Genomic DNA, 144179 nt, shown 5'->3' on the forward strand with positions numbered 1-144179 from the left:
ATATGAGTCATATCAGGTTTTGGGCAATTTTTTAAATACGTGAAATTCAATGTGAGCAATTTGGTCTTCATGCAGTAGCTATTTGGTGCAACTATGTGCCTTCTGCAATATTAAACAAATACCTACACTTGTTCATTGTGATAGGGTGTGAAGCAACTATGTGAAAAAATGCATTTTTTTAATTTTAATATAGTCCGGTATCCTGCTTGTTAGTTCTTAATGCATTTACTTTTCACAAAATAGTTATCTGTTTGGTAAAAGGCTTGTAGTGCGTAGATATAGTTCGTCCAACTCCTGCCAAGATGCCAAAGTGGTTTCGGATGCACGCTACCCTTTGGGTTGGGCTTGGACACAAAGGTGAGTGTTAATAGTGTGGCATATGTGGAAAGTGGTTTATTGTTGTACAAATAATACTTTATTTGTGTTATATATATATAAAACTGTATTTCAACCTGTAGTGGAGCAGGGACGATAGACTGCTTAAGTTTAAATAATTGCAAAAAGAACAATTGATGGACAGAATGTAGAACAATGTCATACATGCACCCCAGTACAGAGATCTGGGCCTGAATCCATATTTTTTTTTGCTCACCATGGCATTCCAGTTTGGACCCAGCCAGGGTTAGGACTGATTTGCATATGGCTGGGTCGAAACTGGGGTTGTGTCGTGAGCAAAAGGATGATGAATTTAGCCCAGATCCTTGTGACCGGTGTGAATGTTTGCATTGTCCAGCATTCCGTCAACCAATTGTTTCTTTTGCATATGTCGCCCTAAGTGGGAAGGGTATGTCCAGACGTGGGTCCCGTGCTCACCATACCACTGGATCAAGCTAGCCTGGCTGAAGAAGGGTTATGCCCAGAAACTGGTCCCAGGATGCTTGTTTCCATTCCAGGGAGGACCTGGCTTGGCAGTTCGGGCTGGATTGTTCCCACAAGGAACAGGGTCAAGACTGATTTGCATTGGCTGGGTCCAATCTAGGGTGGTGTGGTGAGCAAAAGAATGATGGATTTAACCCAGATCCTTGTGACTGGGGGTGAATGTTTGCATTGTCCAGCATTCTGTCCATCAATTGCTTCTTATGCATACGTTTAAATACCAGCATCAAGTTAGGAGGGTGTTGCGTCGGGGAGAAATGTTGTGCTGCATTTGGTGAGCAGCAGCTTAGGCGTATGTTACTTTGAGAATCCAGTGAGTGATAGCTGCTCATTTGGTTATGCCACCATCCTTGTGAGGGAGATTGCTTCTGATTTTTTGATGGGTACGGTCCTGAATTATCTCTTGCAAATGAGCCACATTGGTACCAACTTTAAGAATTCCAGGTGATCTTTGATGTTTCTTACTCAGTCTGTAGAGAGTTCTAAAGTTTAGTTATTCCCAGGAAGTAGTTTGTCCAATGCTTAAATCCGGGTAGAACACAAAGGTCCGAGAGGGTGCCAGTGTAGCAGAGGGCTCTGTTCTTTTTGCGTCTTTGAAGTTTCACTTGAGTGAATGCTGCTTCGGAGCCTCAGATTACCTATCAACAATGCTAAGTGCCTTAAAGGCTGTGTTCCAGAGTAACACTCTGATGATTCTTTTTCGCAGCATTTTAGTGTAAAGTAGGGGTGGCCGGAATTTGCAAAGTTGCATTTCGCAAAATTCCGCGAAATGGCAAAAATCTCCGTGAGCACGTGAAATATCGCCTGCTCGCGGAGATTTTGCTGCACAGGTTATAATCTATGCAGAGTCACTCTCAGGGGCAGACGAGCATCTTGCCAGCCAGAATGAATCCTGCCCTGCAAATGTATCTAAGAAGATGCCACCATTTTGTGCAATTCCTCTACTCAGCTGGAGTACTTTCTACTGGCTAATCTGTAAGTGCTACCTCGTTGGATAAATGTATAGTGCTTTTCCTAAACTACAGCTGTGTAAAGGTACAGAGAGTTGTCTCCAGTGACCATGTGTCTGTAACTTTGTCACCGCACCAAATGACAGAGCTCATTCTAAAATTCTCTCTCTCTGAAGGCAAGAAGGAAGTGACTCAATATCCCTAATTCCAACATACCGTTGTTCTCAGGTAGCCCTCCCAGGGTGCATCTGGTATCAGGCCATCCACACCAGGTGCAGTCCTGAAGGAAATTTTCCATGATGTGTCCTTGGTTCCCAGGCATTATCCTGTGTGGAGCAAAATGACCTTCTTTTATCCACTCAAACCACATGATTGTAACTTCTGCTCTCCTTGCCTGACTACTATAACAAAGGCATTATTCTAAGTGAGCGCTTCTTCACCTGCGACACAAAACGTGAGAAAGAACAAATTCCACAGCACACATGAAATTCAACTGTTAATTCAAAAGTAAGAGTTTTCAGGGACTTGCATTTCAGGCTTGTGAATGTCAGCTAATATAGGAAAGCATCATGTAAGCTCTATGAATTCATATAAAATTAATGCAACATCACCTAATGAGTTTACCTATGTATGAAATAACATAATCAATTACATGTAATACATGAATAATTGTCAGTTGCACAACACAACTACTTCTGTTAATTTTTCTTGCTAGTTACATTCACGTTCTACGATAATTCTCCTTCTCCCTTGTCAGCGACCAAAAATACATCATGTATTCATGGTAATACATTTCAAAATCCTAACACTTCACATTATTACAACAAGTGATTGTATGTGGGTGTGCTCTAATGAAGATTATGATGCACTCCTACAATTAAAATGTAAATTTCCACGTCATCACTACATTTACATTCTTTTAAATATCTCAAATCTTTGGAATAGAAAGAGTGATGTTTTTAGATAAAGCCCATTGTGGAGACCAAGTACAGAGAGCAACTGCAATGGTAGCCTGGGTATTGTGTGAAAGCTTATGGTGAAAGAAAATGCAGTGAAGATTTTGCTTAGTGTAGAAGTAACTTCTTGCTATTTATTTTATTTAAAAGATGAGCTGTAGTCTACCGTCCATGATACCTTCCAGGTTCTTACTTCAGCCCTAATGATGCAGGAGGTGGGCTATGTTTCTTGCATGTGGGCTGGTAATTCTGTCCTTTGCCTTATGCTAATATGTCTGTTATGAAAGAGTTAAGCTGTGACTGGTTTCTAAGGGATACCTGCCAGATCTTTCAGAGTAGAGCAATCAACTAAAACACACATAGATCTCTAGAAAAGCTAGAGATATTTGATGATATCTGTGCTACAGATATTTTAACCTATGAAGAATAAAGTGCTGGTCTGACATCTGTGCAGTGAATCTATAACCAACTTCTGAGGCATGTTATTGTCCCTAACCTGACTGATTTAAGTATCATTGGTCTGTGATTTTAATGCCTCCTTTTCCTATCTATCTGGTAAACAGAGGGAAAAGAAACCAAGGTCTCATATGGTATTCTTATCACTTCTTATGACAGTTCAGTCCTGGGAGAAACAAGTGAGTAATGTGTCAGCCATGTGGCTTCATTTCTACTCTGTAAATAGAATGGTCCAAATCCATTTAACTGCTGTTTGTGGTCTTGATATTCAAGTGTTAAGGTTTGATAATAAGTCATGAAACATGAATCTCATTTTTTTTCTCAGACATAAAATGGCAGCCCTAGGGAATAAGACCTATAAAAAAGAACTATGGCCCGTCAGACACAAAGAACATGATCATTTCTTGGTGAGGCTCCTTCATACCAGAAAATCAAGAAATGCAAAAATATTCTGGGAGATGGTAAAAAAAATTCATCTGGCTTGCCCTGTTGCCAACAGGGCACACATTGCTGCACAGCAATGAGAGGACCATGTCACTGAGTCCTAACAGGCTCATGCAACATCACAATCAATACCCAAAGTAGAGAGTAAGTAGGAAGCAGGAATCATTGCCTCAGAAACGTAGCTAGAAATAGAGCAACCAAACTCACAAACCCCCAAACTGTATGCTGCATTAAGCATGGAGACTGTAGGCTTCACCAGTAAACAGGTCCTTGAAGTGATCAACAGGGGAGGACAAGACCGGGCTTCGGGCCCAATGGCCTATCCCAACAACTTTTTAAAGATAACCCTGAATTGGGGGTGAGAGACCTAATTCCATTATACAGCTGTTGCATCACCACTGAACAGACTATGGATTCCTGGAAAGGTGCACTAATATACCGATATACAATAGAGGAACAGCCTAGGACCCAGGCAATTACTGACAAAGCTCATTGCTAGACAACAAGGTCAAATATTACACAAGTCTTCTTCTTGGTGAGCTTGAGTCTTGGGCATATGAACACTGCATTATCCTCACATAACAAACAGAGTTCAGAAAGGGAATTGTAGCCACTGCAAATCTTCTGGCCACCAATAAAGTGATTACAGCAAAATTCATAGAACACTCATGTTTGTAGACATCAAATTGCTTTTTAGCCAGTCCCACGTAGGATCTTATGGCAGAAATTAGCAGCAAGAAATATCTCGCCTCTCCTGTTGAGCATGTTGGAAGTGGGGGTCCTTTTCCCTCACCGCCGCCACCAAATGCTGGAGCCGGGTGTCCCTGACCCCTCGTTTCAGCGTTTAGGCTAGGTAAGGACACCGTCTGAGATAGCCCTGCTCACCCCATTAGTAGCTTGGCACAAGCAGCCAGGCTTATCTCCAAGACACAAGTGTACAATATGTGCAACCATACTCACAGCAACCCAATGATGTCATTACAAATAGACTCCACACGAGTTTAAAAAAAATTAGTATAATCTTCATGTAAGAAGTTATAGGATATGACCAAACGATACAAAATCAACATATAAGAATGGGTAGTATTCCTTCCTGTGGGTTGGTAGGTTCTAATCCCAACCACCACTTTTAACCAACAGTTAAGCTCACTTCTAACCATTTCCAAAAGGTTAGGCAAGTTGTATTGCTAGAATCACACACGTTGCAAAAGAAAAGAAATACTACAACGCGTAACGATATTCTCTTGTCCTGTGCAACAGAGAAACAATGCCATATGTAGCGCCACAGTCATGTACATTGCAATAGAAAAAATAATGCAATGTGTATCACTACCAGCATGCCCTGTACCAGGAAGAAACAAAGCAATGTGTCACGCTACAAACATGTACTGTGTAATGAAGAAATAATGCACTGCACCACGTTATAATCATGTACTGTGCAATGAAGAAATAATGCAATGCACCACTTTACAATCATGTACTCTGCACGGGAAAAAGTAATGCAGTGCGTAGCGCACCAAGCATGTAGTTCGTCAGGCACAAATGAGGTCAGGCGTCATACGATAGTTCGATAGTTCATTAGCAGCAATACTACAAAGTGTAATATAACAGTTTAGGTGCTCCGTTAGCAGTGCTCCAATATGGACTAATGATGACACAAAAGTACTGCTTCTCACTCTGGCCCCAGTACTGCCACTTCTTGGGCCAGCACAGGCCTAGATCCGAGCCGAATGAAACAGGCTCGCGCAGCTGACTGAAGCGAGAGGCCGAGAGATTGCCCCTCCGGCCCCGCACCCATTCCCAGGTGGTGATCCACGTTACCTGGGGGGCGCAACCCCACTCTCCTCTCCTCCTTCAGCAACTTGGGCCTTGATCCAGAACTCCGTCAATGGGTACGGTGAGCTCGGGCCAGCGGCTCAGCTCCTCCGGGGCTGGGGGTCTGGGCCACTGCTGTTCACTGCGAGGGCCCAATGACCTGGCCCTCCTTCCGGTGGTTTCACCTCAGCACTGAATTTTTCTGCTTGCACCTCGACATGCATTCTGCGTGTCCTAGACTCGCCTCTTCTCTGGTGCTCACGATGACCCAGTGCTCTTCACCAACGTCTCTGCTTGCACCACGACACGCACCCTACGCATCCGAGTCTCTCCTCTTCTCCCGCTGCACACGATGTCCTGGCGCTCTTCATCAATGCCCTGGCTGCACCATGGCATGCACTCTGCGGGTCTGAGGCTCCATTCTTCACTCTGTGCACACCACGACCAGGTGATCTTCACCAACGCCTTGGCTGCACCACGACATGCACTCAGCGCATCTGAGTCTCACTTCTTCACTCAGTGCACACGAAGACCGGGCGCTCCTCACCAACGTCCTGGCTGCACCATGACCCGCACTCTGCACGTACGAGAATCACTTCTTCTTTCGGTGCACACAATGACCAGGCGCTCCTTACAAACGCCCTGTCCTGCACCACGACAAGCTCTCTGCGCATCCGAGTCTCATCTCGTCTCCCCGTGCACACAATGACCAGCTGCTCCTCATCAACGCCTTGGACTGCATCACGACACGCAACCTGCGCATCCGATACTCAGCTGACTCCTGCATGCCCATGATCACAAGGCACAACTTCTGAGGGTCTCAAGCTGCAAAAGCGCGGGCACACAGCATTGCTTCGGGCTTCTCTGGAAACTTTTATGTTCCTGTGTTTCCAAAGAGGGGGCCAGCTCACCTCGGGCCCTTTGGATAACAAGACACAGAACAAAGCTAAGTCTTCTTCAAGCAGGGGGACCCAGCACCTCCAAGCACAGTCCCAACAGCCTCTCTTCCTTGGTTAGAACAGCAAACTGCATACCAGCCCCAGATCACGAAGCAAGGATTGTTCTTTCCAGAGCATAGGTCCAAGCCTTTTCAGTCTCAATACATTTCTGATTCATTCCAACGTTCAGGGGTTTCAGCTCTCATAGTTATATCCCTAAATGTCTTTGAAGTTCATTTGTGCTCAGGGGTCCCTGACCCCTCCCTAAATCAGTTCTGGGTGTCTCCCTCCCAGTATCTCATCTCTCCCTTTAATACTGGGGGTCTGGATCCTTAATCACTCAGCAGGAGATGGGGCAATTTGTTTTCTGCACCAGCCCAGGCCTTTTCACCTCCCGGGCTTCTGCTCCCCCTACTCTCCAGATGCAGGGCAGCCTGGTGCCATCTCTACCCCTCCCTGGGTCAAGATCCCTCTCAGCTCCTCTCACCTTCCAGATCATGACAGTCAATCCACATTTCAGCAGAGACACACAGAAATGCTTGAAGCACAAAATTCATCCACTTTCTAAAATAGTGGTTTCTGAACACACAGTGACAATACCACCTTCACGGAAAGATGTGTTATGACACTGTGAGTTCATACATACTAAACTTCACCTCTCCATTATAAACTTACAGGAAACTAGGCTAAAAACACAACACCCAGCCTCCCCAATTCTGTCCTATGGACAGGATGGCATTTCAGCAATGAAAAACGAAATGAAGTGTTTTTCACTGTCTGGACATAACACATAGCTTAGTGTATGTCCTGCCTTTTACCTACACTGCACCGTGCCTAGGGATTACCCGGGACCTACCACAGCGCTGCCCAGTGTGTATGTAAAAGGGAAAGTCAGACCTGAGAAGTGGTTGCACTTGTCAGGACAACATGCTAACTTAACAAACTGCGCGCAGGCCCTACACTGCAGGCCTGAGTTCCCTTCTCCATGCGTCTTTGCATTACTAGCCCTGGCACACACATTGCACATCACTAGGGACTTTATTAGTAAGGCAAACATACCAATCATGGCCATCCAATTACCATTACATTGTACTTAGGGAACACTTGTACTTTGACACTGATCAGCAGTGGTAAAGTACCCAAAGTATCCGAATTGACAACTCTATGTTAGGAAGACGCTCTAGGGGGAAAGCAAACATTTAGGGAACTTTGGCCAACAAGGCCAAGTCGTACAGAGCAGTATTGTCATTTCATCATACTGTTCTCAAATACTTGGCTCCAAGTCAAACTTGGATAAGTCACTTCCCTGACTCGCAAAACAAAAACATGGACAGGCTCAAAACAAGGCTTTGTTTTAGCCTCTTTGCTTTTCAACATCGTCCTTGCCAAACATCTGACGGATTTAGGCAGGGGTTTAAGTGGGATGAAAAAACTGGGGGTCTCCCAAAGGGGAAGGGACAATTTAATTAAGTGCAGGGCTGAAAAATACGTTACCCAAAAATCTGTGATTAAAGCAAAAAGAACATTTGATATACAGAACGCAGAACAATGTCATACATTCACCCCAGTGCAGAGATTTGGACCTAAATCCATCATTTTTTTGCTCACCTTACCATTCCAGTTTGGACCCAGCCATATGCAAATCAGTCTTGACCCTGCGCCCAATGGGAACCGTCCAGCCAGAACTGCCAGGCCATGTTCTCCCTGGACTTGAAACAAGCATCCTAGGACTGGTTTAGGGCTTTCAGCCCTCATCAGCCAGGATAGCTTGACTCCAGTGGAAAGGAGAGCAGGCGACTCACGTCTGGGCATACCCGCCCACTCGGGGTGACAAATGCAAAAAGAACAATTGATGGACAGAATGCAGAACAAAGTCATACATTCATTCCAGTGCAGCTCTGGGCCTAAATCCATCATTCTTCTGCTCACCAAGACATTCCAGTTTGGAAACAGCCATAATGAAATCAGTCTTGACCCTCTACCCAATGGGAACCATCCAGCCCGAACTGCTAGGCCATGTCCTCCCTAGACTGGAAACAAGCATCCTAAGACAGGTTTCGGGCTTTCATCCCTCATCAGCCAGGATAGCTTGACTCCAGTGGAAAGGAGAGCAGGCGACTCACGTCTGGGCATACCCGCCCCACTCAGGGTGACAAATGCAAAAAGAACAATTGAAGGACAGAATGCAGAACAGTACAGAGATCTGGGCCTAAATCCATTGTTTTTTTGCTCGCCATGCCATTCCAGTTTGGACCCAGCCATATGCAAATCAGAACTGACCCTGTGCCCACTGTGAACCGTCCAGCCCAAACTGCCAGGCCAGGTCTTCCCTGGTCTGGAATCAAGGATCCTAGGACCAGTTTCGGGCTTTTAGCCCTCATCAGCCAGGATAGCTTGACTCCAGTGGCATGGAGAGCACGAGATGGACGTCTGGGCATACCTGTCCCACATGGTTTGACAAATGCAAAAAGAACAGTTGATGGACAGAATGCACAACAATGTCATACATTCACCCCAGTGCAGAGATCTGGGCCTAAATCCATCGTTTTTTGCTCACCATGCCATTCCAGTTTGGACCCAGCCATATGCAAATCAGTCTTGACCCTGCGCCCAATGGGAACAGTAATTGTCCAGTATTTGTATAGCGCGAACAATTACCCGAAGGTGTCAAGGCGCTAGGGGCCATCGGGAAGATTAAGTGAGTTATTGCCCAGAGTCACATGGTGCTGGGCTTATCTGCCGCCGGCCCCGGGGATCGAACCGTGAGTCCCAGGTTCTGGAGTCAGTTGCCCTGGCCGCTGTGCCACACCTCTTCCACTTCAGTCCAGCCCGAACTGCCAGGCCATGTCCTTCCTAGAATGGAAACAAGCATCCTAGGACCGTGGAGAACACTGCAGCTGCTTTTGTTATAAGGGCCGATATTGCAGCTATGCTGCACAACCGGCCCCTGGTAACAAAAATGGCCACTCATGGGTCCAAAACCGACCACCACCCTGGTATCCCACCATGTAAATGTCCTGCTTCCACTATGGCCAGTCTGGCCTTGGGTATTACTAAAACCTTGATGACAACTACTACGCTTATACTCCTGTAGGCCCGCTGTAACCCATCCTTGCAGCGAGATTCATGAAATACAGGAAGTCTGCCAAAAAATTGCAGAATTTTTCTGCCCTTGTTGAATGATCATATCATTAGAGACTGCATTGGAGACAATTTTGTTCTTAGCGACAGACTAATTACTCTCCTGGCCGTATAGAATTTAGGTTTCCTTCACCACTCAACAAACCATGATTAAATTGGTGGACTTATTGACTGACAATGCGACGCCTTTGTAAAAGGAACTTTAGGTCCTTCTCACTGCCCAATAAACCCAATGATGAATTAGAGGGTCAATCCACGAGACTGTAATGAATAATTTTATACTGTGATGAACCTCTGAGACAATTTATTATCGGTTTTACTCATTCTTAATTTAATGCTAGTGTCACCCAGATGTTTTGATACCTAGGCCTGTGTTCTTCCCCTGATATGCTCAGCAGTCTCTCTTTTGCACTCAACAGGACTGTACTGGACATAACCTGAGTCATCACCTCAGTGATCTGTGCCCAAGTTGTTTAAATTTGGCGATATGCCCATAAAATATTGAAAAATTTAGATTCCTGGCCGCAACCGCGTAGGCGATAAAGCATGTTTATTGAACAGCGAATAAATGAAAGAACAAACATGCCTAACATAAGGTCAAACCATTAGTTTTAGCATGAAAGTAAAATCATAAGACTATGCTTTACTGAACAAATGTAGTGGCCTTTCATTGGCTGATCCTAAATCAGAAATGAGAATATTCTCATGCATGAGTCCAGTTGAAAATGTTACAATGCACACATCGAAGTAATGTAGAGTCTCATTTAGACATTGGAAGATGAGACACTCCACCACAAACATGTCAGAGTATACTGTCAACCAAGATGACAGGTGTCCCATCATATTTAGGATTGGTCGGACCCTCATGTTTCTGACGGAGATGCTGTTGAGGGCTCGTCCATCGAAAACCGTATTCCAATGGCCCAAACAATTTGGGGGTGTCAGTGTAGGTCCATGAGGTGACGGCCTGATGTGCTTTTTCTTTTTTTCCGGACCGCCGTGGAAACACTGGCAGACCCAATGCAGACAAAATACAAACATAACCCCCACAATCCCGGAAAAGAAGCCCAGGCAGTCAAATAAATTGTTTTTTTGTGTTTTAAATTAAAAAAAATCAGATTTCAGGAGTTTGCTTTTTAGAAATTAAAAACATTTAGTGATTGGCCACCTGCAACATGGTTGCAGATCACCAAACTTTCAGTGTCTTTAAAGATCTTTGCAGGGCCAGTGGAGATCTCTGGATTTATTGGCCAGTAATCCAGCCAGGGTGGCAGAGGAAATTTGCTGCCACCCTGACAGATGGCGGGCTGCCAACCAAATTATAAATCTGCCTCTTATTTTTCATTGGGATAGATTGATAACCAGCACTTCATTGAGGATATAGACAGCAGGACAACCACATTTTGAAAAGGATATCTTATCTTACTCCTCCTTAGTTATTTGAGACAATTCATACTCATTATGACATAGCTGTCACAAGGTGAGGCTATCTTTCAACTTTTGAGTCTATGCTGGATGTTACACACTCTCTCTGCAAACTACAAAACCAAAGTGGACATTTCAAGTCATTCTTGAACAGAGGGATGGTCCACCCGGAATTTGAAGCAAAACCTGCACATTTAGAGGCTGCACTCAATATTGTACACTAAAGTGGCGCAAATGCCTTATGCTCTAGTTATTTCATTTCATATATTGATTGAGACTGGGCACTTTTGCCTTGGCAAATTGTGCCTGTGTTTATGCAAATGATGGTTGTGCCTAGACAAATCAGGTAGCATCTGGAACTTTGGGCTTATAACTTGGCCTTTGGCGTTGTGCCTCAATATCAAAGGCTGTGCTGAGGGATATGATGAGTGTATTTCATCTGTTGGCTGTATGAGAAGAGTTTGATGGCTGCACTCTTGCCATATCATGCCTGCACCCCTGCCATACAATGACAGCAACCTAGTTAATATGTGGGTGGTCCCTAAATCAGAGTTATGTGCTTCAATTGTTTTATTATGATAAGAGTCAAGGGTTGTGTGATATCACTGTCTGCTTGTCACTGGGGAGGTTCTAAGGGGTGCATGATGAAACTTCCATTAACGTTGGCATTTTGGTAAATTGACGTTCAAGCAATTGAGTTCAATGTTATGAACAGGAATATTGGGGGTTAAAATCAGTAATCACATCCGCTAATGGATATGTGTCCGAGGGGGCATAATGGCAAAGAGAGAGAGGCAGACAGACAGAGAGAGCGATATCATTGGGTAAAATGATGGATGTGATCACAGAAAGAGTAAAACAGATGACTGAGGACCGATTTGTGGGCATCCCTACCTTGTTGCTGCAGACTCCTGTGCCGGACCCACGCCTCGCGGCCCCCGCTCCGCGGGTGCCGCTCGAGTGACACAGTCTGCCCTTCTGCGAGGATCCTGTCGGCCAGGGAGTGAGGCCAGTATTCATCTGAAGGCTTGCTGCGGGACTGCGAGGACCAGCGGGCAGTGCGCTAATCTGCCACAGCTGGTCCTCTTCCCGCCGCTTCCTCCCTGCCCTTGAAATTAGGGGCTGGACTTCGGCTCTGCGTGGCCCTTCTAGGGTGTGGCGTTACTAGGAAGCATTTATCACTGGACGACTACTCCCGGCCCGCGGGACGCGCGTGGACGCGCACGGGCGAAGACCGGGCCAAGAGCGGGCCCGTTTGTGCCCGTTCGTGAACGGCAGTGACCGGACCGGGCTACCCCCTTAAGTCCTCCTGTCGTCTGACATCGTTTGGACTATGGTCGGACGGGAAACCAGGAGTAAATCCCTGTTGGCCGGAGGACCTCATTCTGCTGCGGGAGGTATGGAGAAGTTTCTCACTAGGGCTAACAACATTATTGATAAAGAAATTGTCACCCTGGAGAAACGGCTATCCAAAGAACTAATGACTCTTAAACGTTCTAGTATGGGCTCCCTAGCTAACGCTAAAACACCAGAAAGACTAACTGACTGTTCGCCTGCGGAGGATGCCCTACTCTTACCTTCTGAGTCAGTCCCCCCGCTAAGAGTAGATTCTGTTGCTATACCAAATACCTCTATTATTGTAGCTGATTCTAGCCTTGTATCTGTTTGTGATAATGTTTCCCTTTCCTCTGTAATTGATGAAAGCACTACCCGCCTTACCACTCAGGGGGAGAAAGAAGGTGCTATTAGGAAAGGGAAAAGACAATATAACAGAAAGGGTAAAAACACTGGGAAGGCCTCTAAAACAGCTAAATTAGATGGAGAATCTATATTGTTGAAAACTAACCATGAAGGGTGTCCCCCCAGTAATGATATCTCTATGGATAAAATTGCTACCCTACTCAAATCAATTATCTTTCCACTGGAGGCTAAGTCAGACAGGCTGGATTTCAGAATGTCAAAATATAGAGAAATCGACTGCTATTCTTCTAGCCAACTCCACCAAGCCTAATAGTCCCTCTCCTCCTAGTATGCCCATTCCCCAAGTTATTCATCCAACTACTGTGTCCCAAACCCCTGTCTCAATGGCCGTAAGTTCCCAACCTGTTCCCCAAGTTTCTAATACAGTTAACCCAGCTGCCCCACAGCATATTTTAGGCCCCCAACCAGGTTTGCACATCCCACCTAGACTTATGTCCAATGAAACCCAAGGGCCCTCATCTATGGATTCTAAAACCCCAAGAACTAGACGGCCTGATCTCCCACCGGAAGCCAACCGGTTTATGGTAATCCTGGCAGGGGCACCTCCATTAGAAAGGGGTGAAACTGAAACTTTTAGTTCCCTCAAAAACCAAGTTATTAAATGGCTCAATTGGAACCGACCATTACCGGCACACCTGCATAATGAAGTCATTATGGTGAGGAAGGTTCCATGGATTGGTAAGACTCCAAAATCCATTAATGGAGACTGTATCACCGTCAGCTTTAGAGATCCCCGTACTGTGTCCCACATATGTGCGGGTTCTAACAGGTCATCAGATTCAACCATCCAGACTCTCCCGGTTTCTTTCTTTTTTCCACCTAATAATCCCACGTATTACGATGGAAGTAATGATTGGACTAGGGTCGAACGTAGGGGAAGGTCAAGATCATATCATCCAAGACCCCCCAGATTGTACCAATTTCAGACTCTGCAGAACACCTTCTGGAATTATAACCGATATAGCTGTCTAGATGGGCTTGAAGGAGTCGACTGACTACCTAGAGCGTATACCACTGCCCCCCTCCCTTTCAAACAGGCTAACTTGTTTGATAACGGGGATACTGTGGAACATATTACTTTGCCGGTAGTGGGAGGCAAGACAACTCCTGATTTATCCGATCTGACTCCCCTAATTCCAGCTAAACTAATTGATGCCCATCCCTCACCGCTAGTACATTGCCTTCCCCTAAGTTAATTCCTTTAGAAATGATGCCTACTCCTAGTGACCAAGGTTATTCCATGGCAAGCTGGAATATAGCCGGGTGGCGCCAGAGAGCTTCAGCTCTGGGGTGGAGGGAACTTATTCTTGGGTTTGATATTTTATGTTTACAGGAAACATGGTCTACTACAGACATTCATTTTGATGGTTTTGTTTCTTTTAATTGTTATGCTCAAGAATCTGTTATTGGGAGGGCAAAAGGGGGCTTGCTTGTTCTAATATCTGTAGATTTTCCGCTAACTGTAAAATCCTGCTCCACTGTTGGTTCACATTCACAAATTTTGGAATTGCAAGCTAAAAAGGGTAGGAATACTTTATTGATTAATCATTACAATAATACCTTTGATCCTACCAGCACCCTAGTTGTGGATGAATTGGAAGCCACCCTGAACAAAATTTGTAATAAATCCCACAAATCTTATGACATCATATGGGGGGGTGATTTTAATATCAGAACGTGCCCACACTCTCATACCCCAGTTTGTGGGTTTGATGGGGTTTCGGGGGAGAACTTAGCACACTTTCAACACTCCCTATACGGGGCCTCCCTTAACAGTCTTCTGTTACAATTTGATTTAGTTATCCACCAACCAGCTCTTGATAAGATGGGCAATATTGTCCCAACTTTTAAAGGGAGGGATACAGAGTCTGTTATTGATCACTTGGTGATCTCAACCCCTATGGTGCCGCTTTGTACAGTGCCAATTATCAAGGACTACTGTTGGAGCGACCACAATGCTCTAACTATGTCCATCCTTACATGGGGCCCCAGAAACACGCCTACAGGTAGGGTCGTTGATGATATTATACCTAGTAGGCCTAATGGAACACGGATAAAGTGGTGTACGGAGAAATCAGAGAAATTACATAGTACAGCCGTGGTAGCCGGTTCCAGACAGATACTTCGCTGTTTGGAAATCAATAATCCCCCTGTGGGTATTATAGCGGATTTCGAGGAACTTGGTATTATTATTAGTAAAGTCTTTACTAATAATAAGATTAATATCAGACGGGATAATGTCGGCTGGTTTGACCAAGCCTGCACAATGGCGCTAAAAACCCTCAAGAAGGCGTTGTCCAATCTCCCAAGAGATAGGGAACTAGTCAAAATTTTGAGGTCCAATTACAATATAGAATTAAAACGCAGGAAAAACGAACTTCGAGAAAAAGCCTGGGACAATTTGGATAGTGCCGCAGCTCTCCGGGACTGTAAATTGTTTTGGAATACAATTAACGCCCCATTCCTCCAGAAAGAAGACTTCCCAGTACTCACCGCTCTAGTAAGCGAAGATAGTTGGGTCCGATACTTTACCGGAATTTTTGATCCCCATGGGGAGTCTTATGATAACACTTGTATTAATCCTTTTTTGACACCGCAGCCTTTGGGAATTACCATCCGAGAAGTAGTCATGGCAATTAATTCCAGTAAAGGTGGTAAAGCTCCAGGACCCGATGGGGTCCCGATAGATCTCTACAAACATGATCTGGCCCTCTGGAGCCCATTATTGACCCAGGTCTTTAATGCTGCCGCTGATTTCTCTACCCCGGCAACCTGGAGTGAATCAATCATTATTCCCATTCATAAGAAGGGAGATAGAGGTGAGGCTAAAAACTACCGCCCTATCTCCCTCTTAGATTCCTCCCTCAAAATCATGAGCCGGGTTCTACTGTTACGCCTGGAGGAGTGGGCGGCTGACAATAACATTCTGGCACAATCCCAATATGGTTTTAGAAAGGGCCTGGGCACAATTGACCAGTGCATTAACCTTAACCTTTTAATAGGGAAATATACCAAGGTTAAATCTGGTTCCTTGTTCCTTTGTTTTGCAGACCTCTCTAGTGCCTTTGACCTGGTGAACCATTCCCTGTTGTGGACAACCCTTCTCGACATGGGTGCACCCTCAGCTATCATCCACTTCTTAGCTAGGTTATATTCCAATCTTTCAGCCCAGATCAGATATGGCCCAGCAGGAGAGTGCACCAAAAAGATTATGGTCAAATCAGGTATTAGGCAGGGGTGCGTTTTGGCTCCTTTGCTTTTTTCTCTTTTTATCAATTCTATGGAACAGGAACTAAAACACATCCAAGCAGATGTACCGCAAGCAGGAGGTCTACCTATTCCAGTGTTGTTATATGCGGACGACACTGTTTTACTATCCAGAACCCCAATCGGCCTCCAGAGGTTGATGAACTGTTTTTATGATTTCATACAGGGTAAGAAACTTAAAGTTAACAACTCTAAAACATTCATAATGGTTTGCGGCAAAAAGGTAAACCATCTCAAGCCTTTTTATTTTAAAGAAAACCGAATTGAGGTTGTGGATAATTTTTGTTATCTGGGCATTACTTTTAATAATCGGGGTTCATGGACCCCCGAACAAATTAACATAAAAGCTAGGATGGGGAAGGCTTCCCTAGGTGTTTTCCGTTTTGCCAATAAACTGGGCAGTCGACGGATCCCAGCAATGCTAAATATTAATAGACACAGATGCACATCAATAGCGCTCTACGGTTCAGGGGTATGGGGGCACTGGCCTAGCAGAGAACTGCAAACTATGGAAAAACTGTTTTTGAAACGGTTACTTTGTTTACCTCCATCGGCATCTACCTACCTGGTTCATGAGGAACTAAGGTTGGATTATATAGCCGACTTAATCGAACTGAGACCTCTCCTTGCATGGAGATCTATATGGTTGAAGGACGAAACAAGTTTTACTAAGGGTATTATCAAGGATTGTCTGCATTTGGAAAAATTCCATAATATACCCTGGATAAAGTATGTGACTACTACTTATAAAGAACTCTTTGATTTGGATGTATGTAATGACCCCGCAATTGTAACTACTTTATCCAAAAAGGAGGTGAAAGAAGAATTTTTGAGGGCAAAATTTGATAAACGTAAAGTTGACACAAGCCATTACTCAACTCATGCTTTCTATTCCTCCAATGTAAATGAGGGTTCAGGGCTACCTACTTATCTTAAAATAATCTGCAGACAATCCCACCAATTTGTCTTATCCAGATTTAGACTAGGTATCGTCCACAATCTTGTGGCCTTTCCAAAGATGAAAAATTATTCTACCTCTGCATGTCCATGTGATGGATTAACCAAACAAAGTACCTTGCATTTTATGTTAATTTGTCCCCTGTATAAATCCCTACGTATTTTTTACTTGAAACCGTTATTTAAAAAATATTCTGTGTCTTCTACATCAAATGCCATGAAACTTTTATTTTCACTTGCTAGTCCGGATCTGTGTTTTTTTATCGCAACCTTTATTCTGAAATCTGTTGCTGCAAGAAAAAGTACGGTTTTTTAGTTACTATTTCTTTTTCTATTGGTTGGCAGTTGTGAGTCCCGACACCAAACCACGATATGATATGTATTTTCCCTGTGTAATGTCATATGATTGTTTTAACCTGTGTACTTTTATGATGTTTTTTTTAAACTATCGAATAAAGTTTATAAATGAAATGAGTAAAACAGAAAAAGGCACGTTGGGCATAGGAATCTTGAGAAAAGTAGATTAAAACAAGAAAGCATTAGACAAGGATAACATTACTGAATGAGAGAAATGAAGAATGGGGAGGGTAATGCCAGAAGTGTGTTGGGTGAAAATCTTACACCAAGAGCAAATTTAGTAAGCATGAGCAAATGCCCGCAATTTTGATTTGTGTTCTGTTGCACTAAGTGGGATTTTTTCAGCACAAAATGCATCCTCTCATCTATTTTGAATGTAAGAGGGCATTTTGCACTAAGAATTAGTACTAAACGTGGAATTACTCTTCTCACAAAATTCAAATGCAATCCCACTGAATCACTGGGCAATTGATGAAGCTACTGGAATTATGCAAGTCACACCCACTCCTAAAGGTTATATGGTGGTCTATAGGCACATTTTCAGGCCTTTTCAAAAAAATATTTGTATTTCTATGTTGAACTTGACAAAATGTACAACCTGAGTATGCAAATGTCAGATCTTGGCAAACAGTGCCACATCTATGGACAGTTACTATCACAATAAACTGTGGAAAATAAACAAGTATGGTGGGGTTTCCACGGTTGTAATTTTAGAGCTAGGAAAGAGCACATGGCAGTTTACAAAGGAGGGTGGCTGTTTTTTAGTTTAGTAAACACCCATAAAGATTTAAGGTTTTGGGTATACACAAATCTTCTGAATCATTTTCATGGCAAAAATGTGAACCTGCAGTTGTGCAAAAAAAATGAATGCATACAGACGCAAATGATGTATAAATACAATACAAACAGCCATATTGCTTATGGGGGTATTTGGAAAATGTTTCTCAACCTTGAAAATATGTTGATGGAAAATTATAAGAAAGGTTCACGTCCACGTGTGGCTCCATGGTTAGAGCGGCAGACCCTGATGCAGAGGTCTGGCCCGGGACCAGGGTTCAATTCCTGCCTTGGCTGGTCTCGGCGGATCTTGGGCACATAATTCCTCGGACCTGATTTCTCGCCTCGGTGCCTACTCTATGCATGGGTCCCACGCTGCAACTCTGGGCAATAGCTTGCTTAGTCTCCACAACGGCCCCTTACAGCGCTAGGGATGCCTGGTTGCACCCTGGGGAAGCACAGGATCGGGCATTTCACAGGGAAAAACCAGGAAGGGTTCTCTAGCGGTATGAGTACAGCGCCAGGACACTCAGGAGTATCAGTGCGCTTTACAAGTACGGCTACATTTACATTTGTATTTTCACTTTAAGCATAGACTAATACGTTTCCGGCCTGTGAAACATCCATTGATCTAAGGTTAGACATTAAACATATTCATAGAAATCTATGAATTTTGTACATTTTCATGCATGGGATGTAATAGTTTGTTTTCTTAATTCCATGAAAAGGTAACTTTATGAAAATCCTCGATAGAAGGGTAACATTCATTAAATTCTAATTTGCTTTGTGAATCATCCCCGTATTTTACTAACTGTCAGTATGCATATGTCTCCATACCACTGTCTCACTCAACATCACAATTAGTGATTATATTATTGCTGCAAGTCTTTTGCAATGTTAGCAGGTCTGTGGTACGAGTGTGGCCCATTCGGCTGCAACATTCAGCTGTGGTGATCTACCTTGGGGTCTTTTCAATGCCATTACTCTGTAGGTGATGAAATTGAATCATGTCACCGATTGTGCTGTTTCTGATGTCATCGGTGACTCCAAGTGGAAGATCTTCAGCAGTGCTTTGGCAGAGCATGTTCTGTTTGTATAGGTAATGTGAATAAAAGGGCCCCCTACAAATGGGTAAGAGTTCCTCTAGCAAGGGAAAAATGAGAAGGCAAACACTAACAGCAACTCACGTATATACAAAATTTCCATATTAAAACTTTACAGAAACATATAGGGAAAACACTACTATATTATGAGCCAATACAAATAATATTTTATTCAAATAATACCCTATGAATATTAAATTATGTAATTCATATACACAGGTCAATCGTATCTACATTCATTCTAAAATGATTCTGCACAATAAAAACAAGGTTCGTAGACAAGACAATAACAGCAAAGTTATCTCGTATTTCCTAATATATAATGAACATTTCATCTAGGTCAAAATACACTGGTCTATAACACAAGAGGTGTTATAATTAAATAGCAATCGGTGGCTGGAACACAAATTCCTTTCTACGCACGTTTCTGTACAGAAATGCCTTCGTCAGGTAACTGCCACTGGTCTTCAGTTACTCCAAAACTAGCTATTGCCTTAATGGGTGGTCACTTTCTTGCTGGACTTTCAAACTGCACTTAGGTGCAACTTTAAGGGTCAGTACCGATACTGTCATATTTGACACATATTATGTAAATTTTGAATATATTTGAGTTGACCTTGCTGTTTTCATTCTATGTTTGTATAGGCAACCTTGAATCCAACAATCTGAGGAATTTCGTCCTATGGTTTTATCTTAGGTGTGCAGTGCATCGGACGCGGCCTTGCACTGTCCATTCACTGTGAATATAACTCAACGCCTTCAACCATGCAATGTTTCATATGAACCTGTGCCTATGAAGAAAATCATAAAGATTCTGACCTGTGGCTTTTAATTATGTACAGGGCCAATTTCCTGGGTCCTGTTTGTGGTACAACTATCTCTCTGTGGAATTTCTCAGAGTTTTTCCTGGGTGCACATTTGTCTTTGGTTAAGAGAGACCCCACCTGTGACATGTCACTCAATAGGCGGGGGTGGGGGGTTGCAGGGCCTGCCTGACTACATATGTCTGAATCGGGATTGATGGGGAGGTCACCTTGGGTAAATCCCCCAGCAATGACATGAGTTTGTTGGAACTTCAGAAAATAATAATGGAGTTAATGGTATAATTTTTATCGATATTCTCAACATTGTACGTATAGTTGTCATAGCGTGCATTGACATTGTCTTTACTGATATTGATACAGTCATGCTTGCCTAGGTCATAGGGTACATTGACATTGTTTCTTCTGGTAACAACATTGTCATTCATGCATGGGTTATGGCATACATTGACATTGTTAGTGGCAGAATCAACACTGTTAGGTGGGCTTAGATTAGGACATACATTGATATTGCATTTGTGGGTATTGACATGGCTATGCAGGCACAGGTTATTGCATACATTGACATTGTATTTATTGGTATTGCCACTGTCAGGCCTGCACATATCAGGGTAATCATTGGAATTGTGTTTACCCATTCCAACAACTTCTTACTCTAATAAGCCTCTGATAAGGTATGATATTTGAATGTTGTGTGGGTTGTCTGCTTAATGAAGGCAATATGAATTTGATTTGAGTCTTTTTGTAAAATATTTTGGGTTCATATCCATCTTACACTTAGGGCAATTATAAGTAGGGAACATCATAGGTTCCATACAGCATTTTAAAAGAGCTTTATATTGTGTTATTATGCTTTAAATAGCTCACATATTTTATGCAGGATTTCTGGGCACCAATAAATACCAAAGAGACATTATCAATGATGTGCCATCTATAAAAATGCGACAAGTGAATTGCAGGGCTGCCATCTGCCAAGCCATGCTCTGTCTTAATGAAATGGCATAAAAATGAAGCAAACCCAGTGCCATCAGCATCCCATTTACTAAATAGCATGCTTTGAAGTAATGTTTTGAACATCTATTTTATTATATCATTGAAAATCTCTGAGTTGTTATAAACTTGGCAATCAATTGCAAAGATGTGCCGTAGAGACTTCTGTATTTTGTTTTGTCAGAAGAGGTCTAGAGACATATTACCTCAAAGTTATGTCAAGGCTTATTTGTGTGCTCTCCATTAGCCAAAGTGTTAGTTGCAGATAAATAAGGATATCCACAGAATCACTAGTATAAGATAGCAAGGTGTTCACTAAATCAGAAACATGTTTATATAGTCTCCAATGTGTTCATTCAGCATACTTAAATTTATGTTAGTCCTTTTACAATGTTATGACCTCAAAAATCCTTTACGGACAGTTCTCAATTGTTATTATGCCACAATTCACCTATCATTCTTGCAGCAGGAAACATTTAATTGGGATTGTATTGCTCTATTTAAGTGTATGGCCACTATCCGCTCAGACCTGGGCTGGATGTCCAAATGGTAGTGACCAAGAAGCATTTTCTTCCCTTGGTCAAAACTGTATTTTCTGAGCTTGATAGATAACAAATATTAAAATAAGCCTCCTTCTCGGTAGCATAGCTCCTTCTCCAATTAGTAGAGCAGGTCAATGTCAGAAAGCACTAACTTTGTGGATCAAATCCAACGGGAGCAATCAATCCTGCCACACTTCTCGGAAAACACTGTCAACCATCAACAGGCTGATGTGATGCTTAGAAATAGAAATAGAGAAAGTGAATAAGAGAGAAAATAAACACTGGATAGTAACAGATGGTCACTACCTTCAACTAGAGGAGTATTGTTATCTAAAGTTAAGAGCTAGGTGAACAAGCTGAAATGAAGTTGCTGTTGGCGAGGGCCAAACTTTGGTATTAACATGTAGTTAGAACAAATAAAAGCCTGCCATGTTCAAAGTTGTTAGGATTTCATTGCTGTTGCCTGGAGAAAATTAAGCCAATAGTGTGTGTCAAGTCGATATTTAAAGTAAGTATAACTATAGGACCCTTAAATCAGTGACAGGTCTCTATATATCCTGTAGTAGTTGTATACATTGGAGCATACATTTGGAAAGGACCAGGTAGACAACATTACAACAGTTTAATTTGAAGGAGATCAAGGTGTACACAATAATTGTATGAAAAAAGTGCAGGAAAAGTAGAAGAATCTTGTACAGTACTGTTAGTGCAGGGACACAGGAGAATGTCAACTACCTGAATTGGATAGAGACAGAGAACTTAGTATTGAAAATTATTCCTAGGATTAAGACTTGGTCAACTGGGGCAGGAAGGGTAGCTAGTAAAGAGATCTATTAATATCCAAAACAGCTGCCAAAAACAGAAGCTCAGTTTTGTGTGAAATCAAATTCAGGTGATGAATATGCATCTAACTCTTGCAGACAGAATTCGAAGGACATCTGAAGTTAGTACTGCTCAAAGTGGATTCACAAAACCAATCCGTTGTCATATGGGTAGATAAAAACTGAAATCGTGATTTCTGATCAGCTGCAACAAAAAGCCTTATTTAAACGTTGAAATAGTCAGGCGTAAGTACACCTCTTGTGATAGGATCAAAAAAATGGTCTGTGTGGTGGAAGCTGTACAATCTCTTCTCTGTCTGCTATTAAAGAGGAACACCAGATTAATGCATTGTCTTGGACCCCTGCAAAAACAAATATTGATGGACAGTAAGCAGAACCATGTCATACATTCACCCCAGTACAGTGATATGGTCCTAAATCTACTGTTCATTTGCTCACCATGCCATTCCAGTTTAAATCCAGCCATATGCAAATCAGTCATGACCCTGTGCTCAATGTAAACAGGCCAGGTCCTCCTTGGATTGGAAACAAGCATCCTAGGACCGGTTTCGGGTTCAATCCTCTTAAGCCAACATAGCTTGACTCCAGTGGCATGGAGGCCACGGGATCCACGTCTGGGCATACCCGTCCCACTCGGGGTGACAAATCTGTTGCAAAAATGTTAATCCATCTCTAAGAAGAAGGAAAGGCAGAATCCGTTGGAAAGGTAAATAGAGCTTTATTTCACAAGTGACTTCCAGAAGGGTACATTTCAGAATGCCGCTAAACTGTCGGTCCTCACACTTAATACACGTCGTTCCCATTTAAACCACAACTCACACACAAGATACAGGATCTACATTCATACAGCACGCGAACCACAACACGCGACACTCACACATTTAAATCATAACAAAGCATGCACCTTGTTTGTAGATGACGCGCATGCATTCACGCGCGTCATTCCAAACAATAACATACCACACACCTCCCTCCTTTTCTTTTTTTTTTTTATGTAAGAATGAAGTCTCTGAACCAATCTGGAGCCCTGCGACTTCTTGAACTTCTCAACAATTCTTGTGTATTAGAATCAGAACTACCCGAAACAGTAGCTGATTCAGGTAACCCTGAACTATTAGTAGTGACATCCAAAAACACATTAGATGAATCATCTTCAGAAAAGTGCTTGCTATTATTAAACTTTGAAACTCTACTAAAATGCCAAACACTTCCATCCAGTACTCTTACAGCGTTCCTACATACTTCAATTACTTCAATTGGATCAGACCATTTTGCCAACCCCTTAAGTACATAACTTCCCTTTTTTAATCTCGCAAAATCTCCTACTTGAATAGGGACATAACTTCTTGTCTCCTTTTTTGACAAATCATTCTTCATTTTCTCCTTATAAGCATCAACTTTCTTGCGAATTTCTCCAAAATCCACCTCTGCAAAATCAATGCGAACACTATCCTTGTTCTTTAACCACAAAGGAACAAGATTGGTACTGGGTTTCCGCCCTCTCAACAACTCGAAAGGAGATAACGAGGTAACAACATTAGGAGCGGTTCTGTAAGACAATAACATGGACTGTATCGCCTTATTCCAGCATAAGCCACCTTTGACAGCTAATTGAATCGCTTCCTTGACTACTCTATTGAATCTTTCTATCTGGCCGTTGGCCTCTGGGTGGAATACCGCTATTCTTTTATGAGAAATACCACATCTACTGAAATAACTTTCCATTTGCTTACTAACAAACTGTGGACCGTTGTCCGTTACTACCTCTTGAGGAATACCCTCTCTACAGAAAATATCATCCATGAATTGTATAATGGCATCACTGGTAACCACTCTGACCATCTTTATTTCCGGCCATTTTGAAAAGTAATCTATCAACACTATGCCAAAAGAATGCTGTTGTGGCAGCACACTAAACGGTCCAATAATGTCAATGCCAAGTTTATTCCAAGGTGATGTAGGTAACTCTACAGGTTGTGGCACACTGGGCAAAGCCTTTGCTGTTTTATCACTATTAGCACATAATCCACATAATTTCACTTGTTGTTCTACAAAATAATCAATACCAGGCCACCAAAAATTGTTTTTCAATCTCCTACTAGTGATTGATATACCAAAATGCCCTTCATGAGCTAAATCAAGAAATTTCTTCCTGAGACCACAAGGTGGAATAAATTTGTCACCTCTTAATAAAATACCATTTTCTATGGCCAGTTCATCTTTAATTTTATGATAGCTCATTAAACCTCTGGTAAAATTTCCTCCTTCAGGCCAACCCTTCAATATATATTCTTTCACCTCTTTAAGTTCTAAATCCTTGTTCATTTCTTCATCCCATGTTTCCTCCTGTACTACTGAATTCTCTCCAAATACTAGATTGACATCACTGAAAACATGTGCAACTTCACACTCATCTTTATCAATCACATCAGATTCCTTGCATGCCAATGGAAGTCTTGACATGCAATCAGCATGAACATTGGACTTCCCAGGAATGTATTCTAAATAATACTGAAAATTTTTTAACCTGGAAGAAAGTCTTGCTAACCTAGAAGAGAGTGTACGCCCCCCACCAGGTGAAAATATGTGCACCAAAGGTTTATGATCTGATTTAATGATAAATTTTGTTCCCCGGAAAAAAGGTCAAAAATGTTCTGCTCCCCAAACGCACGCCAAAAGTTCTCTTTCAATTACAGAATAATGTCGTTCCGACTCCCTTAATGTCCTTGAAGCATATGCTACAATCCATTCTTTGCCCCATTCCTCTTGAACCAACACAGCACCCAATCCACAGTTACTTGCATCAACCATCACAATACATTTGTTTCCAATCACAAATGGTTTGAGACAAGGTGCTCTAATAATCATTGACTTCACAGCATTGAAAGTTGCTGTCATAGTATCTGTCCACTCAAATTTAGCATTTTTCTTCAAGAGCATCCTAAACGGTTCAATTACAGTTGCATAGTTTTGGATAAATTTAGCATAACATTCTACAAGTCCCAAAAAGGCTACCAACTGTTCTTTGTTTTGAGGAATATGTGCTTTGCTACTGTTTTCCAAATGTGAAGCTTTAGGTATAATACCATCTCCACTAATGCAATGTTCAAGGTATTCCACTTCCTTTCTCCTGAACTTACACTTGGAAGCACGAAGTGTTAGACCTTTATCTAACAGAGCATTTAACACTTTAAGTAAATTTTTGTCATGTTCATCTCCATCTTTCCCAAAAACTAAGATGTCATCTTGAAACGCAATTGCTCCAGTCAAACCAGCCAAAGTCTCTTTCATCAACCTTTGAAATACCGCAGCTGCACTTGCTAGCCCAAAAGGCATCCTACAAAATCTATATAAACCCTCAGGTGTAATAAAGGCGGTTAAGTCCCTTGAATCTTCATGTAGGACCACTTGTTCCTCTAGAACTTCAACATAAGCTAAAAACATAGGTTCCCAAATGTCCCATTCAATTGGAGGATCACCTTTAATAGTTAAAAAAGTCATATTTATATATATGTATTTATATTAAACAAATTAAATTATTTGTACTGTTTTTTTATAAAGGAAATGTGACTCGCAATTTTGTGTGCCAATCACAGAAGTCACTTACTGTTCATCATATCGTGGCAGTGATGGTGATTATGTGCATATCCTCTGTAAATATTTCCACAGTAGATATTCTTGAATTGTTTACAATTCTTGTTGAATCGATAGTCAACTGAAAATAGGAAAACCGATTCCTCACAAATGCAGCATTACAGATCAACATCCAATGAACAGATTCATATGAAAACCATTGCTGCTTTCATCCAATAGAAAGGAAAAGCGACCTCCAATAGGAAAAGCCAATAGAGAAATCTTCCGTGTAAGTGACCAATGAAAACGCGGTATGAACGAAATCCAGAAAATTGTTCAATAATCTGTTGTAAACACACGTAGGAACGTGTTCCCGATCGTCGCCAGTGTTGCAAAAATGTTAATCCATCTCTAAGAAGAAGGAAAGGCAGAATCCGTCGGAAAAGTAAACAGAGCTTTATTTCACAAGTGATTTCCAGAAGGGTACATTTCAGAATGCCGCTAAACTGTCGGTCCTCATACTTAATACACGTCGTTCCCATTTAAACCACAACACACACACGAGACACAGGATCTACATTCATACAGCACGCGAACCACAACACGCGACACTCACACATTTAAATCATAACAAAGCATGCACATTGTTTGTAGATGGCGCGCATGCATTCACGCGCGTCATTCCAAACAATAACATACCACAAAATCCAAAACAACAATTGATGGACAGAATGCAGAACAATGTCATACGTTCACCCCAGTACAGAGATCGGGCCTAAATCTATAGTTTTTTGCTCAACATGCCATTCCAGTTTGAACCCAGCCATATGCAAATCAGTCTTCACCCTGTGCCCAATGGGAACAGTTCTGCCCGAACTGCCAGGCCAGGTGCTCCTTGGACTGACAAAAAGCATCCTAGGACTGGTTTTGGGGTTTCACCCCTCTTCAGCCAGAATAGCTTGACTCCAGTGGCATGGAGAGGATGGGAATTACGGCTGGGCATACTCGTCCCACTTGGGGTGACAAATGCAAAAATAACAATTGATAGACAGAATGCAGAACAATGCCATACATTGACCCCAGTACAGAGATCTGAGCCTAAATGAATCGTTTTTTTGCTCACCATGCCTTTCCAGTTTAGATCCAGCCATATGCAAATCAGTCTTGACCCTGCACCCAATGGAAACATTCCAGCCCGAACTGCCTAGCCAGGTCCTCCCTGGATTGCAAACAAGCATCCTTGAGCCGGTTACGGGGTTTCACCCCTCATCAGCCAGAATAGCTTGACTCCAGCGGCATGGAGAGCACGGAACCCATACCGCCCCACTCGACTTACACACTGCACAGACAAGATGTGTAGCGCATGGCGACTTACACACTGTTGACAGACCCACATGTAAAGTAAAGTACTAAACAGCAAAAACGAAAGCACCCACCAAGAGATCATAACCATCCCACAGGTAAAAGAGAGTAGTGTAAATATGAAATGAAAAGATGTGTGACCACCACCCTCTAAAAGACTAAAACCTCCTCTTTCATAAGGGTACCTATGCTTCCAAAGTAAATGGGCAACTAAACCCTTTACGTGATCCCAAATGTAAGGGAGATATACAATGTGATAGAGCAAAGTTGCATAATAAGAACTGTAAAATGTCAACATACCCGTACCAAAAAACGTGAAAATGTATTACATGCTAAATTCATGCAGTGTACCATGTAAAAATGTAGCATATTTGTCTGTTTGCAGTACCAACATAAATATTGACAAAAGAACTCGAGCTTAAAGGCAATAGAAGGGAACAACACTTCCTTGTGTGTGAAAATCATAAAGAATTAACAAATAACAGTGGAGGTGACACACAAATCATGCCCATAATTCAGTAGGCACCACAGTACTTTGGAATATTAGTCAATGTAGAAATACTCCACTTCGCTCCTCATGCAGCGTGAGATCTTTGATCATACAGGTGCCTGAATTGGATAATAAAACGGAGGCAGTCAAAAATATACAAAAGTACCTTTATTTCGAAAATGTCTCCCTCAACAGACTGAACATGTGAAGGCAAATGAAGTATGCTCACTCCGACTGTGAGCTCTTATGAAGACTGCATAAACCAGTGTACTAAAAAAAAACTGTGCCTGATTTCAAGATAGCGGCATGTATGCGTTACGGGCGCCGGATGGCTCCAGGCGCCTGCATGTGGCAAAAGTTGCAGCGCAGCAATACTGACGTGGTGAAGGCCGGAACATCATGAAGATGCCAGGATCCTGAAGAGATTCTGCGCGACCCCCAAGCTGAAGGTCAGTGCGCGCGTGCGTCACTTGACTCATGCCACAGTTTAAAATGTTGCACAGCAGTTGAACTGCCAAAGTTGCCTTACACGTAAAGTCCCCCGCAATTCACCAAAAAATGGTAGCATTACCATAGTATGACAACAGGATTACAAGTAGACACATAGACTGTACTCACAGCTCTTTCTGCTGGCACCTCAACCATGCTCTAATTGAAAAAACGTGCATTGCCCAGCAATAGAAGCATATGAAGATAAAACAACTTTGCGCCGCATGCCATACTGTCTTTCATCAAGAATAATGTCCAAAAGTAATTCAAAGCTGTCCTTGTCGACATAGAAGGCACAAAGAGGCAGTGTGCAGCAATCACCAATACAGTGCACACACAAAGATGACAAAGCAGCTTGTAGATGCCAAAGTACTCAAAACTTGTAGACCAATAACCATAATAATGTAGAATGTACCAATTTTTAAGATGTGAAAGTAGTGAGACTCACACCAATTATCCACTTGGATCAATGTCATTTTTAAAAGTCCAATGGAGCATGTCCAGGCTGGGGCTGTCCATTGACAAGGACACTGGTGGGGCTGGCTTGCCTGGAGCTCCATTCTTGACGCTTTAATCTTTGTGTCTGTAGGTTTCTTTAGATTCTACATGTCCATACCATGGACTGGTTCTTAAATCATCTAGCACGCTTATGTCTTGATCCAGGTCTTTGCCAAAATATGTTGTATCTTACCAGATGTAGCCGAGTTGTATTTTAAGTTTTGCTTTATTAACTTCATGTTGCAGGATGGTAATATTGTACATCTGCTCTTCAGCCTGATAATCCTTATACAACAGCCCCATCAGGAGCAGCCTGCTTGCCGCTCAGCCCATCTTCCAACTGTCACCACTCATCCACACAAGCACCCAAGCATTCCAAGCATCACAATCACACCAACATTCCACTGTCAACACATGCTGGCTGAGCAGCAGGGAGATATCTAAATGGGGATAAACATGATAATATAAACAAGATATAACACTACTGCTGTGCTGATGCTTTTAGTCAAACCGTATGATATTGAAAAACTGGAATGGGACAATTGGGGAATGTCAGAAGCAGAGGTGCCACAAATCTATGTCTCAGTGAATTGGGAGATGTCAAGAGAGCAAAATACAATTGTAAATGTTGATCTTGTGTTTGCACAAATAGTGAATATTAAGCAGTGCCATATGTGGGGGGATTGCTCTTGAGACAAATGAGAGGGCAAGCATATTTGAGGCAAAACTTAGGGGTGCTATTGGGGAATAGGGTTAAGCTGACTAACCATCCTCTGTCTTTGTGTTTAAGCTGAGGTTAACTTTGGACTACAGAACATCTTCTTAATATGGATTTTCTAGGTGCTGACTCCAGCAGCATTTCATTTCTGTGCTAGGCTGGTATGAGGATGAGATAAGATGGGCTTGCCTTGGGCACTCATTTGGCACATCCAGTTCATGGCCAAGCAGGAGCCAGAATTAAATAATCCAACATGGGCTAGAAGGACAAGGTTGTCAGAAAGGCTGCGTGGTAAACGGGAGCAGTTAAAATGAAAAACAGAGTAGGGAATGGCGAACTGAAGCACAGGTGCTTCCTTCTCACTTAAACAGGGCTCCCTGCTGAGCCGAGTGATGGGTAATAAAACCAAGCCAAACTGAGTTTGTCTAACATAAGTGAATAGACATGAAAATAACTAAAACAGGATAGGAAGGTGTGATAAAAGGGAAATAAGAAACTTTCATAAAGAGTTGGACAGGGGATGAAGTGATGACCTCCAACTATAAGGGAAATAAATAAGTTCAAAAAGTATGCACCGCTAAAACACTACAACTCTGCAATACATACACTTCCTCACATTTGAAATTGTTTCGAAAATGCCTTGAAAATGTTCATGCTTGGAGAGTGGTGCTTACGAAATTGCTGCATACATTTTCTTCAAATACTTTGGTAGGCCCCTGTTTTTAGGCTGTGTTGTTTCGAATGTATCATATCATTTTCGTTCTTTGAGGAGGGGTGGTTTTTCAAATTATAGAATTGTATTGCAAAACAAATAAGTGTTCTAATTTTAGATTCCATTAGCCTAATCTGTGAAATGTAACACATGTTTTTCTATTATCCATGCTCTTGTTATTTAATGGACCACTGGAGAAAGATAAAGTGCTACTCTTTGTTAATAAAAGGCCATAGCATATCTAATATTGATGTCAGTTTAGCTTTTTTCTCATGGTTCGAGCATTAGTTAGTAATACTGTAGTCATGCATCAGGAATCAGCAATAAAGAGGGTATGAGTAATAACTTGTTAGAATCCCTGGCATTCTTGAGGGTGGCCTTCAAATGGGGAATCATTGTAATACCCAATACCCAGAGTAATTCACTATTTTGTGTCCGGTCCTGAGGAAATGTCACTAGCAACAAATAGGTGACATTTCACTAGAATTACATTGAGGGTCTATGTTTTTCCTTAGTAGTCACCACCATAATATTCTGCTGAATTACAGATATTTCGTAAAATGACAAGAAAACAAGTACATCAAAAGTGTTGTGTGTCACAAATTGAGATTTGAATGTACCTGTTGTCCCTATCGTGTTGGAACCTACCTAATTTTGTTCCACGTGATTTACATGTATTTTGATTTTTTGTCTACTCAACACTACTCCCATCGTCTAAATTGCCCATCGAAAAAAAAATGTATATTACCGTTTACAATTAAAAACAGCAAGTTGAACAAAGGCATATTCATATATATGTTAAGCCATATTTTTAGATTCTAACTGTTGTATTTAAGTAGTCGTGATTCTATGACCTAGAAACAGGTTAAAAAATAACCAAAGGATAAAAATAGCTTGAAAGCCCTGCAATCTATATTCGTTCGTATGGATTTCTATCCAATGGAACAAGTCAGAAATAAATCCTTGCAAATATATTTTTGTAATAAAAAAGTGTTTCAATCTACCTTTTTCTCATCCTGAAAACTATTAAAGCTGAAAAGTACCAAGAATACTGCTCCATGAAGGCTTCAGCAAAAGGGCACTCAGGATGATTTATTGAACTCGTTGAATACTCATTATATGAGAGCAGTGTTCTTCATAGTGCATTACATTAATATTAGTTGGCGAAGGAACTGAAGCAGTTTCATCCATTTTGGAAACTACTTGTTTTCAGGTCTTGATAGTATCAAACAGACACGCATATCTATGTGCACGTTGTCACAAAACAAGTTAGTGGTTGTAGTAAATAAGAGCCTTTAATGCAATTAGATTCAAATATTACATTCTGCTGTAACTTCGCACGTAGTACATTACCTTACAATGTAATGAAACAAAGGACAAGCCACAAATCCACATAAAAAAGTTAAAAGCATTCTTATGATTAGAAGATGCATTTCACCACAGCTAAAAGTGAGGTCCATTTTGAACATGCCAAGTGATGTAAATCAAAAGCCACAGACGAAAACAAACAAAAAAACGTCGACCGGTCCCTCTTCAGCCTTTTACAGGTGTCCTGTGTAAGTGAAAAAGGGCATCTCATTGGCTGAAAGCGGGTTACCTCTTGCTTGTATTATTTATTGTTCTGGTTCACAAGCCTGCGCCATTCATGAGTGGCTAATTAAACTCTTGAATAATCAATATGATGCCATAAGAGAGCTCTTCTATTTCAATATATTCTCAAAATAGACTCTTTATGAAACCGGCTAAGCTCTACTCAATTGTTATTTATCTCGCAATATTTAGCTCAGTGCTTAGCTGATTGAAACACTCCAGGGATGCTTTAAGCAAAATGTGGCTGTTATGTTTTTAGAACATGATATTCTTATATGCATTGCAGGTTTACAAGATTTAGGGAGTCAGGGTCATAGGGAAAGGGAGGGACAAAGAGATGCATGGAATTTAGCAGCGGAAGCAGCTTGGAAGTAATGGTGGATTTTGGCAGAAATGGCAAGCACGCCTGCTTTCACGCAGGTGGTCACCGTTGCATTCGTTTGTGTGCATGGGAATGAATGCCCCGGTTACTTCTTCATGTTAGTCATGTGGCGAGGAAGACTAACGAGGAGGTAATGCCACTGTAGTACTCCCCCTGGAAAGCAAGAATTTAGTGTCCAAATGTACATGTTTGTAGTTTAATTCGAAAAGTCTTGGAGATAAAGAACTTGCAGTTCAAATACAAAACACCAAGGGGCCCATTACGATGTCGAGCGGATGGCCTCTGCCAGGCTGGCGGTATCCACCGCCGGCCTGGAGGAGGCAATCCGACCGACATCCATTCCCGAATTCCCCCTCGCCATATTAGCATGGTGGGGGGAATCGCGGCGGACGGAAAGACCTTCCGACGCTTTTCCGCCTGGTCGCGGAGAATGTTTAATATGGTGGCGGTGTCTCATAGACACCGCTAGCCATATTAGTATGGGCTGTCAGTAATGCCTTTCCATGGCGGCAGGCATGCGGTCTTCACTCTGGGGGCCCCCTGCGGGCCCCCAGAGTGAAGGAGGGGTGGGGGCCGCACACAAGGGTATCTGTGGTACCCCCCCACATTTGCATAAACAAAGTGTCAGGCACCACGCGGTGCCTGCTGCTTTGTTTAAGCAAATGCTGAAATGCATTTCTAGCATTGTGGCGGGCGGTGCTGAGAGCACCGCCCGCCACAATGCTAGAAATGCAGGATGTGCCCGCCACTGTGGCTGCACATCCTAATGCCCCCCACGGGGCCCCACCCTTATGGTGGGCGGTCCCAATCCCCGCTAGGATGACAGGCGGACGAAGTCCGCCCGTCATCCTAATGGACCCCCAATTATTCATTAATAATTATTTCTAATGCACCAGTTTCCCTACACACAAGAGAAAATCAGTAAAGCAATGTATAACTACCTAAACAGTGTCCTTCAACGTTCATACACTATCAGGGGAACTTCATGGTCAGAGCAATAGTTACACAGAATTAACCCCTTCCATGCTGATGACGGCCCTGGGCTGTCATGCCTCACGGTGGGCGTGTGCTGATGACGGCTGGGGGCCGTCATGAACCCGCCTACTCTTCAAAACGGCCGCACAGGCGCAGAATCGTGGCCGCGCCCAAGGGGTTAAAAGCAGCAGTATACTTAAACAAGCAGGACAAAAAGCTGACCTTGCATGCTGAAGAGAAAGATATGACCTTGGCCTTGAAAGAGATGAAGGACCTTCTGATACATTGAGAAAGCCAGCACAAGATAGACTTGAGGTCCTGACGACGTTTCAGTCCAGTGATGTTAGTAGTACACAGAAGTACTTAGGAGAGGATATCAACGGGTCCTCAACAGGAAAGATCCGAAGCCGAGTTATTTGGTGCAGGATCACATTGTTAAGAAGTTTGCCGAATATGAGGTGGCACAGCATAAGCATAGATTCCCAGGTGAGAACTGAGATGTTAGTCTGTGGAAGCACAAGCCCATTACTGGGAGGGGTACACTATTTATCCTAGAAACTATTGACCAGGTTAGGTATACTCCCATGAAAGAGACCTTTATTTGCAACAGTAGTCTAATTCCAGAAAAGTATACCCTGAAATCCAGGGATAGCCAGATACTGTCAGACTAGTCTTGGTGTTTTGTAAAGTAATTGCTTTACAGAGATTCACCAGCACCTGATAGATTCCAAGCTCACAAGAGAGCTTGCGAGGAAGTTGGTCTCTGGTTCAGCATCCGAGTGTCCAAGAAGGTTCCTAGGAGTAACCACAATACGTTTGGTTCAGGTTCCCCTACACAAAGGGCAGGGGAAGGCCAGGATCATTCAGAAACATCTCCTTAAGGGCCCCAAAAGAGTTTTGAGGGTAGGAATTCCCAGACCATTTCTGAGCAGGAGAAGGGGAGTTTTAGTGTGAGGAAGCCCATGGCCCAATTTCACCAGGCCAGGTGTTATGACAGTTTAGAGACACCGCATGCAAAGGAGAGCAAATCTAGAGTGTCTGCTGTAGCATGTGATAACGATGACAGTGCCATCGTTGACATTTAAGTACTTGTCTGCAGAGTCTGAGATTTGTGTCACACTGATGTGGTGAAAACACCAATTAGTGCCAAGTGGCTCCCTTTATGCAAAGATGCAGGTGCTTGTCTTGTGCATCCAAAGGCCTGGGTCGGGGGAGGTGGAAATGTGTTGTGTTCATGACGTTGACTGAAGCACCAGTATATATGAGCGTCACAATCTTTGTCCCACTGATGGTGACCTTACATTTTGGGGGCAGTCTCCTGCTGTTACTCTCTTGTTCAATGGAAGAAATCAGGAAAATGTAAAAAAAAAAATCATTGTCTTCGATATCTCCATCTGGACATAGCTATTAAAAGCTTGTGGCATCGCCTTGTAAATTTGTTCATCATGCCATCATGTCGTGATCGGACTAGCCAGTCCGCACTTCGGCTGGGACATCCCGATCCTTCCATATCTCCTCCCACAACCTCTGCATACTCTTGCAAAGAGCATGTACTGCAATGTGCTGGGCAGCTCGCTGCAGAAAGGAGTTCTGTGCAATACCTGTATGGGTGTGAGACTGTGGTGTTACTCCTGCCCTTGTATCAGGCTGAATGTTTGTCTTCTGCATATAACTCAATTACCTCTCCCCCATCTTCTCTGGGCATAGAGGTCCTCCAAGAGTAGGTACGCCCACAGTAATCCCCACTGAAAGCACGAAGTCAGCTGCTCCGAAAACTCACAAATAGGTCCATAGGAGTCGCTGTGCTTGGCAAAGGCACAGCACTTTATTCCAATACAAATTATCAGCTGAGACATCCTTTCCCGTCACAAAGTGGAGGTGGGTTTCGGGGACCAGGTGCTTGATGTCTTGATCACAGAGCAGTTTGTTCGCTTGTGCATAGTTGCAAAGTCTTTCCTCTAAACTTGATGAAGTTTTCACCAAAACCTTGCAAGTGCATATTTTATTTTTTGAGGGGAGGGTAAGAAGGAATGCAGCAAAACACATTGTCTTTGGGTCTCATGTTTTGATTTGTTACCTTTGCCTCAAATTGTAAAGCACTCTGATATCCTTCGGGATAAAGTCCTTGCTATATAACACTTTATAAATAAAGCCAGTTAGTCTCACTTCGGAATGCCAGCAAAATATGTAAAACGAAAATGAGTTCCTTGATGTCAGCAATGGAAGAATACGGAGGAATATGTTTCACCATTTAAAAAGAAGGGTGAAACCTAAATGGTCCGGTGTTGGAAAAACACAAACAATAACCAAGTAAACCATCAAATCATAAGGAAAATATTGAAATAGACAATAGACAAGAAAGCATCCGGTCATGAAGAAGAGACATACACATTTCCCACAATGTTACATTTGGAATTCATATGTATTATTGCTCTGTGAAAGGACGACTTGAACAACAGGGGAGAGGTAATCGGATTTTGAGCAGCTATCACAGGTTTTGCTGCTGTAAGGAAGATGGATTTAAGTGTTGCTTGAGCAATTGTAACAATACCCGTCAAAATGGAAATGCAATTGTCAAAGAATCAACTAGCCAATTCATAGGATGCCACTATATTTTCATTGTGCACAATATTGAGGAATTTCTTTGCAATGTCAAGAAGATTGGATTAGCAACCAAAGGGTGGGGATCACAGATCTAGCAGAACGCTGACCAGCCAAGAGATAATACAAACATCACAGAACTGGGTTTACATCACATGACAAGATAGGAGACATAACTGAAGGTTGGCAGGTAGTGACAGATTTATATACAGGTGTTTACACTTTGGGTAGCCATGACTCTTGAGTTCATCAATGGAAAGTAGAGAAGAATATAATAAAACCCCTGGTTGCTGAAGGAAGATGTTGCCCTTAATTCCTAAATCACGCACATGGACTAGTTCCAGGAATTTTTATAAGGCAGACTCGTGAAAATAATTCCAGAGATATTTCAAACTTAGGTAATCATTTAGAATATGGTGGGATATGCAAATCCTAAAAATTCAGGAAGAATCTCCAAATGCAGAGAACCATTTACTAACTGATTTTCCTCCTCCATTAACACAACATTGTGGAAGGAATTCAGCCAGTGGATCATATTTACTAATATACTAATATAAACTAATATAATTTGTGTCTGTGATTTTGGTTTCTTCCAGCTACTGGAGAGACCACCCAAAAAAATATTAGCAAATGTTAGGGGGATATTAGTCTTATTAATAGTGTTAATTTGGGACCAGACTGCTTCCCAAAATCGAAAAAAATAAATGTTGGAGATCTGCTTGCTGTAATGAACAAGACCAACACGCGTCTGGGGTGTCAGAAGGCATTTTGTGTAGAGAAGCTGGTGTAAATAGCAATCTGTTGTAAATAAAAAAGAGAGTTTGTGTGGTACGAGCTGCTCTAGAAGATTTTCATATTTTTGGCCAAATCTTATCCCAAATAGAAAAAGGTCATTGTATGCCTAAATCAGTTTCCCAATAGAGTTCAACCTTGATGTTGGTACTTTGTAAGAGTGGGGATAATAGGGATGTATATAGGGCTGAGGCATTCGATGATCTAGAAATGAGACTTAACCAGGCATGCTCTAATTGTACACGGATTTGAGGTAGAGAATGAAAATATGGCAGAGCGTAGATGTTGGTAAGTGAAAAAGAGATTGTGCTTTTGAAAAAGTAAGAAATGTGTCATTATCAAATAATTGATGTATCCATAAAATGCCTTTATCCCTCCAATTTCTCCAATAAATTGGTTTCCCCTTAATACAAACATGTTTAATATGCCATATAGAGGAGTTGAGAAATGTGTTTAAGTCATGTGGTTCAATATGAAAGAGTTTATTCAGGCTGCTACATGACTATTTAATGATAGGTGTATGTGGGAATTGCGTTTTTCACATAAATGATAAATATTCTTGAAAGGGAAACAGGAAAAAGAAGGAGCTCTCCTGATCAACCCAAAGAGGCCAATCAGTCGACCGGACCGACATCCACTAGGATAAAAGCTTTAATAAGGACATTCTTGTTTTTTCATTCAGCCAAAGAAAAGACATAGGAATAGAATTAATTTTGTGAAACTATGGTGTAGGAATGGGGATGGGTATATTAGACAAAAGGTAAAGAATTATAGGCATCAACATAATTTTAATAGTGTCAAAGCAACCCCACCATGAGAGTTTTAAAGGATGCCATTTAGTGGTGAGGGAAGTAAGCTTATCAATACATTTGTTGAGATTAGGAGGGATTAATGATTTGACAGAAGGAGTAAACGATATGCCAAGGTATTTGATATGAAGGGGACTCCAAATAAAATTAGGCAAGGAGAAGTCTTCTTTAAAAGTATATTTGGACAATGGTGAAATTTCGCATTTATCATTATTTATTTTATATCCCAAGACTAAAGCGTATGATTTAACTTCATTTACAAAGGATGGTATAGAAGTGTGGGTTTGGGAGAGAAATAAGGGAACATCGTCAGCATAAGCAGCTAGTTTGACTTCTAGCGACTTAGATGAGTAACCTGTAATGGATTGATTCTGTTGTAATTTAAAAAAGGTTCTAATGCTAAATTAAAAAGAAAAGGAGATAGAGGACAGCCTTGTCTCACTCCTCTATGTAAAGTACAATACGTAGATGTAAGACTGTTAGCTAAAATAGGGGCCTTAGGGTTTGAATATAACAAAGAAATCATGGATATAACTTTTGGACCAAAACCAAACTATTTTAAAATTTGAAAAATGAAAGGCCAATATACTCTATCAAAAGCCTTTTCAGCATCGAGAGCTATGGCAGCGAGGGGCTCAGTAAGATTTGGCGATTTGGAATTGATTTTAAAAAACAAGCGGGAATAACCGTTTATTGAACAACCTTTAACAAAACCCGATTGTTCCTTACCTAAAAGTTGGGGCAATAAAGATTTCGATCTAAGAGCTAATGATTTCGAAAAAAAATTGTAGTCAATGTTAACTAGGGAGATGGGTCTGTAATTTTTTCAATAGTGTAAGTCTTTACCCTCCTTTGGAATAAGACAAATTAAGCCTTCTAGAAAAGTACCAGAGGAATTACCAGAAGAAAGAAAAGAAGATATTAAAGTGTGTGATTTAGGTATGATTAATTGAAAACATATAAAAAGAATTCGACAGTGAAACCTTCAGGACCGGGGGCCTTATCCTTCTTGAGGGAATTGAGAGCATTAAGTAGATCAGTTGAAGTCAAGTCTGATTCAAGAAGGTCGAGGTTCAGAGATGAATATGAACATTTCTGAATTGGAGAGAGATAAAGGGAAATATCTTCCTCATTGGGGTGATGTTCAGGAGTATAAAGTTGTTCATAGAATTTAACAAATTCTTGTAACATGTCAGCGTCTTTGTACTTAGAAGTATTTGTATCTGACACTATGGAATCAATATGAAGCTTGTTTTGCTTAGTCTTTAGATTATTAGCTAGTAATTTGCCAGATTGTTTCTGTCCCCCGTAGAATTTAGCACTGGTTTTTAAAAGAAACAAAGAGGCAGCTTCAGTTGTGTCCTTATTGTATTGGTTCTTGGCATTGATGAGATCAGTTAAACAGTTCTTGGATTTAGAAGTATAATAGGTATTTTCTAATGTTTTTATCTTTAAAAGGAGTTCATTATTTTAAGCCTGAGCATTTTTCCGTTTGTTAGAGGTGTATCTAATAATAAAGTCTCGCGCAGAAGCCTTGAACGCGTCCCAGATTATATGAAAAGGTAAAGTGTCATCATTATTGAAGAGAAAATATTCATGAAAAAAAGAAATAAAGGAAGTATTAAAATGAGAATCCAAAAGCAAAGTGTTATTAAATCGCTATCTTCGGAGGTATGATGAGTGCGGCAGTAAACCTAACAGGATGGAAACATGGGCGTGATCGGAAATGAGATGAACATGTAATCAATCCTTGATTGAGTTAGATGAGGTGTGGAATAAAAAGTAAATTCTTGTAAAGACGGATTGCATAGTCTCCAAGCATCAGTTAAATGTGAGGTTTTAATCGTTTGCGTGAATGCTTTATGTGCTTTGGGGGATGAAGGGAACTGTGGATTTGCGATCTAGGAAAGGGTCAAAAACTTGGTTGCAATCACCAGCTAACATCTCTTCAGTAGAGAAATTTTGGGAAATTAAATGTTGTAAACTAGACCAGAAGGAAGAATCACCAGAAGTAGGGGCATAAATATTAAAAAGAGAGAGTAATACACCATCAGTTTCTAATCTAGTAAACAGCCATCTACCTTTGTCATCTCTTTCTTGTGGGGCAAGGGAGGTCTGCAGTGATTTGTGAGTTAATGTAATAACACCGTTGCGTTTGCCATCACCCAGGAAAAAGTAGAGTTCACCAACCCAGTTCTTCTTGAGCTTTAAAGATTCAGACTCAGTAAGATGAGTTTCTTGCAGCAAAACGATAAAACCTGTTGTTTCTTGATAGGGAAATTTAAACCTTTAACATTCCATGTATTGATTTTTAAAGCCATAAATAAAGGGAAGAAAATAAATATTAGAATGAGCCATTTATAATGCATATTCCAAACATAAGGAAATAAGATGCCATTGAATGCATAGCAAATTTGAAACGTAAGGAAATAAAGAAAGAATAAACAAGAGGGATGAAAGAGAATAATTAAATGGAGGTAATAGATCCAATAGAAGGTGAGAGAGTATCAGAATAACAAGGAAAAGTAGCCAGTTTGACAGGGAAAAGGAGGAATGAATAGAGGAAAGAAAAGAAGAGAAAGAAATAGAAACAGAACATGATACAATAAAGAAGATACGATGAACATACTTACAAATAGTCCAAAACACATAAAAGGTGGGGGGAGGTGGGGCCACATGAAGGAGTGATGAGGCCAGACTTGAAGCGAGGGTGGAGAGGGGCGAGAAATGACGGGCAAAACAACACATGGGAAAGTACATCATAAGAGCGGAACCTGCAAATAGGAGGAGGAAGATAATAAACAAATCAACCTAAACCAGAAAAAGAAACATCAACTACAATCAAAACAAGAACAATTAGGAACAAAAACCAAAATCAACAGTATTTATGCAAGAATCCAATATTCAGATAAAGAACTCAGTTAAAACATAACAGCAACATCTATTTGTTGATTGATGAGGATGATGAAGAAGTGTCCATAGACTCAGCATGACAAAATTTAATAAAACTCTTCAATTTTAGAGGATCTTCATGTGTAGTAGTCTGTTATTAAGAGTAACTTTACAGAGGCAAGGATGAAAAGGTCCGGAGCGAGCTCCAATAGATCGAAGTTGGGGTCTCATTGCTAAAAAGTCTCTTTGTCGATCAGCGGTGGGCTTTGAGTAATCTTGAGAGAAAAACAAAGTACTGCCAGCCCAATAGAGACGATTTGCTGCTTTGGCTGCTGATAGAATCTTGAGTAAATCAGTATACTCTAGGAAAATATAAGATAACCCCTCATGGCTTTCTCATAGTGGTTAAAGACGTTACAGAGGGAGGGCCTAAGCGGTGAGCTCTTTGAAAGTTTAATTGGGTGTCTTGTGGTAAGTTAAGAACTTTGGGTAAAAATGACTTGAAAAAATGTATGGGGTCAGAGCCTTCCAAACTGTCAGATAAACCATAAATAAGCGGTTATGCGGTCTGTTTCTATTTTCCAAGTTTTTAACTTGTTTTGGGAGAAACAGTACTTGAGAGTGGAGGACATCAGCCTTATTACTGGCAGAGGTCAGAGATTCAAGATTCTGTTCTAATGTAGTGACTCTATCTTCCAGGATTGACCATCTATCCATTAGGATTTGTATTTGAGAAGTTGTCTCCTCAACAAATGGGCGAAGAGCTCTGATTTCCACAAGCAACAAGTCCAAAGAAACAGAAGATGTTTGCTTGGGAGGGAAAGGAGGGTCCTTCTTTAGGCATTTGCTTGGTGTTTTGTTCACGCCGAAGGCTGTGATGCTCTTGGGTGAAGAATTCGTCGAGTCCTCCATGATAGTACAATATGATCGAGATCCAAAATGAGTTGATGTTTCGTGCACCAAAGATGATGAAAGTGTATCAACCTTTAGTTGTTTGCTAATTCAGCTGGGGCGGGGAGAAGAGGCTATGAATATCTCCACAGTTCTATATATATTATAAGCAGAAATAACACCTGATGTAATAAAATGAGGAAAAGAGAGGAGTTTGTTCAGTCAAAAACAAGGCACCATTTTTTAAGCGACCCTTTCTGTTATACTTGTCAAAAATAAATTTAGGGTAAGTCAGCAATATTTTGATATGGCTATCAATGACCTACAATTAACAAGAAGAAGGTGTATACAGGTTGCAAGCAGCATTCTGAGGAGATACATGAGGAGGAAGTTGAAAGCATGAAGACATAGGTAGAGAATATGGTATTACATGTTATTCCTCTAGAAAGTAAGACGTTTCCAAGCATTTAGCACAATACAACATCATTTAAGAAGGATGTTTGTGAAGTTGTGCCTACAAAGTGCAGAAACCAAAATGGCGACTTGTTCTGTGAAGGATATACACCGTCTTCAAGATGCACTGAAAAAACAAATAAAGTCTCGCAGTGCCTTCTTCATTCTTTATAACATTCCAGGAACACCATAAACAAATCTGCATTATTTTTGGTGTCCGTAATGCAGAGTTAGTTAGAAGCGCGCGTGAGGCTCTCTACATCGGGCAGACAAAATGGCGGTTGAGATCGTACAGCGAGCATTTCGCCACTACGAAATAAATAATGTCCCTTACATTGAATTCACCCAGTGTATAAGGGTACCAACGGGCTCCGCTGTATTTCCGACGTTTGTGCTGAGCCTTTGTGAAGCCGCACAGCAAGTCTGCAGCCTGCCAAAACTGCATATCTCTCTGCCGTCTCGGGAGAGTCAGGTGCCGGCAGCCATCCTCCTCGGGCGCTAGCCATGCCCCATTGTCCAGAAATTTCAATCTCACATATTCTTCCAAGTTAGCCTTTGGAGAACAGGTTTCTTTGTGAAAGCACCTTGCTGAATACACCCTCCTGTTCCAGCCAGCTGGGTTGAACCGATTTAAATAAATGTATGGCAGTCCTCAGGTAAAAACCTTTACTGTACCAGGCTCCAACATGAATCCAACAGGTTTTCCTAGGAATTTCTGATTTTAACATGAGTTCCACTTCTCACCAATTTGTATTGAAATTACTTTTCCAGTTATTTCTTTCTCTTAATAATGCTTTACCCATTATCAAGTCTTATACATTTCCTTGACACAGTGCTTATGGGTTTGCTATGTTTTGAATTTAACTTTTAATGGATTTTTATATTTTATTTAAACTTTTAATGTTGGTTTATTTGTTTGTGTTTTACTACAGTTCTTTACACATTACCCTATGTGGACAAGGTCCCACCGATTTACCCTTCTGAGTCATTCGGTTTGGAAATGTGAAATTTAAGTTACAGCTCATCGTCCCCTAATGTAATATGCACGACGCATGGTGCCTGCATTCTGCTTTGTTTGCTAAAAAAAAACACAAATTACAGATTGAAATATGCCTCAAGCAGAACAGGGGCATCATTCACCCAGTGATCAAATTAAACATCAGTGATCTCATTACTGATATTGTAACACAAAGTCAAGGGAAAATTATAAAAATAATTAATTTTCCCTCAACATCAACCCTCTAAATCCCCCCTCCCCCCCACGGGGCCCCACCGCAGTTACCTGCATGGACCACAGCTGACCCTTTACACGCTAAAATCTGTATGACTGCTGAGTTTGGATCCTTACCCTTCCTATGAAACTTACAACAGTAAGGTAACAAGAAAGCAACACAGTTCACAAACGAGCATTTTTGTCTGAAAAACCTTGAGGAGTGCTTCTGATCAGATATGGGGGTATATTCAGAAACAATTTGCTCTGGGTTTACAATGCGAAAGCGAAGCAAACTGGCTCAAAAGTTTTTTTTTAGTAAAACAAGTTTTGCGTCAGCCTTGCACCACACAAGAGGGCAATGAGACACCTAAGTGGAATTTTTTCAAGCCACACAAGGCCACCTTGTGTGGGTGGCCCTGAGTGGCATGATAAATTCAGAGTAATATAATGTAATCGCTGTTTTACTCTGCATCAGAGAGGCGTTCCATGGGGGGAGTGTGGGTGTTATCACTCATCCACCCATGAATTTTGGCACATTCCCAGATTTACCATTAGTGGTAGATCTTAGAATGCGTCAAAAGGCTAGGCCTCCCCAGGTGAGGTGTAACGAGGAGAAATATTTGTATTTCTCCTTGTTACTTGGAAAGAGAAAAATACCTCACAGGATTGTTTTTGTGCAGGAAGGTGTACCTTCTTGCACACAAACAATCCTGCTTACAACTCAGGCACCCTCGCACCTTTGTACAAGGGTGCCTGCATTGGTGCTAGGCAGTCCATTGTGTGCCAGTGCACTGCATTATATCTTATTAAATATGCCATTTACTGTCCAGTGCAAAATGTATGTTGTGCTAGAAAGTAGTCTGAAAGTTTTGCAATACAGCGCTGAATGCTGCTATGCATTACTCTGAATCAAGTGGGCGTTCAGTGCATGGCACATGGGCATTCCCAAGCAACCACCCATGATTTTTGACACAAAATCCAATCTACTAACATTAGTAGACTGAGTTTTGTGCAAAAAATTAGGGTCACTTGAATGCAGGCGTTAAAAGGAGAAATGTTTTCCTTTCTCCATTCTTTTCCTATTTTCCATGTGTGCCGTACTTCACAGCACACTGACACGGTAGGAAAAGTTTAAAGCTTGTCTAGGCTTAGTCTTCTGATTAGAAGGCAACCTTTCCAGTTTAAAACCTATTTTACACTCAGCACAAACACTTGCACTGTGGAGCAAAGGTGAGTGTGTGGTGCTCAGCAGCAAAATTCTGCACTGGCGCTAGGGAGAGGACAGGGCCTTATCTCTGTAAATATTGTGCTCTTCTGCTCCCTCCCTGTCACACAACACAGCACCTTTGGCTCCTGTGCTGCGCTGCATGACACTTTTGCAAATCTTCGCCTTTGTAATTTCTTATGATGTTCTTAATCAGGGCTCACAGAGTATTTGTCAAAGACGAGCCGCCATCTCTGGGAAAGAATGCCCAAAGCTGGCTGAGTGATGGGCATTAGCAGTTAGAGTAAGGCTATGATGGATACAAATTGCTGTTTCTGAAAAGAGTGATATGAAAGAACACTGCAGATTCTACTAAGCGATTTCCGAACTAGTATAAAACCAAATAGGTATTTTATGTCTGGTTAGCCATCTATTATATGAAGCGCAAAAACATAAAGGAAAAAGATTCTGAAGGCGTAGTATATAAAGGCATACAGTGTAAATGATTGCCATGCAGAATTCGTACTGGAAATAAGTAATACACATATCCACTCAGAATTTCAGAAACCAGCAGACTGCTAAGAAGCACACAAAACCGAATTCTGGAAAATACTTGGTTCATGGCTGAAAAGCTGCTAGCTAAGCCTTTTCTGGACCTCCTCTGTTGTTATAAAACTAATTACAAGTCGAACTGAAGTGTGCAGAATCACTACGACAGTTCCCAACAAATTTTAAAACACATTTGTTTAGACTCCATCTAGAGTAATCAAATCTTTGACAAATTGTTAAGCCCTCACTCTTCCAAACCTTAGGTTAATCATTACTCCTCTCTTTAAGATTTAGTGCAGTCCATTCCATCCTTTAGTTCAATTTATTTCAGACTCTCACACTGTGTATATTTCAATTCTCAAGTCTGTCTTATTTTCAAGTCTTGAATTCTTGTTTATGTAGGAAAATACCTCTTTTTGCACAATCATGCCCATTTTACTCCTAATGTGCATATTTAACTTAGCTGTAAGTCCATAGTATATAGTACAAAGTGTAACCAGCGCCTGAAAGTTAAATGCCATCAATGGATTGCTGTCAAAAAAGGAGGGGTTTGGCCCAAAGGATTAGAGGGTAGGTAGGGCCAGTTATACTACATAAGAAAAAAATTACCTATGCCTCTAGTGACTTCACAACACTTATTCATATGAAGTAAGATGAACGCAAACTAATACGTTTACCTTAGCAGTAATTTCTGCCTTTTATTTCATTATTTTTTTTAATTAATATCTTTGATCACAAAAATAACACATAGTCAACTAAACGAAATACCACATTAGTACTTACACAGTGAAAATGAACAATGTGAAAATGTGTTTTGACATACAATTACAAATAAACTCATAATAATCAAACATCAATACAAACAAATGAAATGTCACAAAAACCAATCAATATATACACAATACGAAATTCAAAGTTGTCATACAAAATGATAAATTAGACAACTAGCACCCTTATATTTACTATAAATCAATTCCTCTGAGATATCAGGGACATAAGAGGATGTATTTGCAATATTTAACCAAGGAGTTGAGTTCCTTTGTCTGCCGACGAGTTTCGAGTGCCGGTTAAATCAATTGCCGCACTGTCATGAGGTCTGGGTTAGTCTTTCTCACGAACAGACTGTTTGTGACAAAAAGGGGGGAGAAGGGTTTGAGTTTTTTTCTGCTAGCAACAATGGAGGCAGATCCCCACTTGAAACCTTGAGCCTGAAGCTTTATTAGGTGAGCAACATACATTGTGCACTTGCATCTAAGTGCTTCCAGCCAAAAACGATGTTTACAAATCCTTTAAATTTTTGTTCTGCAGCCACGAACTATATTTAAAGAGAGTGAAGGACTGTCAATTGTCACAACACTTCCTCTGCGGGGCCACACCTTTGGGCCCCCCTCCCCGAGTAAGTAAATAACTTGCGCTCAGTCATCAACGTTTAATGTTTGATTATTATGAGTTTATTTGTAATTGTATGTCAAAACACATTTTCACGTTGTTCATTTTCACTGTGTAAGTACTAATGTGGTATTTCGTTTAGTTGACTATCTGGCAGATGCATCAAAGTAAATACCGGGAGCAAATGGGCAGATTCTTAGAATCTGCCCCTTTGCTCCCGGTATTTTTGCATTTGGGATGCATCATCCCAAATGCAAAAATCACAATTTAAGGAATCTTAAAATTGAGATTCCTTAAATTGCGATTGCATTTAAATAATCCCAAATTGAGATTCCTTAAATGCAATGCATGAAAGTAAAAAAAATAGCAAATTCACTAATAGGGTGAGCAAATAACCATGAAGTTGGACTTCATGGTAATTTGCTAAAACTTTGTAAAAGCACCTTTGTGCAATTTTCAAAGTTTCATGTTGCGCACACACATGCCCTTAGGGCATATGTGTGTGCAACATATGTACATAGATCAATTTCAGGGGTGTAACAGGGTGTCATTTTGACACCCTTGCACCCTTGAAATTGCATGAGCAATTTGCGAGTACCTACTGGCACTCGCAAATTGCTCATGCATTCTCCAATACATTCCTATGGGCCTGTAGGCCCATAGGAATTAATGGGACAGCATTCCTTAATTGCGACTAGCAATTTGCGAGTAGCAATTAAGGAATGTTAAGGAATCGCTATTTTAATAGCGATTCCTACATGCATAGGCATTTGCTATTCCTAAATAGCGATTCCTTAAAAATCGCTATTTAGGAATAGCAAAAGGCTACGTTGATGCATCTGCCAGTATGTGTTCTTTTTGTGATCAAAGATATTAATTCAAAAAAATAATTAAATAAAAGGCAGAAATTACTGCTAAGGTAAACGTATTAGTTTGCGTTCATCTTACTTCATATGAATAAGTGTTGTGAAGTCACTAGAGGCATAGGTAATTTTTTTCTTATCAATGGATTGAGCACACATTGTGCCTCAACTAGACTGACAGTTAAGAAAACGAATGCAGGCCTACTACTTTAGCCTGTATGTGCAGTTTTAAAACTGCAATTTCAACCAGTCAAAATATCCCCTATTAACAGGACTAAACCCTGCTTTGAAATATTAATAAGTCACCCCTAAGTAAGATTATTGCCCAATAAGGCAGTATGCCTGGTATTTAAAGGTAGGACATGTAATTTAGATTGACAGTCACTTCAGTGACAAGGCCCCAAAGATATTTTCAATGTAGCAGGGTTACCTGTTACATTGGAAAGCACTGGGATGTTATATTAATATAAACAATGCCTGGAAACCAGCTAAATATTCAATCATGAACTTTGTAAAATATTTATTACAAATCCCTAAAAAACAAAAACAAGGCCCATCCCAGGGGGATGTGGCCAACGGGGCCTTAATTGACCTGGCGAGGGGGCGCGCGCTTGCCCTTCTCCCTTTGCAACCTTTTTTTAAATGGCTAAGGCCCCGGGGGATGGGGTCCCTGTTGCCCAAAAGGGTTAATGGAATGGGGGACCACACAGCCCCCCTTCCTAAAATAAAAAAACAAAAGAAACCCGGCAACTCGCAGGAGGCCCCGCCCTCTCCCTGCACACCTATGCAAATGTGTCTCCTGGTGCGTTCCAGGTTGGGGGATTAAGTCCCCTTGAATCCTAAGGGTCACTAGGGGCCAACTAGCTCTCCTGTTATTTCTAGTAGGGCCCAAACAGCTGGATTGCTGAGAGGAGGTCTGAGGCCATGCCCCATTTTACACCACTCTGCAAACGTGCCACTTGGCACACTGCTGGTGGGGCGATGGGGTCCACAAGGGACCTGAGGACCTCAGGACTAAAGTGGACTTGATCCCTCTGGACATTTCACTCATATAAAACCAGAGGATTTTGGCCGTTATAGTCAGATGAGCTAACTATAACTCGCGTCCCCGTAATGCACTGCTCTGGACGTCACATATTACATGACTCATGACATGGTCAGTGACATGACTCATGACATCACTGATGACATCTCAAATGACATCACTGATGTCATCATCCAGTTACTGAGTGTTTATGAAAAGTTTAAGTATGTTATCTATATATACGTCAAGGTGAATTGAAGGATGAGTGGGTGTATGAGTGTCTGAATGGATGATTTAGTAGGTGCATAAGTGACTGTACAAGTGAGTGATTAAACATGTCTTAGTGAATGCATGTGTGAGTGACTAATCTGTGTGAATATCTTTATTAGTCTGTCAGTTGGTATGCAAGTGGCTGCATGGGTTGGTGAGTAGCTACATGAGTGTCTATACGGGTTAATGATTGGTTGTCTGAATACCTGTATGGGTGCCTGAGTGTCTGTGTTTTTGGGTGGGAGTGTTTGAGTCCCTGCATAGATGTGGGATGATTCACTGGGTGTATGGGTTCATTAGTGTGTCTGTGAGGGGCTGTATGGGTGGGTGAGTGTGTGTAAAGCTGTGTTGGTGAGTGAATGGATATCTCAATGGTACATCTATGAGTAACTTCATATATGAAAGACAGTAGATGTGAGTGTTGTAAGTGAGTATATGTGAGAGTGAGTGATTGTGAGAGTCGCTGTATGGATGAGTGTATTCTTGTGTCAGTGATTGTATAAGAGGATAAGTATCTGTTAGTATCTGTTTGAATAAGTGAGGTGATGTGTGTATAACTGTATAGCGGGGTAAATGGCAGTGTATTTGATTCTTTGGGTGACTGACTAGGTGTGTGAGTAACTCTATGTTACTGTATATGTGTATCTGTATAGGTGCAAGAGTGCATATATCAGTGGCTGTATTGATTAGTGGCTGCGTGTATGAGTGACTGTATAGGTGAGTGAGTGGATGTGTGTAGAACTATGAATTAGTGAGTGGGTATGTAATAACTGATATTGGTGTGTCTATGGTTTCAAGAAGCTTAGTCTGTATTTTTGAGTAGATATATGAAAGGTTATTTTAGGGTGTGAGGAGGTGCATCAGATATTAAGTGGATGACGTCATCAGTGATGTCATGGAGTAATGCCACTGACCATGTCATGAGTGATGCAATCTGTGACATCATCAGCAGTGCATTGCGGGGGCACGAGTTATAGTAAGCTCAACAAACTATAAAAGCTGAATTTCTCTGGTTTTGTATGAGTGAAATGTCCAACTAACTATGACGTCCATGAAACCTGTGGTTATATATATTCACTGAAAAAACCATAGGTTTCAGGCTCGTTATAGTTAGAAATTAGCATTTAAAAAACATTAGAAATTCACTAAAAAAACCATAGGTTTCAGGGACATTATAGTTAGTTGGACATTTCACTCGTACAAAACCATAGAAATTCTGCTGTTTTAGTTTCAAGTTTCAAGTTTTATTTATTTATGATAACGGAACTCTGTCGAGATCCACATAACAGTTTATCAGAGAAAAGGAAGAACGACAATAATTACATAAATAAATAGAAATATCAGTACAATGTTAGAAAACATTTAAAGAAAGAAAACAGTTTAAAACAAAACATTTCGTTTGGGGGATTAAACATAGCTACAATGAAATCATAAGCAGTAAAAATACCCAACTGAAAGCACAAAGGTTTTAACCATTTACGTCTGTGTACCATAAGGGCTGGGCAAACAAAAACAACATGGTATAGATCCTGGGAATAAAGTTTACAAAAATCACAGATATCTGTACCACCATGCCATTTAAACAAAAGACAGTTCAGTGGAAGTAAATCATATCTCAACAAAAGAATAAATCGCCTAACTGCATGAGGAAGATTCCAACCTAAATATGGCTGACGTTTTTTAATTTCACAAGAGTTACCGAAAGGGAACATTCCTCTCTTAGATTTTCGGGTCATGCTGTCTGCTCTAAAACTCAACTCCCAAGACGTAGTCTTTAAGGATAACTTTAGTTGGGCAGTTGATGATGTAAAAAGACTTTGTTCATCTATCTGTAATAAAGTAATTGCCTGTCTGAAGTTCCTTACAATAGAGGAGTAGACATTATAGGAACCCAACAACTCATTTTTTATTTGAAACCTCAGAGTGCCAGGCTTTCCTTCAGCTATATTAAAAACCCAACGCACCACACTCGCAACTGCCTGAGACCGTGCACTACGCAGGCCAAATTCTTGTCTTAACGAAGACGTAGAGCTTGCAGTATTTACAGAGGCTAAGTTACGAAGAATTCTTCCTTCAATAGAATCCAAAAAATTCCAGCATGCCATGTCCACTATTTCCAGTCCGTAGATTAGGGATGCGGGGATTTTTGCCCGATAAACTTCGAGCAGTATGGAAAAATGCCTCCGACCTGTCGCTTTATATAAGGAGATAAGACTCTTCCCTTGAGCGAGAGCTTTCCTACTATTTTTCTCTGTATGGGTTTTTTCTGATAGATTACTCGTGACTATCTTCCCAAGAAAGGGGTAGGATTTAACTACTTCTAGTCTTTCGCCCCCGACAGACCAGTAATAATCATTGTATTTAGGTTTTCTCCTTCCACAGAAGCACATTATTTTACTTTTTGAGGTATTAATTTTTAAGAAATGGGCCTCGGAGTAGGAGTTCAAACCTTTTAAACGATGAGTCAAACCCTTTGGGTTGAGATCCAGAATTAAAATATCGTCAGCATACATTAAGCATGCGATGGGTGATCCCCCTAATACAGGTGCAATACCATTGCTAGTAGATAATATGGCTTTAGGTAGATCAGCAATGTATAGGGAGAATAACAGGGGCGCCAATAGGCAGCCCTGTTTAAGCCCATTATTGGTAGGTATTATCCTGGAAAGTCCTCTATCACCACCCATTAGAACTCTACACCAGGTGTCTGTGTGGAGTGCGATAACTAGTTTCAATAAGGTCGGGGGCATCCCTAACTTTATTAACTTACTCCAAAGCAAAACTCTATCCACCTTGTCAAAGGCCGTAGAGAAGTCGATAAATGCTCCATAGATACCTCCTCTACGGACTGTGACATATTTTTCGATCAAGATTTGGAGAGCGGTAAGATTATCTAAGGTACTGTGTTGTTTTCTAAAACCGGTCTGCTCTAGTGGGAGAATTGCGGACATGGTCACCCAGTCTTTTATAGAATTCAGTAAACATTTGGTGAAAACCTTGCCTATGGCGTCTAGGAGAGCTATTTGTCTATAGTTTTCAGGTGAATCCCTGACACCCTTTTTGTAGATAGGGATTAACAAGCTCCCTTTCCAAGAGTGTGGGACAATGCCATTGATATAACAAGCTTTAAAAACAGGGTATAGAATTTTTCCCCATAAGGCACTATGAGTTTTCAATACTGAAATTGGAATTTCATCTGGACCTAAGGCACCGGACGAGCGGAGAGCTTTAATTGCGGCAGCAATTCCTAATTCGGAAGGAGGATCATGAGGAAATAAATCTTCCTGCAATTTATTGGGGTCAAACTCCTCGCCATTACTACTATATAGACCCTGAACAAAATCTACCCAAGTCTGCTCATTTATTGATATCGGAGAAGATCTTACCCCACAACCCTCCCCGATTAATGACCAGAAGGTCTTAGTCCGACCACTCTTAGCTGCTTCACGAAGTTTACACCAAAGAGCGTCTTCCTTCTCACATTTTAATCTGACCTTCAACCTGTTTCTTCTTCTCCTCAAAAGTGAGATTCTTTGTCTACGGTCTGGGGTAGGGGAAAGGTATTGGGCCCTGACCAATTTATTTATTTCCTTATTTAAATTACGAAGATCAGGAGGAATTTTGGGCGTTATCTTAGCTGATAGAGGCTTTTGAGCTTTTAGTTTTAAGGTTTGTAAAAATGACGTAAAGCAGCCTAGTTCTCTGCCTTCCCATAAAGTTAAGTTATCTACTGTATATTCTAGTAAATTGGACAGATTTTTAATAGTCCCAGAATTCCAGTAGCATTTCCTGTTTTTAATATTGAAGTTCAATAGATCATCCCCGATTTTCCATAAATCTCTTCGAGAAGATGATACATTCAACTTCACAATCAAAACATTGTGGTCACTAAGATCGGTAGCTAACACTGTCAAGTCCTTCAAGAAACTAAAAAATGTGCTATCGACTATCACGTAATCCAAAATCGAACCACCATTCCCTGATTTATGTGTTAGATGGGCAGGGCTGTCAGAGGAGAACCTTCCATTGGCTATAATACAATCTGCCTCGATTAAGCTCTCCAGGATTAATTTCCCTCTTTTATTTGTTTTAATGTTCTTTGGGAATATAGCTTTAGGTATCTGGAACATTTCCTCCTTTGCTTTATTTCAAAATAACTCTAAAGCTCCATTGGATATTTTACCATTTAAGTCACCCACCAGTATAATATAAGGGGGGGGACAAGATTCCTGTAAGTTGAGTATAAAAGAGCAGATCTTCTTAATTCCACAGTTATAATTTAGGTCAGGAGGTAAATAAGCATTTATTATTATGACTGATTTGTTAGAGCCATCATTAACAAAATTTGTTAAGGTGATCGCCTGAAATAATTTGTTCGAATCTACAAAGTGGGTATAATTCCATTTAACTTTGTTTGACAAAAAACAAGCTAACCCACCTTTCGCTCGACCTCTTATAGAGGGAGTGGCACTACTCTCCAGCACATAATAGTCTTTCACAACCGGTAAGTTCCCTATCAGCCAGGTTTCCTGTAAGCAGATGATATCTGCATCTAAAGAGTTTAAGAATAGCAATTTATCGGAACTCTGGGTTAGACCAGCAACGTTCCATGAAATTATTTTTAAGTTATCGCTAAAGATCAGGATTTATTCCGGATGAGAGACCCGATTTATTCGACAGAATAGAGGGTAGCCAGCTCCACTCAAAGTCAGCATCTTTTACCCTAGTTTGTTTTAACGGGAGCGGATTATTAACTGTCACCTGCCGCTTATTTTTTAGTATCCGTATTTTCAACTCTTCAGTCTTTACAGGAAGACTGTCCGAACGATATGCTTTTAACCCCTGATAGGTTAACAATCCTTGGCAACTTTGATCGTCTATTTTGACCGGTATAAAAGTATCGACATCGATTCCTCTTATTTGAAATTCTTCTGCCCACTGTAGAATGTGATTTAGTACCAATTTAGAGTAGAATTTTACGCGAGCTATCTTTCCATTTTTCGAAGTTTTTAGTTTTACAACGTCTATATCTGCCGATTGTATTAATTTTAGACTCTCTATTTCCTGAAAACAATGAACTAGAACAGATCTATTTAAAATAAGATCTGGATCAAAGATGGGAATAAAATCAAGAAGGAGAGTATCTACATGTTCTCTAGTCTTGGGGCCTGTCTTAGATGTGGTTTCAGATGCAACTACTTGTGAAAAAGGGATAGCCAAGGGATCAAGAGTTACTCTTGGAATAGAATCAGAGGCGGGGATTAAATTTAGATCATTTACAATAGTACGCTGAACATCAGAATATTGCTGATTTGTATGGCATATTAGTTCTTGTTGTACTACTGTAGAAATTACCTTTGGACTTGCCACTTGTTCATGCAATAAATTAAGATCCGAATCCACAAGATTGGAGTTGTTCATTAGAGAATCTTTAACATTTTCAAAAATAATTTTCCGTTGCCTCTTTTTGTAAAATCTACGATTTAGTTTTCTTTTTTTCCCTCGTTGTTTTTTAGATACTATTATTTCGGATTTGTTCTCTTCTAATGGAGGAGCTTTGTCCGATAGAGCCAAATGATTTAATGTTTCTTTATTTGTTTGGGGGAAAAAAATAGGAAAGATAGGGGGTAAGGTATTAAACTCTTTATTCTCCATAGGTGGAGATATCTTAATCTCTTGACTAATAAGAGCAGCACATTTGTTTTTAATTAGATTCTCATTCCTTTGGATGGAAGAATGAATCGGGGCTATAAGGTCCGTATTAGTCTTACCCAGGGGATCAGACGTAGTAGGCAGATCAGTAATTATTTTATCCTTTATTTCGTTTTGTTGTTCCTTACCTAAATTTTTAGGGGAATTTATTATTTTTGGATAGATGATATCTTCCAATCCTTTTAGCTAACTATAACTCGCGCCCCCGCATTGCACTGCTGTATGCGTCACATATTACATCATTCATGACATGGTCAGTGACATCACTGATGACATCACTGATGACATCTCAAATGACATCAATGACATCATCCACGTGAAAATCTGATGCATCTCCTCACACTCTAATATAACTTTTGATACACCCACTGTAAAATACAGACTACCATTTTCAAAACCATCGTTACACCAATACCAGTTACTACATACGCACTCACTGTTTCCTAGGTCTACACGCACATCCACTCATTCACCCATATAATCACTCATACATGCAGTCACTCATCAATACAACACTATCATATGTACTCATACACCTATACAGACACTCACACACCACAACTCATCCATGGAGTTACTCACACACCTAGTCAGTCATGCAAAGAATCAATCACACTCCCATTTACTCACCTATACAGAGTATACACACACCACCTCATTTATTCATACAGATACTAATGCATACTTACTCTCTTATACAATCACTGATACAAATACACGCTCATCCATACAGCTACTCTCACAATCATTGACTCTCATGTATAGTAATTTATATACTCCAACTCTCACATACACTGCCTTTTACATATGTAGTTACTTAGACATGTACCACTGAGACATCCATTCACTCCCCAACACACCCATAAACACACTCAACCACCTATACAGCTGTTTCCACATGTATTCTTGAACCCATACACCTAGTGAATCAGCCACTCACACATCTATGCACAGAGTCACACACCTCTCACCCACACACACACACACACACACAGTCTCCCATACAATTACTCAGGCAACCAATCAATAACCCATATAGACACTCATGTAGCTACTGACCAACCCATACAGCAGCTTACACAACAACATACTGACTGATAAAGACATTCACACAGTTTAGTCACAAACCCATGCATTCAGTGCATTTTTAGGCAAATTATAAAAATGGTACCTCACTTGTGTGGGTCGGCCTAGTGCCTGCGACAGGAAACGGCGCAAAACACAACATGGTCACACCTCAATTTTGCAGTGAAAAATGACCCTTTTTTTGGCAAAGTGCCTAGCTGTAGTTTTTTAACCCTAGCTCTGCCGGCACCTAGGGAAACCTAGCAAACCCATACATTTCTGAAAACTAGACACCCAGGGAACTCCAGTATGGGGTGACTTGACTGCCTTCCACCAGGTTCTGTTACCTAGAATCCCTTGCAAACCTAACCAATTGTAAAAAAAAAACACATTTTATCCACATCTCTGTGGTGGAAATATCTGGAATCTATGTGGTTCCACAAATTTCCACCCGCTCAACGTTCCCCAAAGTCTTCTGAGAAAAATGGTACCTCACTTGTGTGGGTCAGCATAGTGCCTGCGACAGGAAATGGCGCAAAAAGCAACGTGGTAACAGCTCAATTTCGCAATGAAAAATTATCCCTATTTGGCAAAGTGCCTAGCTGTAGTTTTTGACACTAGCTCTGCCGTCACCTAGGGAAAGCTAGCAAACATATACATTTTTGAACAATAGTCACGCAGGGGAATCCAGGATGGGGTGACTTGACTACCTCCCACCAGGTTCTGTAACCCAGGATCCCTTGCAAACCTAAAGAATTGTCAAAAAAAACACATTTCCCCCATATTTCTGTAGTAGAAAGTTCTGAAATCAGTGTGGATCCACAAATTTCCACCAGCTCCACGTTCCCCAAAGTCTTTTGAGAAAAATGGTACCTCACTTATGTGGGTCAGCATAGTGCCTACGACAGGAAATGGCGCAAAAAGCAACGTGGTAACAGCTCAATTTCGCAATGAAAAATTATCCCTATTTGGCAAAGTGCCTAGCTGTAGTTTTTGACACTAGCTCTGCCGTCACCTAGGGAAAGCTAGCAAACATATACATTTTTTAACACTAGTCACGCAGGGGAATCCAGGATGGGGTGACTTGACTACCTCCCACCAGGTTCTGTAACCCAGGATCCCTTGCAAACCTAAAGAATTATCAAAAAAACACATTTTCCCCATACTTCTGTAGTAGAAAGTTCTGAAATCAGTGTGGATCCACAAATTTCCACCCATCCCGCATTCCCCAAAGTCCTCTGAGAAAAATGGTACCTCACTTGTGTGGGTCGGCGTAGTGCCTGCGACAGGAAAGGCGCAAAAAGCAACATGGTCACACCGCAACTTCGCAGTGAAAAATAAACCTTTTTAAGCAAAGTGCCTAGCTGTAGTTTTTTAACTCTACCTCTGCCGGCACCTAGGGAAACCTAGCAAATCTATACATTTTTGAAAACTAGACACCCAGTGAAATCCAGGATGGGGTGACTTTACTGCCTCACATCAGGTTCTGTTACCCAGAATCTCTTTTTTCAGACATTTTTGTGTTGGAAAGTGTGGCATCACTGGGCTCACACAAATATCCTACCACCCAGCATTCCCCCAGGTGTCCAGATAAAAATGGTGCCTCACTTGTGTGGGAGGCCCAAGTACCCACAACAGGCAAGGGCCCATAATGTAGTGAGGCGACATCAAAATTACCTATCTCAAAACCACCTGGTTTTGCAAGGGGGGTCACCTGGGTTTTTGGCCCGTGCTCGGGGGCCATCAAGGGAAACCCACAAGACCCACACATTTCTGATTCTGAAAACTAGACACCTGGGGCTTCCAAGGAGGTATGGCTTGCGTGGATTCCCCAAAGATCCCTTACCCAGAATCCCTTGCAAACCTCATTTTTAGCTGAAAGAAATCACTTTTTTGACACATTTTTGTGTGGGAAAGTGTGGCATCACCGGGCTCACACAAATTTCCTACCACCCAGCATTCCCCCAGGTCTCCTGTTAAAAAAGGTGCCTCACTTGTGTGGGAGTGGATGTGTGCGGGTATTGCACTCTATTTTCCTGTTGTGCAAATTTATACGGTATGTGTGCGATGTTGGATTAGTGCCTGCCACACTACGATAAACAATTGTATTAGGCCTGGCCCTTACAAGCGACCAGGACTCCAACATGCCCTACGAAAATTCTATTGACTACGTTGAACATTTTTGTTGCAATCTTATCAGTGTATTTAATTTGAATTTCAAATCATCACAAATTTACAGTCCTATATATACATATCAAAGGTTATTTGCGAAACAAATCATTAAATTTTGCGAAACAAATCACTACATTTTTCATGACATCAAAACATGAACAAAATGCGATCAAAACACAAATTTTTTGGGCAAATTCTTGTGAAAACCCAATGCATTTCGGGGCGTGAGCCCCTTCGTCAGGGGTCTGTTGAACAAAAGGAAAGGTAAAAGAAGGAAAGAAGAGAAAAAGAAAAAACTGGTTACTTTTGATGTCTTTAGAGGGTTATATGTTTTGCATTATTCGTAACTATTAGTCTGTGCCGCCTGTCTTACCTCAAATGCGAGGTGTTTCAATCAGTCTAGAGATGCGCAATCTGTAGTTTCGCTACAGTTAATCTAGAAGGGGAGAAGAACATTTGTATGAAGTGAAGCAGGATTACCAAGTTTTAGATTACCATACCTTAGTCTGAATTATTAGATGCGTATCTGTGAGGGATGAAAATAGAAAGGAATGTTTTCCAATTTTAAACTGGATCAATTACAATGCATGGCGAGTCTTGTGGTGTCTAAAGCTCACCTGTTTTCGTTGTGCTTTCGCGTAAAAGGAGTTACCTTAAAGAAAAAATAAGGAAAGATCCATTGAACATCGCTATGTTTGTTCAAGGTCTATACTCACATTAACCAAGATGTTTAAAGAGAAACAGGGTGGAATTTTACCTGCGAGTCTTCTTTCAATCAACCATCGGTCTCGCTTTTCAAGTTTACACGTTTTTTAACTGTGAAAACAGGAATATGGGAAAACGCATTAAATCGGCGTTTTTCTGTGTGAGCTGAACAACAGCAAGATTGCTGAAGACTTAAGAAGTTGAACCAAAAGGTCAAAGCTTACCATTTTCAAGAAACGATAACAGTCTTATCGGCGTCTCGGGTCGAGGATGGCATTCAAAGATAGACTTCCCTGTTTATAGTCCTTTTTTGATTGTTAGCGTACTACATGTATCAGCATGGTGATAGAAAGAGGACTAGCGTATTTTGCTTATTGGAACAGTGGCCATATTTGTGTTTTGACCTATTTAATCTATGCCGAGACGAAGTATATGATCCTTGTTATCATGAAAGGTGACTTATACCGAAGAAGTATAGAAAAGGAAAAGAAAAGAGACAAATCATGCATATCAGGGTGGATATTAGGCAATCTGAAAAAATAAATGAATATATATGCAACAAATTATATATATGGTAATATCTGCTCGATAATCTACAATCCCTCTGTAGTCAGTTGTAATATTATATATGACATGTAAGATTTCACTATCGCCCTAGTGATATATGTATATGTACACGAACATGATTGTGTTTACGTGCTCGTTAAGTGCATGTGTATGAGTCCGTGGCGCCGTAGATTAGAATCCCTTGAGTTCTTGTTTACATATGGCTTACTATAAAAACAGCTCATCTCCAATTTGTCATTCAATCCACTTGGGATCAGTGTCTGAAGTTTACGTATCCAAAAAGTCTCCCTCTGGAGGAGGATTTTAGCATTGTCAATTCCTAGTCGTTGCGGAACCTGCTCGATGATTTGGAATCTTAGTTGTGCTAATGTATGCCCTGCTTCCATCCAATGCTTTGCTATTGGTTAGGTGGAGTTCTTATTTCGGATTCGGCTTTTATGCTCAGAGAGTCGTAGTTTCAGCTTTCTATCCGTCTTGCCAATATACAATAGCCCACAGGGGCATTTGATGGAATAAACCACATGTTCTGAATTGCAGTTCGTGGTGTGCCACAATTGAATTTTTTCTCCAGTACGTGGGTGTGATAGAACGTTACCTGGTATGACATTATTGCAATTCTTGCAGTTGTAGCATCGGGCGGTTCCTTTGTAAGTTTCACTTCGGTCGAGATACGACTCATGCTGTGTTGGTTTATTCAAGAGCTCTTTCAAGTTTTGTGCTCTTTTTTTAGGCAAACAGTGGTTTTTCAGCAAACAATGTTCCAAAGTCATTTTCAATCTGCAGTAGTTCCCATCTTTTCTGGATTATTCTCTTTATGCCCCTCGAAGCAGTAGAGTATTTAGATACAAACACCAATCTTTTACTTGCTGCTTTCGGTTTCTTCTGTAACAATTCTGTTCTTGGAATAGTTTTAATTTTTTCAATCTGTGCTTCCAATAATTTCTTGGGGTAACCTCTCTTTAGATATCTTTGTTTTTGATCTTCCAGATTTTTATCACAAATTGAATCGTCCGAAGATATCCTCTTTATCCTCATGAATTGTGACACTGGGAGATTGTTGATTAGACTTGCAGGGTGAAAGCTTCCATATAGTAGGGCTGTGCTTTTGTCAGTTTCTTTCTTGTAAAGACTAGTTCGTATGTTGTCTCCCACTAACTCCACCATGACATCAAGGAATGGTAATGCTGTAGAGCTGATGTGATGAGTGAATTTGATCCTTGAGTGTGCTAAATTCAGGGTGTTGATGTTTTGAATGAGTTCTTTTTTTTTTTTTTTATATTTTTAATGTGGAGTTTTTTCCCCCTTTTTTCAATAACATGAGCAGGGCACAATAAAGTACAGGTTCGTTGAACACAGATTCATAAATACAAAATATAAAGCCATAAAACAAATACTTATATATTTAGTAACTCAGACACATAGTAAATCAGATTCATCATTTCTCGACATTAGGTTCCTGATTTCCACTGGATGAAAGGACCCCAGATTTGCATACCCAATTTCTTACCCTTTTTTCCCTTCCTAGCGTAGATGGCGGTTTCCAATTTTTGTACTGATAATACTTTACCCAGCCATTGGTGGTATGTTGGAGGATTTGGATCCAGCCAAGCCAAGGCCACTAACAATCTAAGAATCGCCATTGCCACAAATTAAAAGCTTTTACAGTTAGAATGTCCATCAGGGCTAACCCCCAATAACATAACGGCTGGGGTTAGCTCTATTGTTGTTAATAGTGCATTTTGAAAGAAATTCCCAATATCCTGTTTCAGCTTATCTAGGTGTGTACAAACCGAGAAAATATGCACCAAGTCTGCCTCTGTACTTCCACACCTAAAGCAAGTAGTTCCAGATAAACCCCCCCATTGAGCAATTTTCCCAGGTGTATAGTATAGGTGAAATAAAATCTTATAATGTTGGGCCTGAAGAGACGATGAACACAACAATTTACTTCCCATTTCTAGTGACTCGGTGAAAATATCTCTACCTATATCTAAATCTGCAGACCATTTATCTATCCATTTCTCCAAGTCATCTTTCTTTAATTTTGTCATTTCTAGATAAAATCTCCTTATAGTGCAGTCAAAGCCATCTTCTATGAGGTCCATCATTAAAGTTCTTTCGAAGCCCAATAATCCCCCTTTTTTATTCAATATGCAGCTTCTTATTTGAAGGTATTTAAAAAAAGTTTTGTGTTCAAAGTATGCCTATTTTGCAATTCTATAAATTGTAATATGCCACCACCACCCAGCATATCTCCAATTTTTCTTACCCCCCGCGTCTCCCATTCTTGGAATACAGCTCCTGAAAAGACCGCGCTAGGTAAGGAAGGGTTATTTTTAAATCTAGTGTACGCATTGTACTTTCCAATTCCAACCTTTTTGGAGTATCCCTTCCATATATTATAGGCAGCAATTACCGTCTTAAATCGCGTTCTTTTAAAATAACTTTCCTCTGTAAATCTCAAAAATACATTTTCAGCGTTTATACCTAAAACCAAACCATAAATTGCAAGCGAGCCAATCTTGTCCCAACCATCCACCTCCGCCCCTCCAATCAAACCCGTCATACCTTGCAGTGCTACAGCCCAATAATACAACTTTAAATCTGGTAATGACCATCCCCCTCTTTCCTGCGGAAGAGACATATACCTCAGTGCCCTCCGTGTTTTGCCTTTGGCCCAAATAAAACGATTAATCATCTGTTCACAAATTTTGAACCATTTGTTATCTACTAAAAGTGGTATTGCCCTAAAGATGTACAGAAATGTTGGCAGTACCAACATTTTAATGATGTTAACTCGTCCTACTAGTGACAAATGGAGATTCTCATATCGATCCAGATCTTTCTTTACTTTGTCTATTATAGGAGCAATATTTTTTTCCACCAAAGTATTTAAATCCGCTGAGATGCTAATTCCTAAATATATCCCCGCCTGGACCACTCTATTATCATCGCAAAAAGTCACTGAGTTTTTAATGATTTGAGTTTTTGAAGCATTCAGGGCATAACCTGAGACCTGCCCAAATCTACGGGCCTCTGCCTCTACCAGCTCAGTCGCTTCCGTGGGGTTTGGTGTTATAACCGCCACATCATCAGCATAAGCGAGTATTTTACAAGGTCCCAGAGCTGTCTGTAGCGGGGTGATTTTTGAACATATCTCTATCCTGCGAAGTAAAGGATCCATGTACATGGCGAATAGCAGCGGGGAGCATGGGCACCCCTGCCGTGTACCTCTTTTAATCGTGAATTGTCCCGTGATGCCCCCATTAACTCTTAAGGCTGCACTTGGTTCCTTATACAATGTTTGTAAAGCTTTCACAAAACCACCTTTGAATCCAGCTCTTGTTAAGGTGTGCCACAGATAGTCCCAGGAGACCCGATCAAATGCTTTTTCAGCATCCAGCAACATTACTGCCATCGGATCTCCTGTGACCTCAGTGGCATCAAACAGGGTTATAACTTTCCTGGTATGGTGAGTCGTCCCTCTTCCGGGGATGAAGCCGTGTTGGTTACTGCTGACTAAGGCACTTATTACACCAGCGAATCTCGTTGCCAATGCTTTCGAGTATATTTTGGTGTCATTGTTCATAAGTGTAATTGGCCGATAGGACCCTGGCTCGGTCGCCGGCTTCCCCTTTTGTTAATATTAAGACTATATCTGCTCCCCCCAAAGATTTTGGAATAGCCTCCCCCCTCTGGGCAGCCTGAATCGTTTTGCTTAATTCCAGCCCTAGACTTCCCCAAAAAGTCTTATAAAACTCTAAGGGTAGCTGGTCTGGGCCAGCGGCCTTTCCTGAGGGGAGATTGCTCATAGCCTCTTTAATCTCAGTTTGATCCAGCAGTTCCTCTAACCCATCTGCATCTTCGGTAGAAATCCTCTCAACTGGAATATTCTGAAGGTATTCATTTATCTCTTCAACACTACTGGTGTGTTGGGCGCCATATAATGTCTGATAGAATTTCCTGAACACTTCCCTAATTTTCTCAGAGTCTGAGTGTAGCCTTCCATTTTCATCCCTGATCTCCCTAACATTCCCATCCGCCGCTATCTGTCTAGTACGCATAGCAAGAACGTGTCCGACTTTTTCACTAAACTCGTAGCACCTCTCCCTTTTAATGGTATAGTATTGTGCTGCCTTATTCGCCAAGTCCTGTTCTGCTTCACTTTTTGCTTTCATTAAGTCTATAATAGATTGTTCAGTTGGTTCGCCCCTTATGACACAGTCATTAAGCTGTTCCTCTGCCTCTGTCACGGCTCTCTCTATGTCACTATGCCGGATTCGCTGTACTCTCCGTTTATAGGCACTATAGCTACATGTCTCTCCACGAGCCCCCGCCTTAAAAGCATCCCATATAATTCCCACCGAGGCACTCCCTCTATTATTTTCGAAAAACTCACTAATCCATTTGGACATATGTGATATATAGTCCTTATCCAAAAGAAGCCTTCTTTCAAATGTCCAGGACCTGCTTGATCTTAAACTTGTTAAACTTGTTCTCCCCTCTAGATTCATCGTTAAAGTTAGGGGATTATGATCACTGAAAATTCGTGGGAGCCTATCAATTTTTACTTTAATCATTAGATCATTAGATATTAAAAAATAATCTAGTCTAACACTCACATGATGTGGTGCAGAATAATATGTGAAGCCTGTTTGTTCCGATCTTATTGTGCCCCAGACATCTCACAAGTTATTATTTTCTAAAAGGTTAACAAGAGCTTTATGTACTCTTTTTTTCCTACCTTTGTAGTTTCTAATCATTCCGGTTCCCAGCCCCTCCGCCCCATTAATATTCAGATCACCTCCTATAATAACCTGCGAAGGCCATGTTGCTAGCTCAGAATCTAAAAATTGTAGAATCTCGGGATCATCCTGAGTTGAACCATACACCACCACTAATGTTATCCATACTCCTTCTATCAAGATCTCAACCATAGCCCATCTACCCCATTGATCTTCTATTTTTTTGCCAATTACCACATTTTTACTCCTTGAAAGGATAGCTACCCCTCTATTTTTTGTTCCTTGCTTAGATCTTGCTATCAGGTGAAACCCAAGCTGATTGAGACAGAACTCTTGTGTACTCATTATGTGTGTCTCTTGCAAAAATACATAATCTACGTTCATCTGTCGCAGTCGAGTACCTATCTTTTGTCTCTTTTGAACATCATTTAGACCACATACGTTCCACGTTACGAATCTAAGAGACATACCTAAATTTTAGAGGTCCATCAGCTGCCTGTACACTTTTAATTAACAAGCTATCAAATTCGTTCTTCGCTGCGTCTACTACACAAGTTACATATATCCCCATTTTTGTGCTCACAATTCCTTCAATTCCTTCAAAACAATAAAAATACTTGTGCCTCCGTTTCAACTTGTGTTCTACTTGATCCCAACCAATTAAAGTTCCCTTGTGTCCTGCCCTTGTTCCCACCCTCCCCCACCCCAGACAACCCACCCACAGTGACCCTCCCCCCCTACAGGCAAATAGGTCGAAAGGACCTATGTCTGGCCGACTACGCCTACAGGATGTCGTGCCCTGCCCTCCCCCGATTCTCTTAAATCATAAATGCTGCTCAAAGTGCTCTCCCCCAAAAAGACAATAATTATAAGCCCCAACCACCAATCTAAAGCTAATAGTACCTGTCATAACTCTAATACAGTCCTACATATCTTCTAGCCCCAAATATAGAAATATATCTTCTTAACTTATTTGTCAGTATTTTAAACATACAGTAGTATTCTACTTTTCCATACTATTATTAGTCTCTTTCCTATACATTTTTTTTTTTTTTTTTACTTCTTGCGGGGAATGTCTCTTACAGCGATAGTTTGCGCGTCATGCTCAGGAAGTACCTTATGATGTGGCTTATGTTGACTTCTAGTTTCACGCAGATAGCTGAGGTACTCTTGTGCCATGATTTCAGAGTAGAAAACTTTGAAGTTTCCATTTAGACCAACCTTAAGACGAGCTGGAAACATGAGGTAAGCCTCACAGCCAATGTTCTGAAAAGGGGTGATAAGTTGCCTCATCTGCCACCGTCTTTCCACGGTGGTGTGGCAGAAGTCAGGGCGAGCAAAGAATTCAACCTCCTTATAGGTACGCTTGGCCTGAGGTTTTGCCTTGCTGATTATCTTGCTGATTATCTCCTCACGCAATAGGAAGTTCCCAACATAGAATAATATTGCACGAGGCTTACCCTGTGTCTCCTTCCGTGTCATCGGGAACCGATGTGCTCGTTGTACCTCATGCTCCAAGTCCCATGAAGACAGCTCTGGAAAAGCCCCTTTTAATAACTCAACGACAAACCCCCGAGCGTCGCCCCCTTCTTTTCCCTCCTGGATCCCAAGTAATCTAACGTTATTACGCCTTTGTCTGTTTTCAAAATCCTCTAGTTTCCAGAGCATATCCGCCGTTGTCTTGTCCTGATCTCTACGGTCATCCTTCATCTTAATGAAATCATCTCCCAGTTTTCCTGTTCTGGCCTCCACCTCAGATACTCTCTCGGCCATTTCCTCATACAGTTTATTAACTTTATGCAACGAAGACTGTATTTTTTTATTTGCATGTCTGGCCCTCCTGCTTGCCCTTTGACTCTCAGCACGAGCCTCACCTTGTATTTGCTTTAAGGTAGAAAACAAGACTTCAAAGTTAGAGGTACACCCCTCAGCTCCCTGAGGGATAGCCTCGTGAATTCCTGTATCTACATTTTCAGGCCCCCCTACAGATGGGGCACCGCTCTCCGCTGTATTGTCCCAGACAAGTTTCTTTACAACTGATTTCGCAGGGGCTCCGCGAGATACTCTAGCCAAATTCTTACGCCTAGGAATTTTTTTGCCTTTACTCTTGTAATTGGATTTAGATTGAGATTTAGTGTTCACCGCAATTTCACTCATCTCTATGGCTGCGGATTTCAATCTTGTAATTTTCTGGGCTGTCTCTTGCGTTGACTCGGTAGACTCTGTATCGCTGTCTACTGAAGTTGAGGTACTGTCTGTTTCAGTTGCATTGCTTTCTAGATCCGTACCTACTGTAGAGCCTACTGACATTCCGGGTTCCGGGTCAGAGGCAGACTCCAGGCTGACCCCACCGTTCTCGCTTTCATCCTCATCATCTGCCTCATCGTTCCCTGTAAAGAAAACATCCTCACTGGGGGAGGCCAGGATAGGACCCAAGACAGCTGGTGCATTCTTGTCAATTTTATTATTTATATTTGTATTTATATCCACATTAACCTTTGTATTTTCGTTTCCGTTTATAAAGTTCTTATCTCCTGATTTCACTAGATCAAGAGCTGTCTCTTCATCAGTTACCCTCTCTTGAATCCGGTTTGGCATTACTCTCTCATTAAGTCCATTGGGATTACTCACGTCGATATCAGTATCAGTAGTTAGCACCGCTAATGCCTCTGTCTCTTTAACTTCAGAGCTGATGTTGGATGTATCGTTCCCTTTTAGGTACCTGGCCCCACCCTCTACCGTGCCTGTAGAAGAGCCTAGTATTTCCTCGGGCTCTGTAACGTCATTCTGGATGCAGATCTCCATCATGCAGTTCGCGCTCTTGGCAGCTCCAAGCGGCCCGGCTGCTTCTAAGGGCGCAGCAGGCTGTCTCTCTCCGCACAGGGATGCCAGTGTCGGGACCAGAAATACACGTTGTGGAGCAGGCACAGGTGAGAATGTCTCCACTATAGTAGTCTGTCGAAGCGCTACCTCCCTTCCTAGCGCTTCACCGACGACAGATTGCACCTCGTTGTTTCTCCTCGCAGAGTTTAAAGCCGTCATCTTTTTCTCCGCTTCCTTATCGCGGAGTTTCCGCATTCTTAACTCCTTTGCTGCCTCACGCCTTTGCTGTGCCTTAGTTCTCGCTTTGCCTCTCAGATTAGAGGCTGGGGCAGCGATATCAACTGTGGGTGCCTCCTCCTCCTCGTCCCCCCATCATCATGATCGCGGGTTTTCTTAGGGGACCGTAGAATTTTGGGAGCCATTGCCTTCGTCAAATGCCTCCAGTGAGCTCTTCCAGACTGGAGAGATCGTGCTATTATGGAGGAAATTATTTTAAATAGGATATTTTCCTTTATCCGAAACGCCTCCTCTCTGTGTACTGGCCAAAAGGTGGGCACCCCGATCATCACGCTCGACCGCCAGTACCCAGCGGCTACCAGCTCTCTTCAATTCTCTTCGTTGTCAGCCAGTTCACTCTTGATATTGACCCAGTTCAAATCAGCTCATTCAGCTTAATCCGATACTCCGATTCTTCCTTTAATTCCTTTAATTCCATTCGAAGAACAGATTACGGCAGGACAAGGTAGAAACAATCCATGGGGGGTGAGCACTATATAGTTCATTCACACTACCATCAGGAGGAGAGCCTAAGCACGACTTTCCTCTACAGTGTCTCGGCGGCCATCTTGCCCCCGGGCTTGGCCGTTTTGAAAATATTCGCATATATGCATGCTCCAGGAAATCCCATTGCTGTTCCAGTAAGCTGGATGTAATATTCATCCAACCATGAAAAATAGCTGTTTTCTAGGCAGAATTCCAACAGTTGCAGGATTATGCATTTGAGTCCTTCTTTCAATCAACCATCGGTCTCGCTTTTCAAGTTTACACGTTTTTTAACTGTGAAAACAGGAATATGGGTGTTTTTCTGTGTGAGCTGAACAACAGCAAGATTGCTGAAGACTTAAGAAGTTGAACCAAAAGGTCAAAGATTACCGTTTTCAAGAAACGAGGCAGGTAAAATTCCACACTGTTTCTCTTTAAACATCTTGGTTAATGTGAGTATAGACCTTGAACAAACATAGCGATGTTCAATGGATCTTTCCCTATTTTTTCTTTAAGGTAACTCCTTTTACGCGAAAGCACAACGAAAACAGGTGAGCTTTAGACACCACAAGACTTGCCATGCATTGTAATTGATCCAGTTTAAAATTGGAAAACATTCCTTTCCATTTTCATCCCTCACAGATACGCATCAAATAATTCAGACTAAGGTATGGGAATCTAAAACTTGGTAATCCTGCTTCACTCCATAGCCATAGCTTATACAGGACATTTTCATACAAATGTTCTTCTCCCCTTCTAGATTAACTGTAGCGAAACTACAGATTGCGCCTCTCTATACTGATTGAAACACCTCGCATTTGAGGTAAGACAGGCGGCACAGACTAATAGTTACGATTAATGCAAAACATAGAACCCTCTAAAGACATCAAAAGTAACCAGTTTTTTCTTTTTCTCTTCTTTCCTTCTTTTACCTTTCCTTTTGTTCAACAGACCCCTGACGAAGGGGCTCAAGCCCCGGAATGCATTGGGTTTTCACAAGAATTTGCCAAAACAATTTGTGTTTTGATCGAATTTTGTTCATGTTCTGATGTCATGAAAAATTTAATGATTTGTTTCGCAAAATTTAATGATTTGTTTCGCAAATAACCTTTGATATGTATATATAGGACTGTAAAATTGTGATGATTTGAAATTCAAATTAAATACACTGATAAGATTGCAACAAAAATGTTCAACGTATTCAATTGAATTTTCGTAGTGCATGTTGGAGTCCTGGTCGCTTGTAAGGGCCAGGCCTAATACAATTGTTTATCGTAATGTGGCAGGCACTAATCCAACATCGCACACATACCGTATAAATTTGCACAACAGGAAAATAGAGTGCAATACCCACACACATCCACTATTACTTCTATACTGCAAACAGCGGGCATTAGCACCACATCAGAAAAAATATCTTTTGATTCAATTGCTGGAATTACTGACAACAGAGCTAATACTAAGGTGTGCACCACAGACGAGGCGACCCAAATCTACAAATTAATTAAGGAAACTAAGACTTTTGATGCCCGAGGAGGGTCGACCGCACAGCAATTAAAACAACTAGAATACCTAACGAGGCGAGAATTGAACAAACGTTTGCATGCATCAACTCTGATACAGTATCACCGCGTGAAGCGAATCCCTAGAGGACCTAGACTGGCGATACGACCAATGTTATATAGAATAAATAGCAATCCTAAAATTATGGAAAAGTGGTACGAGATACTAAATAAATGCTCGCTCAACTTGATTTTACTATTAATTGAGGAACTTGCCAAAACAATAAATGATCTGGAAGAGGAAAATTTCAACCTAAAGAAAGATCTATCTGCCACAATGGAAGAAGAACCGTGGAATACATTTTTGGAGGAGATTGAAATTAAACTCGATAAGTATGGGAAAGAGCTCCAAGAAACAAAATTGCGAAAATTCAAACGTGACACGATTGATTATAAATTGAATGAGGCTTATACCTGGGCTGAAATTCATGCAACAAGACGATACACAGGTAGAAAACAACAAGCCGCGTCATCTGAAGAAAGTGTAATATCAGATAGCGATACAAACATGTCCAGACAACCTGTGGGCCAACAACAACGCTCTAAACCCAGCTCACAATTACCACCAGCAACAGATCAAGCATCCACATCATTCACTAATGCTTTTGTAGAGCAGGGTCACCCGCAAAGCAAACCACCAGATCAGTCTGTTATTCAACAGAGCGACAAAAAACGCGACGAGGAAAAGGAAAAGGAAAAGGAACGAGAGAGGAAAACTGGTCTACGGAGTCAGACCAAAACCTCGTGATTAACATTTCCAAATACTCTTTGTCCAAATTTGAAGAAAATCTACTGAACAAAGGCCCAACTTTTGTGAGTACTTATCGTACAAATGAGCTAGAAACTGAAGTAGCTTTCTTTAAATTTATGAGGATCCTGCGACTAAAACATTTCTTCACAACAGTGAATTCTATTGAAACAGAAGATAATTCTACAATTAGGTTTAAACCCAAAAGCACCTTCCTAGCTCCAATCTCCCACAAAAGTCTGGATACTTTTGAAACTCTAGTAAAAGCGGACATGAGCAAGATTCATTACAAGAGTAAACTTAACAACTTAACTAGAGCTGAACACAGTGCTTTGCAAACCTTGGCAAAAAACAAATCAATTGTAATCCAAAAGGCGGACAAGGGAGGAGGAATAGTCCTAATGGATGCTGACTTCTACACACAAAAGGGTAATGAACATGTACAGGATGCCAACACATATGCTAAACTAGATCAAGACCCGACCGCAGGAATTGTGTTAGTACTGGATAATATCCTTGAAAAAGCGGAAGAGTTAGGTTGGATTAATGACACAACCAAACGTTACCTAAAACAAGCTTTCCCCCGGAGACCAAAGATATATTTCCTGCCCAAAATTCACAAGGATCTACGCAATCCTCCCTTCAGACCCATTGTGTCTGGATGTTCATCGATTTTTTTAAACTTAGGGATATTCATCGATGCACATATGCAGTCATTCATTCGCCAGTGGCCGACATACTTAGAAGATACATCAGACTTTCTAAGAAGCCTCTCTGCAATGGAAACCGCAGGATGTAAAGATTGGATCTTATGCACACTAGATGTTACATCTTTGTATACATCAATCCCGCATAAACAAGGACTGGAAGCCATTGAATGGGCGTTACTCAGACAAGACAAACCAGAGGGACTCAAATGCATAATCCTGCAACTGTTGGAATTCTGCCTACAAAACAGCTATTTTTCATGGTTGGATGAATATTACATCCAGCTTACTGGAACAGCAATGGGATTTCCTGGAGCATGCATATATGCGAATATTTTCATGGCTAAGTTCGAATTAGACTACATACTGGAGGATATCACTTGGCAAGAAGGAATTGTATACTACAAAAGATACATAGATGACATTTTTATAATTTGGAGGCGATCAACATCAGAACTCATTCAAAACATCAACACCCTGAAGTTAGCACACTCAAGGATCAAATTCACTCATCACATCAGCTCTACAGCATTACCATTCCTTGATGTCATGGTGGAGTTAGTGGGAGACAACATACGAACTAGTCTTTACAAGAAAGAAACTGACAAAAACACAGCACTACTATATGGAAGCTTTCACCCTGCAAGTCTAATCAACAATCTCCCAGTGTCACAATTCATAAGGATAAAGAGGATATCTTCGGATGATTCAATTTGTGATAAAAATCTGGAAGATCAAAAACAAAGATATCTAAAGAGAGGTTACCCCAAGAAATTATTGGAAGCACAGATTGAAAAAATTAAAACTATTCCAAGAACAGAATTGTTACAGAAGAAACCGAAAGCAGCAAGTAAAAGATTGGTGTTTGTATCTAAATACTCTACTGCTTCGAGGGGCATAAAGAGAATAATCCAGAAAAGATGGGAACTACTGCAGATTGAAAATGACTTTGGAACATTGTTTGCTGAAAAAACACTGTTTGCCTACAAAAGAGCACAAATCTTGAAAGAGCTCTTGAATAAACCAACACAGCATGAGTCGTATCTCGACCGAAGTGAAACTTACAAAGGAACCGCCTGATGCTACAACTGCAAGAATTGCAATAATGTCATACCAGGTAACGTTCTATCACACCCACGTACTGGAGAAAAAATTCAATTGAGGCACACCACGAACTGCAATTCAGAACATGTGGTTTATTCCATCAAATGCCCCTGTGGGCTATTGTATATTGGCAAGACGGATAGAAAGCTGAAACTACGACTCTCTGAGCATAAAAGCCGAATCCGAAATAAGAACTCCACCTCACCAATAGCAAAGCATTGGATGGAAGCAGGGCATACAATAGCACCACTAAGATTCCAAATCATCGAGCAGGTTCCGCAACGACTAGGAATTGACAATGCTAAAATCCTCCTCCAGAGGGAGACTTTTTGGATACGTAAACTTCAGACACTGATCCCAAGTGGATTGAATGACAAATTGGAGATGAGCTGTTTTTTATAGTAAGCCATATGTAAACAAGAACTCAAGGGATTCTAATCTACGGCGCCACGGACTCATACACATGCACTTAACGAGCACGTAAACACAATCATGTTCGTGTACATATACATATATCACTAGGGCTATATTGAAATCTCACATGTCATATATAATATTACAACTGACTACAGAGGGATTGTAGATTATCGAGCAGATATTACCATATATATAATTTGTTTCATATATATTCATTTATTTTTTCAGATTGCCTAATATCCACCCTGATATGCATGATTTGTCTCTTTTCTTTTCCTTTTCTATACTTCTTCGGTATAAGTCACCTTTCATGATAACGTGGATCATATACTTCGTCTCAGCATAGATTAAATAGGTCAAAACACAAATATGGCCGCTGTTCCAATAAGCAAAATACGCTAGTCCTCTTTCTATCACCATGCTAATAGATGTAGTACGCTAACAACCAAAAAAGGACTATAAACAGGGAAGTCTATCTTTGAATGCCATCCTCGACCCGAGACGCCGATAAGACTGTTATCGTTTCTTGAAAACGATAATCTTTGACCTTTTGGTTCAACTTCTTAAGTCTTCAGCAATCTTGCTGTTGTTCAGCTCACACAGAAAAACGCTGATTTAATGCGTTTTCCCATATTCCTGTTTTCACAGTTATAAAACGTGTAAACTTGAAAAGCGAGACCGATGGTTGATTGAAAGAAGGCTCGCAGGTAAAATTCCACCCTGTTTCTCTTTAAACATCTTGGTTATTGTGAGTATAGACCTTGAACAAACATAGCGATGTTCAATGGATCTTTCCCTATTTTTTCTTTAAGGTAACTCCTTTTACGCGAAAGCACAACGAAAACAGGTGAGCTTTAGACACCAAAAGACTCGCCATGCATTGTAATTGATCCAGTTTAAAATTGGAAAACATTCCTTTCTATTTTCATCCCTCACAGATACGCATCTAATAATTCAGACTAAGGTATGGGAATCTAAAACTTGGTAATCCTGCTTCACTCCATAGCCATAGCTTATACAGGACATTTTCATACAAATGTTCTTCTCCCCTTCTAGATTAACTGTAGCGAAACTACAGATTGCGAATCTCTAGACTGTTTGAAACACCTCGCATTTGAGGTAAGACAGGCGGCACAGACTAATAGTTACGATTAATGCAAAACATAGAACCCTTTAAAGACATCAAAAGTAACCAGTTTTTTTCTTTTTCTCTTCTTTCCTTCTTTTACCTTTCCTTTTGTTCAACAGACCTCTGACGAAGGGGCTCAAGCCCCGAAATTCATTGGGTTTTCACAAGAATTTGCCAAAAAATGTTGTGTTTTGATCGAATTATGTTCATGTTTTGATGTCATGAAAAATGTAATGATTTGTTTCGCAAAATGTAATGATTTGTTTCGCAAATAACCTTTGATTTGTATATATAGGACTGTAAAATTGTGATGATTTGAAATTCAAATTAAATACACTGATAAGATTGCAACAAAAATGTTCAACGTATTCAATTGAATTTTCGTAGTGCATGTTGGAGTCCTGGTCGCTTGTAAGGGCCAGGCCTAATACAATTGTCACTTGTGTGGGAAGCACAAGTACCCACGACAGGCAAGGGCCCAAAATGTAGTGAGGCGACATCAAAATTGCCAATCTCAAAACCAGCTGGTTTTGCAAGGAGGGTCACCTGGGTTTTTGGCAATGTGCTCGGCGGCAATCTAGGGAAACTTACCAAACCCACATTTTTCTGAAAACTAGACACCAGGGGGCTTCCAAGGAGGTATGGCTTGCGTGGATCCCCCAACGTTTCCTTACCCAGAATCCCTTGCAAACCTCATTTTCAGCTGAAAAAGTCAGTTTTTCCACACATGTTTGTGTGGGAAAGTGTGGCATCACTGGGCTCACACAAATTTCCTACCACCCAACGTTCCCCCAGGTCACCTGATAAAAATGGTTCCTCACTTGTGTGGGAGGCCCAAGTACCCATGACAGGCAAGGCCCAAAAACATAGTGAGTCGACATAAAAATTGCCTATCTCGAAACGTGTTGTTTGGTGATAGGCAATTTTGATGTCGCCTCAATATGTTTTGGGCACCTGCCTGTTGCGGGTACTTGGGCCTCCCACACGAGTGAGGCAACATTTTTATCGGAAGGCTTTCGGGAACGTGGGGTGGTGGAATTTTGTGGATCCATGCAGATTCTAGAACTTTCCACAACAGACGTGAGGAAAATGTTTTTTTGACAAATTTTTAGGTTTGCAAGGGATCTGGTTAACGGAACATGGCGAGAGCCAGTCAAGTCACCCCATCCTGGATTTCCCTCAGTATTTAATTTTCAAAAATGCATAGGTTTGCTGGATTTCCTTATGTGCCGACAGAGCTAGGGTTCAAAAACTACAGCTAGGCACTTTGCCAAAAAGGGTCATTTTTAACTGCGAAATTGAGATGTGACCACGTTGGGTTTTGCACCATTTTCTGTCACGGGCACTAGACTGACCCACACAAGTGAGGTACCATATTTCTCGGAAGACTTTGGAAAACGCGGGGTGGGTGACAATGTGTGGATCAATGCCGATTCCAGAACTTTCCACCACAGAAATGTGGGGAAAATGTGTTTTTTTGGACAATTCTTTAGGTTTCAAGGGATTCTGGGTAACCGAACATTGTGGGAGGCAGTCAAGTCACCCCATCCTAGATTTCCCTGGGTGTCTAGTTTTCATAAATGTATATGTTTGCTAGGTTTCCCTAAGTGCAGGCAGAGCTAAAGTAAAAAAAACTACAGCTAGGCACTTTGCCAAAAAAGGGTCATTTTTCACTGCAAAATTGAGGTGTGACCACGTTGTGTTTTGCGCCGTTTCCTGTCGCAGGCACCAGGCCGAACCATACAAGTGAGGTACCATTTTTCTCATAAGACTTTGGGGAAGGCCAGTTGAGTGGAAAATTGTGGATCCACACAGACTCCAAAACTTTCCACCACAGAAATGTAGGGTAAACCTGTTTTTTGACAATTGTTTAGGTGTGCAAGGGATTCTGGGTAATAGAACCTGGTGGGAGGCAGTAAAGTCACCCTGTTCTGGATTTCCATGGGTGCCTGGTTTTAAAAAATGCATAGGTTTGCTATGCTTCCCTAGGGGCCAACAGAGCTAGGGTTTAAAAACTACAGGTAGGCACTTTGCCAAAATAGGGTCATTTTTCACTGCGAAATTGAGGTGTGACCATGTTGCATTTTGCGCCATTTCCTGTTGCACTAGGCCAATCCACACAAGTGAGATAGCATTTTTCTATTAGGACTTTGGAAAACGCGGGGTGGGTGGAAATTTGTGGATCAATGCAGATTCCAGGGCTTTCCACCACAGAAATGTGGGAGAAATGAGTCTTTTTTTACAATGTTTTAGGTTTGCAAGGGATTCTGGGTGACAGAACCTGAAGGGAGGCATTCACGTCTCCCTATCCTGGATTCCCTTTGGTGTCTACTTTTCAAAAATGTATAGGTTTGCTAGGTTTCCCTAGGTGCTGGTAGAGCTAGTGTTAAAAAACTACAGCTAGACACTTTGTGAAAATGTGGTTGTTCACGTTGGGTTTTGAGCCATTTCCTGTCGTGGGCACTATGCCTACCCACACAAGTGAGGTACCATTTTTATCGGAAGACCTAGGGTAATTCAGCTTTGTTAAGCAACTGTTATTACCTATTGATTTTTGATGCATTTCTGCCTTTCAAATGAAAGACATTGTGTAAAAATGTCATTTTGAAAAATGACTGATAATTCTCATGCTAGCATGAGTATTCCCAATTTCAAAAATGTGTTTCTAAACTCTATAATTTGTTCCCATTTCAGAAATACATAGATGTCTTTCATACCTATTTTTCCATATACACATTTTCCCACAAATATTGCTATATACCCGATACATAATAAAACGCTATTGCAAATTGCTGCTCAGTTTTTGACTCTAAGTTTGTCTGGTTCTTGGTGAACCTACAAGTCCTATATATCCCCACAACCAGGAAGGTCAAGCGGATGTAAAGGTATATATTGATTTTAGAGAGCTATCATAATTTCAAGAAGTTACAGGTGAAAACGTTGACACAAAAGGCTGTTTTTTAACTAATTTTCAATTTTTCCTATATTTAACTGTTTGTTTCTATAAAGAAACCCTGATGGATCACAAATGACCCCTTGCTGAATTTAGAATTTTCTCTACTTTTTTTAAAATGTATAGCTTTCCAAGATCCATTATTGATTTTGCACCCATTTCTACAATTAACTGGAAGGAGGTTGAAAGAACAAAAATGGCAAAAATAGGCTGTGTCCCAGAAAAATGCCAAAACTGTGCTAAAAATGTCGCTTTTCTGACAAAAGTCTGCCATTCCCTAAAAGCTGGGAAAATTGTGATTTCAGCCCCAAATCCCCTTTTTTGATAACATTTGCAGGGAATAACGTGAACGCTTTCATTTGCAGCCTGTTTTTCCCATAAAAAATAAATAAAAAAAATTGGTGCTGTACTTTGGCTAATTTCTGGGACCCCTCTAGGGGAATCCACAAACCCTAGGGGGCAGATTTATGAAGGCCTTGTGCCGCCGGTGCGTCACTTCATTTGACGCAACGGCGGCGCAAACAATGCGCCCTATTTACAATGTGACGCATCTAGGAGATGCGTCACGTTGTAAAGTCCTGCGCCATAAGGAGGCGTTCCTGCACAGGGGGGGGCGTTCCAGCGCAGGAACGCCTCCTAAAAGTGGCTGAGCGAAATCTATGAGATTTCACTCAGTCACTTTCAGGACAATGCTGCGTCAAAACCCTGCGCCTGCTTGAAGCAGGCGTAGGTCTTGACGCAGCATTGTGGAGATGGGGCACCCCCGAGCCTTGCTGGAGCTGCGTTGCGCTTGCGACGCAGCTCCAGCAATGCGCCACCTTTACGGCACAGATGCGTCACGCATCTGTGCCGTTTTTGCCCCATGGTGCGCCGCATTGTAAATGCGGCGCACCGTGGGTGGCGGAGCAGCGGCGCAGGATGACTGGCGCATCCCTGGGGATGCGCCAGTCATCATAAATCTGCCCCTTAGTACCTTTACAGTCCCCATGATGTTGGAAGAAAAGGACGCAAATTTGGCGTGGATACCTTATGTGGTCAAAAAGGTACAGGGGCCTAAGTGTGCACTACCCCAAATAGCCAAAAATAGGCTTAGCACAGGGGGCAAGGTCTAGCAGCGAAGGGGTTAAAACAGCACAGAATGAGGGGAATGTACTTGGCCGCTGGGTTCACCTCACATGCACACTGGGTGCTGATATGGGTCTGACGCAACTCTGACATTACACCTACAATGGTACAGTCTGACACAGACAGTAGATTTGTGGTTGGGCACTGCAGACAAGGCCAGTTTGAGGTATTACTAATACAAGTATACAGCCCGAATTACGACAACCCGCAATGTTACCATGCATTGCACAATAAAACATCAGCATAGAGCCATATACCACACATATGGGGAGGTGGGTTTTACTGCATGCTGACCCCCGAACTGGACAGATCCAAAGGCCCAACATATAGACCTGCTGTGGCTGCATAAGCTATCACTGCAATAGCCGAGGCTAGTGGGCTGGTGGACTTCTGGTGACAAATTAACCCCCAAGGTAGAGAGTACACACATTATTCTACTGTTTATGATGTCCACAATTGCATTGATTAGTAGCTAATATTCCATTCTCTAATGCCACACCAAGAGGCTCTCAAACACCTCCCCAGAACCTACTCTGACCACTCCTCAGTGCAGCTCACTCTGCGTGTTAAGGATATGCAGCCAAGGATGGTGCCATGGCGGTTCCCACAGTACTCACTACTGGGCTCAGTGTTTCCTGATGACCTTGCACAAGCAATTGATGAATACTTTGCCACTAATATGGACAGTGTCACTAAAATGCCCATGCCTAGGGGGGCCTTTAAGGCGTACATTTGGGGCATTGTGGTTTTGAAACATGCGGAAGTGCTGCACTCGATTAGGGGTTAAATGCGGAAATTGGAAGGGGAGTTAAAAATATTGGAACATAAACTGACACAGGGATCAGTCCCGCCCTTGCAGGCCCAGATTAAACTGCTCTTGAAGAATACAATGAGCTAGCCTAAGCTGAGATCATGCATCTCGGGAAATACACCACTGCCAGGGTATATGGGGAGGGAGAGCGACCTGGCGCCACGTTGGCAGCCCTGGCCCGACCAAGCAGAACTGTAAATTAAGTGCTTCAAGGGCAGGGGGTAAGGATGAGCCTATTGTCAGAGTGCTGCAAGTTGTCGATAGAATTTGCGAATATTACTCTGACCTTTACACTTCCCTCCCAACTTCGACAGGGGAGAATGACTCAGACTACTTAACCCACATTAAAATGCAGTGGCTCACTAATGAGGATAGGGAGAAAATAATAGTTCCTCTCCACCCCACAGAAATAATCATGGCGCTGAAGGAGATGCCTAGTGAGAACGTGCCTGGAACTGCGGGACTAACTGTGGCATTCTATAAGGCATACCAAGACAAGCTGATTCCCCATCTGGTGAAACTCTTTGATGAGATGGCTTGTGATGGCACCATGCCTGTAGCCATGTGTGAAGCAATGTTGATAGCTATACGAACACAAGGGAAGCCTGTAGAGCACTGCTCTTCTTATCGACCATTGCAACTACTAAACACTGATGCAAAAATGTTCGCTAAAATACTAGCGAATAGATTAGCCCCTCTGCTCCCACCAATTCTCAGACCTGAACAATCTGGGTTTGTTCCTGGATGAAGCCCGACCCATAACCTCAGAACTCTGTTTGGTGCCATCACATTAATCAACTAGGCGGTTCAGGTCACAGCAGTGTTCCTCAATGCCAAAAAGGCATTCAATTCTGTAGAATGGCCTTTTATGCTGGTGGTGCTGTGTCTAGTGGGGGTAGGGAAAGTTTATATTGAACTAATACAAGGCTTATACATGAATCCCACGGCACGACTGTAAATGAACAAAATACTGTCAGCCCCTATACAATCATGCATGGGACCCAACAGGGTTGCCCACTCTCCCACCTGATATACACACTTGTGGTAGAACACTTGGCACGCAGGTTATGCGAATATCACTCACACCGAGTCATTAAATTCCCCAATTATAAATTTTTCTTTTCGGCATATGCAGATTTCACGCTGCTGTCCGTTAGAAACCCCAGGCAGAATTTGGCTCCAGTGCTGCAGGAGGTAGTGCATTTTGGTGGACACTGGGGACTGAGAGTCAACTGGGGAAAATCGATGATATTTCCGCTCACTGCCTCTACTATACCCACCCAAAACAAATTCCCCCTTGTTTGGACTAACGAACTAGTGCGATACTTGGGAATACAGGTGCATTAAATTTCTGATACGGTAATCAAAGAAAACTATGGGAAAGCGGTGCAGCAACTGACTGAAGCGGTAGATTGCTGGATACGGATGCCTCTCTAACTACTCGGCCGTATAGCACTTATGATGATGATTGTTCTCCCTAGATTTCTCTTCCTATTTGCAAACATACCGATACTGCTTCCAAGAGTAGTGTTTTTATGTCACGCACTCTCATGATCCGATTAGCTTAGCAGGGAAACAACCACGCATAGGTTGGAACACACTGACCCTCCCCTACAATATGGGTAGACTAGACGTTCCAGACTTAGAAAAATATTACAGAGCTGCGCAGATTTTGCACACTTTTTATTGATTTCACGGACCCCATGAGTTGCCACACTTGTATTTGGAAAGAGAAGCCGCTGCTCCCATATCACCCCCACGCCACCTGCTAACTAGGGCGTGGTGCAGGTTTCAAGTGATTGACCCCATAGGCAGCATGAGTTATCTAATTCAGAGAGTGACAAATGAAAGGCAGGCCCCACTATTGTATCCACCAAAGCTCCCCAGAGAATGGTGCACTTGATTTCCAGTGAGCGCTTAGGGTGCAGTAAAGCGAGAACTAAAGCATGCAAAAATATAAACTGTGGGGTACTTTTTCAAAGATGGAATCCCGTGACCCTGGGGAGAGATCCAAAAATTTGTATCTGGAGTGCCATCAAGCATCACATTCAACAGTCATAGAGCATACCAATTGCTGTTTACGATATTGAATGTTAATTCAATTTGCACCTGAAACACTCCCTCTAACATCCCTGTTGCAGAAAACTTCCCCAGCACATAAGGGGCCCGATTCACAGAATGAACTTAAGACTAAATCCTAAACTTACTACTATTTGGTATTCACAGAATGCACTTACTACTTTCGGAATTCACAAAGTGAACTTACTACTTTCGGGATTCACAGAATAAACTTACTACTTTCGGTATTCACAGAATAGATTTAAGACTACTAACTCTAAGTCCGAAATCGGGGAGTAAATTCCGGCCCGGGGGCGGAGCTTACGGCCCAGAGGCGGAGCTTGCGGCCCAGAGTTGGAGATTTTAGCATGGCAAAAATCCCCACCTCCGAGCCGGAAGCTCCACCTCCGGGCCGTAAGCTCTGCCTCCGGGCCGTAAGCTCCGCCTCCGGGTCGTAAGCCCCGCCTCCAGGCCGTAAGCTCCGCCTCCGGGCCGGAATTTACTCCCCGATTTCGGACTTAGAGTTAGTAGTCTTAAATCTATTCTGTGAATACCGAAAGTAGTAAGTTTATTCTGTGAATCCCGAAAGTAGTAAGTTCACTCTGTGAATCCCGAAAGTAGTAAGTGCATTCTGTGAATACCAAATAGTAGTAAGTTTAGGATTTAGTCTTAAGTTCATTCTGTGAATCGGACCCAAGATCTCTATATTGTAGACATTTTTGCAATAAAAGGATGACTTTACTAGCAAGAATGCGGGAAGAATTGAGCATAACAATAAGTGGCAAACAATGGACCCATTTCTGCTCAGCGATTAAGACCATATCGTAAAACTGCAGGCATTGAGTAGTGTACTTCAATTCAAGTACCTCAATAGAGTATACTGCACCGCAGCCCGATTATGTTGATATGGGCTGCGAGAGGATGATCAATGCACAAGATGCAGTGCTAGGAACGCTGGGTTTAGTCACCTTGCATGGTTATGTACTAGGATACATGCATTCTGGTTGGAAGTAATGGCAGAATTAGAGGTAGTGGTAGGAAAGGCCATACCAAACTCCCCCACACTGGCTCTACTTGGACTAGACTCTGAGATACCAAATCTGCATAGTAAATTAGTGACAATGGGCATTCTGCTAGCAAATAGACGTATAGCGATGTACTGGATGAAATGCTCGATTCCGACAATTTTGGAGTGGTACGCCGATATGACTTATTGCAACACCCACACAGGCACGTTTAATGCATTCATGCAAACTCGGAGCAGACCCAGAGATATATGGTGTCCTTTTAAGGCTTATTTACATAGCAAAGTGGGAAGTGTCATTGAAGTTGATAGTCAACAGTCCGGATGCAAGGAGAGTGAGACTTTGGGATGTAGTCAATCGACAATGGGATGAAATGCAATATAGCCATTTGGTGGGGTACTGCAGCTGAAATGTAGCTCAATAAGTGACCTTGTGTAGGTTATTGTGCAAGATCATGTTTAGATGAGAGCTTACCAATTGCCATAAATGCATGTTTGATATATGCTTATATTGGTTAATATGCCAACAGCAAAATGATAAATAACGATAAAGTAAAAACAACATTAAAACATTATTATTATTAGTAATTTATAATGGCTGAGTTGTGAGGAGCTCCCGCCAGAAGCTTCAAAAATCCCTGAGAAAAGCCCCCATAGAGCAACCACCACCTCGGGGATCTGAAGGCAATGATCCCGGGATCCTCCAGGGCCCATCTGATTCTATTCACAACAGAAGTGATGCCAACTGCAGTAGCATGCAAAATCAAGAAAGATTCCCACCAGCGACAAACCAGTAAGATGGCCGAGTGCATGGTTAAGCCGACAAAAAGCAACTGAGAGGATACAGGATTGGGATCAGCCTTCAAGCGTAAATCCACAGCTGTCACCTACCTTCCGGGCACTGCCACTGCTCCTTAGCATCACCTCCTCATCCTGTCTTCCCGTCCCATTCCTCAACAGTGAGCAGCTAGTCCGCTCCACAGAAACCTAATACCTAGCGGAGCTTTTTGCACTTCCCCCAACATGGTGCCACCATCAGGTGACAATAAATGGGGAAGTGCGTCAGAGAACATCCTGTTCTTTTTTTTCTGCCTTCACAGTCTACTGATGTCCTAGCAGGAACTGTTGGGGGTATGTTTTTTCTCCCTGTTTTTTTTCCGGACCCTGCCTCCCCGCAGGTGTTGGTCCTCCATTCTTTGGATGTGCTGGGGCTATCCGCATCTCTTTGATGCGGAGCTGTGGTTTCTGGCAGGTTGATTCCTTCTTTGTCACCTCCGGCCTCTCTGGGAGGGATCTTCGCCTTCCTTGTCCACTATGAATCATTGGGTCGAGGGTGCTGTTGTTTCGGCCTCTGTGTCCACACTCTGTCCTCTCCCTTCTTCGGTTCAGGGTCGGTCTGTCGGGGGTGTCTCCTCCTACTGGGCCCTGTTCGAAGGGACCTCCTTGGGGGACGTTTGTTTTGCTCCCGCATGGGCTTCTCCCCATCTTAAGGTTTCCCGTTCTCACCTTCAGTTGGGGTTGGCGGCCTCAGCTGCCTTTGGCACTCGTGTTTTGTCTGCTGAACATGGTTTCTCTTTTGTACTGCTTTGTGTTGTTTAAATGGCCCTGCTTTTTTATTTCTGGTCTGTTTTCTTGCAATCACTGTGTTCGTGGGTATGGGCTCACTGTTAAGGAATGGGACGGGAAGACAGGACAAGGAGATAATGCTCGCTTACTCACCGGTAATATTCATTACTCCGAGTCCTGGTCTTCCCTTCCCATTCCTGAGCCCTTCTCTCCCTCCCTGGTTTTGGCTGATTGTTTTTCTTTTCTGTGTTTTCTTTGGTATTCTCAGGATGTTCTCTGATGCCCTTCCCCCTTTATTGTCACCTGATGGTGGCGCCATGTTGGGGGAAGTGCGTAAAACTCCGCTACGTATTAGGTTTCTGTGGAGCAGACTAGCTGCTCACTGTTAAGGAATGGGACTGGAAGACCAGGACTCTGAGTAATGAATATTACCAGTGAGTAACGGGGCCTCTTGCCACAACTGCATCTCACCGGCTTAAATGAAACTTGGATTACCTGCAAAGTGGCACCCCTGGCACGCTTACCGTAACAGCCACCTTTATGCCCAAGGTGGTTCCCTAGGAAAAGTGAGGAGAGAGCACTGAGACCCTGCCTGACACCCTCACTTCCCCAAGCGGTTCCCAGATGAAATAGAAGAGAGCAACGAGTTCCCGACTGCTCTCCTCTTATGCCTGTAATCTACTTTCCTGCAATCCAGCCACCAGAAGTAAGCTTCCTCCCCAGATAAGTGGTTGGGGTCCACAGGGTCTCTGAACCCCATTGAGTGATAGAGGTTCATGGGGCATAGAACCGTGGATGGAGTCCTCTATCTTGGTGGTGAAACTTCAGCAGGAACGCCATATGCAGTCTGTCTTTGACACTGGCGGAGGAATGGCAGCCTGTTCTACACCTCACACGGACTTCAGAAGCCCACTCATGCTCCCACAATGCTACCACTGCACATCTGCATCTCATCGGTGGGGATGGTAAGTGTGAGGCAGCCATGTTGTCCCCCTCTACTGACCATCCCCGCTGCCAGCTTACTTCAGCTCGGAGAGCAAAACCCATCCCTGGTACTGCAATACCACTCATGTTCACCCAGTGGGGTGGGGGAAAAGGTAGAGAAAATAGATGAAGATGTCTTGACCCGCACAAAAAAGATCAGATCTGCTAATAACATTATACATGGTGCTGGGAATGATGAAAAGGGAAAAAACAAGGGGCGAAGCAGGAATGCAGTAACAACTGAAGATCATGAGGTGAGCCCCGTTCTACCCCTTTCTGGCTTGACCCACCCCAGCCCACTAGAGGGTTTTCCACATGACTCTAATGGGACCGCCTTTTTTCTGGGCCTAGTTGGCATGACTGACCCCTAGTATCACCCTATTAGTGCATGTCTGCCGGGCCTGAATGCTTGATCCAGCTACTGTAGGCTCAATTCCTTATCCCCCACTACCCTTCGTGTACACCGTCACATGTATCTGCGTTTATTCCATGTAACCGCTTCCATTTCAATAGTCATGTGTATAATCTAGCAATGCTCACAATATATTTCTCTGTGTGTTGTTGTTTTGTATTAGCTCCTATCCTATGTAATTGTATCTCCTCATATGTAACCTGTGCAACTGTTGCGTTCCCAACTATGTAAAGCGCTCTGATACATTCGGGTCAAGTTCGAGCTATTTAAAACTCAATAAACAAATAAAAAAAAAAGAAATAAATAAGGAAATAAAACCACAGATATTCTTGCAAACAATATTACCTAAAAATCAATATTTGTGTCCATGATATTTCTGCATCACAATATTAATTAGTCACGATATTCAAATCTCAATATTTCTGTAGTTCGATATTAACGATCCGATATAATGTCCAACAACGAAGTCCAGCACTACACATAGAATTCTCATTGAATTTAGCTAACTGAATTTAACTCGGTGGGAAACATCTTTTAATCTATTTGATGCTAATGAAGGGAAAAAAAGCCTAGTACTTTAAGAAACTCCTTAATGAAAGACAACGACAGTGATTAAAGAAACTTTTTGGATAAGGAACAATTTTTGTTCAGCAGTGTATTTTATTTTTAGCAGCCTGCTAATATATCAGTCTGGAAGAGGACCTGGGACCATTGCCAATAGACATTGCTTGAAGCTTTAATTTTACAGGAAGCACCATCGGGAACAGTGGATGTTGTGAAATGCTGTTTTTTTCTTTAAGTTACTTGACTTATCTAAAAGACAAATCTTTTGTGGTGTCTGCTTCCTGCCTTGCTCTGCAGCCAGAGTGCATGTGTGTAGAATGTTAGTATGAGTGATGATGTCATAGAGTGTTGGATGCATGGGTGAGTGTGAGTTGAGTGTTGGGCTGAACAGCAAGGAGGCTGCTTCTGTTGGGGTTTGTTACTTCCTTCCTTTCTGTACCTTGTACATCGTTACTTAATAAACTTCCTGAAGATACCACTTGGACCGCACATTCAGTCAATTACTACATCTTTTTTTGTTTTCTTTGTAATATTTTGAATTGGCTTGGATTCCAAGACAAAATTGTATTGTTTGTTTTTCTGGAGTTTTTTAAAGCGCGAACTTGACCCGAAGGTTTCAGAGCGCTTTAAATGAGCACCAGTTGCCTTACAGATGAACACATTCATTTTTGTTAGGCACAGGGAGATTAAATGATTTGACCAGAATTACATGATATTGAGCATCCCTTGCCAAGACTCAAACCCGTTTCCCTTTCTTCAAGGTCGGCCGCTCTAGCCGTCAGGCTACATCCTCCCCCCAAGTACATTGGTATACACTAAGGGGCATATTATCAAGGGGGTTTATCTTCGCTTTTTTGCCTTTAAAAGCCAAGAAAGCGGAGATAAAATTATCTCCCTATTACCTAGCTGTCGCTAACACCAGTTAGCGACAGCTAGTAGGAGATAGCGACCATCTTGGGCCCCACTTTGCATGTCAGTGATATTTATCACTAATGACATGCAAAGTGGGCGTGCCAAGATGTTAGCGACTGGAAACAGTCGCTAACATCGCTATCTCCTATTACCAACTTTTGGAGATATTCGCGCTAAGCGCGAATATCTCCAAAAACTAACACCTGCCCTGAGCAGTTCTTAGCCATGTTATCCAATGGGAGGTGGATAACATGGCTAAGAGCATTAGCTTTTCAGCGATATTTATGCATTGCGGCCGTTTTTTATCGCATTTGCGATAAACCTTGATAATAGCAAGGTTTATCTGCGATAATTTCTGACGACGCTTAGCGTTAAAACATTCGTTGCTAAGCATCGTTAGCGATAAATATCGCTTAACGTTGGTAATATGCCCCTAAAATCGCAATTTTACATTACAGATACAATTTACATTTTGGAAATTTTAACTTGTGGAATTGATTGTAAAGATTTTACATTACAATAGAAACATGTTTGAATATTTGAGGACTTGATTAAAAAGGGGGTGTAGAGTAGTGAATGCTTATATTTTATTTTAAGAATGCCTTTTAAAGTTTGTATTGACAATTATGGCAAATGTCAAAGAACAGTTTAACAATTGACAATTATTAACATTTTGATTACTTTAATCTTCATTTTATACTTGTTCAGTTAACTGGGGTTTTATTCAGTTACCGTTTATTCAGGTTTATTCAGGGTTTTATTCAGGTGACCGTCCTGTGCCTCTCAGAAGCAGTCGCTCCCCTCACCTCCTCTCCCGGTATCGTATCATTCTGCTGATTTGTGCCTCGCCATTGATATTATCTAAATACCAAACTGTACCGCGCTCTGCAACGCTTCCGTGCCTGCATTCATTACGCTCGTCCTTTGATCGTGGTGCGCTTAGAGAATTGCTTTGTATAGCGCTTTGTGGCTTTAACTGGTGTAGCGCTTTACCGCCGCTAGCCTGAAACAATCTTTCCCCATAGCGCTCCATTATTAATACAGCTCCTGTTGTTGGGACCCTCGCAACATTTGTTTGTTTACTTTACTGCCATTTTGTTTGTGTGTTCTGGCCCGTCCCAGACCCTCCCCGCACCTTGCTCCCGCCTCCCAGCTGACCCTCCCACCCACAGAGATACAGGCTGCGCCCGCCATCGTGGAGAGCTGTGATCTTCCTGTGCCTCTCAGAAGCGGTCGCTCCCCTCACCTCCTGTCCCGGTATCGTATCATTCTGCTGATTTGTGCCTCGCCATTGATATTATCTAAATACCAAACTGTACCGCGCTCTGCAACGCTTCTGTGCCTGCATTCATTACGCTTGTTCTTTGATCGTGGTGCGCTTAGAGAATTGCTTTGTATAGCGCTTTGTGGCTTTAACTGGTGTAGCGCTTTACCGCCGCTAGCCTGAAACAATCTTTCCCCATAGCGCTCCAGTATTAATACAGCTCCTGTTGTTGGGACCCTCGCAACATTTGTTTGTTTACTTTACTGCCATTTTGTTTGTGTGTTCTGGCCCGTCCCAGACCCTCCCCGCACCTCACTCCCGCCTCCCAGCTGACCCTCCCACGCTCCGCCCCTCCACTATCCATTTATGACAGATGTGCCAACGCGCAGCGTCCACGCGCAGCGGTCGCGCCGAAGGTGCGCCAAAGGTAAGCCCGTCTACGCCCGTCCGCGCCTGGACCGCGCCCAGCGCCAGACCCCCTGGTCCCCGCATCACCCATCCCTCCCGCATTACATACGACGCCTCCACCCTCCTAGCACTTAACCCCGGCCGACTCCCTAACTGCGCCCAAGAAACACCAGGACACACCCATGGACCCTTCAGCTGCCACTCCTGCAAATTCACCTGCATCAAGACCCACACCAAACCAACAAACACCAAACAGAGATCCAACACCAACCACCTTAAATGCATCTTTCTCAACACCCGCTCGGTTCACAAACACGCCATCGACCTTTGGAATCTACTCGACACCATTTCTCCGGACATCGCCTTCCTAACAGAAACCTGGATGAATGCCTCTTCAGCTCCAGACATCACCATAGCCATCCCGGACTGCTACAAGATCATCCGTAAGGACCGCACCATTCAAACAGGAGGAGGCATCGCCATCGTCCACAAGAACACCATCCACATCTCAACCAGCTCAGAAGACAATCTCGCTATCGCCGAACACCTTCACCTCCAGATCCACACCGAACCCAAGACCACACTTAGAGGCACCCTCCTCTACAGGCCACCAGGACCCCGTACAAAATTCAGCGAAGACATCACTGACTTCATCACCCCACACGCCCTCCCCTCGGAAGAATACATTCTACTGGGAGACCTCAATTTCCATCTGGAAAAGAGCAACGACAGTAACACCACCACCCTTCTGGACAATCTCGGACTCAAACAACTTGTTAACACCCCCACACACTATGCAGGACACACACTCGACTCTATCTTCACTTCCAGCAAGCATATCTCCTTCACTCACACCACACCCCTCCACTGGACGGACCACAGTTGCATCCACTTCATTTACAATAAGACCACGATCCACAACCACCCTCAACCAACTCTGCGAAGAAATTGGAACAAAATCACCATCGACCAGATCTCCACATTGCTTCTTCAAAAACCCCCTGCCTATTCAACGAACCCTAACCAAGCCGCCATCAACCTCACACAATGGTTAACCCAAACCGCCGACAAACTAGCACCCTTGAAAAAACATCAAATCAAGGAAGGAAGCAAGAACGCCCCCTGGTTCAACGATGACCTTAAGAAATCTAAGAAGCTCTGTCGGTCCCTTGAGAAAACTTGGAAAAAAGACCCAAACACTATCACCCAAGCCGCCTTCAAAAACGCCACCCGCAAACACCACCAACTAATCCGGACAGCCAAGAAATCATCACACAAAGACCGACTAGACAACAACGCCCACAACAGCAAGGAACTTTTCTACATCATCAAAGAATTCACCAACCCCACCGCCAGCTCAAACGACATCACCCCCTCTCAAGTCCTCTGGAACTCCCTCGCCTCATTCATCCATGACAAAATCGCCGACATTCATAACAGCTTTGACAACCAACCCGTAAACCAGTCCACCCCACTCACCTCCGAACCTATACCCCCTCCGAATAACCTTTTCGACTGGAACCCAATCACCACAGAAGAAACCATTCGCCTGATGAACTCCATCCACTCAGGATCCCCTACAGACCCATGCCCCCATCACATCTTCAACAAAGCAGACTCCACTATCGCACCCCATCTCCGAGACGTCATCAACTGCTCCCTCAACTCCGCCACATTCCCAGAAAGCTGGAAACACGCCGAACTCAGCGCCCTTCTGAAGAAACCCACAGCTGACCCCACCGAACTCAAAAACTACCGCCCCATCTCGCTCCTCCCATTCCCTGCCAAAGTCATTGAGAAAGCCATCAACAATCAGCTCGCCGCCTTCCTCGAAACCAACAAATCACTCGACTCCTCACAGTCTGGCTTCCGAGCCAAACACAGCACCGAGACCGCCCTCATCGCAGCAACAGATGACATTCGAACACTACTGGACAACGGAGACACAGTCGCCCTCATCCTCCTTGACCTCTCCGCAGCCTTCGACACAGTCTGCCATAGCACCCTGATACAACGCCTCAGAAACATCGGAATTCAAGGAAAAGCATTGGACTGGATCATCTCGTTCCTCTCTGGAAGAACTCAGAGAGTCCGCCTCCCCCCTTTTAAGTCAGAGGCCACCGAAGTCATATGCGGCGTCCCGCAAGGATCATCACTCAGCACCACCCTCTTCAACGTCTACATGAGCCCCCTCGCAACCATCGCACGTCAACACAACCTCAACATCATCTCCTACGCTGATGACACTCAGCTGATCCTCTCACTCACCAAAGACCCAACCACTGCTAAAACCAACCTACATGAAGGGATGAAAGAAGTAGCCGAATGGATGAAGCACAGCCGTCTGAATCTGAACTCGGACAAAACGGAAGTCCTCATCTTAGGTTCTTCCCCTTCCGCCTGGGACGACTCTTGGTGGCCAACGGCCCTAGGAAAAGCCCCCATACCGATGGACCACGCACGGAACCTGGGCATCATCCTGGACTCCTCACTCTCGATGACCAGACAAGTCAACGCCGTCTCATCATCATGCTTCAACATCCTACGCATGCTCAAAAAAACATTTCGCTGGATCCCCACCGAAACAAGAAAAACGGTCACCCACGCACTGGTTACAAGCCGTCTTGACTACGGAAACACCCTTTACGCCGGTACCACCGCAAAACTGCAGAAAAAACTCCAATGCATCCAAAATGCTTCAGCCAGACTCATACTAGACATCCCCCGCACAGACCACATTTCCGTTCACCTGAAAGACCTTTACTGGCTCCCCGTCAACAAGAGAATAACGTTCCGTCTCCTCACCCACGCACACAAAGCCCTATACGAACTTGGACCTGATTGTCTCAACACGCGCCTTTCCTTTTACACCCCCACCCGCCAGCTGCGTTCGTCCAACCAAGCCCTCGCCGCTGTTCCGCGCAACCACAAAGCCACCATGGGGGGAAGATCCTTCTCCTACTTAGCGGCCAAAACCTGGAATTCCCTTCCCATCCACCTCCGCCTTACTCAAAACCACCTAGCCTTCAGAAAACAGCTTAAAACCTGGATATTCGATAAGTAAACCTCCCCCCCCCCTTCCTCAAGCGCCTTGAGACCCTCTGGGTATGTAGTGCGCTATATAAATTCTGACTTGACTTGTTTATATTATACTTTGTGGATGATGCACGTAGACCTTTAAAATGGGGCATGAGTGCTCATGTATTCATACCCCTTACATGTACTTTTGTATGTGGTATGCTAATCGGTTGTGTGAGCAATGATGTCTGTGAAGCGTGGATGTTGTGGGTGGGATGACAGATGACAAAGGGGGGGGTCATCATGCTCCTCACATTATAGCAAAATAACATTTTAAAGATAGGGCCCAGGAGTGTATTAAAAAATATATATCTTTATTGATTTTGTACAACTGGGAGGAAAGCAGCTACTCTATCGCAACCAGCATAGATAAACTGAGGCCATATTTTATCCCAACATGTCCTAACTTCAGAATCACTCACATGAGGCACCAATCTTGATATATTGAGTTAATTCCAAATCACATTCATCCCTGTGACCCCAACATGTAGTGTTGTCAATCCAGCTTGGCTACGATCTTGGTTTGCTCTGTATCACTGACCTCCAACTCCCCCTCAGGTCATGTCCTCCATAGCCTGCCTCCAGGGACCCCACCATTTGTCAAATTTCCTGGGGCATCCAAGCACCCTGCATACCATTTTTTTGAAGTGCATAGGTGAGTTTACCTTGGCCTCTCAGTTCTGCTGCTTCGGGACCTCGCTTCTCCCCACATTATGATGACATCCTATTTCACCACAATTATGGACATGTTACAGAAGACCTGGTGTACCTGTCTAGAGACTGGTCACTCAATATGCCCAGGGCTATCAACTGAGGGGTCAGTTTTATTTTGCAGTCTAGGACCTTCAGGAGCCATTTACATATTTCCTCCCAATACTTCTGAAGGCGGGGGCATTCCTACATTGTTCAGTGAATGGTTCCCTATTGTATAAAGCCTCTCATACACCTGTATGATTCAGTCTTCCCCATTTGAAGCTGTCTTGGTTGGGTATAGTAGGCCCTATGGAAGAGTTTCAATTGTACTAGTTGGAAACAGGCTGCTCCCAATTGTCATCCTCCAGCAAACCCTGCTCTCCCTCCCACTTTCCTGGAGGTGGTCTAGTGGGGGGTGGTATTCTGTAGAAGGGTTGAATACTGTGCTAATGTTGGGACCCCCTGCACCCTATATTCCAGGAGCGATTTATCTGAGGCCTCCTTTAGGACCTCCATATGTGATCGAAGGAGGAGGTCCAGGTGAATGAATCGTAGGTATTACCCAATGACAGTTAGTATAGGTTCTGGAGCTCTAGATAAGGTATCATCTGCTGCCCCTTCCAAATGTCCCCAACCTTGGATTTCCCTATCATATACCATTGGTGTGGTTATTTATAGCCTGGAGCCCCCTCAATTGTTCGGAGGCCCACAGGGAGATATCTATAGCTAATTTACTCCATCCATCCCGGGGACTTTCTGGCTTTTTGCCAGGATTCATCTACTAATTATGTAGGTACCAACAGCAGAGGCAGACCCCTGGTATCATATGGATGCCGGACATCCCCTTCTTGGTCCATTGCTCTCCTGTCTTCCACCTCCGAGGGCTCCTGCTGGGTTGCAAAAGTCCAATTATTGATGGTCTGCAAGTAAGTCACCCAATAGTATATTCAGATATTTGGGAAGGATTTGCCCCCTGCATAGCCGTTTCCTCGGTATGGATGGCCATGCTGTTGTCAGGGTTCCACCCTCTCCCAGAGTAGTGACACCTGCCACTGACCTGCAGAATTCCTTGGAGATGGGGAATGAAGTGTTATGTAGTAAACACAAGAATTTAAGGAGGTAGCTCATCTTGTAGAGAGCTCCTCCAACTATGAATGAGAGGAGGAGCTTCTTCCAGTGGCCAGCCTTGCTCCTACATGAGTCTAGGATTTTCTCCAAATTTTCCACCAGGAATATGTCTCGATCTTTTGGAAATAAAAATACTCAGGTATTCAAACCCCTGAGTCTGCCGCATCAAAAATTGGCATCAGCCCGTGTCTTCCAACACCCCGATAGCGGAAATGCAATGTATTCATTCAAATTGATTCATAGCCCCTATAAGAAGCTAAACACCTGCAAAATATCCAATACCCGCAGTACAGAGTGGTCCGGGTCACCGAGATAAAGCAGCTTTTATCGTCTGCATATAAAGACACAATGTCTTTCCAGTCTGGGTCCCACCGTAATCTATGCAACTGCTTGACCATTTGAATGGCATGCCAGAGGTTCTATCACCAGTGTGAAAACTAGGATAGACAGGGAATATCCCTGTCTGATGTGCCAGCCCAGAGTAAATTCCCTGGAGAATGCCCCATTCATCCTGTCCCTAGCCATTGGGTCTTTGTACAGGAGTCCGACCCACAACAAGAAAATCCCATGTACGCCCATTCTTTGGAAGAGAGCCATGAGGTAAGGCTTTTCACAGAATCAAATGCCTTTGTGGCATCTGAGGATAGAGGGAGTGTTAGTTCTGCAATCCGGTTCCAACATGCCAGACTGGAGAGATTATGCTGGATTGCCCTATAGGGCACAAAGCCTGACTGGTTAGGGGCTACCAGCGTATCAATCAACCGTAGAAGGCGATTAGCTAGGGATTTCGCTGGTATTTTCATCTCCATATTCTGGAGGGATACGGGTCTATAGGACAGGCAGTCTTCACTGGGTTTCCCCTGTTTATGAATTAGCAAGATTGTTGCTCCACGGATGTCTTGTGGTAGTAAAGTGTCATCCCTCAGGGGTCTGGTGTACATCAATCAGAGCGGACCCATGATGTGTGCTTTCATGCACTTTAAAAATCCAGGGGAAAAGCCACTTGGCCCTGAAGACTACCTACTTTTCATTTGGCTGATTGCTTTAGCTACTCCCCTTTCGGCCAGTTCTGCATCTAGGGAGTCACTTAGGGCTTCCCATAGCATGGGCCCCAGCACCTCCACCACAAAATATGTAAGTGTTCAAAGGTTGGCTCCCCCTCTGGCCTAATGTATGTTTTCAAAATGTGCCATGTAGGCTTGTTCAATGGGTCCCAGAGTCACTGCCCTGGTTCCTGATTCCTCCTGGATTTCTGCTATCCTTATACCTCACCTCATATAGCTTGCCTTGCTCAATAAATTGCCCACACTTCTAAAGTGAAGCAGGTGCCATAACTCCTCCCTCTTGTGTCAATATGGCCTGCCAAACCCGGGGTGGGGTCATGTTTGTTTTCTGCCTGCCACTGGTCAACTGTTACTCTAATGTCGCCACCTTTGTCCCTCTCTTTTAGTGTACAAGTAATGTGTGAGATAAGGCATCCTCTCAGGACAGTCTTGTATGCCTCTCATAGGGTGACCTCTGAGTCTACTGTCCCTGAGTTCTGAAAATATAGGATTGAGGTTTCTACAATCAGTTTTCCAGTGTCCCAGGCCAATAAGTCCCAAGGGTCTAACTTTCTCTCCCCTCTTGACCCCTTACGGTCTGTCTGAAGAAGGCCAGTCAGCAGTGAATAGTTGCATATGCCCCAAGCATGGATCTGCAAAGTGTGTTAGGAGCAGCACAATTGGTGTCTGAGGGTAAGGAAATAGTCCAGTCCCGACATGGATGGCATCTGGTTAGAACTGTAGTTGTATTATCGAGTCTGTTAGTGTTTTTCTCACCACAGGTCCACAAGTACCCTTGTCACTGGAAAAGTCTCAAAGTGTGGATCCCATCATGGGCTTTCCCCTGTTTTGGTCATTCTATGTCTGTCACCCTATATCAAGTTAAGTTCCTCCGATCAGTAGAAGCAAGTATGGCACCTCGGCCAGTCATGCTCAAATTTTGCCCAGTCCTATCGACTGTAGGTTTAGGGGGAAGTACCAGGTTGCTATTGTCAGTTTGTTCTAGTTCCAGTGACCGCTCGCTGAGGCTAAATTGCCCATATTGTCCACGCTTTGTGTGGGTCACCTTCAGAAGGAGCAACCATCGAGCCATTATGTCCACCCCTCTCGACCCCAATGAGTAGCTGAGTGGGAGGGTCAAGTCCCAAACTCCAGCACCTACCTCATGCTTGCAAATAAAGCAAGATCACCGCTGGAAGGAGTAAGGTAACCAAAGGGTTAAACCTTTCTGCACAAACTCTCCCGTACAGGCCAATGGTGAACCCGCCCAACTAGGGAGCCAAACGAATACCAGGAACATACGAGAAAAGGAAGGCCTGCAAGAAGGACGTAGGCAGTGCAGAGAAGAACAAGGGAGTCCAAAGAAGCCAGTAGACGACGTCACATGGGTTCAAGAAGGAACCCTGTCACCAAAAGAAGTGCAAGGAGCAGGGAAGTCAGAGACAGGTTCTCAGGACAAGAGCGGTGATGCCGCGGATGATGCTCCAGAAGACTGAAGCGAAGAATGGTGTTCAGCCCCATGAGAGGCCTGCTTTCTGTAGTGAGGGATTGGGAGGAGGGAGAGGGACACCAGGAACTGTGCGGATTGAAGGGGTGAAACTCTAGGTGGGTAGGAGCTCTAAACAATAGTGGTGGGAGGAGGGAAAGTAGGAAATTCCTCAACAAGCTTCTAAACCTGAGGCACCGTTGTTGTTTATTTTCCGTTAAAGAGACTCCGCTATAGTTAGGCAAAGAAGGGCAACTTATGCAAATCGAAAAGGCTTGCCAAACTCATGAAAAGAAAAATGTCCATCAAGGTTATCTGCATGTTCTATCATTTCGGGGCCTAACAAACAGGATTCTGTTTACCTGTATTTTGTTATTTTGATGGGTTAATTTTCTCCCACAAGGGTGACTGAGAAAGAAGGACTAATGGAGCCTAGCTTTGAAATTGAGTCATGTCATACTCTCACTATTTCCTCCCATACTTTACTTTGATCACAAACTCTGAGAGACAGTCCTTTTCACAATTTGCTCCTGGTGTGGTGAAAGTCTCTTCTACAAAATAGAGAAAGGAAGTTCAAATACTTACCACCATTTTCTCCTTTCTTGGAGCCTCCTGGGGAGCCATCCATCTCCTGACGACCATCCTGTAAGAAAAGACGAATAAGCTTCCATTACTGTAACAAAGGGGAAACCAGATTCCAAGCATTACAATTTTGTCCGAATTTATGACAGTCCAATAAAAAAAGCCAACATTGAGAACCGCATCAGGCCTCCTAGATTCTGTTTCCACCCATCCCTCTCACTATAGCCCATATGATCTTGTAGGGTATATCTGCCATGGTGCAATGCCCTACAAGTGTTGAATGCGAGACGTGTCTCCTGAACGAAATAATATCTAGGTTCTATTTTCACATTATTCCCTGCTTCAGTTTACATCCCATTCCATTGGTTTTAAAGGATAACAACTTAAGGGTGAAACAGGGGTGTTTTAGGTGGTGTCACAATACACCTCCTGCTCCCTCTTTGTCACATCCCTCTATTGCATCCTCTGCGCAGTGGTCTAGCATGCAGGGCTCATGTTGCTTTACCCCTATGAAATCCTATGGCATGCTATGATATCATGATTGATGTTTCCTTTGCATCATCATAACCGATGTTCCCTCAACACCCTCATTACTGATGTTTCCCCAGCATCCTCATGACTGATGTTCACCAGAACCTTTATAGCTAATGCACCCAACACCCTTTATTTATTTATTTTATTTATTTATTTGAATTTCATATATCAGCGCAACAGCTACCCAAAAAGGGTTTCTGCGGCGCTATCAGGGAACAGCAGAAGTAAAGTAAAGTAAAGTCCACATTTGTAAAGCGCACAATCACCCGTAAGGGTCTCTAGGCGCTGGGGGCCGTCGGGAAGATTAAGCGAGCTATTGCCCAGAGTCACATGGTGCTGGGCTAACCTGCCGCCGGAGCCGGGGATCGAACCGTGGTCCCCAGATTCCAGCGTCAGTCGCCCTGGCCGCGGCGCCACACCTCTCCCACAAGGAAGAGGAAAAGAGAGAAACCTTCTGGCTAAAAAGACAGGTTTTGAGTGACTTTCGGAACAATAAGAGATTGGACCGAGTGTGGAGAGATGGAGGAAGAGCATTCCACAGTACAGGACCTAAATACGAAAGAGAATGACCACCCGCACGGGAGAGTCTGCCCTTTGGGACCTAGAATTTGGCCTGAGTGGAGGACGGAAGAGTGCAACAGGGTACGTAGGGACAGGCTAAGTGTTGCAAGTAGCGAGGGGTTCTATGGTGCTTGATACGAAACATATAGGTCAGGGCCTTGAACCTGACCCGTTTCTCAACCGTAAGCCCGTGTAGGTTCCTCAGCAAACTGGAGATCGAGGCGGTTCTGGGGTCCTGACATAGTAATCTCCTGACTGATGTTTCCCTTGCATCCTCAAAACCAATGTTTTCCCATCACTTTAATATCTGCTGTTCCCCCAGTGCCGTCATGACTTATGCTCTCCCAGCACCCTCATGACTGATGCTTCCCAGCACCAGTAACTTCCATTATGCTTGAACCCCTTAAAGCATTCCTCAAAAGGCGCAAAGCAATGGTTTAACGGCTCTCACTGTCCTAGGGCCTTGGTGTGATTTTCAAGTAAATCCCTGCAAGCTTCCCCCAGAATCCTGTGAGCCAATGGCAACCCTTCCTCTCGCTGTTACTGGGGCTTTGGTGTTGTTTTCCATTATGCATTTTCGAACGAAAATGAGACATTTGTTTCTTGTAATTTGGTTCTGATCAACAAGTTGCACCTGCCCATTCTTTAAGGGCAGGGAGAGTGTAGTAACATATTTTTCACCAAGGTTCGAGAACCTTCCAGATGGCCATGTGCCCCATGTACCGCACGTGATCCAACTACATCCATTTAGCCTTCAGAATGGTTTATTAACCCCGGCCAAACCTGAATCGCAGCTTGTCCTTTCTCCCTGGGGAACAATCTTTACCCTTTCCACTCACCTGAGCAATCCTGCTGTAACAAAGAAGCAAAATAGTCTCCTTAAATACTATCCGAACTGGTGGTTCTCATGGCCCCAACTCCCTCAACTTCTTCCTCCTTGCTCCCTCCTGCACAGATACTCTAGACCCCCCATGACTGCCTGAGTCAAGGCTTTGAGAGCTTCTTCAGCTCCAGCCAAGTGGAAAAATATGGCTAAGTTCTTGATATCAGGTTATTGTGCACTAAACCACCTATAGCAGCAAACAGGACCAAGTATCCACATCTTCATGGACTATAGACTTTTCCTCTGTTTCCTCTCTATGATTTACTCCAGTGCTTCTTGTGTATTTATACTCTGAACCTTTCCTGCAACCTTGGCACTAGAACTGTATCTATCAAGGATTAAGGACTTGAGCTTTGTGTTTCTCTGAGGAACAGTACATCAGAGTCTTTGATAGATATTGAGTATTGTACACCACCCTGTGTTCTAAGTATATTCTATGGAGTTCAAGCAATTTCAGTGTTTGCTCCAAGTGTATTCTAGGGAGTGGAAGCAACTCCAACCTTTGCTCTGAGTATTTACATTGGGAGCGCAAATAACTGCAAGCTGTATTTCAAGTTTATTACAAGCAGTGCCACACTCCAACCTGTGATGTTGATTATTCTGCTCTCATGCCTAGATTCTGATTGAAAAGTTTGTGTCACTGAAGCTAATGTATGATTCATTTTCTGTAGAGATTTTTAGTTTATTAATGGTAACTGCCTCCTCATTTTATTTCCAGTGCAGCATTGGCTTCAGTGTCATCTCTTTGGTTGGGACCAGATGACGGCATGGCAGGTGGTTTGTGGCAATTGTCTGGGTTTTCAGGTCTAGTGCTGCAGCTGTCCATTATGATGTTGCCTCAATTTTCATCTAATTTGTCATTGATCATACCCCACCTCCCTCAATCTCATCAAACTATAGATTCAGAACTACCCCCGTAATACCAAAGGTGTATGTAATACCCCAACAACAACAACCTTGCATGATTGACTTACAAGTCCCTGCTCAGGAAAGTGAGTCCAAAATAGTAGTGGGGGCAGGCATGCCTGGACGCTTTGCATTTTTATCAATATTGTCTTACTGGTCCACTTTCGTATAGTGTCAGCGACCGCTCAGCGGCATCCGGTCACTCTCCTTTAGTTATCGCAGACTTCAAATGATCATGTCTGCAGTCATTGGAGTGACATCTGGTTTATCACTCTCCTCTGTGCCTTCTCTCTTCCCCCCAAATCACTGGTTTTCTCTTTTGAGTCTTTCATGAAAGCCTCCCATTTGCTACTGGACCCCCAGGATATACCTTATTGAATGTACACTACTACCTTGGCCCTTTCTGACTCTGCCTGGGCTCTTGTTGTGGCCACTGCAGGGCCTGGCACCATCTTCATCTTGACTACTGCCTGCACCAATCTTAACTTGTGGGATGCACGTGCTGATCCGGTAGAGGATAACTCCCCACTCCAGCCATTCCAAGGTGTCCCCAGGTATGTGGAAGGAATTTGTCTTCCTGCCAAGAGTCACTTGCAGTTTCACTTGCAGTTTCACTGAAAAAGTAGAGTTCAGTGTGCAGAGTTGGCATTTTACCAGGTAGGATGATTCTCACTGTTTTTCAACAGCAGCGGTAAAGTTGGGGTACATATTGACCATCACATCGTCAATGCGTCAGGGCCCATTGGCCTGAGTCACCTGCTGGATGTGGTTGCAGAGGTTAAGCAGCTGCGCCACTATCAGTTGAGGTGGTGACTGGGTCTGCCAGGTACTCTGTGTGTGTGTGTTATATCATAAGCATTGCCTGATTGCTCATTCAGGGACTCCTACTTTTCTCACATTGTTCCACTGTGAGCCTCCTTCTGTGTCAGTGACCTATATCTGGAGATGGACTACCTTTTGTTGGAGGGTTCAAAAAGATGTGTCACCACCCTTAACCTGGGACCCCAGATTCCTTAAGGCTCGCTTTGTCTCATCTACTTTTTCCACCAGGTTATTGTGGTCTGTTAATAGGAGAACGAGATCTAGGACCACAGATTCAATCTTATTCACCATAGCACGTTTTGTGTCTTTAATTGTCGCCAATATGCTGACTGTGTGAGTTTCCAGGCCACAGGCCTCTTCTGGTGAATTCTGTCCATCACCTTCACCTGAATGTCTTGAGGGGGTCCATTGTCACACCTAATTTCCGGGGTTTGCCCTAAACCATCCCAATTTGAATACGAGGGGACCTCTAAGCAGATTGATGGTCAGGATGGTTTGCAGCGCATGGTGAATGTCTCGGCGCTCTCCACAGTAAAGCTGCCTTGTGCAGGGAAAGCGTAGGCCTTCCTCACCACCAGGCCTCCCACTCCTGACCCCTGGTGGGGTCAGTCACTTATCAGGTTGTTATGCAGGGTGAGCCTCAGCAAGACGTCCGTTCACATCCCCCTGCAGGCATGAGTGCTCCCTTCTTAGCTCAGGGCTCCAGGCCCAGTGCACAGTTCACCACATCTCCGGCTTACTTTCTCACCTTGCCACCACCCCTCAGAATCCTGCAGCTCACTTTTTTCCAGCCAGGGGAATCTGCCAGGTGGGGGGACATTTCTTGGTCTCACACAGCCCCCAAGCTTTACTGCATGACCAAACCCATGAAATGGCACCCCTCAGTGCCAGAGGTTACCCCAATATTTTCTATGCCTGTTCTAATCCTATCAGGGCTTCTATGGGTTCCCTGCTCGATGGGAGGCCTGCAGTTCCTCCACATCTATTGGGGCACCACTGATCTCCTCTGTGGCTTCCTTCTGTTTTGGGCTAGATCAGGGCCTTCCGACCCTTAAGCCACCACAGCTGTGTTCTCTCTCATGGAGCCACTGCAGTGATGTGCATTGATCTACAGTCACATCGCCAGCCCAGACAGTCCTCCTAGGGTCTCCTTGCCAGTATGTGTGGCCCGCCAGGCCTCCTTGTACGGCACTGTTTCCCGCCCCTAAATACAAGATGTTAAGAGAATTCCTTGAAACGTTGTTGGTCGATCACTATCACTGTATTCAGGAGGGAAACGTCACAAATGACCCATGGTTTGTAAATGGGTCTTTTTTCACATTTGTCCAAAGCCTTCTCAAATGTCAGTGACAATACTCTCTCCTTATCTCCAGGCACCTCTACAAACAATGCCCAATATTTGATTTCTAATACAAGCCTCTCCGAAGCATCCACACTTCATCAGTTCTACCTGGCTACATCACCCATCTCTTGTTTACTAGTCTCAATCCCATTCTTGCAGACTCATACTCTTTTCCTACTTTTTCTTTACACTTTCCCCCTACACCTCTTCATCTCCTACGTACCAATCTTTACCCTTGCAGACACAGACCCATCCCCTGCTTCTACCCTTGTCTCTCTAGCCACCCAAACCTCTTCACTTGGTCTACATGCTAAAACCTTCCCTTCTACCGCATTTGCTCAGAAACCCTCTGCTTCTTCATTCTACCCATCCTTATTATCTCAGCTTAATGGTTCCTCACATCCTAAAACCACCATTACATTTTGCCTCCTTATCTAGTCCTCTTTGTTTCAACCTGTTCTAAAATTAACCTTAACGATAGTCTAGACCAGTACACTGCCTTACTAATTTTGTTAATGGCACAATATGAATTACACTGCTAACATCCATACCTGCATACCACATCCAGACCTGACCTACAAACTGAAGGGACTAATTGAGCCTCATAATGAGTCAATCACCAATTCTATTCCAGTGCCTGTGTCTACTCAGGCCAAATAGAGAGCAAAGTAGGTCTCCCTATCCATAATGTCAATTATATATCTTGTGCTATAAACAAACAACAACCAGCATACCCTAGTTCAGCAACTTAGACATCTCCCTGTAAAGTACTACACATGTCAGAACCGGCTACAGAGAAACAACCATACCCTGTCCCTTAAAAGTGGTGTTTTATTAGAGGAATCAGAACATTGGGAATTTGTTGAAAGTTATGAGCAACAGCTTTTGACTATGAGCTCTGCACTTGACCAATCATAAAACAGAAGACTCTCCATTTCCATTATCACTAACTACAGATTACCTACTATTGACCATTCATCTATGAAGGAGGATCATTTTATTTTAATCAGGTATCAAGTAATACACCTTTCTCCACGACCACCTACTCTTTTCTGTAATGTTTATCAGACAACTGGCATTCTTTCACCACTTTGTCCATATATATCTCCTATTCTATCTCCACTATTTTATAATTCAATGTGCACATGAAAGCAAACAGAGTGCTGGACTGACAGCTATTTATAAGAATTCAGTTTGCATTGCACTGACCAATTCCAATAAATACAATGCTTCCTAAGTCAGACCACATTTCATCATGACCTCTCCTAGCAAGAATACCACATTCATCCAAGGAATATATGGAGTCCTTTGCAACTAAAGGGGTTATATTGGAGGTCAGCAATTCTCTAGGAGACTTGAACCTGGACTGGAGTATGGAGAATGACACAGTGTTCAGTATGCTTCTTATTTTTCTTGAAGACTTTGGTTCATGCAAACATTGAATAAAATCTGTCCACTACAGAGGATACTAGAAATGTTTGTTATTAAAGCTCATTTACTAGCTTACTAGCTATCAGTGAACCCACCTTAGTCAACTGGTCCTACAATCTTAAGAATCCGTTCTCGCTTATCTTTATCCCCAGCAAAACCGTTGGATGACCTAAAAATAAGATTGTCTAGTATCAAGGCACAAAAACATCAATGTCAGCAAGGCAATAGAGAGCCGTTCCCTCATAGGTTCACAACAAGACATCGCAGTCAGTACAGGTAAGTATACTTATTTCGTGAAAGAATTGACTGAAGAGTGTGCTCCTCTGAAAAGAAAAGACCAACACCTCTGCCTTTTGGTTTTCTAAAGATCTGTAGGATTAAAGAAAATCCCTAAAAAGACTTGAGATACTAAGATCACCATCACATTGAACCCTTGTTCATCTCAATAATATCTACATGTCAAAATTAGACCATGGCAAAATGTAAATTATGTCGTTTAGTTCAAGCAATTTAACTTTATCCTTGCTATGCAAAATTCCTGAAATCACAACATTGCACCACCATGCATCATCATGCACCATTCGGAATAAACATTTACTGCAAAATGCACATTTCATGGTAAAAATGTACCAGGAATAAACAGGAACATCAGAATGTGAATTTAAAAGCATTCTTGCACCAAAAATTGACACAAGGATGCATTTTGCGCTAAAATATAGCACAAATTATTGGCTTTGACTTCGCCTAATTAGGTGTTTTTAATTGGATTATCGTGCCTTTAAGTGAAAACAAATTATGCAAATCTCGCACACCACTAGTTAAATCCTCCCATTTCAAATCCCTACTGGATACTTCCAAGAATTCCACAGATGCCTGCTTGAAGTGGTTAAAAAGGGCAATAACCAGACTGGCAACAGCGTGACTGACAATATGAAGTCCAAATGTGGAGCCTTTGTGAAATTGCTAGCTAAGACTGTAAAGTCCCTGACATGGTCTCATTTTAAAGAAACGTCAGAACATGAGCTACTTGAAATTATCACTAATGTTAAACAATTAAATAGCTTTACCAGTGCCGTTCCCAGCAATATTTCTAAAGATTTTACTAAATATTTATTCCACATTGGCTTGCCTTGGTGAACTTAAAATGCAGACAAGGTGAGTCTCATGACTGATAAACAGCTGGTCAAATCTCTCCCTTCTTGAAGAAACCCTCCGCAAATGCCCATGACCTCAAATATAATTACTCTGTGTCAGGTCACCTTTAATAGGGAAAGTGATGAAAAGTTGTGTAGCCTCCCAACTTTCTCTCCATATCAAATAAAACAACCTCCTTGGTAACTTTCAATCCAAATTCAGACCTGGTTGTAGGACAGTGACTGTTCTCGTACAGGTGTTCGATCACACACTCTACTTCCTTGACACAAGAAACTGCTTACTGTTTCTTCTTGACTATTTGTCTGCCTTCAAAATAGCCTGATTAAAATGTTGATTGTGTAATGATAGACTATAACTTCATCTCAATGACTTATTTATTTATGTATTTACTGACTTATTATGAGTTTTATGTAGCACTGGCTAGACCCGAAGGTATCAGAGCGCTTTACAGAGTATCAGCACGAAGCAATTAACACAAAATTACAAAACAATTGCACAATGTTATTCAGTAGGGAAAGTGTTGGATAGCGGAGGGGAATAAATTACTATTCCCACTCCAATAAATGCAACACTAGGGAAAGTGTTGGATAGCGAAGGGGAAAAAATTACTATGCCCACTCCAGCAAGTGCAACCGTAGGGAAAGTGTTGGATAGCGGATACATAAAAATTACTATTCCCACTCCAACAAATGCAACATTAGAGAAAGTGTTGGAAAGCGTAGGGGTAAAAATTACAATTCCCACTCCAGCGAGGGCAACAGTAGGGAAAGTGTTGGATATCGAAGGGAAATAATTTACTATTCCCACTCCAGCATGTGCAACAGTAGGGAAAGTGTTGCATAGCAGAGGGGATAACATTACTATTCACAATACTTGGAGTGCAACAGTAGGGAAAATGTTGGGTAGCGGAGGGGTAAAAATGACTATTCCCATTCCAGCAAGTGCAACAGTAGGGAAACTGCTGGATAGCAGAGAAGAATAATTTACTAATCCCACTCCAGCAAGTGCAACAGTAGGGAAAGTGTTGGATAGTGGAGGGATAAAAATTACTATTCCCACTCCAATGAGTTCTACAGTAGAGAAAGTGTTGGATAGCAGAGAGGACAAAACTAAACATTACAGCTATCAAACCCAAATCCCCTAACAAAATTAAAACAAAACAATTACCAAAAATATGTATCAATTATTAAATAAATATTAATGATCAACTAATGATTCATTTATTTAAACTAAATTACTTTCCACACTCTACCCCAATAAACACCAAAACATATCCCTAGCATTTTGTACACAATTTCCATTACTAATTCTACTTTAAGAAATGAATAATATTTAACAACAAATCATAAATCATTTTTTTTAAAAGTCTTCTCAAAATGTATAACTATAAACCCCACATCTCAAACATCTGAAGTATTTCAGTTAGCATATTTAATTTTAATTAACTAATTAGCATTAATTAACAAACACATAAATAATTAATTATAAATAATTCATCACCCACCATATCCCCCTATAAATGACACCACCAATGCTGTAAAACATGACACAATTAACATAATGAATTAACAATTAATTAATTAATTAATAACAATTAATTAATTAATTAATAACAATTAATAAGCAAAATTAAAACAATTAATAATACATTAATTCACACAATTAACACTATAAAATAACATTAACTGAATGTTATAATAAAAATATTAAAACATTTATTAAACTTAAATTACTTCCCACCCTACTCCCCTATGAACCCGCAACCCACGCCTAAAAAAATGACACATTTACCATAATTAATAATTGATTATTAATAATGAACAACCAGCTAATAAATAATTAATAATACATTAATTACCACAATTACTCATACAAAATATTAAATATATCAATATTAATTAATAAAAAAGAAGAATTAATCCATTATAATTTATTTTCTTCACACCCTACTCCCCTATCAACCTACAACCTGCTCCTAAAAAATGACACAATTAACATATGTATCAATTAACTAATAATACTTACCAACAAATTAATAAATAATTAATAATTCATTAATTACCACAATTAATAGTACAAAATATGAAATACATAAATAATAATTAATAACAAAGTATTAATTAATTCATCTATTATATTTAAATAATTCCCACCCTACTCCCCTATCAACCCACAACCTGCTCCCAAAAAAATGACAAAATTAACATATTTACCAATTAATGAATAATAATTACCAACCAATTCATAAGTAACTAACAACACATTAATTACCACAATTAATAATACAAAATATTAAATTCATAAATATGAATTATTAAAAAATATTAATTCATTATTTATAATGAAATTACTTTCCTCCCTATGCCCCTATAAACCCACAACCCGCTACAGAACTAAAACACAAAATGTGATTAAAATAAAATTAAAGCTTCTAAAAATAATTAATACATGTATTATAATTAAATTACTTCCCACCCTATTCCCCTATATACCCACAACCTCCTACAACACTAAAACACAAAATGTAATACATATAATAAAAAACAAATGCAATACTTAGACAAAAAAATAGAACACATACATTTAAAACTAACTAAAAAAACAATATTTTTAACAATTACATTTTTGCAAATGATATTAATGACTTCAATATTGTTAAAAACGATATTACTTACCTTAGACTCGATATTCTTTACAACGATTTTCTGACAGTCGATATTTTTGTATCCTGTTATTTTGCAATTAATATTAGTGCAAGTTGCCATAAAAAACTCAATATTCTCTCTCTTTACCTCAAGCAACATCTTTCAGCCAGAGCTGTAGACGATGAAGGTGATGAGGTCATTGCCCACCAGTCCTTGCTGATGCTTCAGTGGTGGGGCACCTACTAAATGTGAGGGCCAGGCATCTAGAAGGTCAGTCCCTCACATTTGAAGGCTTGTGGCATTTGTTCAAAGTAACAGCTCAGAAGGCAGTGCCGTCTGCTTTGGGTGTGGTCAAGGGTCCAGGCTCCCAGTAGGAGATCATATCCAACTGGTTTTGTTCAGACAGGAAGGGCCTGCAGCACCGGATGATGAGGGCTCAGTTGTGTAACTTCGCCAGGCGTGCTTCTTATGGACAACAAAGCTAAGGGCAGTGCGTCAGACCATAGTAGGTCATGATTGCCGTAACTGCAACTCCACACCTCCTGGAAATTCTGTGGCTGTGGAGGGGCACGAGCAAACAGCAAGGAGATGTTGCTGTTCACTCCCTATCCGTCGTTGTCGGTGCTATGCATTGGGTATGGCTGTGGAGGTTGACACTGGCAGTTGCGAAATATGTCTCTAGTTCATTGTAATGGCATTAGAAACAATTCCTAATCTAACAGGCTAATAAGTCTCTCATGAGGTCATAAAATGCCATACCTTAATAAAAACAACTCATCATCATATCAGCAAAATCAGTTACTTAACTCCTCCCATTGTGCATACCAGATTCACAGCCCATTTTACTATATTTATGGTATAGCTCATAGTAAAATCAGTGTAATCATTGATGTAGTAAACAGCAAACATCACACTTCATTGAACTCTTCCTTTCTATTATATGTGGCTATGATAAGAACAATCACTGTTCGTTATCATACATTACGGGCAGAATCAATAGCAATGCGCATCACATTTGCACAATATGGGGACCCAAAACTCTGTGCGAGGTTGTGGAAGAGCACCCGGGATCATATTCATGTAAATTATGTCTGAATCGGGTAAATCACTTATGTGATGGTAGCAGGCTCACTCCCTTTGTTCATAACTGCATCATCTTGAAAGGACAGAATGTATTGAAACATGGAATAAACACTTCTGTAATAGATGTGCAACACAACAGTTCTAAATTAAACATTTCAAATTATACTGAATAGGGAAATGAAAAACAAATGTACTTTACAACGAAATTGTCCATCAATTCACAAGACCCAGAATACGGATCAGTGCTTAGTGGATCATAATACCATAATTTCACCTATGCCCCTCAATTTATCAGTCTCATATTTAAAGTAAGACCATAATGCCTTATAATAATGGTCCTCAATTGCAAGGAATATATAAGACTTTCCATCACAGCAACACAGAATATCAGAAAACGAGTTTGTAGAGTGGATGAATTTTTTCAAACCTTCTTCTCATTCCTGGAAAATATTCACATCTACCAAACTCTGCACTACACATAGGAGCCTATTAAGCCACCATCACGGAACACAGGACCGACCGGCAGAGGTGCGGCGGTCCCGCCATGCCCATTAGGATACACCTGCCACACTGGTGGGCAAAATACTTCCTTCAACATTGCGGCGGGTGGTGCTGTAAATAGCACCCGCTGCAATGCTGAAACCCCAAGTTGTGCATTGCCGTGCACAACGTGACTGGCACCGAGGGGTGCCTCCCACCTTGTACATGGCAATGATGGGGGGTACCATAGGTACCCCCCAGTGCAGCCACCCACCTCCACATCTCCCCGGGGGCCCACAATGGTCCCCCACTGTGATTTCCCGCATGCCTTTAAATGGCAGAGTCTCCACCATGGGAAGGCATTCCACCGCAGGCATCATAATATCGATCACGGTGCCTGCAAGGCACCACCACCATATTGTGTGCCTTTTTCCCCTGGCCGGCAATTCGACCGGCGAAAAAGTGGTGGACGGTCTTTCCATCCGCAGTGGTGCCCCTTGCCATACTAATATGGCAGGGGTGAAACAGGGATCCGCCCGCAATCCTAATACGCCCCTAAGATAGGGGAAACCCAATTAAATCAGGGACACAGGAAACATATCGGCATCATGTCTAAAGCAGCCTTCTCATTCAGTGGTAAATGTCTGAACCGTAAGCTTAAGGACCACAGTCCTACTCATTTACCAATTTTGGGGCATATTTTCAAGGGAAGTGGTGGAGTGAGGCATTAGCATTCCTGGCTTAACGCCTCACTGAGCCACTTCAGAAATGCATGGCTGCACCACATTTTCAAGAATATGGTGCAGCCCTGCGTTTCCCCCTGCGCTGGTGCTACACTTAACAGCCTAACGCCAACACAGGCACCCTTGCACCATAGCATGAAGGTGTCTGCGTGCAGGAGAACATTGTTTATGTGCCGAAACGTCCCCCGTGTACCTTAAAAGCCTTTTAATTGAGTAACACACATACAATATTGTAAATATATCAATAATAAGGATTGTTATTCATCTTATACTGTTCTCCTATATGTTAATATACTTTATTAAACTAAAACCACAACTCCACACATTTACATGCATAACACTACCACATACCGCTCATTCTTTCAAGTCCTTGGCAAATGGAGTTCATAATGGAGATGGTGTCTTCCGTAGAGAGTTGCTTCCAGTCAGAGATCAGGTGGAGGTGGGAGACGTACCTGTCTCACTCTCTTTCAATATTCACAACTTCCTCAACTTCGTCATCTACTATTATCTGGCCATATCATAGGTGCCATGTAACGGAAACTGCCAGTCCTTTTTAGGTCTCGTCTACGCAGCGTGCATGCACTGATTAGGCAAAAAGACCTTTTGGAATGGCTATGGTTTTTCAGCCAAAAACGTGCACGCGTTCCATTGCCTTCAAAGGCAACACGTGCACGTGTGGCGATTCACTTGCGGGAGTGAGGGGCGCCATATGGTAGCAATTATCGCTCCCGCAAGTGAATCGCGCAGGCCCCCCTCCTCCCCCTTCTGCCGCGCGAGGTGTGCACGCTTTTGCTTGTTCTGTTCAGTAACTGAATGGTTTCACGTGAAAATCTACAAATACCTGGTCTTTCCGAAACCTCATCATGCTGGGGTTTACTTAGCATCATTTTAAAAAAACACGACAATCTGAATTTGTCCTGATAACCTGTTATCAATTAAAATGACAGTGACAGCGCTTTTCGTGTACTTCCCTTTGAACACAGGCCGCGAGGATGCTGCGAAGGTCCAGTGCCTCCTTTTCGCCGCACTTTCCTCCCGGCTCGGCTTTTCAGCTAAAGGGACACGGTCCTTTGCTGCTAGATGTGGGCTATTTAAATGCTCCATTGGAGAGGGATTAAAGTTTATGCAAGGTCACTGGGGATGTGATAATTATAATCACAGGTTTTTGGCTCCACAATGACAGCCATTTGTTATTTTTGTGGGAGTAATTCCTGTGACTTGAACTGTTGACAAGCGTGCACTGATTTACTGGGCCCCCAGGTCCTAAGGCAGTGTCCGCTCTGAAGTCTGACACTTCTGCTTGGCGCCTGCTGATTTCAGTATCTTTACCGCTGCGCCTTCCAATACCGCCTGAAAATTGGAGAAAAATATTGTGTGACTTTATAATGGATTCAGAGAAAGAGATATACAGCGCACTGATGGGGCCGGCTGCTCTTTCCATGTTGAAGATTCCCTTAAATCGACATCCCAGAACATATTGTCATTCATTCAGTTTAATGAATGCGCTCAGACATCAGGCTTTCGTTGTTGTGGTTGCTTCTCTGAAACGTATTCACGTTGTGTCGCTGGAATGGCGGTGTTTGTAACAAACAAAAAATAATAATTACAAAAATCATTGAGGACGGCATTGTTCAAAGAGTTCAGTATCACACCTTCCCGAAAGTTCCTTTTTGTGTGCTTCACTCTTGCCATGACGAGGTACCTTCAAAACTTGGAATTCCTCACAGATGAATGTAAGTATCATCCTAGTTTCCTTCACCTGGAATTTGTATCTGTACGAACTCCATGCTGGGGGAGGTGAAATCGATGCACCACTGGTGGGCATTGCAGTGGAATTGGACTCACCCCAGAGCATGATTGTTCTAGATAGATGGATAGATAGATAAATAGATAGATAGATAGATAGATAGATAGATAGATAGATAGATAGATAGATAGATAGATAGATAGATAGATAGATAGACACCGACGACGCTGCCCACAGCCTCAGATGCTGGATCGAGGGCTGCGCCAATACCCTCGCCCCGCTGAAGAAACCCCACTCACAGACACCAGCAAGAGGGCCAGTGGTTCACTCCAGAACTCCAAGCCTCCAAACAAGCCTGCTGGAAACTAGAGAAGAAATGGCACAGTGAACAAACTCAGGACAGCCACGCATCACACAAGGACGCCATCCGCAACCACCACCACCTCATCAGGGTGGCCAAGAGGACCTCCTTCAAAGGTGGCCTAGACAACAATGCACACAATAACAAGGAGCTCTTCAACATCTTGAAGGAACTCTCAAACCCCAGCTCCAACTCCAACGACATCCTGCTGTCGCAAGCCCTGTGTGACTCCCTCGCCACCTTCTTCCACTGTAAGATAGCAGACACCCACGACAGCTTCAACACCCAAACAGCCCCAACAGACAGCAACACAATAGACCCTCCGCACACCATCGACCACGACCCCCTGCTAGCCTGGGCCAGCGTGAGCATGGATGACACCATCAAGACCATGCGCACAATCCACTCCGGCTCTCCGTCAGACCCATTCCCGCACCACGTCTTCAACAGAGCATGCAGCTCCATCGCACCCTACCGGCGCAACGTAATCAATATCTTCCTCGAGACCGCGACCTTCCCAGAGATCTGGAAACACCCAGGGATCAACGCACTACTCAAAAAACCTAAGGCAGACCCAAGAGATCTCAAGAACTTCCGGCCCATCTCTCTGCTCCCCTTCCTAGTCACGGTCATCGAGAAAACCGCCAACAGACAGGTAACGCGATACCTCCAAGAAAACAGAATACTGGACCCTTCCCAGTCAGGGTTCTGCAGCAACCACAGCACCGAGAATGACCTCAACTAGAGGATATCCTTCAAGTTTCTCACCCACTCACACAAGGCACTCCACAAGACCGCCCCGGCCTACCTCAACAGACGGCTCTCCTTATACATCCCCAACCGCCAGCTACGCTCCGCCGACTTCTCAGTTGCCACTGTCTCGCGCATCCAAAAAACAACCACTGGTGTTGACATGGAACACACTCCCACTGAGCCTACGACAGACCCAAGAATTGCTGACCTTCAGGAGGATACTCAAGACCTGGCTGTTCGATCAGTAGCGCCCCCCCGCACCTTGAGACCCTCGAAGGTATGTAGTGCACTTTGCAAATGATTGATTGATTGATTGATCCTTACTCATTGTGTTACCCATTATATGGAAGGGGGTAGCAGCTGACAACAAGCATAGCATAAAACGGACCATAGATAGACACTTACTAAAAAGCACATCTTCGCTTCCACGTTGTGATACCTAAAAAAAACATTGATAGGAACAACATTCTTTTGCACCAAACTTATTACTTAAAATAATGATATATATATTTATACATCCCTGTGTTAAATATTGGACGGATTTATTAGCATGAGCTGAAAGCCAATTTGTATTTCTGGCAGCCATTTTGTTTGCCATGTGCTGCGACCTGCTCGCCATGTGCTTTGTCCTCCCTCAGTGTTGACTGCTCTTGTAATCTGCCTAGAAACTAACTATATTCAGCATCTTCCACGTTCGCACATGCTCAGTTGAGCTTGTAGCTGTCCTTGCAACTGTTCCTAGTCTGTAAATGTCAGGATGTATTCACCATAATTAGCAACTGTTAGCTCCTCCTACTTTGTTGAGCAAGCCGATCTTGTATGCCCATCTTAGTCATTTTTGCATGCTTACATGTGCCAGGACTGCCCCTTGGTCTTATGATGACTATGTAACCCTAAGCATATATAAGGCCTCTGTTTTCTGCACTCCACAGACTGCCTCATTCAGTTGCTAAGGCTTCTGTGTGACGTAGTCTCACTCATTTGAGGTTAATAAAGATGTTACTTTTATATTTCAGCTTCTGTGCCAATTTCTCCTTTGTTGGTTTAAAAGGACCAAGTATCAGTGGGACCCCTGAGAAGGTTTCTATTTTCTACAAATGGCGCTCCAACGTGGACCTCATCAGAGAAGTGGCTATCTAAGGGAGTGATCTTGTCAGGAGACAGAAATCTACTGAGGAGGACAGGACAGGATTCTGCTAAGGAGGTACTCTGTGCACGGAGATTCTGGGGATTCTCTGTCTCTTTAGCCCAGTATATTTCCGATCTTCCTGATTTTGATCCTCCATATGATGTCACTCCTGACTGAGAACCTTTTTGGTGTGAGTATTCTAAAAAGAGCGTTAGGTCATTCAGAACTTGACAGTTAGAATTTGGACAACCATTTGCTTGGTAACAGTCGTTCTGCAGCACGTGCTGTTGGTTTGATGCCTTGGATTGGTAAGGTAGTTTAGTAACGCTTACTGTGGCTTTGGAATTTTAGAATTTGCGTTGGCCAACTTTGGATTTGTATGGGATAGATATACGAATTGCAATTTGTGTAGGCAGGTAATGAGGAGATTTTTCTCTATTTGAATTTGTTTGAACGGCGCAACGTACGAAGAGTACCTTAAGCGCTGCTTTGGTTATAATATTTGCATATTCTGCAATATTTTTGGCATGCCTGTTTCAAGCACACATCAAAGAATATGTTGCTTTTTGGAGGTACCATAGTGAGATGTGAATTAAATTAGCCGGCTCCCTTGAGGGAATAGCTAGATAGGTTTAGGCATAAAAACATATTTCTTCCGTGGTGATTCTGTATCCCATAGAATTCAACTATGGACATAATTCTGCGCACGTTTATAAAAGGAGATATGCAGAGCTATTGTTTGGTGTTCTGCCAGACAAAGCTAGTGAATTGAGTGTATTTTGGCTTCTTGGAAATAAAACAGTTTGTTGAGCTGTTTTTTTTGCAGTCTTTTGGAATACTATTGAGAAGCGCATCTTGTAAATATGACTTACAAGAAATTACAATTCCCACTCCAGCGAGGGCAACAGTAGGGAAAGTGTTGGATATCGAAGGGAAATAATTTACTATTCCCACTCCAGCATGTGCAACAGTAGGGAAAGTGTTGCATAGCAGAGGGGATAACATTACTATTCACAATACTTGGAGTGCAACAGTAGGGAAAATGTTGGGTAGCGGAGGGGTAAAAATGACTATTCCCATTCCAGCAAGTGCAACAGTAGGGAAACTGCTGGATAGCAGAGAAGAATAATTTACTAATCCCACTCCAGCAAGTGCAACAGTAGGGAAAGTGTTGGATAGTGGAGGGATAAAAATTACTATTCCCACTCCAATGAGTTCTACAGTAGAGAAAGTGTTGGATAGCAGAGAGGACAAAACTAAACATTACAGCTATCAAACCCAAATCCTCTAACAAAATTAAAACAAAACAATTACCAAAAATATGTATCAATTAATAAATACATATTAATGATCAACTAATGATTCATTTATTTAAACTAAATTACTTTCCACCCTCTACCCCAATAAACACCAAAACATATACTTAGCATTTTGTACACAATTTCCATTACTAATTCTACTTTAAGAAATGAATAATAATTAACAACAAATCATAAATCATTTTTTTTAAAAGTCTTCTCAAAATGTATAACTATAAACCCCACATCTCAAACATCTGAAGTATTTCAGTTAGCATATTTAATTTTAATTAACTAATTAGCATTAATTAACAAACACATAATTAATTAATTATAAATAATTCATCACCCACCATATCCCCCTATAAATGACACCACCAATGCTGTAAAACATGACACAATTAACATAATGAATTAACAATTAATTAATTAATTAATAACAATTAATAAGCAACATTAAAACAATTAATAATACATTAATTCACACAATTAACACTATAAAATAACATTAACTGAATGTTATAATAAAAATATTAAAACATTTATTAAACTTAAATTACTTCCCACCCTACTCCCCTATGAACCCGCAACCCACGCCTAAAAAAATGACACATTTACCATAATTAATAATTGATTATTAATAATGAACAACCAGCTAATAAATAATTAATAATACATTAATTACCACAATTACTCATACAAAATATTAAATATATCAATATTAATTAATAAAAAAGAAGAATTAATCCATTATAATTTATTTTCTTCACACCATACTCCCCTATCAACCTACAACCTGCTCCTAAAAAATGACACAATTAACATATGTATCAATTAACTAATAATACTTACCAACCAATTAATAAATAATTAATAATTCATTAATTACCACAATTAATAATACAAAATATGAAATACATAAATAATAATTAATAACAAAGTATTAATTAATTCATCTATTATATTTAAATAATTCCCACCCTACGCCCCTATCAACCCACCACCTGCTCCCCAAAAAATGACAAAATTAACATATTTACCAATTAATGAATAATAATTACCAACCAATTCATAAGTAACTAACAACACATTAATTACCACAATTAATAATACAAAATATTAAATTCATAATTATGAATTATTAAAAAAATATTAATGCATTATTTATAATGAAATTACTTTCCTCCCTATGCCCCTATAAACCCACAACCCGCTACAGAACTAAAACACAAAATGTGATTAAAATAAAATTAAAGCTTCTAAAAATAATTAATACATGTATTATAATTAAATTACTTCCCACCCTATTCCCCTATATACCCACAACCCCCTACAAAACTAAAACACAAAATGTAATACATATATTAAAAAACAAATGCAATACTTAGACAAAAAAATAGAACACATACATTTAAAACTAACTAAAAAAACAATATTTTTAACAATTACATTTTTGCAAATGATATTAATGACTTCAATATTGTTAAAAACGATATTACTTACCTTAGACTCGATATTCTTTACAACGATTTTCTGACAGTCGATATTTTTGTATCTTGTTATTTTGCAATTAATATTAGTGCAAGTCGCCATAAAAAACTCAATATTCTCTCTCTTTACCTCAAGCAACATCTTTCAGCCAGAGCTGTAGACGATGAAGGTGATGAGGTCATTGCCCACCAGTCCTTGCTGATGCTTCAGTGGTGGGCACCTACTAAATGTGAGGGCCAGGCATCTAGAAGGTCAGTCCCTCACATTTGAAGGCTTGTGGCTTTTGTTCAAAGTAACAGCTCAGAAGGCAGTGCCGTCTGCTTTGGGTGTTGTCAAGGGTCCAGGCTCCCAGTAGGAGATCATATCCAACTGGTTTTGTTCAGACAGGAAGGGCCTGCAGCACCGGATGATGAGGGCTCAGTTGTGTAACTTCGCCAGGCGTGCTTCTTATGGACAACAAAGCTAAGGGCAGTGCGTCAGACCATAGTAGGTCATGATTGCCGTAACTGCACCTCCACACCTCCTGGAAATTCTGTGGCTGTGGAGGGGCACGAGCAAACAGCAAGGAGATGTTGCTGTTCACACCCTATCCGTCGTTGTCGGTGCTATGCATTGGGTATGGCTGTGGAGGTTGACACTGGCAGTTGCGAAATATGTCTCTAGTTCATTGTAATGGCATTAGAAACAATTGCTAATCTAACAGGCTAATAAGTCTCTCATGAGGTCAAAAAATGCCATACCTTAATAAAAACAACTCATCATCATATCAGCAAAATCAGTTACTTAACTCCTCCCATTGTGCATACCAGATTCACAGCCCATTTTACTATATTTATGGTATAGCTCATAGTAAAATCAGTGTAATCATTGATGTAGTAAACAGCAAACATCACACTTCATTGAACTCTTCCTTTCTATTATATGTGGCCATGATAAGAACAATCACTGTTCGTTATCATACATTACGGGCAGAATTAATAGCAATGCGCATCACATTTGAACAATATGGGGACCCAAAACTCTGTGCGAGGTTGTGGAAGAGCACCCGGGATCATATTCATGTAAATTATGTCTGAATCGGGTAAATCACTTATGTGATGGTAGCAGGCTCACTCCCTTTGTTCATAACTGCATCATCTTGAAAGGACAGAATGTATTGAAACATGGAATAAACACTTCTGTAATAGATGTGCAACACAACAGTTCTAAATTAAACATTTCAAATTATACTGAATAGGGAAATGAAAAACAAATGTACTTTACAACGAAATTGTCCATCAATTCACAAGACCCAGAATACGGATCAGTGCTTAGTGGATCATAATACCATAATTTCACCTATGCCCCTCAATTTATCAGTCTCATATTTAAAGTAAGACCATAATGCCTTATAATAATGGTCCTAAATTGCAAGGAATATATAAGACTTTCCATCACAGCAACACAGAATATCAGAAAACGGGTTTGTAGAGTGGATGAATTTTTTCAAACCTTCTTCTCATTCCTGGAAAATATTCACATCTACCAAACTCTGCACTACACATAGGAGCCTAATAAGCCACCATTACGGAACACAGGACCAACCGGCAGAGGTGCGGCGGTCCCGCCATGCCCATTAGGATGCACCTGCCACACTGGTGGGCAAAATACTTCCTTCAACATTGTGGCGGGTGGTGCTGTAAATAGCACCCGCTGCAATGCTGAAACCCCAAGTTGTGCATTGCCGTGCACAACGTGACTGGCCCCGAGGGGTGCCTCCCACCTTGTACATGGCAATGATGGGGGGTACCATAGGTACCCCCCAGTGCAGCCACCCACCTCCACATCTCCCCGGGGGCCCACAATGGTCCCCCACTGTGATTTCCCGCATGCCTTTAAATGGCAGAGTCTCCACCATGGGAAGGCATTCCACCGCAGGCATCATAATATCGATCACGGTGCCTGCAAGGCACCACCACCATATTGTGTGCCTTTTCCCCCTGGCCGGCAATTCGACCGGCGAAAAAGCGGTGGACGGTCTTTCCATCCGCTGTGGTGCCCCTTGCCATACTAATATGGCAGGGGTGAAACAGGGATCAGCCCGCAATCCTAATAGGCCCCTAAGATAGGGGAAACCCAATTAAATCAGGAACACAGGAAACATATCGGCATCATGTCTAAAGCAGCCTTCTCATTCAGTGGTAAATGTCTGAACCGTAAGCTTAAGGACCACAGTCTTACTCATTTACCAATTTTGGGGCATATTTTCAAGGGAAGTGGTGGAGTGAGGCATTAGCATTCCTGGCTTAACGCCTCACTGAGCCACTTCAGAAATGCATGGCTGCACCACATTTACAAGAATATGGTGCAGCCCTGCGTTTCCCCCTGCACTGGTGCTACACTTAACAGCCTAACGCCAACACAGGCACCCTTGCACCATAGCATGAAGGTGTCTGCGTGCAGGAGAACATTGTTTATGTGCCGGAACGTCCCCCGTGCACCTTAAAAGCCTTTTAATTGAGAAACACACATACAATATTGTAAATATATCAATAATAAGGATTGTTATTCATCTTATACTGTTCTCCTATATGTTAATATACTTTATTAAACTAAAACCACAACTCCACACATTTACATGCATAACACTACCACATACCGCTCATTCTTTCAAGTCCTTGGCAAATGGAGTTCATAATGGAGATGGTGTCTTCCGTAGAGAGTTGCTTCCAGTCAGAGATCAGGTGGAGGTGGGAGACGTACCTGTCTCACTCTCTTTCAATATTCACAACTTCCTCAACTTCGTCATCTACTATTATCTGGCCATATCATAGGTGCCATGTAACGGAAACTGCCAGTCCTTTTTAGGTCTCGTCTACGCAGCGTGCATGCACTGATTAGGCAAAAAGACCTTTTGGAATGGCTATGGTTTTTCAGCCAAAAACGTGCACGCGTTCCTTTGCCTTCAAAGGCAACACGTGCACGTGTGGCGATTCACTTGCGGGAGTGAGGGGCGCCATAAGGTAGCAATTATCGCTCCCGCAAGTGAATCGCGCAGGCCCCCCTCCTCCCCCTTCTGCCGCGCGAGGTGTGCACGCTTTTGCTTGTTCTGTTCAGTAACTGAATGGTTTCACGTGAAAATCTACAAATACCTGGTCTTTCCGAAACCTCATCATGCTGGGGTTTACTTAGCATCATTTTAAAAAAACACGACAATCTGAATTTGTCCTGATAACCTGTTATCAATTAAAATGACAGTGACAGCGCTTTTCGTGTACTTCCCTTTGAACACAGGCCGCGAGGATGCTGCGAAGGTCCAGTGCCTCCTGTTCGCCGCACTTTCCTCCCGGGCTCGGGCTTTTCAGCTAAAGGGACACGGTCCTTTGCTGGTAGATGTGGGCTATTTAAATGCTCCATTGGAGAGGGATTAAAGTTTATGCAAGGTCACTGGGGATGTGATAATTATAATCACAGGTTTTTGGCTCCACAATGACAGCCATTTGTTATTTTTGTGGGAGTAATTCCTGTGACTTGAACTGTTGACAAGCGTGCACTGATTTACTGGGCCCCCAGGTCCTAAGGCAGTGTCCGCTCTGAAGTCTGACACTTCTGCGTGGCGCCTGCTGATTTCAGTATCTTTACCGCTGTGCCTTCCAATACCGCCTGAAAATTGGAGAAAAATATTGTGTGACTTTATAATGGATTCAGAGAAAGAGATATACAGCGCACTGATGGGGCCGGCTGCTCTTTCCATGTTGAAGATTCCCTTAAATCGACATCCCAGAACATATTGTCATTCATTTAGTTTAATGAATGCGCTCAGACATCAGGCTTTCGTTGTTGTGGTTGCTTCTCTGAAACGTATTCACGTTGTGTCGCTGGAATGGCGGTGTTTGTAACAAACAAAAAATAATAATTACAAAAATCATTGAGGACGGCATTGTTCAAAGAGTTCAGTATCACACCTTCCCGAAAGTTCCTTTTTGTGTGCTTCACTCTTGCCATGACGAGGTACCTTCAAAACTTGGAATTCCTCACAGATGAATGTAAGTATCATCCTAGTTTCCTTCACCTGGAATTTGTATCTGTACGAACTCCATGCTGGGGGAGGTGAAATCAATGCACCACTGGTGGGCATTGCAGTGGAATTGGACTCACCCCAGAGCATGATTGTTCTAGATAGATGGATAGATAGATAAATAGATAGATAGATAGATAGATAGATAGATAGATAGATAGATAGATAGATAGATAGATAGATAGATAGATAGATAGATAGATAGATAGATAGATAGATAGACACCGACGACGCTGCCCACAGCCTCAGATGCTGGATCGAGGGCTGCGCCAATACCCTCGCCCTGCTGAAGAAACCCCACTCACAGACACCAGCAAGAGGGCCAGTGGTTCACTCCAGAACTCCAAGCCTCCAAACAAGCCTGCTGGAAACTAGAGAAGAAATGGCACAGTGAACAAACTCAGGACAGCCACGCATCACACAAGGACGCCATCCGCAACCACCACCACCTCATCAGGGTGGCCAAGAGGACCTCCTTCAAAGGTGGCCTAGACAACAATGCACACAATAACAAGGAGCTCTTCAACATCTTGAAGGAACTCTCAAACCCCAGCTCCAACTCCAACGACATCCTGCTGTCGCAAGCCCTGTGCGACTCCCACGCCACCTTCTTCCAGTGTAAGATAGCAGACACCCACGACAGCTTCAACACCCAAACAGCCCCAACAGACAGCAACACAATAGACCCTCCGCACACCATCGACCACGACCCCCTGCTAGCCTGGGCCAGCGTGAGCATGGATGACACCATCAAGACCATGCGCACAATCCACTCCGGCTCTCCGTCAGACCCATTCCCGCACCACGTCTTCAACAGAGCATGCAGCTCCATCGCACCCTACCGGCACAACGTAATCAATCTCTCCCTCGGGACCGCGACCTTCCCAGAGATCTGGAAACACGCCGGGATCAACGCCCTACTCAAAAAACCTAAGGCAGACCCAAGAGATCTCAAGAACTTCTGGCCCATCTCTCTGCTCCCCTTCCTAGTCACGGTCATCGAGAAAACCGCCAACAGACAGGTAACCCGATACCTCCAAGAAAACAGAATACTGGACCCTTCCCAGTCAGGGTTCTGCAGCAACCACAGCACCGAGAATGACCTCAACTAGAGGATATCCTTCAAGTTTCTCACCCACTCACACAAGGCACTCCACAAGACCGCCCCGGCCTACCTCAACAGACGGCTCTCCTTATACATCCCCAACCGCCAGCTACGCTCCGCCGACTTCTCAGTTGCCACTGTCCCGCGCATCCAAAAAACAACCACTGGTGTTGACATGGAACACACTCCCACTGAGCCTACGACAGACCCAAGAATTGCTGACCTTCAGGAGGATACTCAAGACCTGGCTGTTCGATCAGTAGCGCCCCCCGCACCTTGAGACCCTCGAAGGTATGTAGTGCACTTTGCAAATGATTGATTGATTGATTGATCCTTACTCATTGTGTTACCCATTATATGGAAGGGGGTAGCAGCTGACAACAAGCATAGCATAAAACGGACCATAGATAGACACTTACTAGAAAGCACATCTTCGCTTCCACGTTGTGATACCTAAAAAAAACATTGATAGGAACAACATTCTTTTGCACCAAACTTATTACTTAAAATAATGATATATATATTTATACATCCCTGTGTTAAATATTGGACGGATTTATTAGCATGAGCTGAAAGCCAATTTGTATTTCTGGCAGCCATTTTGTTTGCCATGTGCTGCGACCTGCTCGCCATGTGCTCTGTCCTCCCTCAGTGTTGACTGCTCTTGTAATCTGCCTAGAAACTAACTATATTCAGCATCTTCCACGTTCGCACATGCTCAGTTGAGCTTGTAGCTGTCCTTGCAACTGTTCCTAGTCTGTAAATGTCAGGATGTATTCACCATAATTAGCAACTGTTAGCTCCTCCCACTTTGTTGAGCAAGCCGATCTTGTATGCCCATCTTAGTCATTTTTGCATGCTTACATGTGCCAGGACTGCCCCTTGGTCTTATGATGACTATGTAACCCTAAGCATATATAAGGCCTCTGTTTTCTGCACTCCACAGACTGCCTCATTCAGTTGCTAAGGCTTCTGTGTGACGTAGTCTCACTCATTTGAGGTTAATAAAGATGTTACTTTTATATTTCAGCTTCTGTGCCAATTTCTCCTTTGTTGGTTTAAAAGGACCAAGTATCAGTGGGACCCCTGAGAAGGTTTCTATTTTCTACAAATGGCGCTCCAACGTGGACCTCATCAGAGAAGTGGCTATCTAAGGGAGTGATCTTGTCAGGAGACAGAAATCTACTGAGGAGGACAGGACAGGATTCTGCTAAGGAGGTACTCTGTGCACGGAGATTCTGGGGATTCTCTGTCTCTTTAGCCCAGTATATTTCCGATCTTCCTGATTTTGATCCTCCATATGATGTCACTCCTGACTGAGAACCTGTTTGGTGTGAGTATTCTAAAAAGAGCGTTAGGTCATTCAGAACTTGACAGTTGGAATTTGGACAACCATTTGCTTGGTAACAGTCATTCTGCAGCACGTGCTGTCGGTTTGATGCCTTGGATTGGTAAGGTAGTTTAGTAACGCTTACTGTGGCTTTGGAATTTTAGAATTTGTGTTGGCCAACTTTGGATTTGTATGGGATAGATATACGAATTGCAATTTGTGTAGGCAGGTAATGAGGAGATTTTTCTCTATTTGAATTTGTTTGAACGGCGCAACGTACGAAGAGTACCTTAAGCGCTGCTTTGGTTATAATATTTGCATATTCTGCAATATTTTTGGCATGCCTGTTTCAAGCACACATCAAAGAATATGTTGCTTTTTGGAGGTACCATAGTGAGATGTGAATTAAATTAGCCGGCTCCCTTGAGGGAATAGCTAGATAGGTTTAGGCATAAAAACATATTTCTTCCTTGGTGATTCTGTATCCCATGGAATTCAACTATGGACATAATTCTGCGCACGTTTATAAAAGGAGATATGCAGAGCTATTGTTTGGTGTTCTGCCAGACAAAGCTAGTGAATTGAGTGTATTTTGGCTTCTTGGAAATAAAACAGTTTGTTGAGCTGTATTTTTTGCAGTCTTTTGGAATACTATTGAGAAGCGCATCTTGTAAATATGACTTACAACTAGTATTTACCAACGTTTTGGTTCAAGTACAATCTGTGGGCTGTCCTTTGTTTCTGTTCTAAGTGTTGATCTGTGGGTTAATCATGTGTTTGGATGTCTGTGTGGTTCCTGCTTTTACATTGCAACTTCTGTGAGTAAATAGCGATTGCGCTATTTGTGAAATAATGGCTCTCGAGCGTGCTGTGTTGTGTGATTCTGAGTGTGTGACCCCCTTCTGTGTTTGTCTGGAATGACTTTAATATGTGTTTGTGTTTTCTTGCTGTCATCAGTTTGTTATGCAAAATGTCATTTAATTAATATTAAATAAAAATTAAATAAAAATCCAGAAATGAACCACATGATGAGCTAAATAATTATATGTTACTATTTAAATTAAAGTAAGCAACTATGGACATATACAAAATGCTAATGCTTAAAAGATACAATTAGAATTCACATTCAATAGGAATAAAATAGGCCTCAAAAACGAAATTGTGTGTTTTGTAATAAATAATCAATTATGAAGCATTTTCCTTAGATACATTATATTAGATATTAACAGGCAAACACATCATCTGAGTAAATTGGATGTTGTTGAACTAAAACACATATTATAGAACATGCATTGAAATGCCTCAGTTTTAAATAGACAGTCACCGTGCTTCCATTTCAACACTAAGAAAAAAGCTTTACAAAAACAGTTTTAACTACCCGCTTAGCAGCAGCTGTTGTTTTGATTGTAGGCCACGGAGAGACAGGAATGTTGACTCAGCCAGGATTTTGTCAATTAAACACGGGGTAAAATCCTGCATTTCAGACTTCTGTTTTAAAAAGTTACAAAAATCAGGTTCAATATTTTGGATAACAGGAAAACATTCAAAGTAAGGATTTCCTTTCTTAAAGCCTTTTTTATAAGCATATTCGTGGTTCTGATGTTAAATAATTGTCCTTTTAAAAAGTGGTGCAAAAATTTGTCATGTTTCAAGTTAGGCTTTTGTGCTTAGGCTTGTGAATGAATGCGTCTAAATATGATAGGCAAGGAATAAAGCTTGCTTTTCCTATTAGGAATTATCAAAATGATTGGTTATTATTATTTTTTTTAATGAATTAGGAAAAATTATTTTAAAAAATGAGTGCTCTTAAATCCGTTTTTTAATATTTATAAAGCTTAATACTCACACTGTGACCTCCTAGCATTAAAATAAAAATTTAAGTTGGGTTGTACCGCATAATGAGGAAATTTGCATATGGAATTTCACTCTGCGCAGGCGTAAAAAACTCATTTTTATAACGGTATATTTGATTATTGCTGATTTCTCACTCCTGGGCTATCTAGAGAATATTTTGAGGATGACTATTTTTTTTTTGATTTTTAAAAAACAATATTTTTATTAACATTACATCATGCAACGCATAATTACGCAAAAGTGGTACAGGTATGCAATTAGCAGGCATACTGTTTTCATATGGCAGGAACATTGGGAATGTTAGTCCATCTGTCATTGCTGTAATGTGAGTTCGAGGAAGAACTGGGGGAGATTAACTGAGGACTTTGTGCGGGAAGGGGGGGACATAGTCAGGGAATGAGGATCGTGGAAGATGTTCGGGTCTCATCAGCTACAATTTGTCAGGGGAGTTTCACAGTGTTCATAGAGGCTATCCCATAGAGAGTGCCATCAGGCACAACAGGAAGAGCAGCGTGCAACAGTGTGCCCATACTACTTCAGTCGATTTGGGGGGGGGGTCGGAAGTTACAGCGCATGAACCACAGTGTAATGTTTGCACCGCCGGGACTGCGGGATCACATTGGGTGGCGTTGGGAGTCCTGTGTGCGTGGGTTTGTTTAAACTGGTGGGACAACATGGCCCACTCCAACGATATGGGGTGGTTGCGCTGTCCCTTTGCTTCCTCCTCCCTCAGGGTTTCCTCCTCAGCTTTTGCCCATTTCTGTACCGCACCCACCCATGCCTCTATCGGGGGTCCCGATGCTGCTCACCATTGCATGGCGATGTTTCTTTTGGCTAGGAGCAGGGACAGAGCCGCGAAGTGGACCTGTAGTTTGTGTGTTTTCGGCCTACGAAATATTCCGAGAGCAACCGCTTCCCATGTGTGTAGCTCAGTGAGTCCTGTGAGTGTGCGGACAGAGTCGAGAATGGTAGACTGGTATTGTTGTAAAACGGGGAAGCTCCAGAACATGTGTTGGAAGTGCGCGTCTGGTGAATGACATCTAGGGCAGAGGAACTTTGTATCTGGGTAGAACCGCTGGAGGCACGCTGGTGTCTGACACGCCCTGTGCAAGATGTAGAACTGTATGTTTTTGAACCGCGCGTTTCTGTACACCTTCTTGGGGAATTCCAGCGCTCTAACACATTCCTTGTCATGTAACTGTCGCCCGAACTCATCCTCCCAGGTGGCTCGCAGATTATGTAGTGGCCAGTGTGCAAGTTCTCGTATGGACTTATACTGCCAAGTAACCAGGTGCCGGCCGATGCCCATGTATAGAATGGTGTGGACGACCAGGTGTGTTGCCGGTTTGCCGACTGTAAGATCACAGTGTGGGTGAAAGCTGTCTATGAGTTGTCGGTGCGTTAAAAACTGTCCCGGGGGGAGGTCGTAGTCCTCCATAAGCTGTTCGTAGGAGCAAAGTTGTTCTTCTGCGAATAACCCCTCAGCCTCAGTTATCTCAGAGTCCGTCCATGCGCAGAGCATGGCGTGTGTGAAATAGGTTTCTTGCTTCGGCCAGCCGACCAGCGGCAGCCGCGGAGAATAGCACGGGGTCTCCGCCGCAATGCGGTGGATCCTTTGCATACACCGGCGCACCACCGACACTTGCAATGGATACGTTCGACGTGGTTTGGTGCCTGGAAGCAACAGACGGCGAAGCTCGGGAGTAGGGACTGGGCCCTGCGCTGTGTATGTTTCCCTGGTATGCTTACCTGCCATCCAGTATGACAGCCACTGGAGCTGCACCGCCAAGAAATACGACTCGAAGGTGGGGGCGCCCAGACCCCCTTGTGTGGTGGGCAGCTGCAGTTTGGCGAGAGCTATACTGTGGCGGCCAGCCCCCCATACGAGGGCACGAAGGAGCACATCCAGTTCACGAAAGAAAGTCCTAGGTGGAATAACTGGCAGATTCCTGAAGTAGTATAATAGTCGGGGAATAATGATCATCTTGGCTATAGCCACTCGACCGATCAGGACTAGCAGGAGGCTTCTACAAAAGCCCACCGATGACCTAATGCCGGCCAACACTTTACGGTGATTGCCCTGATAGATGTCAGCGGGGGAGTGGTACAGGCGAACACCGAGATAGCGGGGGGGCACCTGCGTTCCAGGGCAGACTCTGCGCGCCCACCCGTATCTCCCGTGGTTCAAGGGACTGCTGTAGTGGATAGATTGTGGATTTATCCCAGTTCACCTGGAGGCCAGACGCCTCAGCAAACTCCATCAAGGCTGTCCATATAGGCGTCAGGTCCGCAGTGATACCCTGGATGTACAAAAGGAGGTCATCCGCGTACAGGGAGACGCAGTGGACAGTGTCTGCTATGGGTATACCCCAGGTGGTCCCTTTCCCGGTGTAAACGTATCGCCAGGGCCTCCACTGCCAGGGTGAAGATCAGGGGTGACAGGGGGCAGCCCTGTCTGGTACCCCTCTCAACCCGGAGTGGAGACGAGATGTACCGACCGAGTCTGATACGAGATGTAAGGTTAGTGTATAGTAGCCGCGTGTACCATAGAAGAGTTGGACCTTTTCCTGCCCATCTCAAGACAGCAAAGAGGTAAGGCCATGTTAAAGTGACAAAGGCCTTTTCAAGGTCGAGGATCATGCAGGCCGCACTGGGGAAGATGTCCCCTACCTGATCTTGGACATGGAACAGTCGCCTTATGTTCTGGGACGTGTTCCTGCCGGGTACGAACCCGCATTGGTCCGGATAGACAAAGGGGCGCAATATTTGTTCGTATCTAGCTGCCAGGATTCTTCCCAGGATCTTGCAGTCAGCGAATAGGAGTGTGATGGGGCGGTAGGAGGACAATCGTTGCGGGTCTTGGTGCGGTTTAAGAAACGTCACTATGACTGACTCGCGAAGAGAGCCGGGAAGTTCTCTCCTCTCAAATGCATCCGCAATCGCTGCTGTCAGACGAAGGACCAAAAGGGTAGAGAAGGTACTGTAGTACTCGAGGGGGAGACTGTCTAGTCCCGGTGCCTTGTTCAGTGCCAGCGCTCGTATCGCACAAGAGACGTCCGCCTCCGATATTTTGACATCTAGCGCGGCCTTGTCCGCGTCCGTGATGTGTGGGATTGGTAGCGGATACTGGAAGTGGCTGATCGCTTCCTGCCGGTAATGTGCCGGGGTGCAGTAAATCGCGGTGTAGTGTTGCTGGAAAGCATTTAGAATGTCCATTTGGGAGCGCACTAGATCACCTGAGGGAGTCATGATCTCGGTGATGGGTTTGGTGTCCATGTCCTGTTTTGCTAGCCATGCTAGAAGTGTGGCAGTTTTGTCCCGCTATGTGCACCCGGGCGGTATAGGCCCTAAAGTTAAATTTGCGCAAGTCAGCCAGGGCGGTAGAGTATTGTGTTTTGGCCTCTGCCACCTGGGCCACCGTTGCGGCATTAGCATCTTCTTGTTTCGTGAGGGTTGCTAGCTTGCGTTCCTTGTCAATGAGTGTTTGCTCCAGTGTGTGGCGCACCCCCACTACTTGCTTGATGCATGCCCCCCGAGCCACTATTTTAAAAGCATCCCATTCCACTAGTCTGGAGGAGGCAGACCCCGCATTGTGAGTAAAATAATCTTGTATACTCTGTGCATGATCGCAACGGAATACCTGGTCTGTCAGACAGTCCCGTGGGAGGCGCCATGTGGGCACCGGGGGGTGAGGGGGCCTCGATTGTACGCGCAATATGTGTGCATCGTGGTCTGATATTACCCGGCTTAGATAATCCGTGTATTGGACTTTAGGAATCAGTGACGGGGTGCATAAGAACCTATCCAACGGGATCCGCAAGTTGTGGAGGATGGAGTGAAACGAGTAGAGCTTCGTCTAAGGGTGATGAGCTCTCCACACGTCCACTAACGCCCAGTGACTGACCCAGCAACGGAAGCGTTCCGACTGTGTAAGGGCAGGAGAGTGTGGTGGTGGTGGGTGTGAACTGTTGAGTGCAACATCGAGCTGACAGTTGTAGTCGCCTCCTAAAATCCAAGGGAGAGATGCAAATTGGGCCAGATCGCCTGTAAGGGAGTCCCAGAACTTATCCTGCTCAATATTCGGTGCATATATGCTGCTTAGCAGAACGGGTTGTCCGTCCAATATTCCCTCCAACAGGGCATACCTACCCTCTCTGTCCACTACTCTATGTGTTTCCTGAAATGGGGTGCCCGGGCGCACCCAGATCAGCGCGCCCTATGCAAATGCTGAGTATGACATGGCACATATAATTCCCCGCCATCGGGACCGCAGTCTGTCAATCTCGGTGCTGTGAGATGCGTCTCTTGCAGGAATGCAATTTGTGTGTGTTGGCGTTTGATGTAAGCGTAGGTTGCGTATCTCTTGCGCGCAGTGTGGAGGCCCCGTGTGTTTAAGGTTAGAATACTAACATCTGCGCACTGCATTGGGGAGCCTGATAAACACTACCTGCGCCCTGTAGCGCAATCCTGAATGTTGAAGTCATGGGTGCCAATAGCGACCTAGCCCCGCTGTCCTCATAGAAGGCCATACCAACTTCCAGCCAGATGTGCTGGTTGCCCTGATGCTCGTGTCCCCCGTGGGATGTAGGGTTAAAGAAAACAGGGTAAATAAAACATGTAACTGGGTGGGGAAACAGTCCCAATACCTAGGGCGTACCGGCAGGTCCGATACGTCCAAACCAACGCTCATGAAATAAGAGAGCGAACAGTCAATACGTTGGGGTGGCAGTACGTGCCTGCGAATCTGGGTCCCGCTGGGGCGTTGGAAGGATCAATGTTCGTCGTTGGAGATTGTAGTGCGCCATGCATGTTGGGATACATGATGTGGGCAGCTTCCTTTTGGGGGTGCCTGCTCCCGTATGCCCATCGGTGCGAGATGCTTCCAGTCTTCTTCTTTTGTTTCCCTCAGTGCAGGGTATCAGTAATTTGTGGAGTGACTGGGGGTAAGGTGATAGAGTCAGCCGGGGAATGGGCTTCATTACTGTCTTCTTCGCCTCCCGAAGAGAAGAGGTAGGGGACCCCCTCAATGTTCTCCTCAGGAGGGGGAGCCCCTAATTCAGTACCAGCCTGGAGGGCCTTGCGTCATTTCCGTATGATTTGCTCTAAGTCCTGTGGGCTCCCTCCAGCCCTGTCGTCCTTGCGTTTGCGTTGGTAGCGAGGCACGCCTCCTGTTGCGCGGTGCTCTTTGTGTGCGCCCTCGTGGTGCATCCGTTGCAGGATCCTGTGTGCAGTGGTGGTCCGCCCATTCGCAGGCATCTGCGGCAGTGGAGAAGACGTGGGTAGTACCAGCATGAATGACTTTCAGGTAGGCTGGAAATAGCAAAGAATACTGTATATCATTCGCCCGCAAGCAGCACTTCACCTCCAAAAAGGACGTTCTGAACTTCTGCACTGCTTTGGCGTAGTCAGGGAAGATTATGACGTGCTTATTTTCAACTTGTAAGGGACCCGCAGGTCTGGCGGCCCGCAGCACCGCATCGCGATCCTGGAAATGGAGGAATTTTACGAGTAGGGGGCGAGGTGGACTGCCGGGCGGTGGTTTGCTGGCTGGCACCCGGTGGGCTCGCTCTATGGAGAAAAAAGGTGTGCGGTCCTTGGTTGGGGTGAAGGATTTGACCCAGGCCTCCGCATATTCGATGGGGTGCGCCCCCTCAGTACCCTCCGGTAGACCCAGCAGGCGTATGTTACAACGTCGAGAACGTCCTTCTAAATCGTCCATGCGTTCCTCTACGGTTGTCAGGCGACCCAGGACCATACGAAGAGTTTGCTGCTGCGCACTCAGTGTAGGCTGTATATTGGCGAGGGATCTCTCTCCTTCCCTCACGTTGTCGGCTAGTTTCCGATGGTCTTCACGGATAAGGTTGATGTCCGTTATGAGGGTGCCTAGGCGTTCCTCCATGGAGGCCCTGGAAAGTTCAATAGCCGCCAGGACTTGGTCCAGTTTGTCAGAAATGGTTGGGTCCAGCTGCGCCGTGGATGTTTTAGTGAGCGCACTAGAACGAGGCTGATTTTCCAGTGCTGTCTCTGGGAACGATGTCTGTTGCGTGGCCCTAGGCTTCCCCATTCTGCCGTCCGCAGTTATCTCCCCCTCTCCCTGCAGTGTCAGCCGTGGGGGCGAGGCCGGGGCAGAGCGCCTTTGGGAGTCGACAGCCCTGTCCGTGGACCTCTTGATGTAGGGGGCGTAGTGCGCACGTAGGTTGCCGGCACCCCAGCGGGGCCCGTTCCGTTGCACCGCCAGTCGACCTTCAGGGGGTGTCCTTATGCTACAGTTGCTCCCCGGCTATGTCGCCGTCCCCCCCAAATGGGGGCCCACATAGGATAGTGGCAGCGCTCGTCAGGCGATCCCCGGGGGGCACCCATGAGGAGCGCAGGATCCGTGACACTCCGTGGCCCAGTGATTTGTGCACGGGGCGGGGATAGCCTAAGCGCCCACTCGTTGAGTCTGTGAGTGTTGTGGCAGCCCGGTGTTGGTCTGTTCACTGTGCCTGAGCTGTCCCCGCAGCCGCCAAGTTAGGGTCAGGCAAGGGTGGTCCGTAGTCCGGCCCCCAAACGTTGTGGCTGGATGCGGGGACTGCAGGGGCACCAGGGGCAAGATTCTGTGCCGCTCACCTTCTGGAGCACCGCGCACCGAGTCCCCAGGGAGGTCCGGCTGGTGGGCGCAAGTATCGTCAACTCACGGGCGCCATCTTGGGATCAGGCAACTCCCGGCGCGAAAACAGTCCCGTGCAATAGTCCGCGGGAGGGAGGGGGGCCTCCGTGCCACCAGCCCCAGAATCTGACTCCCGTAGATCGTAGGAGATGGTCACCAGGGCCGCAGAAGGTTTCAGATCCCGCGGTGACGTCGCCGCTGCGGGGTTGTCGCCGTCGGTCTCCGGCTGCTCCCGGCCTTCTGCCGCTGTATGGCGGGTCCTCGGCGGTTGGCGTCGGTGTATGAGGGGTCGTCTGCTCGCCCAGCCTGGGTACGAGGGAATTGCTGGGATCGCCCGCAACAGGAAATTGCCTGGCCCGGTGCGTCGTTGCAGGTCAGTCCGGGCTAGGGTCGGGTGGCCACCATGTTGTGGGGGCAGGTGTCTCCGCCTCTATCTCTGTTGGCACCGCAAATTACTGCAGTTTGCAAGCACACTCTGGTGCAGCCACGGTTCCGATGCCAGGGGGGGTGATTTACCTCCCCGGCCGACGAGATGGTACCGTCTTCTGGGCCGCCCGGCTGTGGAGCCTCAGCAGACCGCGTCCACCATCGAGGCTCGCTTAGCCACGCCCCCTTGAGGATGACTATTATGCAAATAAATTATAGTAGATTCATTTTTAAATGCCCCAAATATCAAAGTCGAAATTGGGCAAAATTCACTATTTAAACAGCATTTGTTTCCATTCAGAGCAGCTTTTAAAGTGCCTTAGGCTTCAGTAAATGCATACATTTAGGTATAATACAAATAGCTGACTTCTATATTGTTAGACAAATATATTGCACACTGCTTTCTAATTGAAAATATGTTTAAAAAACCAGCAGAAGTTATTAAACTGACAAACAGGGGAATGGGTCAGCTTTCTGTTTTCAGGGTGACTTTGAATAGGGAAAGCTGCATGGAAAATTTGCACACAGAATAGGACAGCTGGGAAGAGTTAAAAGTCAGTTCTATATTTAGAAGCCTGGCAGAGCTACCAGAGCAAGTTCTGCTTTGACATTTCGACATCTGAAACTTTTTGAAAGACAAGATAGCAGCGCAGGGAAAGAAGGAGGAGTTGTGCTTATTTTTTTTGTTGGCAAAAGCAAGTTTGATGCACTCATATGAATATACCACACTACAATTGTATATGTGAGCTTGGCCATATATACAACACTAATGCTTTTAGTTTGGTGCTTACTAGGGCTGAGCTAATAGGATTTAGTTTGAATTCATTCGCCCTCATGTTACATTTGTACATTTGCTAAAAGGATTGGGGTTTGGGTATTCATATTCTTTACCTCCTCAAAAGTGCTATGTACCTTCTAGAACTTTGTTTATGGCTAGTTGCTACAAATAGGGGTTGATAGTGTTGACAGAAGTGAAACCTGTTTCAGGTTTCTTACTGTCAAAATAGAGGAAGGAGGCTAGCTCCTCTACAAATTAATGCTAGGTAATATGTATGTTGCTCTCTCCTTTTCTCAAATTTTTTTTAGCCTGTCAAAGCTGTCTGTGAAATAGCAATGAGACATTTAATTGGCTATTTAGTAATACTGTTTTAAACATTGTTAGCATTAATACAATGAATAAATATATGTTATGTTACTGCCCATCTTGTTTGAAATGATGACAGGTTCAGTAGTCTAGGTTGTTGTTCCCTTATTTGACCTTTAAGGGGAGCTAGATGTGGGTAGTTTTTGTTCTAAAATTCTAAGGTGATAACACCATTATTGTATGTTTTTCCATGCTACATAGTTTTGCAAGGGCATTGCTAGTATTTTATTAGATAGTCCGTGTAAATAAACTGAAAGTCCTTATTAGAGCTGATGTTGCATAGTTTGGATCATGAAAAGTAGAACGCAGGGAAGATGCCCATGTGATCCTTAGCAAAAAATGTTTTAAAGAAAATGTTGTTTTATAGATAAGAACCCTGTTGAATTAGCAGTTTTAGATTTTCCTGATGCTCCTATAACATGAGAGCATGGTCCTAAATGTACTATGTATGTGCTTTTATTAAGAAGAATCATTACTAGAAGTGTCTGCAGTCTTGTACAAGTAATGTAAAGTTTATGAGCAACAGTGTAGAACATTTCCTTTTTTGAGGGTTTTCAGATTAGTACACAGGAATACACCAATGTAAGGATTTAGAGTATGTCTGTGTTGTTTTTTTCTTTTTCCTCTGAATTTAGTAAATGAATACAGACTTCCTTGGCTGCTTGGGAATGGGTGATGTTTATTGTTCTTGTCAGTTCACCAAAGAGTTCCTTTTATACTTGCCAATAGGTCCAGGCTGTTATTTTATTTTCTCTCTCATAGATAGTTGAAAGTGGTTCTTGGGTGCCTTGCTAATATATGGGGCATCCCAATACTAGGAAGTATTCTAACACTATCCCCTCTGTTGATAGACTGTTTCTGTGCCTTGTCTAAAGACCTTTTGTTCTGCCCACCAATAGATATTTGCTGCCTTACAACCATTGCCAGAGGGGCCCGGACATCAGATTCAGCCTGGGGAGTCAGCGTCAGCACCACTCCAGCTTGAAGCCAAAGTGAAGGTAACCAGCACAGGAATTGCTGGTTACAAGGGTTGCTTCAGAGATCCTAGCACCAGGCCTCTGATTCCTGGTCCTAAAGTGAATGCAAGTTTGCTCCTTTGTTTGTTGGTCAAGAGATACCTGGGTACACTGGATGTAACGTGTGGCCCCAAACTAATGAGCAGTGCGACAGCAGAGCAGTATAGGAGTTAGGGAAGGACTTGAGATTAGGGTACAGGTGCTGTGTCTCTGGTGCCTGTTAGATTGAAGTAAAGAAAACTGGTGCACTGCCTGAGACACTGGACAGGATCGCTAAGAGCATTTGCCTGGTGGGTGATGCCCTATCCTGAAAGAACAGACTTTTTTCATGAAACTGGGCTGTGATTCTTGAGTTGCGAGTTGTACAGCTCCACAGTGGAAACAACAAGAGCCTGCCTGTGAGGCTCAAACGGACACAGGGAGAACACTCCCCCTCTGGCTTGGTTGTACAGCAGCTTCAATTTCCCCAAGGACTTCTTCTTTTTGTCAATAATGTACCCCTTTAGTCGTCCCATTTTTGAGGAGGAGCAGCCCTTTGCAGCTCTTCGTCCTTATTCCTATGGCCCTGTGTGGACCTCCTGGTCCCAGATATGATTGATGTTCTAGCCCTCATAAAAGGAAAATGTAACAGTCAATTGGAAAATGTTTTTATTAGATATGTGCTGTTAGCTATCCTGAAATTTAAAATGAATAGTCACTGAAATGCATAGGAGCCCTGAAAATATTTACTAGATGATTTTAGGATTTGCTTCTGCTTAGGACTAAGAAAAATGATAATTCTGTTTGTGATAGTGGTCATTACTTTCTCCTGCTATCTGTATGTTAATTATGACCCAATGCTTCATTCTCTTGTATTCCTGCTTATACCATATATATACCTGCTTAATGAAATGTTTAAAATGGAAAATACCCACCTAGCAATGCATTAGGATATTGATAAATCTATGAAAATTAATGTGCAAATATTTTCTATGTTCCTACTGGATCATAGGAATGTCTTTAGCTCATGCTAAAAGGACCATCTGTTAAATATTGGAGGGATTGGTTAGCATGAGCTGAAAGCCATTTTATATTTCTGGCAGCCATTTTGTTTGCCATGTGCTGCCACGTGCTCGCCATGTGCTCTGTCCCCCCTCAGTGTTGACTGCTCTTGTAATCTGCCTAGAAACAAACTATATTCAGCATCTTCCACCTTCGCACATGCTCAGTTGAGCGTGTAGCTGTCCTTGCAACTGTTCCTAGTCTGTAAATGTCAGGATGTGTTCACCAGAATAAGCAACTGTTAGCTCCTCCCACTTTGTTGAGCAAGCAGCTCCTGTATGCCCATCTTAGTCATTTTTGCATGCTTACATGTGCCAGGACTGCTTGTTTCCGGTCCAGGGAAGACATGGCTTGGCAGTTCGGGCTGGACTGTTCCCACAAGGCACAGGGTCAGACTGATTTGCATATAGCCATGTCTGAACTGGGATGGCTGAGTGAACTAAAGAATGGTGGTGGATTAAACCCAGATCAGTTGACTGGGGGTGAGTGTTTGATTTGTTCAAATGCTCCGTCCATCATCCCCTTTTGTATCGCTTTGTTCGCCCTAAGTGTGGCAGGGTATGCTCAGACGTGAGTCCCTTGTTCACTTGGCCACTGGATTCAAGATAGCCTGGCTGATGAGGATTATGAATCCGAAACCGGTCCCAGGATGCTTGTTTCCGGTCTAGGGAAGACATGGCTTGGCAGTTCGGGCTGGACTGTTCCCACAAGGCACAAGGTCAGACTGATTTGCATATAGCCATGTCTGAACTGGGGTGGCTGAGTGAACTAAAGAATGGTGGTGGATTAAACCCATATCAGTTGACTGGGGGTGAGTGTTTGATTTGTTCAAATGCTCCGTCCATCATCCCCTTTTGTATCGCTTTGTTCGCCCTAAGTGTGGCAGGATATGCTCAGACGTGAGTCCCTTGTTCACTTGGCCACTGGATTCAAGATAGCCTGGCTGATGAGGATTATGAATCCGAAACCGGTCCCAGGATGCTTGTTTCCGGTCCAGGGAAGACATGGCTTGGCAGTTCGGGCTGGACTGTTCCCACAAGGCACAAGGTCAGACTGATTTGCATATAGCCATGTCTGAACTGGGGTGGCTGAGTGAACTAAAGAATGGTGGTGGATTAAACCCAGATCAGTTGACTGGGGGTGAGTGTTTGATTTGTTCAAACGCTCCGTCCATCACCCCCCTTTTGTATCGCTTAGGACTGCCCCTTGGTCTTAGGATGACTATGTAACTTTAAGCAAAAAGCAACCACTGGTGTTGACATGGAACACACTCCCACTGAGCCTACGACAGACTCAAGAACTGCTGACCTTCAGGAGGATACTCAAGACCTGGCTGTTCGATCAGTAGCGCCCCCCCCCCGCGCCTTGAAACCCTCGAAGGTATGTAGTGCGCTTTGCAAATGATTGATTGATTGATTGATCCTTACTCATTGTGTTACCCATTGTATGGAAGGGGTAGCAGCTGACAATAAGCATAGCATAAAACGGACCATAGATAGACACTTACTAAAAAGCACATCTTCGCTTCCACGTTCTGATACCTAAAAAAAACATTGATAGGAACAACATTTTTTGCACCAAACTTATTCCTTAAAATAATGATATATATTTATACATCCCTGTGTTAAATATTGGACGGATTTGTTAGCATGAGCTGAAAGCCAATTTGTATTTCTGGCAGCCATTTTGTTTGCCATGTGCTGCGACGTGCTCGCCATGTGCTCTGTCCTCCCTCAGTGTTGACTGCTCTTGTAATCTGCCTAGAAACTAACTGTATTCAGCATCTTCCACCTTTGCACATGCTCAGTTGAGCTTGTAGCTGTCCTTGCAACTGTTCCTAGTCTGTAAATGTCAGGATGTATTCACCAGAATTAGCAACTGTTAGCTCCTCCCCCTTTGTTGAGCAAGCAGATCTTAGTCATTTTTGCATGCTTACATGTGCCAGGACTGCCCCTTGGTCTTATGATGAATATGTAACCCTAAGCATATATAAGGCCTCTGTTTTCTGCACTCCTCAGACTGCCTCATTCAGTTGCTAAGGCTTCTGTGTGACGTAGTCTCACTCATTTGAGGTTAATAAAGATGTTACTTTTATATTTCAGCTTCTGTGCCAATTTCTTCTTTTTTGGTTTAAAAGGACCAAGTATCAGTGGGACCCCTGAGAAGGTTTCTATTTTCTACACCTGCATCCAGGTTTTGTGAACATCATACAAACTATAAATTTAAAGAAATTCCAAATATTGTTATGCATATTCATTTACTTTGTGCATTCATTTCCATTCTCCACTACAAGGAAAACACGCTATACTGACTAAACTCTACTGCATTTTTCTGTTTATTCCTGCTGCCAAAGGATGTCATTACACTGTGCGGCTTTGCTTTTGGCACAAGGCCCAGAGTTTTGTGGTGAGCTAGAATCACCAGAGCACGAGCAGGCCGAATGGGGAAGTTGAATTCCACTGACATGTCCTACTATGAATTCTCGCTTTGTAACACTTCCAAACCAAAGCCGTGGGATAAGTGGAGGGCTTAAAAAACATATTGCCCACTCCAAGCTGGCAGGGAGGGCAGAATAAAGTTCTCATGGCAGAGGCATTGCAGGGTAGTTCACATGATTCAGAGTGACCACTATTTAGCTTCAACATTTGGTGAAGAATTGCTGTCCTAGGAGTGGTGATCTTTAGTGGTCACTCTGAATCATGTGGACTGCCCTGCAATGCCTCTGCCATGAGAACTTTTTTCTGCCCTCCCTGCCAGCTTGGAGTGGGAAATATGTTTTTTAAGCCCTCCACTTATCCCACGGCTTTGGTTTGTAAGTGTTACACACCCTAGTTAGTATTTCTGCATGTGTGCTGCATTTTACAGCACCCATACAAAGAGGGAAACACCTTAACCCCTTGGCCGCGGTGGTAATTCCGCCCCGGCGCTAGGGGGCAGGGGGGGCTGCGCGGGGCCACCATACTCATGATGGAACCACTCCGTCACGAGCCGCGGTGGCGCTGTGCTTGTGACGGAATGGTTCCGTGATGGCCCCGCCCGCTCAATGCAACGCTCAGCGCAGGCGCGGAAACAGTGCCGCCCAGGCGCGGCAGCCGGGCCGTGACGGAACCATTCCGTCACCAGCATAGCCCCACCGTGGCTCGTGATGGAATGGTTCCGTCACAAGCGCACAAGGGGTTAAAGCATATATTCGATAGGAAGGCACCCCTTCCTGTACAAAAACGTTGCTTACCCCAACACAGACACCCTTGCACAACAGTGGTGAGTGATGGCAAAAAGAGCGCCACCATATGGAGATAGCAAAACAGTGCCACTTCTTTGTACATATGGTGCTGTTCTACTCTCTTCTGTTCAAGCAACGCAGTGCAGCAACATTACTTACTGCACTGTGTTGCATTATTTCCTGCTTAATCTCAGCTTTAGTCATTACCATTTGAATTTAAGGTGAGATTTAATAATCGCGTGTGGGATTTTTACGAAGCAGGAAAAGAATGGAATGCAATTTTTTTTGAACCAGCAAGTTTTCAATTTGTAAACACCAGGCAGATCATGTTACAGGCAAACAGCAAACTCAAAAAGTGTTCCTACAATATCCAAAAGAGAGAATGACTGAAATGCCCCGCATTTTTCTGCGAGGATAAAGCACTGTAATTTTCCAATACATCTAAACATGAATCATTACCTGAAAGTGGAAAACTCTGACTGGTGCCAGTCACTGCATCAGGTCCATCCCTGCAAGTCTGGCGTGCTTGGGCTGTAGGTTCCATTAAGAGATTTTAAATGCAAAATATCCAGTACTGACCAAGGGCTCTCATCTTGTATTACTAGAGATATATCCAGACACACTCTGTAAATTGGACCTGTTGAAAATTCCATTATCCCTAAATTTGTTCTGAGTTTGGTTGTAGACATCTTGGCTGGCTTTAATACCTTTAATCCAAGGGAATTCATGCCTGAGTCAGCAGCCTGCAGTTCTTGAGCAATTTTTGTATCTCCAAATTATTTTTAAAGTATTGTTTTTTTTCCGTTTTTTTAATTCAAAGACTGTACATTTATTGTCAATGGGGCAATATTTGTATTTGCCTAACATTTGAACACCTCGACCGATTTTCTCCATTTGTTTGTTAATTTTTCGTTCACACTTTTCTGTTTTTTAATTAAGCTTGATGTGGAAATTTAAACTCACTATTTCCTTAATTGATTGTACTCCAGTTGTTTTTTTAAATATCACAACTCATATGTTTTATCCGAGGGGTGACTGTAGAAGTGGAGCAGCATTCGGAATGGCTATTGCTTTATTCTTCAGCTATTAACTGCAAATATGAAAGTCGATGGCAACGTTTTTTCAAAATTGAGTCCGAATACATGCAGTTATGTTCAGTTGCAGAGGACATTGCATCACTATAAGAGTAAAGTAAAGAGCTCAGAGGTAATTATGTTTTCGGAACATGGTAGACACACCAGTCCAATAAGAAATACTGTCAAAGGTCATTAATTAAGTACAGTGAGGTGCAATCAACAAACTGAATGCCCAGGTAATTTTGGCACTTAAAACACCGGCGCAGTAAAAAAGTTCACCTAAATATGTAGTTTGCTTTTCCAACGTATAATGTCATTGAAGTTTTAACATACATGTCCTAGCTCGGTCTGTGAAAGTATTTCATACTACACTAGTCTGGAGTTCAGGTACTAGGACTTTTCAGGAGTATCAGTTGAGAAAGGCTATGCTGGCAACTCCCCGATTACAGAAATAGTATATATATATAAAATTATATATTATTGAAATATATTATATAAATAATATTATAGAATAATATTAGCAGTGTATTATATAAATAAATAATATGTCAAATGAATTACATATTTATTATTCTATATATTTCTTTATAAATATAAAAATAGTTGGACTGCGCCTTAGGAAAACAGTGGGTGGCGACTTCTTTCTTCTCTAATGTCTCTTGCTCTGGCATTCTGAATGAGGCATCCCCTGTCCTCCTAAAACATAAAGTAAGCATATGTGTGCCATATTTATCAAGGTTTTGTGTCGTTCTTGTGCCACACAAGGGTGCGCAAGGCCAACTCAAAACCTATGTGAAATGTATCAAGCCACGCAACGCCATTGTGTGGCCCTATATGGCTCGATAAATCTAGAATAAGTTAAGTAGGATGTCGAACTAGGACTGGTGTGTCCACCAGGTTATAATGCGCTACATAAACCACGTCCTATGGGCGAGAAGGTGGAACTGGTTTGACTTTAAAGATAGATGGAACTTTAAACAAACTTCCATTGACCAAGCCGAGGGCATCGAACTCAGGGTGTTGCTGAATCCCAAGGGGCACATGCTCTCTGGCATGGTATGTTATGGTCCACCTGGCTCAGTCATCCCTCAATTTCGGGCTTTTATTAATATTCTTTACAATATGTCCCTCACTCACTTAGGAATGGTTATACTGGGGATTTTAATCTTTGGGCCACTTGGAACTTAGGGCTGGCATATAAAGATTTCCTTCAATCTTGTGAGAATTTGAACTTACAGCAACTGGTAAAGGACCCTACACACCAGGGTGGGCCAAACCTTAGATTTAATTTTCGCTGAGGAAAATGTGGCCAAAGTGGCAACAATCTCTCCACTTTGCTGGACTGATCACTTCCTTGTCATTTTTTCAGTGTCTATCCCCAATAACCGCAACAGACTTATTTGTTACCAGGCAATTTAATTAATTGCTAATTCAATGGATATTTTGAATTCATAAAAACAGTTTCCAAGTGTCACATTCAATACATTAATACAACAACTTGGCCAAAGGTGATTATGCCCCAAGAGAGGACGTGCAAAAGCAGGCGTGATAAGGAATAATATAAGTGTTTTTAGAAAAGTAAGAGAAAGAATCAGAAAAAATTGTGAAAACAAATACAGTAACAGTCTTTATAATGAAAAACGGACGTTTTTGAAAAATACAGTCTCAGTAAACACCCAGTCTTAATACTCTTCTTTATAATTTGATCAATGCAAAAATGGACATAGGTTCCAAAATAAGCACGTCAGGATTATGGGGGGAGAGGGGGGTCTAGGAAGAAGAGTATTAAGGCTGGGTGTTTACTGAGATGGTATTTTTCAAAACCGTCCGTTTTTCATTGTAAAGACTGTTATTGTATTTGTTGTCACAATTTTTTCTGATTATTTCTCTTACTTTTCTAAAAACACTTATATCATTCCTTATCACGCCTGCTTTTGCACGTGCTCTCTTGGAGCATATTCACCTTTGGCCAAGTTGTTGTATTAATGTATTGAATGTGACACTTGGAAACTGTTTTTATGAATTCAAAATCTCCATTGAATCAGCAATGAATTAAATTGCCTGGTAACAAATAAGTCTGTTGCTGTTTTGCTTGTTTGCTGTACCATATGTAAGATTCATCTCAAGAGCTGCAGAATTACGATATGATCTAAATAATTTTGACTCGGTAACTGTGTATTGACTCATGCTATGCTTTATTGATGGTAAGCACCATTGTTTCTCATATCGCAATTTACCCAGGTCCTGGACCTATTGGGTTGCCCCATTTTAGAAAATGGTATCCCCAATAACAGCATAGACTACAGTCACACGTAACTACCTACGAGGCAGGGAATGGAACAAACTGCCTGATACATTTAAACAACTGCCAGTATTTACTGATATTAATGTGTTTGACGCAAATAAACCTGTGGAGATATATTACTCAGAATTCTGTAACCAGATCACTAAGGTCCTCGATCTGATCATTCCAGTGAACATATTCAAGAATAAGCGTAAGTTGTCCACCCCCTGGTTCAATGAGAACCTAAATAACTTAAGAAAGGGCTTTACACAGGTGGAAAGACAATGGAGGAAGTGCTATGATGAAGATGAGAAATTAGCTCTCAAGGTAATATTGGGCAATTATAAAAGCAAAATCGCTAATCAAAAGCTAAGTATTTTTTACTAATAAAATCCTAGAGGCGTCCAACAAAACTTGAAGTGTTTTTAAGATAAATAATGATTTGTCTAAGCCTGACTGTCTAAAAAACAAGACCATCGCAACTCAAGACCTATGCAATACACTCTGTGGCAGTGCCAAACTGGAGATAGTTTTTGACAACAAGATGAGTCTAAAAAAACCATGTAAGCAAAACGGTTGGAACTTGCTTCTCCCTTATTAAAGCACTGCGGAAAATTCTCCCTCTGTTACCCATGACAGCAATGACTCTTGTAGTGAGAAGTGTTATTCTGAGTTGTTGGGACTATTGCAATGCTTTGCTTCTTGGTGCGCCTAACTTCCTGATTATCAAACTCAAAGAATACAGACTATAGCCACAAAATTAGACCTAAAGAAGCCACATAGTGCGTCTGCCTCTGCGGCTCTTAACGAACTCCACTGGCTTCCGCTAGCACAAAGAATACAGTACAAATCACTTTGTATTGTTTTCAAGGCTCTGCATGGACTTGGAATGGTGCCACTGCAGGAAAAATGTGTTTGGCATGCCCCTGTAAGAAGTCTTCGATCCTCTTCTTCTCATTTGGTCAGCATTCTCAGAATTAGAACATCTAGATTTGGAGATAGAGCCTTTAGCTGCGTGGCCACCCGTTCATGGAAAAAACTCCCCCCATCCTTAGGCAAACAGAAGAATTCCTCCACTTTAGGAAGAAGCTTAAAACCTGGCTCTTCCCTAGGATGTAGTGCGGGACAGTCATCCGTTCGGTGAATATGTGCATATAGGGGAGTTACTGTAACCTCAGCGCCAGGATACCCGTGGAGTGATAGTGCGCTTAATAAGTTTACATTACAATACAAGTACATTTGTTAAATAAGGTTGCATGCCATAAGTAGTAAAAATCAGCTGATTTTTAATTCCAGATGGTTTAATCATTAGTGTAGACAACCTCAATCCCTTAAGCAGTGTTAGGCACTCCAACTTTAGTGCTTTCCTGGAGAAACTGATCCGAGTTACTGGGTGATCATAATACTCAGGGTGACCGGCATCTGACAGCAATTGTTTTAGATCCTTAAGCCAAGGGATTTTAGAAGCACACTTGGACCTAAGGCAATCCTTTGCAAGGGGGAGCGTGGCTTGGCCGGCTGCAAGATGGCCACACTCTAAGTGGGCTCTGCCGGCCAAACTCTCTTTCATCCACAAGTATCCTGCAGACATTGTCGCATTTACCGCACCACATTGCCGAGTCCTGTATCGGGCGAGCACCACCACCTATCTGTGAAACTTTGGTGCTTTTGCGTGCTCCCCCGGCCATGATCCTTTCCTCGTGGCCGGCGCTGGGCCCCTGCTCCGGGTGGCCGCCTGTGCCTCCACCGATGCTGCTCCTGTCTGCCACTGTACGGCGGTGCTGATGCTGGGAACTGGACGCAGCCTTCTGCTGTGAGTCGCGCCATTGCTGGGGGGTTTGCCGTTGGGGCTAGGGGCCTCCCGCTGGGCAGCCTGGTCTGGGGGCGCTGCGGCCTGTTTGCAGCCTAGTGTTCCCCTCTGCCCCACATAGGTGTGGCGCTGCCGGTGCTGGGCTGTGGGAGCAGCGTACCACCCTCGTCTCCCCCGCTGGTGTTTCCCCCCTGGTCGAGTGCCAACTGCTGTGTCTCGCCTGACCCCTGCTGAGCGGCGCTGCGGACACTGCCTGTCGCCGCGGTCACACGCCCTGGGCGTCTACCTATTAGTGCTTTACAGAGGCCTACCTGCCACACCCGGCCCCCTGCTCAGAGGCCTGCTCTCGGGGGTACGGCGGAGAGTTCATTTATGTCCCTCCTTCTTAAGGCACTTGGCTCCTGCTTGCCGGGGACTCCCCCACCCAGGGAATGGCCTTGCTGTCCTGTTGGTGCTTCTGCGCTTTGTTGTTGCGCCACGCAGACATCTCCACCAAGTGGGGCCCCCTGGAGACTGGCTCCCTCGTGGGCGGTCTATCTATGGCGACAGCGCCCTGCGGATAGCTGCTGTGGCCCCTCTTCACCCGCTTCTGCCCTCCCCTCCCGGGTGCCTGATGCTCTGGGTTACGGCCCGCTGGTTTGCCCCCGGGCCCTCTACTCTGCAACTGCCTGGGGCTGCCTGGGGGCCCCCTCCTGCTTACAACTGGGGCGCGACGCCCTTCAAGATCTGCCTCCCACAACTCTGCGGCTCCTCGGAACTGTGTGCTGCTCCTTCTGCCCTCGGGGAGCATCCTGGTTTGTGGGGTTCTACGCCACCCCGGTGCCCATTGTTTGCTGTCCATTGCCCGGGTTCCCCGCGCCTTGCCATGGTCCAGTCTCATCCCTCTCTTCACCTGCTGGTGGCGGCTGGGCACAGGACTGTTTTGGGGCCCCTCTCATCCATCCGTGGCTGCCAGCTGAGTCCTGCGCTGTGCTAGGGGTAACGCGCCGGTGGGCCTACTGGAGCTGCCTCCCTCCGGCTTCCTGGATTGTGTTCCCTGAGGGTCTTTACGCCACTGGCCACTGATATTGGTATAAAATCCCATACCACTGGCTTGCTCTCCTTCCTGGGTGTTTGGGTGCCTACTAGCACTGCACATCGCTATGGGGAAATCAGACCCAAAGCAGCCCAAGATCACCTTCGAACTTAGGAGATCCTCACATCAGGACGGCGCGGGCTCGGACATAACTGACTCCGCTGGGACATTGGAACCCCCTCGAGCCGCGATGATGACCTTAAGGCTATCATGCTCGAGGTCAAGTCAACCGTCACCGGCATCGGTTCCCAGCTTGATCAACTATCCGCTCGTCTTGACTCCATGAAGGCTCGGGTAGATTCCCATGACTATCAACTTCTCCATGTGGAATCCAGGGTATCTGATGCCAAGGACGCTGCCACCCAAGACAGGCAGAAGTTACTCCAGATGGACAAGATCTTGCCCACAATCCGGAAAAAGAATGACGTTTTGGAGGCCCGCTCCCGCCAGAGTAACCTTCGCATCACGGGCCTTCCGGAGTCCACAAACATCTCCAAGATGGAAGACTTTGTCAAGCAACTCATCAAGGAAATCTTTGGGGAAGTCTTATCTCCATTCTTTGTCGTGGAACACGCCCAACATTCCCTGGGTCCGCGTCCTGTTCCTGGTCTGCCTCCCCGCCCCATAGTGGTGAAGATCCTGAACTTCCAAAATCGTGATGCCATTCTCTGGGCGGCACGCGATAAGGGTACCATCACGCACCAGGGCAACACCCTTTTCTTCTATTCGGACTACACCTTGACTGTTCAACCCACCAGGAGAGAGTTTCTGCCGGCCAAGCGCTTCCTCCAGAAGCATAAGGTTTCCTACTCTTTGGCCTATCCGGTGAAGCTGAGGGTCCGACAGGGCTCAAAGACACTTGTTTTTCCTGATCCACGAGAGGCTCTCATTTTTGCTAAGCTATTGCACAAGGAATTCAGATCCTCCCCTCCTAAGTCTCCACATGAAACTGCTGACCGCTTAAGTGTTAATGACTAATTGTGCAGACAATGGTCATTCTTGTTTTCACATGTGACCTGTGTTTAGATGTCGCTAATCTTCTATAGCTTGGCCACCCTGCTACCCTGCAGGTGTCCGCCGAGTCTTGCCGTGCCCCTTGTGTTGCCCTCTCCCAGTTGTGGGTCCCCTGGGTGGTATGGGTGGTATCCCCAGCTTGATTGCGGGGTTGGTGTGGGTGTGGGGTGGTTTTTCTGCTTGGGTTTGGGGGGGTGGTTGAGGGTGGGGGTGGTCTGGTTGTTGGGTTCCTGTTTGTTTGTTTTTTCACACTGTATTGTGCACCCTGCACTGCACCGTCTCAAGTCTACCTAGATCCGCAATCTGCCCTGCTCGGTCCTTTGCACAGCACACCGTCCTCCAATTTGTTTTGATTGTACTTACTCGTCACGTCTCACAGCCGCACATGATGCTTATCTGGTCTCTTCCTCCTTCTATAGGCCGTGCCCCGCACGCCCTCCCCATGCTGCCCAGAAGGCTGTTGCCCATCGATTGCTGCTGTTTTTACTTCTCTGTGTTACTCCCCTCACCTGCTCCAGCTTGCCACCGGCGGCTTCCGGTGCTTCATTTAAGCGCTCCGCTGTTCTGTTCTCCCTGTTTATGCCCCGCCCAGTGCTAATCCCTGTACTGCCCCCGTATGGCTAACCTAGTCTGCTTGACTTGGAACGTCCGTGGCCTGAACGACTTCTGCAAGGCTCGCCTTATCCATTCACACCTACAGCACAACAAAGTAGATATATGTCTCTTACAGGAGACGCATTTACTGCCAGGTTCCGTCTCCAGACTCCTGCCCCACTACTGGGGGGAATGCCACTCTTCCACCTATTCATCCTATGCTAGGGGAATTTCCATTTTGCTGCACCTTGGCCTTCCTTGGCAGACCTCACGGATTCTCCTCGATCCAGAGGGCAAACATGTCATCCTCACAGCCTGCTTCTGGCCCAGCCTGTCACGATCGCTGCCGTATACGGCCCCAACTCGGATGACTCAGAATTTTTTCATCATATTTGGCATTTTATCTCCTCCTGCGGCTCCGCAGCGGTGATTTGGGGTTGGTGAATTTAATGTTGCTCGTTCAGCGACCTTGGACCGCTCAGGCTCTCACTCATCTCACCCGCTTGCTGTCACATCTCTCAAGTCTATTTTAACCGATAATGCACTGTACGTCATTTGGTGCCATCTCCGTCCTGACGGCACTTGCGTGACGGGGGTGAGGGGTTGCTGGTCGCGAATCGACCTATGGCTGACCTCGCCAGATGTCCT

Source organism: Lissotriton helveticus, chromosome 8 (genome assembly GCF_964261635.1).
Source record: "Lissotriton helveticus chromosome 8, aLisHel1.1, whole genome shotgun sequence".
Taxonomy (NCBI): domain Eukaryota; kingdom Metazoa; phylum Chordata; class Amphibia; order Caudata; family Salamandridae; genus Lissotriton; species Lissotriton helveticus.